General features: G+C 42.9%; 6 protein-coding genes, 1 non-coding gene and 1 pseudogene across 18 annotated transcripts; 3 read left to right on the top strand and 5 right to left on the bottom strand.

The window, feature by feature from the left end:
- Positions 1-36,514: 36,514 nt before the first annotated feature.
- Positions 36,515-48,870, bottom strand: LOC133890685 (mitotic checkpoint serine/threonine-protein kinase BUB1-like; annotated as a pseudogene).
- A 5,036-nt stretch (positions 48,871-53,906) lies between these two features.
- LOC133890684 (SH3 domain-containing protein 3-like) lies at positions 53,907-64,322 on the top strand. The gene is made up of 10 exons (XM_062331179.1): positions 53,907-54,085; positions 56,491-56,613; positions 56,919-56,988; positions 58,092-58,240; positions 62,613-62,714; positions 62,807-63,004; positions 63,104-63,166; positions 63,255-63,344; positions 63,425-63,499; positions 63,821-64,322. Exons 1-10 carry the CDS (start codon positions 54,026-54,028, stop codon positions 63,935-63,937), a joined length of 1,047 nt encoding a protein of 348 aa, XP_062187163.1. The 5' UTR covers positions 53,907-54,025; the 3' UTR covers positions 63,938-64,322.
- A 1,642-nt stretch (positions 64,323-65,964) lies between these two features.
- On the bottom strand, positions 65,965-71,051 carry LOC133891446 (protein FLX-like 1). Its single transcript, XM_062332159.1, has 5 exons — positions 70,477-71,051; positions 68,504-68,736; positions 67,974-68,137; positions 66,613-66,689; positions 65,965-66,379 (listed from the first exon to the last, which is right to left on the bottom strand). The coding sequence occupies exons 1-5, from the start codon at positions 70,948-70,950 to the stop codon at positions 66,284-66,286; spliced, it is 1,044 nt and encodes a 347-aa protein (XP_062188143.1). The 5' UTR covers positions 70,951-71,051; the 3' UTR covers positions 65,965-66,283.
- A 10,408-nt stretch (positions 71,052-81,459) lies between these two features.
- Positions 81,460-92,344, top strand: LOC133891675 (pre-mRNA-splicing factor ATP-dependent RNA helicase DEAH7). Of its 3 annotated transcripts, none has more exons than XM_062332410.1 (16): positions 81,460-81,816; positions 81,924-82,056; positions 82,278-82,493; positions 82,644-82,705; positions 82,834-83,092; positions 83,196-83,375; positions 83,508-83,638; positions 84,211-84,308; positions 84,728-84,833; positions 87,903-88,080; positions 88,708-88,937; positions 89,016-89,195; positions 89,586-89,834; positions 90,117-90,178; positions 90,301-90,453; positions 90,544-92,344. In XM_062332410.1, the coding sequence occupies exons 1-16, from the start codon at positions 81,811-81,813 to the stop codon at positions 92,138-92,140; spliced, it is 3,840 nt and encodes a 1,279-aa protein (XP_062188394.1). In that variant the 5' UTR covers positions 81,460-81,810; the 3' UTR covers positions 92,141-92,344. The 3 variants fall into 3 exon arrangements, with proteins under 3 accessions (XP_062188394.1, XP_062188392.1, XP_062188393.1); XM_062332408.1 differs by having other exon boundaries at positions 82,278-82,514; positions 82,635-82,705; XM_062332409.1 differs by having other exon boundaries at positions 81,461-81,816; positions 82,635-82,705.
- A 736-nt stretch (positions 92,345-93,080) lies between these two features.
- On the bottom strand, positions 93,081-95,919 carry LOC133890302 (uncharacterized). Its single transcript, XM_062330713.1, has 9 exons — positions 95,872-95,919; positions 95,476-95,787; positions 95,330-95,389; positions 95,148-95,240; positions 94,129-94,195; positions 93,923-93,981; positions 93,671-93,865; positions 93,382-93,558; positions 93,081-93,305 (listed from the first exon to the last, which is right to left on the bottom strand). The coding sequence occupies exons 1-9, from the start codon at positions 95,917-95,919 to the stop codon at positions 93,261-93,263; spliced, it is 1,056 nt and encodes a 351-aa protein (XP_062186697.1). The 3' UTR covers positions 93,081-93,260.
- Positions 95,806-95,877, bottom strand: TRNAH-GUG (transfer RNA histidin (anticodon GUG)). Its single transcript has one exon. It is a non-coding gene; the product is annotated as a tRNA-His (tRNA).
- A 910-nt stretch (positions 95,920-96,829) lies between the features above and the next one.
- Positions 96,830-109,146, bottom strand: LOC133891098 (transcription factor GTE9-like). 2 transcript variants are annotated; one of them, XM_062331801.1, is made up of 10 exons: positions 108,788-109,146; positions 105,996-106,747; positions 105,862-105,910; positions 105,705-105,769; positions 105,522-105,585; positions 105,391-105,438; positions 105,108-105,229; positions 104,927-104,993; positions 97,560-97,681; positions 96,830-97,479 (listed from the first exon to the last, which is right to left on the bottom strand). In XM_062331801.1, the coding sequence occupies exons 2-10, from the start codon at positions 106,641-106,643 to the stop codon at positions 97,210-97,212; spliced, it is 1,455 nt and encodes a 484-aa protein (XP_062187785.1). In that variant the 5' UTR covers positions 106,644-106,747; positions 108,788-109,146; the 3' UTR covers positions 96,830-97,209. The 2 variants fall into 2 exon arrangements, with proteins under 2 accessions (XP_062187785.1, XP_062187784.1); XM_062331800.1 differs by having other exon boundaries at positions 105,996-106,715.
- A 93-nt stretch (positions 109,147-109,239) lies between these two features.
- On the top strand, positions 109,240-114,545 carry LOC133891096 (protein MAIN-LIKE 1-like). 9 transcript variants are annotated; one of them, XM_062331792.1, is made up of 9 exons: positions 109,273-109,393; positions 110,858-111,080; positions 111,353-111,436; positions 111,510-111,597; positions 111,990-112,079; positions 112,170-112,823; positions 112,915-113,076; positions 113,158-113,541; positions 113,625-114,545. In XM_062331792.1, exons 5-9 carry the CDS (start codon positions 111,996-111,998, stop codon positions 114,204-114,206), a joined length of 1,866 nt encoding a protein of 621 aa, XP_062187776.1. In that variant the 5' UTR covers positions 109,273-109,393; positions 110,858-111,080; positions 111,353-111,436; positions 111,510-111,597; positions 111,990-111,995; the 3' UTR covers positions 114,207-114,545. The 9 variants fall into 9 exon arrangements, with proteins under 9 accessions (XP_062187782.1, XP_062187775.1, XP_062187777.1 ...); XM_062331794.1 differs by having other exon boundaries at positions 109,274-109,386; XM_062331793.1 differs by lacking the exon at positions 110,858-111,080 and having other exon boundaries at positions 109,270-109,393.
- The last annotated feature ends 29,634 nt before the right edge of the window (positions 114,546-144,179 follow it).

Below are 144,179 nucleotides of genomic sequence, written 5' to 3'. Positions count from 1 at the left end.
GCCCAGGGAGTGGTCGGTGACATGGCTCACCACCGTGTCTAGCTTGGGAAACCGCATCCCTAGGGGAGGTTAACCGTCAAAGAGAGAGAGAGAGAGAGAGAGAGAGAGAGAGAGAGAGAGAGAGAGAGAGAGATTGTGGGGGAGTGGAAACTTTGACGGCCGTCAGTATTCGAGGTGACGGGACCGAGCCAATCTTATAAATCGGAAGGCAGAAACCCCGAAAACTCCTTAGCACTCCAAGCTTCTGCGCCAAAGCTCATCGCCTCCAGCCATACCCTATCTTTCCTGCGAAAACCTTCGTTGATGTCCCATGGTGCCGCGCACCGGAAAGGAGCCTGACTTCCCCAATTCAAAGTGCACTGCCGCGAAGCTGAAGCAGATGTACGAGAATCGCCTGCCTTCGCGTCGCCTGTCTTCGGGATATCTCCCTGGGGGGGGATGTCCCTGCTCCCCGCCAGGGGGAGATCGTGATCTTCGCCTCATTCTTCCTGGTGGGTCTCATCCCCTCCTTCTCTGAGTTCTTCCTCACCGTCATCTCCTTCTACGGCATCTGCCACCTCCACCTCAACCCAAACTCCAACATCATGTTGAGTATCTTCGGTCACATGTGTGACAACTTCATAGGGATCAAGCCATGCCTTGATCTCTTTCAATTTTTCTACACGATCCGGGCGCAGCTCTGGCCGGCCATTGGGAGCTGCGGCTTTTGTCTCTGTGACGGTGTAGTTAGCTCTTACCTGGAGATGAACTTCAAATCTTCATGGTCGGGCTGGAGGGACAAATGGTTCTACCTCACGATCGATGACTCCCTGGACAACCTCCGCATGCTAGAGGCGCCAGCACACCTTTCGGAGAGTTGAAGGAGCTCTCCCAAGCCGACCGCAGAACTGCTGTTCCTTGCTGACCGGGTCAAGACGCTTGCGGAAGCCGGCCTATGGGGGTCAGACGTCATCCACGACTTCATCAAACGCCGACTGTGTTCCCAACGGCGGAGAGCCCACCCAGCATATCGGTATACCGGAACTGATGATGACACCCAGGAGAGCTCCGCAGGTAACATCACAGTCGTCATTCTGTCACTGTCTATTGGTCAAGCGGTGTCTTATTCCCTTTGATTAGATCTTCCCAATGAGTTCATCGACCTGCGGTTAGGTCACTGATGCTGGTGGCCACCAGGAAGGGTGGCCCTCCGTGTGTCCCCCTATGTGAGCTCCCCTTGCCAGAGAGGGCTCGGATGAGACTGGTATGTTTGCTATTTTTTCAAAATTTCCTGCTCGAGCCTTTTCCTAGGTCGTGGTCTCATGGCTCAAAATATTTGAAGCATCTCCCGAGGTAGATGTCCTGCGACCGATAATCGACGAGATTGAGGAGGCCTTCTGGGAGATTGAAAGTGAGGGCAGCCAGCCCTCGTTGTCACCTATCACTGCCCCGAATGCCCACCGACCAGGTCGCTACCCCAACCCGTTAGGTTGGGGAAGCGACCCGTCTACTCGAGGTCAGGCAACGATTATGGGTAGCAGTTCTGCGAGCGGTGCCGATCAGCAGGGGGCCAATCCGCAGTGCCCCGACCCGACCCGCCAAGACCCGGCACCCCATGACCAGACCCGAACAAGCTAGGCCTGCCCCGACCTAACTAGGTCCAACCAGAGACCTCACGATGTTCTGGACCAAGGGTCAACGCAGAAGAGGCCAGTGAAGGACTCGTCCACCGCGGAAGCATCCAAACGTGCTCACGGAAAACTGAGTACTGGCGAACCCCTAGCGGTTTTGTGAGGACCAGAGTTGTGCTTAGCTCCCAACTGCCACGGTAAGTTACTTTTGGGTAAGTATAGATGCTTTGGATTTATGTTCCTTCCTGATTCAGTAACTTTGTTGTTTGCCGCAGACCTACGTGGCTCCCATCACGACCCCTCCGACGGTGCTCCCGCAGGACGTCGCAGCACCTCCGCCAGCCCTAGCTTTGCCCTCTGGGGCTTCAACGGCAATTCTGGTTCCCATGGCACCGGTCGAGGAGTCTATGGCGGCCCTCGACCTATTTTCTTTGGTTAGCTGCCTCCCTGCTTCTGTTCGCATGTTGGCCTATGTTGCTTGAAGTGGTGGCCAGTAGGTGCACTGAGCTGGAAAAGCAGCTGGCCCAAGAAAGGGAGGTCGGGTGCCTACTGCAGCAAAGGTGTGGCGAGCTCCAATGGGAGAAGGTCGTGCTTTCCGCCAAACACTCCGCACTTTCTACTGAGCAGTCCTAGCTCAAGGAGGATGAACGCACCGCCCTCTGCATTCTCCAGGATGCCTTCAAGGCGCTGGTGGATCCCCTAGGGAGCCTCGAGCTGGGAGCCACCGAGCCAAAGGATAACCGCACAGCCTGGGCCTAGGCCTACGCCATCAGGGTCCTAGCGGAAAATTTTTCTGAGCTCCCAGCCACCCTAGTGATGAGGGGTGTCGTGGATGTGGCACAGGCAGTAAGATCGACTGTGGAGTACATTTTTCGGTGCAACCGCAGTCGCGACACCCATTTCAACCTAGACCTTATCCGAGAGGGAGCCGTGGTCATGGGGCCTAAAGCTGAGGAGAGGCTACAGTGGGAGTGTCAAGGAGCAGTGGACCACGTGACTTCTATCTTTCGGGTGGAGGCTACCGGGGAGTAAAAACTCGATTGTAAGTTTTGTCTTGTAATATATTCGAATGAAGCCTCCCATTTTTGTTCCCTGATGAGTTTTTGTTGTTGTGGTCGTAGAGTTCCTGGAGTGTCCGAACCATCCATCTGTACCGAGCCCCCACCTACACTGACCAGCCCCCAAGCTCTTGCCAAGCCCCCGATCCATCCACCTAACGATCCCACCAACCGGTGTATTTTGGAGGCGGTGGCCGAATGTGAGCTGGGGCTGGTGAACAAGCGAGCGAGTATGCTAAGCGGCCGTCAAGGTGTGTTATTCCGACCACTTGAACCACGTGTTTGTCCCTGGTTACCCATGTAAGGCTCAACCAGCAAACTCATGTGTGTCTTACGAACTGTTTCTTGACTAGGCTGCCAAGAGCAGCTACTCACGGTGTGGAGGGAACTAGAGTGGGTGACCCGGGAATGCATCCTGCAAGGAGAGGACTTCTGTGATGCCTTCGCCGTTGTTGGGAGGATCTATTGATGGCACAGAAAGACCTAGAGCTGCTGAGCAAGGAGAGTGACGAGCGGCCTCTGACTCCCTGCTCCAGTCCGCTGGTATTCAGGTTCGCCCAACACCTGGGAACACCGTGATCGGTCATGTTGAGTGGTTTTTGGCGACCTTCGAGGAGGCAGGAGGCCTCGAGCAAAGGATTCGCAAGGTCGTTGGTGACCACCTTTTTGAGGTTGGGGTCTCCGGTGCCTGCATTTCCCTCGCCTGCGTCTGCGCCTACTTCCCCGACCTGGACCTCTTGTCGGTAGTCAGTGCTTGTTTTGAAGGCACTCAGATGACCTTGGAGTAGCTCGACGCCTGTGCCAATTCATTTTTGTATGTTGTTCGCTCCTGCCTTTCACTGTCCGGTTCGACCCACTTAGGGGTATTTTTGGGTCCTAGGAGTATTGTCTAGAGGTCATTCGAGTAGTCACATTGTAACGAAGGATACTTGTCTTTGTGTGGATTTTTTCTGTGCTTGAGCGATGAGTACCTCGGAGTGCTCGTAATGCCCAGGGAGGATCGTTTTAACCCGCTTGCAAGCTAGGTCTCGGCACTAAGGATGACCTTTAGCCTGGCAAACCTTTCGGTGGTGACCAGCGCTCGACCCGAGTTAGGGCATGTGGCATTGTGGTCATTAATCCTTGGGCACCATCCCCCTAGTAGCGTGCGAGCAGTCAATTTTGTATCTCATCCCATCAATCATGAGCGAGTGGGCTAAACAGACCTGGCTGCAAGAAAACAAAACACATATCCTGGTAGTTCTAACCCCTGACTGTCTCATCGACAGAAGAAACTGCTGACCAGGCGGTCCAGTTCTTGAAATAGAAATGCTTAATGCCAGGGAACTGTAGGTCATTTTGGAGCACCCCTGCCTCCCCGGGGGAGCCTATTATGACCTGCCCATCCTTGGACTAAACCCAGGTCGAGGTCGCCCATGACCAGTGCTCTTCTCGCGCATAGTGGTCGTGGTGGCGCCTGAGGCCTTGTTGGGATCGGGCTGCTCGATCCTTAGAGCACATTCACGGAACTCTTCGCCCAAGTTTTTATCTTTTTCCCTACCTAGCCACTTGGTCAGGCCCACATGGCTGGCCATTCGAGGTGGCCAGCATGCGATTCCTAACTGGCGATTCGAGTTTCGTTGTTCGATTTTATGTGACTTGGACTACCAAGTCACACTACGAGCGCTCGTATGGACCTTAATCTCTGCTGTGGCGGTGATCTCTTTAACGGGCCTGGGTTTGATCAATTTCGTGGACTTGTCGACTACCACGCGTAGGAAATTAAAACCGCCTGGGCTTTAGGAAACGGTCCCATAGTGTTGAGCCCCAAGACAGTGAAAGGCCAAGAGAGTGGTATGGTTTGCAATGCCTAGGCTGGTAGGTTCATATTTCGGCCATGGTACTGGCACGGCCCGCACCATTTCACCTGCTTGCAGGCATCCTGGAGGACAGTATGAGGTTTGGCCTCCACGTATGCCTCCGAGGATGTTAGAGAACGTTGTGCTCCCCCTATCCTGAGCGATGTATTTCAGTAAAGAGTCGTTGCTCCGTTGGTGGTAGAGGCATCCCTCTACCTAGGAGGATTCTCGCGGTCTGCCCGCTTGAACCTTTCTGCTGACACATTATCATCAAGGTCTACTTTATTCTGAAGGTAGTCCAAGATCTGATCCATCCAAGTTGTACCCGAACCGAGCAAGGCGACCACATGATGGCCACCCAAGGTCGACGACACCAAGGGAAGAGTTGCCTCCCAAGGTATTACCTCCGGTGTTGTGTTTCCCAGCAAAGCATCCCTTCCACGTTGGCCCGAGACCATGGTGGGTGGTTGTGTGAATCTTTTTCCCAAAGACTCCGACCAGGGCGGGTTTGCAAGAAGAGGCTGGACGGACTAGCCCATTGGCCAAGGAAGTAGTCCTGGCGAGGTACGTGCGTGACTTCCTCGTCGATGGCGCATCACTCTAGCTTTCTTACTTCAGAATGGTATGTCGTCATCATCTGGTCCGAGCACTAGAAAACCCTTTGACGTCAGGGTCACACCCAGTAGCGAGTCCCTCATCGCTAGTAAGTGTTACACCCTCCATGCGGGTGTTGCTCGTGCTCCAAGTAAGAGGCCCTCATACTCCGCAATGTTATTATTAATTGGAACAACATAATTGAACCATGTACCTGACGACGCAGGGTCCTATGCTTGTTCGTGGTCAGTGAAAACGCGTCTTGCTTTAGGGACCAGTATTGTGCCTGTGGTGCCTTGAAATTCTGCAAGGTAGGACAAAGATTCCCCCTTCCTATCGATGGGTGGTCAGTACCGGGGGAGAAGAGGGTTACCTTTCCGAGGTCCTGGTCCCCAGCGGGGAGTGGTTGTTATCCAGATTAGAAGTGCAAAGTGTGGACCCCTCGCCTGTCCTTGGGTTGAACCTACTCGAAGAAACAGCACCCCTGATTAGTTTTTTGGTACTCTTTTACCTGATCAGATCATACGTAGCCGATGGTATCAGTTTGCGCCACAGGGCTGGGTGTTGACCGTCCCGACGCGGTGAGCGCTCCTTCGGGTGGCGCTGCTATTGATGAGGTTGGTTCCCCCAGGACTTGCGATCCGTGAACCCCCGTCGGCGCCTTATATACGAATGCCTCTGCTGTTTTTCGTTGAACCCCGAGGCCTTCGGATCCTGGTCCAATGTGCTGACTCTGGAACATATTGGGTTTGTCTGGGTCGTATCCCATAAAGAACACCTTGCAGCGACTCGAATCCTTCGAGCGGGACTTGTCGGTCGTTAGGGATTCGAGCATGGATAATGGATAGCCCATAAGAAATTAATGGCACTTACCAGAACTTGAAAGCGCACCCCCCTACCTGGCACGCCAAATATTGAGGGTAAATCTCTGATAATGATTCCGGGGTATGCTGGACAGTGGGTGCATGATCGACATTTTGGGTGTGCCTACGGAATGTGTGTGTGTTTGCTATTCAAGAACACCAGAGTTATCCGGGTCCAAGCCCCTCGTGAGGTAATAGCCATACATCTTGTGTATTCTTCCACCCTTTGTTTACAAGAGATATCCCCCTTTATATTCTAGGAGGGAGAAGTCTTACAAGTGGGCCCAACCAGGAAACCCATCCCTGTCCTAAGAAACGATATACGCAATCATTACAAGCCTACATTCGTTGTGCCTACCCTGGGTCCCTGTAGCGGCCGTCCCGTCCATTGGTCGAACCCCCGTTTGTTACGCCCGAAGCGCCCGGCTTGCCCTGCCTGTCTCACGCTTCCCACGTGCACCTGCGTGCCCGTCGCATAATAATTAATGCCTACAGGATGGGATAAGGTAACTCTCCGCTGGCCATGCCGTCTCAGCCGAAGTAGACTGCCTGGGGAAGGAAAACAGCATGAGTAGTGTCATTAAATGAGGTTTGACTAGCCTAGATGAGTACCTACCCCGCGACCAGTAAAGAGTAGTCTCGGGGAACCCTACAGAGGCCCTGGTTGTGGTCGCGCTGGCGTCGACTGGTCGCGCGGAGGTCATGGGTTAAAGAACGAAAGTGGGTACTGCCCAAAGTTGACCGTTTGCGAGCCATCCTGGCAGGGGACTCCTATATTCTTTACATCGACACCAATGTATTAGATGAGAGCTTTGTGAGAAAAAATCTTTATAATCTGTCTAAAATAGGATTAACCTCTTTTATAATGAAGTTTATTTTTCTTCATGTTATTGTGCTCACCTCCTTCTAGTTTCACCCTATCGGTTCCTTTACAAGTTTTTCGGTTTCCGGATTTAATTTTCGTTTTGATTTTTTGGCTGAAATTTTAGCACCTTATGAGATCATTCTTTTTATTGTTAGAGACAAAAAATTCGTATACACATGCTTATGTGATGGAGTCTTGAATTCTCTTGCCTCTATATAATCAACTTGGAGAGTTTCATTGCTCTGTATTCATCTTTTATTATTTATTTGTGAGTTGTGATCTTTCGAGTGTTAAGACACATGAATTGATCTTAAATAGAATATGGTTCATATATCATCCGTAGAGTCGTGTTGGCTCGATTTTCTTTTGTTAAAAATTCTCTCTATATTTTGCTTCCGCTTGAGTTTTGAGGTGTGTTGGGTGATCCAAATAGGATAATGCCATCGATTTTGTAAAAAAATTGTTGAATCATCTATTTACTCCATCTAATCGTCAATCTCGTTCCTACACATTTCAACCCTCATGGCTAAATCTGACGGCACACAAACAAAAATATAAAGAAGGATAAGTATCTGTAGTAATTAGGTGACAGTTCGATCAGATTAGGAAAGCTTGACCTTGTCTTTTTGCTGTCGTCCCCAAGTCATATATAGGCACTACTTTACTCAATATGATCACAAGTTGGTTGCGGTAGATATGACCCTTATTAATTTCACAGAATTTTTTTTTTGGACGCAAATCATACCAATTTCTTTTTGTCAGAAATACACTGGTCTCTAAGGATTGAGCTACCAAACCGTAGTGACGACCGCAGGTGCATGCTTGGATTCCGCGAGAATATAACCAGGTGAGATCTGGAAGACCTCTGTGTGTGCAAGGAGTACTTACTACACTGCTAGCACAATCAATCTCTTATACTTTGCTTCGAGATTGGAGATCAGCAGTAGTAAATTCTTATCTAACTAGCTGAGAACCCGTGCATTCGCACGGGCTAGTTTATCGAATATTATTGTATCTTGTGTTCACAACTTTTTTACAGCCTACCTATGGTAACGGAATTATAAAATATTGCCGATGGCACCTGTTAACATGTAAGAATATTTAATTCTTATATTATCATAATATCCTTTCAAAGTTTAGAATGTTCTATCAGCCAATGCGCGCGATTTAAGGAAAACCACATCTAAACAATAGACCTCTATGGATGCCCGGGCCTATACCATATTATGATTTCAAATTCTCTATTATTTTATTATATTGATGTTTTATCACATAGCCTTTTATGATGGAATTCATAGACCATATTCTTCTTCCTTCTATCCATCATCCCTCCTATTCCGCATCCATATATTTTGCTTCACGGCCTAGAATTTGGTTTCCTTTTTTTGGAGAAAAATGTAGCCATCTATCAGGTGCCTTGTAGTGGGCCTCCAGACTACGCCACAATGGCATTCAAGTCAGGTTTTGCTCTGGGCACTAAGCTATTAATACAATGCCTGGGTTGGGCATGTACTGTGCCCATGTGTTCACGAAGTATACGTCATGTCTAGTTGCCTCAAGTTCCGCTGGAATGATTGTGAGGAAATTCCAAGGGAGTACCGATAACCATTGCCCGCCATGCTAGTTGCTATTTAGCGTCGGAGGTTGCGATTCTGCGGAAGGAGTCGAGACGGCAAGAGATGCGACTCGTGAGAAGGCATAGCGGCATGACTGGTTGGGAAGGGTGGGAGGTGGCTAGGGAACAATGAAGACGTACGCCAGCACATGGGAGGCACTGGGACGTCTCGACATGACTGCAGCCCTGCCATGGCAGCATCGGCTAGTAGCATTGGGGCTTGTCTGCAGTAAGCCTTTCCACTCTGTCATCCATGGCACGGCCGTAAGCATGAGCTTCTATGCATCAACGCCATAGGCTGCACATGTTAGGTGATGGAGCCAAAGAAGCTGGCTTTTGAGCAGTATTGAATTGAGTTAATTGTGGTAGGATATATATGGTGTATGCTTAAGCATGGGAAAGGATGCTTGAGATGAGATTGACGGAAGATAGATTGAATTGAATAATAATATTAGGAAAGAAGATGTGTATGCCTATTGTACACCTCTTGAAGTCCTTTCTTCCTAATTAGTTTCGCATATTGATTTGATCGGAGGCCAAATTGAATTGGCCACGTTAACCTTTTTCCTTTCCCGTTTTATATATGTTGTGCACTTTATCTGGACGTGCAGGGTAAACATATACATGGACTCTGTTTAATTGCTTATGCCTAGATGAAATCTAAACCGTTACAGGTCCACAGTGGATAGATGGTCAGAATTTTTTTCTCTGACTACCGTGAAAAATTTCTCGAAGTCTATGATTAGCATAGATTAGGGATGTCAATTGATACAATACTCACACGTAGAAGCTATATAAACTTGTGCCCGTGAGCTAATTTTTAAACCCACGCCCGCACCTATTACCAGTCATAGGTAAAAACTTGTACTCACGCTCGCTGCATGTGGGCATCACATACCTGCGGGTAGGCCCGTGTGCGAGGTGGGGCGGCTAGCACGGTGGAGCGAACGATGGCAACGGGCACGGGTGTCAGTTTATATACCACCAAATGATTTAGATCCACATGTCACATGCTTGGAGCAAGTACACATGCGAAGCAGACATGAGTACGACTATTTTATGCATATTTGTCTCTACCCGCTAGGTTTAATATCAAACCTGTACACATACATACGGATAAAAAAAATACATCCTAAATCTGCACCTATTAGGGTTTTTTACCGGAGGGCACGTGGGGAAATTGTGCCCGTTTCCATCTCTAAGTATAGGTATTGATATATAGCTTTGAGGTCGGAGAGAGATCAATGGAATTAGGTAGTAGCAATTAGCATGGCCTTAAAAGAATAAAACAATGCTAATGACAGTACTGCAAGTGGGAACGAGTCTGAGTGCTGATAACTGATATTATTCGTGGCTTGTGGAGGTAGGAGTGGGATGATGAAAAGAAGATAAGGCATCCGATTCCGATCCGTTGGTTGGGAAGTCGAGGAAGGAATGTCGGCCGCGCGCGGTCGGCACCCACCCCTGTCACGCATCGTTCGGTGTCAGTCTCCCCCAGCAGACACTCAGACAGCCAGCGCGCGGCATCCGGGTTCCAACATGCATGCGTGCCATATTGGATATTGCCATGGCATGGCAGCCTGAGCTTGCCGGTTAGTAAGTTCATAACTTAACTCGGAACAAAGATTTCAGCTTCTTCTTTTGAAGCATGCACGGTTTTTGAGTTTTTTTTCAAAAACAGATAAAAAGAATATATAAGTGCTACTTTGCACAATAGTTTTTCCCTTATCCACCACCGAAGGGTACAGGTAGGGATTTTAATTCCATTTTATAATTTTTTTATTTACTGAAAAGATTGAAATTTCAATTATTTTTTCGTCCTCCACCACGTAGGTCTCACGTATCAGTGAAATAAAAATCCATAATTAGATATTTTATTACCCTCTAAAATTCTCAAAATTTTAGTGAAGAGTTCCTAAATCAAATCATGTTTCGAGAGTGTGAAAACTAGGGGCATTTCTTTCCCAGACAGAAAACAAAGTGCTACAGTACACATACGCAAGGAAGCACACTCTATTAATTGTATTATTGTTCGATAATGACTATATTAATTGTATACTTGCGCTATAAGCAAAGGATTATTATTCCCGGCCTGTATCGATATCGTCTTTGACGTCGATCGATAACCATATGCATGCATGTCCTCACACCAGGATGCATGCAAAGCAAGCGCGCAGGAGGGTGCATGGTAACATACGACGCGACGACGTTGATGCTTCAACGACGCTCATCACATCGATGCTGCAGCCGACACGAACACGCCCAACCTGACAGGCGACCGACCGGTTAACGGCCGCGCCGTTTCGATCGTCGACGTCGATCGAAACCACGCACCGGCCGGCCGGACCACCAGCTTGGTCGATATCGCGAGAGCCGGCCGGTAGTCGATCTGTCCGGGGTTTGCTCCGCAGGACTGACCGATGCCGCGGATAACAAGTGAAGTGCTAGCTCTAGCTCTAGGACGTACGTCAACGCCGGCCCACAGGATCGTAGACGGACCAGATCACCGCAACAAGCTAGCCGCCGGACGGCCGACCGGCCCACATGCACGGGCGGCGGAATGACGGACGGATCGATCGCCCGCAATGTCAACGACAGGTCATCGATCGATGGGGGCGCGCAGCGCGCTAGAGGCTGCAAGGTAGGTAGGCTTCCAGCGGAGCATGCAGGTAGCGTCAGGGCCAGCCATACGGGTACGGAGGTCCGTCCGTCGCGTGTCGGTCCCAGACACGTGACAGGAAGAGAACCGACCGGCCTTTCAAGCAGGCAGGGGCGTCGTCATCGGCGAGGTTTCAGAGGCTGGAACAGGGGGCAGGGCGTACGGCCGCTCGAAATGAAGAGAAGCAGACAAAGCAGCGCTGCTGCTGCAAGAAGGGGGGCTCGCTATAGCTTGACCCAGGCCCGGCTTGTCCCTTTGGCCGCTCGCGGCCTCGCGGGAGGCCGTATGACGCCGTTCTTTTTTAGCTGAAACTCATGCATTCTATTGACCAGATGCACAGTAAAAGCACCGGCAACCGTATCAGTTACAAAAGTTGGAAAACGGTAAACCGCCGGTTTTACCACTACGCCACCTATATGCTAGAATCCAAGGCCCACTTTATTTTGGCGTCGCAGCGACATAATGTGGTTCTTCTGTACGCCTATCGCTACAGGATATAGCAGGGGTGTTTGGACGGTTTCGAACACTTTACATACGACTCAACTAGATCAGGGAGGTATGTGCTTTCGATCTGTCACTCTAGCAGCGAGTTTGGACTGTTTCGAACACAAGTCAACTCGATCCGTGAGTCGGTTATTAACCTGACCAGGGATATACAGCATATGGTTCTGTACACCTGTCACTCTAACATAGCAGTAAGTTTTGGACTGTTTTGAACACAGGTCAACTCAGTGATCAGGCCACGACATGGCGATCTTTCCATTACGAGAGTTTTCACTTTTCACCGGTCAATATGCGATTCATTCTTTTGAAGCACTGGCCGATCAAGCTTTTATTTTCAGAACTCCATGTTTAAACTTGTATTTTTTTTCCCAATTCCTGACGACGTGTTCGATAGGTGGGCAGACTGTAGGATCGATTACATTCTAATAATAAGGTAATCAAAGAAGGGTGAATCATTGTGGAAATTAAATTCAAATATTAACTTATCAAAATCAAAAATCAATTTAAACTCAGTATTCTACTCAAAACAGATTGTACAAGCTCTAGTAAAAATAATATAGAGAAAGATCCACTAGTTCGATTACTCTAAAACTTAGACAGCTGAAACTAAATTCAAATACGAAACTAACTAAATAAGGATCGAGTCAATCAGATTTATGGATCAAGAATTACACCTAGTCGAAATAGACTGTGTCAACCAGAATCGAGTAGATCAAAACCTCATCGAGTTGACCAAAAAGCTACATGAGATCAAACCAAACTCACTCGAATTTTTCACAGATCAAACACTAAATATTAGAGCATGACTTTGGATGGATTAAACCAAGATAAAACTCGATAAAAACACTAAATTAATCGAAAACCAAAACCCAGTACGCAAAATATAGAACAAAAGGAAAATTTTGAATCAGCAACATATCAACATACGAAACTTGATTTTTATTGCATAGATGAGTTTACAAGATGCCTCTCCAAAGCATCTAACATGAAATTCCAAACCTTAGACAGATCTACACCTTAGATCAAAGTCTATGTTCTCTAAATATGTTCTTGTTCTTGGTACTCCTTACCTTGATCGAGACCCTCTCAATATATAGCCATCCAAACCGTTCTTAATTTGGAAACAACCTGGTCATATCCTATCTGGACACAAACCATACCAAAACACGTCCACCCATAACCGAATCCAATTCGTGCTCGAGTCCAATTTAGACTAGCACTCGATTCCTTATGGGACTGGACTTTTTGACCAATCAGACCGTAGCCTCACCTTACTATGTACTTGAACAATTCCATCATCCAAACACACAATCTGGTTACCCACGACCTCACGTATGTCTGCCCTTCTCTGCAACGCACCTAGTTGCACACATGCAACATTGTCTTCACATACACTGTTGTCTAGACCGATCCCGCATGACATCCTCAATCACTATGACCTCGTTCCTCCTGAACCTAGTCGACGAACCTTAGTTTCTTCCTGAACTTAGTTCGTCGATCTGTCATCGATCACGTTCGCCTTCGACCAACACTTGCACATGAATCAACAAATGAGTACAAGTGGAAGTCCTTCCCAACTTGACTCGAGGTCAGTTCACGTAACACCGCACAAATTCCAAACAAAACCAACATGCTAACATAAGCAAACTCAGCTACTGATAGCTCATCAACCTATCTATGCTATCAAAGCATATCTAAGCAATATCTTACCAACTCATGAACATCATCCTAATGTCATTATACTAAATCACTTTGCTCTGCCAATTTCATCATTCAAACCAATTTTTCATCATATGATCCTACAATCTTTCCCTTGATAAAAATATTGGCAACCCTCATGTGAACATTAACAACCTCTTAACAAACATGATTTGAATTTAAAATCAAATGCAAAGTGAAATCAAAAGATCAACAAAAATAAATCCTTTGAAAAAAAATCTCTTCCCCTTTTTAGAACCGAACTAAGGAGCAGCACTCTTCCCCTTTGACAATGATTTCATCAAAAATTTGAAAGAGAGAATCAAATCTTTTTGTTGTTTTTATCATAATGAGCAACATAGATCAACCACATATATAACATATACCCGACCAAGCCACACTATCAAGAATATCTGCACCAACTCGTCTATACATCTAAAAATATAGTGTAAGCATAATTTATTAAGTATAATTAATGATTTATTTAAATAGCATAGTCTCCTAATATCAACTACTTAAATCCTCAAATTATATGCTATCAAAAATATGGATACCAAAATTATGTCATTGTTTTGATTAAAATCACATGTAAAAAGATACCAATTGTGCTGCCAAGAACTTCTCATATTCTTTTGCAAGAAATTATATGCACTATTAGCTTATTCTATCCAACCATGCTAAGCCTATGTCAAAAAGACAATCAGAAGCTTAAGACAATGATTACAGTCATGCATGTCACATCCCAAAACGCTAATCACATGATTAAGCATTCATAAGCATCATGACACTATGTTTATACGTATTCATTTGATCATTTAAGTTTAAACATGTTTCAAAAGTACTTAGAGGTAGTTTAGAGCCCTTTAGGAAAACCCTAAATTCCTTGGAGATGAAGAAGGATAGAAAAGGGGAGTAGAATAAAATTTTCAATACAAGATCGCTCTCGTGGTCCCTGCAGTCTGACCGCTAGGGGGCAGCCACGTAGGCTTACCACGTGGGCTTCCCGTGGTCTGATCGACCCTTCCCGCGGTCTGACTGCCACAGCGTAGATGCTTCACTTAAGGAAATTGGTCAATTATCTCTCACTCACTCTCTCTAACACTCTCACTCTCACTCTCACTCACTCCTTCACCCACACCAAGAAAGAGGGAGAGACCACATTGACGTCCACGATGATCGAAGATCGATGGAGGGGACTTCCTCGAGCTCCCCGAAGGCTTCCTCAAGCTCATCCCCTTCACCCTTGTTGTCCGTGAAGTTTCTACGTGAGTACATCCACCTATCTCCCCAAATCACCCCGGAGCCTGATCTCCAAATCGTAACTTCCCAGGAGTCATCCGTTCTAATAGAAAGTTTCTCTACACTAAGGTGAGGCATCCCCTACCATTGTCTCATTGTTCCCGAGCTCTAATCGATCCCCATTCTATTTTGACCCAAGCTTAACCCTAGACTAGAGATTATCCATGAGGTATTTTGAGTTTAGCTTGGTGAATATTATCCAAATCACTTTAGAAGCACTCCATTAGTCCCATAGAGCATTTTGGTACCCTTCATGGTCGAAGGTTTCGCCGAAGCCTCCACCTGTGGCCTCCCAAGGTGGCGTCGGTTGGGTCTCGCGATCAGACCACCAATATGGTTGGTCTGACTGCCAGGCGCCAAAATCTTCTGCAGGCCGATGGTCAGATTGCCACCTCCACGTTGGTCTGACCGTCAGCCATGCAAGGTTGTGTGTACTTAGGTTAACTTGTCCAGGGTTTCAAACTTCAGAACTCTAATCATTTGGTGGTCTTTTGTAAATATTTTCGAAACAGAATGCTATTAATTATCAAGCATGCATCATATGCACACTTTTTTATCATTTGATTATGTTTGCAATGCATCCTTGATTCGTTTATAGAGTGTTACGCCGATGGTACAATCGAGTGAAGGCGACGCCAATCTGTCGAAGTTCTGTGAGTGTTGCGCTGAGAATATCAGGCAACTGCCAGAACAGTAAGGCAAGCATCTAAACATACTCAAACTACTACTTTTGATATTGTATTGTATAACTTGATAAATTGTGCTTTATGTATGTTTGCATGAGTAGTGGGTCCATTGTTAGAGTTTGGTGGGTAGAACCTATGTTGATAAATTGCATTACCTCTACCTTGAGTTGTTGATGATCCATGTCCTTGTAGCCTGGATAACAATGTTGATGTATAACTTAAGAGTTATTCGAAATGCTTAGCAATGAATAGGTCCTCAGAAGAAGTCAAGCAATGGTTCAACCCTTGTTCGAGAGCTTAGCACTTACTTATTGTTTACAAACACAATAACAATGATGTGGGTTGTATGAGATGTGAGGATGAGGTGAGATGTGAGCGGTACTAGGGGTAAGTCGGGAGAGGAGCCCAGATATCATAGATCGCTTGCATTGTTTAAGCACCGTTCATCCGTGCCATTGGCTTTAGCTCTTTCCGTACAACCACATATTCTGATAATGGACAAATGAGTTGAGTATCATATGACGTGCTGATGCTTGCTTTGCGGCCCTATGACGCGTAAGAAAAATAAAGGAGAAGCAAGGTGGCGGGAAGTCAGAGGTGTTCGAGACATGCACATGGGAACCCTGGTGCCATAGGGGCATATGCAAGTGGGTAGTTCCAGGTATGAGAAAGGTTGTCTCGGGGGCCAAGAGTATGGACATGAGTCGTGTGGGTAAAGTTGTACCCCCTGCAGAGTGTAAGAACAATTTGAATTGTCGTGCTCTCGGTTATGAGCATGCTTCTGTCCATCTGCATTGGTCATAGAGTCACGAATGTAGGATGGTGTGGTATGCCATATTGGGTTATGGTTGAGTTGGTTCTATTTACAAGTATACTTATTATGGTTCTAGTTACATATGTTCTTGTGGTGACTATGAGATAGAATGGTATATGTGGTTAAGTATACAAGCTCATATTTGTATGTCAAGATGCATTTCGCTTATGAAATTTACTTAACCATGTGGCATATTCCTTGCTAATATCTCAATGCATTGTCCTTGGAGTCGGGTTATTTATATATACCCATTATGGATTAAATCTTGCGAGTACCTTTGTACTCAAACTGCTCTTTCAGGTTATACCAGTGAGGAAGAGTTTGTGTTTGGCTACTTCACGCTCGCCGATGTAGGTAGCGGGAATGAGTAGTGCAAGCTACTCGTGTGGCGAGGCTTTTGGATGGAGCTTAAGGGTATATGGTTTCACCTAGCTTTTGCTGGTTCATAGATGTTAATCTTCTGCTGCGTAGTTTTTGGTTTTGGTTAGGAGGTGATCTATTTTTTATCCTCCTAGCTTCCTTTTTTTTAAATTGTGTAAATAGTTGAATGCTTAAGAACTTGTAATATAATCTAATTACTCGCTCTTTCTTAAGCTTTGTTGTGATGTTATATGTTGGAAATACGTGTGTTATGATCTTAGGCACAAAACACGTTTCGGGACTACCAGGTTGGTCTTCCGGTTAATCATCATGGTCGTGATTAAGCAAATGATCATCCTGATGATTAACTGAAATACTATTTGGATGGTTCCTCATAGCATGACAGTAGAGCTTGGTTTAATGAAGTAGCCTAAAAACACTTAAGATATGGGTCAGTAGGGTGTCAACATCACTAAGCAACCCACTAAACTTGCTATATTATGCTCCTAAGTGTATTGTATTCGGAGACGTATTGAAGTGAAGGTTGTGGTTGATGAATCGAATCGCTTTTATTATTGGAAGGGTTTGTCGTGTGTGAAAAGCGATGGTGCGGACTGCTGCTGGCGTCATTGCCTGCGGTTTGATTGCCAGGCGATGGTCTGACTGCTGACACTTACGCAGAATGCGTTGTGAGTTGTGATCTAGGCTATGATCTCACATATGTTGCACTACACCTATCGAACCAAGGCAAATGTTACACACTAGAGCATCACAATATAAGGAGAATGCATGATCACCATTTTTCATCAAGTCGGAGTTTAACCTTTCACATTTTTCTTTCTGTCATCTCTAATAGAATGAGAACCCACCAAAGTCTAGAAGATCTTCCTGAGGGTTCCAATGAGAACAATCCTATACCACCTCCACTGTTGTATGGCTGATGTCTTAATGCAAATTGAGCAAAACCGTCAAGCTCAAATGGCGCTCCTCGAAGCTATCGTGTGCAACACGACCCCTCATGGAGTAGGTGGGGCTAGACGCCATGATGACTTCGCCGACTTTCTCTGGACTCAGCCACCCACCTTCACATGAGCGAAGGATCCTCTCGATGCCGACCATTGCCTCCGAACCATCAAGCAGAAGCTTGTGCTTCTCCGGTGTGAGGACCACGAGAAGGCTCTCTTCACTGCCCATCAGCTTCAGAATGTTGCTGGCGCGTGGTGGTCCAATTTTCTGGCCATGCACATCGCCAACCACTCGGTGTCTTAGTCAGAGTCCCGCTAAGCCTTCAGTGATTATCATATTTCCAAGGGGATTATGGAGATCAAGAGGCGGGAGTTTCTGGACCTCAAGCAGGGAGGCAAGCCTATCATGGAGTATGTGTAGGTGTTCAACCACCTTACGCAATATGCGCCAGATGAGGTCAACATCAATGAGAAGAAGCAATATTGGTTTGTGAATGGCCTCTCCTCAAAGATGCAAGACCGGCTATCGGCTCATGAGTTCACTGACTTCAACAAGCTAGTGAGCACCTCCCTCATGGTTAAGTTCAAGCTGAAGAACCACCAGAGGAGAAGAAGCGCAAGAGGGTTTCATCGCCTTTCATGGGCAGGAGCTTTCAACGTACGCGGATGGAGAGTCAACCTCCTCCATCTCACATGTCAGCTTCGACTACTCTATAGCCAATGTGGATAGTGCGACGCCCATCTTTCTCTGCTCTACAAAGACAACCTCCAAGATCTACCATATCTCAAGGGAGTGTGACAGGTGGCCCCGGTGGCTCGTGTTACAATTGTGGCCATGTCGGTCACTATACGTGGGATTGCTCGTTCTCAAAGCCTGGAGCTGTGGTGACTACTCCTAGGTCATCACTGTCAGTTCAACCCCTTCCCCAAGCTTCCAAGATGATGCACGTTCCCAAGCGTGGCTGAGTGAACCACTTCACCACCGACGAAGCTTAGGAGGATGACAGCGTGCTAGTCGGTACCCTACTTGTGAATTCTCACCCCGCAGTTGTTCTTTTTGATTCGGGTGCATCTCATTCATTTATCTAGGAGGGTTATGTTTTGAGTAACAGTATAGTCACCAAGACCCTACCTACTGCTTTTTACATTGAAGTGCCTAGAGCTAAGCTACAAACTAACCAGATTGTTCCTAAGGCCAAGATACTCATTGAGGGAGTTCTATTGTTGGCAAATTTGATCCTCCTTGACACTAGAGGAGTGGATGCCATATTAGGAATGAATTGGTTAACCCAATATGATGCTCGTATTGATTGCCCCAAGAGGGTGGTTTCTCTCAAGAATACAAGTGGTGTGTGGATTTCTCTTCACCTTGGAGAGGGTGGTCTCCACTTATTTGCCCTGAAGGTTGCCACAGCTGCGGATCTCCTAAATATTCCTGTGGTCTGTGAGTTTCCTAATGTCTTTCTAGAAGAACTATCAGGAATGCCACCCGATCGACTAGTGGAATTCTCTATTGAGCTTATGCCCAATACAACCCCAATTTCAAAGAGGTCTTATAAGATGCCTCCAAATTAATTGGTAGAGTTGAAGAAGCAGCTTCAGGAGTTGCTCTCAAAGGGTTCCATGCGTCTGAGCTCCTCATCCTGGGTATGTCCAGCGCTCTTTGTATAGAAAAAGGACCAAATTCTTCAGATGTGTGTTGATTACTGTCCGTTGAATGAGGTCACCGTCAAGAAGAAGTATCTAATTGATCGGATTGATATTCTGTTTGATCAATTGACTGGTGCTCGAGTTTTCTCTATAATTGATTTGAGATTAGGCTATCACCCAATCAAAGTCCGACCGAAGGATATTCCAAAGATGGCTTTCTCTACGGGCTTTATGAGTTCACCGTCATGTCCTTCGGATTGACTAATGCACCGACGTTTTTCATGTACTTGATGAACACAAACTTTATGGAGGAACTCAATAAGTTTGTCAAGGTTATCATCGACGACATTCTTATATACTCCAAGACTGAAGCGGAACATTCTGAGCATCTTTGTGTTGTTCTTGACCGGCTTCAGAATCACTAACTCTATTCCAAGTTCAACAAGTGCGAGTTATAGCTCAAAGAAGTTGCTTTTGGGGGGCACATTCTATCTGAGAATGGCGTTGCCGTTGACCCAAGTAATATGCAAGAAGTTCTTAATTGGATTCAACCAAAGAATGTCAACAACATCCGAGTTTTCTTTGACTTGCAGGTTATTACAGCCGGTTCATCGAAAACTTCTCCAAGATTTCCAAGCCAATGACTAAGCTATTGAAGCAAGGAACTGTATTTGAGTGGTCTAGTGAATGTGAGTCAACGTCCCAAACTTCGAAGGAACTGCTCACGACCGCTCCTGTTCTTGCTCAGCTTGAAGTGAACAAGGGTTTCGACGTCTATTGCGACGCTTCCCTCATAGGCCTCGGATGTGTCCTCATGAAAGAATGACAGATTGTTGTGTATGCTTCACTCTAGTTGAAGCGCCATGAGGAGAACTACCCAATCCATGACTTAGAGCTTGCAGCAGTTGTGCATGCACTAAAGATTTGGCACCACAATCTGCTAGGAAATTTGTGCCAAATCTATACAGACCATAAAAGTCTCAAATACATCTTCACTCAAGCTGATTTGAACATGAGACGGAGAAGATGGCTCGAGTTATTCAAAGGCTATGATCTAGAAGTTCATTATCATCCCAGTAAGGCGAATGTGGTCATTGATGCACTGAATCAAAAGGCTCGGTGCAATTGTCTTTTGGTCAAGTTCGAAAATACCACAGTTATTGATGAATTCTGAATGCTTGGACTTGAAATGGTTCTAGAGGGATTTCTTGCAAATTTGAAGATCAAATCCACCTTCCTAGATGAGATCAAAGAAGCTCAAAAGGATGACAAGGGCATAGCCCGAAATGCAGGATAAAATAAAGGAGGGTAAGGCTGCTTGTTTTTCTGAGGATGATTAGAGGGTCCTATGGTTTGAGAAGAGACTAGTTGTTCCGAAGGTTGAGGCATTGAGGAAGAAGATTCTGGATGAAGCTCACGATTCTTTGATGTCTATTCATCCGAAGAGTACCAAGATGTACAAAGACCTCAGCCGAGATTCTGGTAGACTCGCATGAAGCAAGAAATCGCTCGATATGTTGCTGAGTGTGACATCTGCCAAAGAGTAAAGGCTGAGCATCATAAGTCGGCCGGTACACTCCAACCATTGCCTATGCCCTCCTGGAAGTGGGAGGAGATTGGTATGGATTTCATTACCGGGTTGCTAAAGACCTCTCAAGGTTATGACTCGATTTGGGTCATTGTGGACCGACTCACAAAGTCAGCACATTTCCTCCCGGTAAAGACGTGATACAGTGCTAAGGATTATGCCAAGTTGTATCTCACTTAGATTATTTACCTCCATGGGATTCCGAAGATTATTTCCAATCAAAGCACTCAGTTCATTTCTCATTTCTAGAAGAGCCTTCATGAAGCCATGGGAACTGATCTCTTCCATAGCACCGCCTACCACCCTCAAACCGATGGTCAAACTGAGAGGGTGAATCAGGTTTTAGAAGATATGTTATGAGCTTGTGCTCTCACATATGAGAAGAAGTGGAAAATTTACTTGCCATTTGCCGAGTTCTCCTACAACAATAGTTATCAATCAAGCATTGAAATGTCATTATTTTAAGCTCTCTATGGTCAAACATGCCGAACGTCATTGAATTGGTATGAATCCGGTGAAAGGGCTTTTCTAGGCCCGAATTTGGTCAAAGAGGCAGAATAGCATGTTCTGGCTATTCGCAAGTTTCTCCTCATGGCTCAGTCCCGACAGAAGAGCTATGCGGACCAACACCAACAAGAACTTGTGTTTAATATTAGGGACTTTGTCTATCTCAAGGTTTCTCCTCTCAAAGGTGTTCGACGCTTTCAAGTCAGAGGGAAGCTAGCACCCCTATATGTAGGGCCTTTTCAAATCATTACTTGGCGTGGAGAGGTGGCATATCAATTGGACCTACCTTTGTCCCTCTTCTCTATTTACAATGTGTTTCATGTCTCGCAAATGAAGAAATGTCTTCGAATTCCAACTGAAGTCATTCAGGTTGCAAATCAAGAATTGCAACTGGATCTCTCATATTGCGAGTTACCAATTCGAATCTTGGATGAAGCAGAACGTAAGACTAAACGACACTAAATTAAGTTCATCAAAGTCCAGAGAATCCATTTGACAACTTGTCAATGTGAAGCACGTGGGGAAGCTTGAAATCGTCAAGCATACAACAAATTGTATGTCTGGCCTTGAAGCGGTGAGATACAAAAGTAATCCAATCATACTTCTATATTTTTTTTGATCAATTGGTTCACCGTCTTCGTCGGATCAAGCATCATTGTTGCTCCAATAGGTGTCAAGATCGGCTTGCTGTTTTCCATCTCAAAATGTTGTAGCAGGTCTTGTATATAATTACTTTGATGAACAAAAGTGCCTTTTTTGGTTTGTTTGACTTGAAGACCCAAAAGTATGTTAGTTCACCCATCATACTCATCTCAAATTCCTTTCTCATCATTTCTGAAAACTGGGACACTTAAGCCTGACAAGAACAACCAAAGATGATATCATCTACATAAATCTGAACAAATAGTTAATCATTACCATGCTTGAGCACAATCAACGTCTTGTCCACTTTTCCCATTACAAAACCCTTTTTAAGCAACAAAGTTTTTAACCTATCATACCAAGCTACAGGGGCTCATTTTAAACCATACAAAGCTTTAGACAACTTGTACACATAATCTGGTGCAGCGAAAATGGCCCCACTAGGACATGATTGTCATTTTGGTGATTAATGATAACATAGTCAATGGTACTAACATATGTGTCAAGAATATATGTTAGTATGTCTCATGGATGCAATACATGATGAAGCCACCGTAGCCGCGACAAAGTTGGAATGAATTGGACAAGTCCCAGGAAGATTTGCCTCACCGGATGGTCTGATGCTCCAGGTGTTTGAACTCACCGAAGTATATTTGTCAAATGGGAGAGAGGCCTGAAGACCTCACCGGAAGGTCCGGTATTTGAGCAGAGTGTTCACTAGAGTAATTCTTCCAGAGAAGGTGTTGTGTTGAAGCATACATCTCACCGGATAGTCCGGTGATCAGTGGGAGTTGCACCGGAGCATTTCCAGAGAAAAGAAGAGAAGGCTCAACCCACCAGATGGTCTAGTGTTGAGAAGTATGAATGCACCAGAGCATTATTTCCAGAGAAGGATGCAACCGCTGAAGATCGAAGGTTCAACCCATCGGATGGTCCAGTGTAAATGGAATGAACACCGAACAATGAACAGTGCAAAGAAGCGGAACAAAGTTCAACCCAACGGATGATCCGGTGATGAAGGCTGTGTAACACTGGAGCATTATTTCCAGAGAGGGTTGCATTGGCTTAGTTGGTTGAAGGCAACTCACTGGATAGTCCGGTGATGAAGTGATGTGCACCGGATACATACACCGGAGCAATTTACACAGAGAAGAAGGGAAAGCTCAGATGGCTCAGGATAACTCACCGAATAGTCCGGTGATGGAGATGAAGTATACACCAGAGTGTCCAGTGTTCATAGAGACTTGAGTGGGGTTCCAACGGCTAGTTTGTGAGAGTCTACTCACCGGATGATCCGGTGTTAGTACTAATGTTCTCACTGGATCATCCGGTGTTAAAAGTTTTTCAAAGCCGTTGGGTTAATGGCTAGTGCGTGAGTTTGAGGCTATAAATACCCCTCCACTCGGCCATTTGAAGGTGATGGAGTCTAGAGAAGTTTATGTACACCTGAGAAGACATTCAAGCCACCAAAGTGCTCAAAGTGATCATTCAAGGCGATTAAGCACACCATTAGAGAATGATTAGTGCTTATAGGCATAGAGAGAGTGTTGCTAGGTGATTTTTACCTAGAGAGTAGATTAAGGAGTGATCCAACCTTGTACCAAGTGGTACGCTGGCACCTTGGAGTCTTGGTGACTCGCCGGCAAGCTTGTTGACCCTCTGACTTTGTGTGGAGCGGCGGCAAGGCGATTGTGTAGGGACGCGGAGACCCTTGCCTTGGTGGCTCAAACTCCAAAGTGATCACGGGGGCAAGGAACTAGAAGAGAGGCTAGTGGTGAGACCTTGCCTTGGTGGCTTGGTGGCTCATCCAGGTGGAGGCCTTGTCTTTGTGACTTGGTGGCTCAAGAGCAGTGACCGGGTGCCGATTAAGAGCATATCCTTTGTGAAGCTCCAACATAGACTACTGGTGACATTCATGCCATTGATACTATGGGAAAAAATCACTTGTGCCGAGTTTGCTCTCTCTGCCTTATATACATTTCCGCATTTACATTCTTGCAATTTACATTCTTAGATAGGTTGCAAGTGCTTTGATCGGTAGAGTAGACACGCGATAAACCTAGAGCACATTTAGATAGAAATTAATATAGGTTTATCTTGTATTGTTTTTTGAGCTAAAATAGTTCTAAGTGTCCTAATTCACCCCCTCCCTCTTAGAACGTCATCAATCCCTTCATCTAGATATATAGGATTTTCATTAGTGTAGCCATTTAAAAAAGGTGCTTTTGACATCCATTTGATATAATTTGAAGCCTTTAGATGCAGCAAACGCTAAAAGAATTCTAATAGTTTCTTGTATAGCAACCGAAGCAAAAGTTTTCTCAAAATCTAGCCCTTCTACCTATGCAAAACCCTGAGCTAAAAGTCTAGCTTTGTTTCTAATAACAACACCATCATCACTTTGTTTATTTTTAAAACCCATCTAGTACCGATAAGTGTATGACCTGGAGGAGGTGCGACAAGCTTTTAGACTTTGTTGCGTTCAAAATTTTCAAGTTCCTCATGCATAGCATTGATCCAAGATTCGTAACTTAATGCATGTAAAACATATTTGGGTTCAAAAGAAGCAACAAAAGCTGAATGAGCATGAGAATTAGAATCAATAATCCTGGACCATGTGACTCGTTCATGCAAATCTCTAATCATCTGATCAGGTGGATGACTCTGCTGAATGTGCAAAAGAGCATTGACTCTAGAAGTATTCTCTTCTTCTCCTTAAATATGCATAGATGATGTAGTAGCTTGAGGATGTCCAATTGTAGCCGAAGTAGTTGAATGTATCAAGGGATCTACACCTGATTGTGTCATTAGAATTAAAATATCATCCTTATCCACAAAAATGCTCTCAAACTTCCTCTGAACATATGTACCTATACCTGATCACTTAATCTAGTTTCAAGACTAGCCTCATCGAAAGTAACCTTACAAGTTTCAATAATTTTATTGGTCTCCAACACAAGCACACGATAGCCACTAGTATGAGTAGGATATCCCAGAAAAACTACATCGGTTGATCTGGACTCAAACTTATACAAATTTCTAGATTTCAGCATAAAGCACTTAGAAACAAAAACTCTAAAATGAGATACACTAGGCCTATGTCCAAACCACAGCTCATATGAAGTTTTACCTAATTTAGATCTCAAGAAAACACAGTTTGAACATAACAAGCAGTAGATATAGCTTTAACCCAAAATTTTCTAGGAGTAGAAAATTCATTTAACATGGTTCTAGCCATCTCAACCAGAGTTCTATTTTTCGTTTCAACTACAGCATTTTGTTGAGGTACTCTAGGTGATAAAAATTGATGTTCAATACTATTCTCAGCACAAAAGTGATTAAAAGAAGAATTTTTAATTCAGTTCCATTATCACTTCTAATAGCTCTAAGTGAACCTACACTGTCCCTTTTGCCATAACAAAAGTATAAGAAGCATCTCCAAATGAAACACTATCAACACTAGATGCACGTACAAGGGAGGAGAACCAATTCTTATCACCAGACATATGGCATGAGCATCTAGAATTGACTAACCATATATTCTCCTTCCTTGCTCGAGAAACCTACAAAGCAACAAAAGATGTCAAAGCCTCGGTTATAGAGTTAGTAATAAAGCATTTAGAAATCCAGTACTGAGTCATCCGACTAGAACAATGAGTAGGCCAAATACGTGTAACCCGATTAAACACAACTTGAGATGCTCAAGTAGGTTTAACTCGAGAAGTACTAGTAGCCCAAGTAATCTCAACTCGAGAAGCCCGAGTAGGCTCAGGCCAAGTTACATGAGTAGAAAAAGGTGATGACTGTTTCACCCGAGGCACAAAATGAGGTGCAACAACCTCACGAGGAATAACACGTGCCTTTTGGAAATTAGACAGAGCCTTAAACTTTTTTTTCCTTTGTTGTTTAACTAGTCTAAAGCAATACCCTACTAAATGTTCATCTCTACCATAATGAGTGCAAGTATATTTAACCCGATGTGTGGATTTAGAAGAAAAGAAACTACATTTGTATTCATTGTAGAAGATAGAAATCCAGTAGATTTAAAAATAACCTTTTTAGGTTTAGATTCAGCAAGTGTTTCAAATTTGTCACTACCAAGATCCCTGATCAAAACATAAACCTTGTTTACATGTTCTTGACTTAGATGAATCTAAAATCAGATTCAGATTTTTCTTTCCCTTAGAAAAACGTTCTAAAATTCCTTTCAAGTAATCAACCTGTTTAGAAAGAGTTGTGCACTTATTACAAGCAACATTCATGGGTTTATTTTGTTTACGATAATTAGAGCATGAAAGAACCTCATGGGTAATCATGTCATTAGCTATTTGAGAAACTCTAGTATTAGCATCATGCAACTTCAATTCTAGAATTGAGCAATTAGAACAGGAAGTTGAATCAAGCAAATCAGACGTTAAACAACTAGCATTTTTAACTTGTCTACAATTTAACACAACAAGTTTCTCATTCTTCTCTGAGTTTCTCAAGAGTAGAAGCATGAACATCTCTAAGAACAGTGAGATCAGTATAAATTAAGTCACATGACTTGCAAGCAACATCACTAGGAATTATAATCTTAAGTCTTGCAATTTCAGAATTCAGATATTCAATTAAAACATCATGTTTCTTAAATTTTTTATTACGTTTGTCTAAGAGTGTACCAAGACAAACAACAGCATTAGATAAATCATCATAAGTAGGTAATATCTCATTACAGTCATTGTCAAATTTATCCTTGATTGAGTTTTCTTTGTTGCTTACCATAAGACATAATCCAGTTAAATCACATAATGCCTTGCTCTTGGATGTTGTGTCATCCTCGCTGCTCTCCAAATCAACGTCACTTAAGTTGACTTGTTCGAGCACCGAAAGAACTCGATGCACAACCTTACGATTGAGAAAGTTCTTTTTCTTCTTGTCATTGAACGAGCGCTTCTTTTTCTCTTTCTCCTCTTTTAATGTCTTCTCTACAATCTTAGGACAATTGGAACGAATATGATTAAGATCACCACATTCATATCATCTTTGAGGACATCCACTTCCTCTCTTTCTCATACGCACATTCTGCAATGCTTTAGAGAAACGAGTAGAGAGTGGTGATAAATCTTTTTCAGGAATCAACTCAAGTTGATCATCGGTTAGTGAAGACATAAAAGATAATGAAAAAGTTGATAAAGAAGATTTAATAGGAGACATGCTAGGTTGAGAGACCAAAGCAATTGATTTATTAATATTCTTCCTAGCAAACACATCTAGCTCATGAGTTTTTAATTTAGAATGAATAATATCTAATGTAAATGTGCTGATGAAATAGATTCTCTAATAGATGTAACTTTCATCTCCCACACTATCATATCTAAAGCTTCTAGTAATTGATGTGTATTATCAGCATCAGTATATGTAATATTAACAGCACACAAATTACTATACTTATTAAAGTGAGCAAAGAAATCATCAAGAGACTCACCGGATTTCATCTCAAATTTGATGTATTCTTTCTTATATAAATCTTGAAATACCTCTTTAATGGTAGATAAACCTTCATGGTAATCACAAAGTGCTTTCCATACCTCATACGTCGATTTGAGATGTATCACGCGGTCGAAGTCGCTTCTTTCCAAGCCTTGGATGATCAAATTCCTTGCCTTGCTATTCGCCTCGATAGCCAGCATGTTCTGCGGCATCACCTCATTGTTCTCTGGAACAACGTATGACTTGTAGATCTTTTTACAAATTGCAAAACTCTGTGCTTGAATGTAGGCCCCATCTTCGCCTTTCAGAACTGAAAATCAACTCTGTTGAAAACACAAGGTTTTATAGAATGCCTATTTGAAGTCATGCTTCTAATTACCGATTAAGATCAATTAGAAAATGATTAAAGCTCTAGTACCATTGTAGGATCGATTACACTCTAATAAGGCAATCGGATGGGGTGAATTATTGTGTAAACCAAATTCAAAGATTAACTCACCCAAATCGAAAATCGATTTAAACTCAGTATTCAACTCGAAACAAATTGTATAAGCTCTAGTAAAAACAACGTACAGAGATATCTAATGGTTTAATTACTCTCAAATTTGAACAGTTGAAACTAGATTCAATTACGAAACTAACCAAATAAGAATCGAGTCAATCGGATTTGTGGATCAAGAATTATGCTTAGTCGAAGTAGACTGTGTCAACCAAAATTGAGTAGATCAAAACCTAGTCGAGTTGACCGAAAAGCTACTCGAGATCACACCAAATCCACTCAAAATTTTCACAGATCAAACACTAAATACTCTAGCAAGGTTTTGGATGGATTAAACCAAGATGAAACTTGATAAAAACATGAAATTAATCAAAAACCAAAACCAAGCACGCAGAATATAGAACAGAAAGAAAATTCTAAATCAACAACTCATCAACTTCTGAAACTTGATTTTTATTGCATAGATGAGATTACAAGATGTCTCTCCAAAGGATCTAACAAGGATTTTTACGAAATCTCAAACCCTAGATAGACCTACTCCCTAGATCAAAGTCTAAGTTCTCTGAGTATATTCTCGTTCTTGGTACTCTTACCCTGACTAAGACCCTCTCAATATATAGCCCTCCAAACCATCCTTGATTTGGAAACAATCTGGTCATATACTACATGGAGACAAACCATATCAAGATACATCAACCCATAACCAAATCCAATTCATGCTCGAGTCCAACTCGGACTAGAACTCGATTCCTTATGGGACTGGACTCTTTGACTAATCAGATCGCAACCTGACCTTGCCATGTACTCGGATGACTCCATCATCTGAACACACAATCTGGTTGCCCACGACCTCGCGTATGTGTGCCCTTCTCCACAGCACACCTAGTCGTACACATGAAACATTATCTTCACGTATACTGGTCTCTAGCCTAAACATCCAACACGCTAACATAAGCAAACTAAACTACTAATAGCACATCAAACTATCTATTCTATCGAAGCATATCTAGGCAATATTTTAGCAACTCATGAACATCATCCTAATGTCATTATGCTAAATCACTTTGTTCTACCAATTTCATCATTGAAACCAATTTTTCATCACATGATCTCACATAGACCCACGATATGGCTAGGGCTGGCGAAAAGTTTGAGACTCGCCAACTACCTAGATGCAACTATGAAAATCAACCACCCCATACATACTTTATTATCCGAAATGCACATTTCATATTGTGCAGTCAACTAAAAACCAAGGTGCTTACACTCAGCAACGATTTTATCAATCCGTGGAGAGGGTTTGCTGGTCGTAAACTTAGAGGGATGGCCTTGGGTGTTGACTAGACCGTCAGTGGGTGGTGGCATGGATGAGGCTGCAATGGTGCTGGCGGTGAGGAGGCAAAGGCAAAGGGACAGCTAGGCACTATTTGTTAGACGATGTTCTATCTAGTTAAGATCTTCTAATTGGTTTCCCGATTGGTTTATATTCCTCCCTTGTTTAGCGCCTGATTCTTCCCTTGTTTAGCACCTAAATGTCTGCCACGTCTCTCATGCAAATCTCGCCGGTGCTATTCCATAAACCATGTGATTGATTTGCACGAAGTCTGGCTATATCTGTACGTGCATTGCATCGTTGATGTATTGTGATTACTTTTGCTATCATGATATTAGAAGACAATTTTGCTCATGTGGTCCTTCTTCCGGCCTCCCTCCAATTCTAGTTCGCCACCACCTATTCTCACACCGTCAGTCGTCGCTGCCTGCTTCCATGGTTGGCACAATGTTCCACGCCGCCGAGACTAAGCATATGCAACAGGCTGTTGAACGTGCTCACTAAGGGGATGAGGCGTGTCGCACCTATGTCGTGGCACAGTCCCAGGCCATGACCACCGCGATCCACGCGTAGGCCGTCGGCATCTTCAACATTAAGGCGCTCATTCCCATCGTTCTCGACCTTGCGTCCCCGAAATATAGCAAGTTGCACGGCCTCTTCCTAAACACACTCGACTGGTACAATCTCTCTTATCACATCCTTGCTCATGGATAAGAGAGAAATACAAGCAACCTACCATATGAGACTTACACTATGCATTGCAATAAATTGAAATAAGCACATTCAATCTACATTACCAAACGGAAGCATGTTGACAAAAAGTCCACTCAATGGAAACCATCTATGGATTGGTATGAGTCTTTTGCTCAGCCTTCTAGTGCTTCATTGGGGAAGAATTTGTCGCACTGATGATGTCCACTGGCATCGGATGGACTGCACTGTGTGGTCATGGATCTACGGCATCATCTCCATCAAGCTGCTCGAGGCCGTTATGGCATCCGTCTCCACCGCCCACACCGTCTAGACGAGCCTTGAAGATCAATTCATTGGCAACAAGGAGATGTGTGCTCTCCACCTCGACACTTAGTTTCGTACATTCGCCCAAGGTGATCTATCGATTTCATATTATTTCCACAAGCTTAAAGGAATGGCAGACTCATTGGGTGATCTTGGCGAGCCGGTTCAAGATCGTGTGCTCGTCTTGTCCATTCTTCGCAGCCTCAACGACAAGTTTGCCTATATGGCCACCCTCCTCAAGCACCAAAAGTCGTTTCCATCCTTCATCAATGTTCGCTCTGATCTACTGCTAGAGGAACTCACCATGGCGTCCAAGCGATAGCAGTGCCTGTCAGGGCCCCGACGTCGGCACCCAGGGCCGCTCCAACACCAGCGGCGCGCCCACCGGCATGCCTACTCCATACGGAAATGGTCGCAATCGTCGTCGTGGCCACCGTAATGATGGTGCCTCGGTAAACTACAACTAGCCCTCCATGTACAAACCATGGACCGGGAAATTCCAAGTGTGGCCCGGTTCCGCGAATCCTCACCAGTGCCCAACTGGCCCTCAGTACGAACTTTAATAGTGCCCCATCACCTAGCATCATGTGTTAGTTGCAGGCAGGGCGTCGGGTGCACCTGCGCCATTTGACGCACCCCCCGAACTACAGGCCATGCCACCCACACCCTTCGGCGCACCGGCTGTCCCGAGCCTACCCCCATACCCTGGTCTGGTACCTTAGTGGCCACAGCATATGTGGACGTCCGCACCACTAGTGATGTCACAGGATCAGAACGCAATGGCGAACATGTTCAACATGATAACTCTCTAACCTCCACCGATAAAAGACTGGTATATGGATTTAGGTGACACTTCTCACATGACGTCAAACTCCGATAATCTTCATGTTTCCCATCCACTCACTTCTTCTTGTCCATCTAACATCATTGTCGGCAATGGGTCTTTGCTCCCCATCACCTCCACAGGGTCGGTGTCTTTTCTCACTGCCCATGGTCCCTTGCATCTTCATAATGTTCGTCCCCCCACCCCACATCATTAAAAATCTGATTTCTGTTAGGCGGTTTACTACTGACCCTTATGGTCCCTCTGTGAAGGATATCAACTCCAAGAACGTGACTGTCTGGTGCAATAGTTCCGAGGAGCTCTATCTTCTCTACAAGCCGGTGTCCTAGCCTCGCGCCCTCACCACCACCAACACATCCACTGCACTTTGGCATCGCCGCCTTGGTCATCTCGATCATGAGGCTCTCTCTAAGCTAGCTTCATCATTTAGTTTTTCATGTAATAAAGATGCCTCAAATAGTCTTTGTCATGCTTGCCAACTTAGCCATCATATGCGTCTTCCTTTTGTTTCCTCCACTTCTCGTGCATCTGAGAATTCGATTTGACACATTGTGATCTTTGGGCATCTCCCATTGTCAGTGTGTCAGGATACAAATATTATCTCGTTATTCTTAATGATTGCTCATATTTTTTGTGGACATTCCGTCTCCGCCTTAAATCCGACACCTTCCCCACTCTTTCAAACTTTTTCTTTTACGTAACAACTTAGTTTGGCTGCACCATTAAGAGTGTACAGTGAGATAACGAACACGAGTTTGATAACTCCACCACCCGGACTTTCTTTCTCACCCGTGGTGTCACCATTTGTTTGTGATGTCCTCACACCTCTCCACAAAATGGTCGGGCCGAGTGTGTCATTCGCACCACCAACAACAACATATATTCCCTTTTGTTTCAGGCCAGTCTTCCCACTAGCTACTGGGTTGAAGCTCTACACACCGCGACTTATCTTCTCAATCACCACCCCACAAAAACATTGTACTTCTCCACTCCATTCTTTGCCCTTTATGGTGTATACCATGACTATTCGCATCTCTGTGTTTTCGAATGCAAATGCTACCCCAACCTCTCCACGACCAGACACCACAAGCTCTCTCCACGATCTTCCCTTTGTGTGTTCCTCGGCTATCCTTCTGACCACAAGGGTTACCGTTGTTTAGACTTGTCCACTAACCGGATCATCATCTCTAGTCATGTTATCTTTAAAGAGTCATCCTTTCCTTTCACAAAGGCTGCCACTCCACCTCCTTCTTCTGAATTTGATTTTCTTTTGGAGTTTGACAATGCACCACTTCCTGTTGGCACCCGGTTTCATGCAGGTACCACTGACGCTGCTTGCCCCGCTACCCCTGTTGGCCTCTTGCCACGGGTTATTGCCAACGGAGCTAATCCGAACTCTCTCACGGGATGCGCTTCTCACCGCATCGCCCCTGTTGCCCCTGTTGGCGCCTCACCACGAGCTGTTGCCAGCGGAGTAGGTCCGGCCTCTCTTACGAGATGCTCGCCCTAGGCTATTTCTGGTAGTGCTACACCCGCTGATGTGGCCAGCTCGCCTCTGCATACTACCTAGGGGGTTTCACGATGGCTACATTGTCATCCACGCCACTGAGCAGCTAACGCTTCCAGTGCACCCAGCTATGATGTACCAACAACTGATTCCTCCAGAGGTACCAACTGCCATGACTCCGATTGATCCTGTGGCCAATGATCCCTCCATGATCACTCAAGGCAAGTCTGGATTTCGCCAGCCGCGTTAGTTCCTCAACCTTCAGGCTGCAGCTATTTCACCATTGCCCAAGACTTATCACAGCGCTCTCATCAATCCTAATTGGTGTGGTGCTATGACTAAAGAGTTATCTGCATTGCAAGCCAACAACACTTGGGACCTCATTCCATGTCCTCCTGGTGCCAATATTGTTACAAGCAAATGGGTATTCTGCTATAAGCTCCATCCAAATGATTCTCTTGCTCGGTACAAGACATGATGGGTTCTTAGGGGATTCACTCAACACCCTGGCATTGATTTTGGAGAGACGTTCAGTCTAGTTATTAAACATGTGACCATCCAGACAGTTCTCGCAGTTGCTCTCTCCAAGGATTGGCCCGTTCATCAGCTTGATGTGAACAATGCTTTCCTTCACAGCACTTTGTCTGAGACTGTGTACTGTGTTCAACCATCTGGGTTTGTTGACACAACTTGGCCTGGTCATGTCTGCCGCCTAAACAGGTATCTCTACAGTCTCAAACAAGCTCCTCGTGAGTGGTACAGCCGATTTGCCTCCCATTTATTATCTCTTGGTTTCACGGGTGCCAAGTCTGATACTTCTTTATTTATCTACCACTAGGTCAATGACATGGCTTGCTTGTTACTATATGTTGATGACGTAATTTTGATTACCTCATCGGTGCCTTTGCTTCGCCATGTCGTATCTGCCTTGCAATATGAGTTTTCTATGAAGGACCTAGGACCATTACATCACTCTGTTTTGGAGTTTTTTTTGTCTCTCCATGGTGATAGCTTGCTCTTATCGCAGCGCCAATACATCCTTGATGTCATTGAACGTGCTTGTATGTCTAATTGCAAGCCGTGCACAACACCTATTGACACCAGCTCCAAAGTATCAGCTTCTGATGGTGCACCCGTATATGATCCTACACATTACCAAGGTCTTGCCGATGCATTACAGTATCTCACTTTCACTCGATCGGATATCACTTATGTTGTATAGTAGGTTTGTTTGCATATGCATGATCCTCGGGAGCCCCATTTTGCCTTAATCAAGCACATCCTGCGCTACCTTCAAGGTACTCTGGACCATGGTTTGCAGCTTCATCGCACTGACACTACAACCCTTGTTGCTTACTTTGATGCCGACTGGACTGGCTGGCCGAATACTCATCGCTCCACTTCATGCTATGGTGTTTTTCTTGTAGATAATCTCATCTCTTGGTTGTCTAAGCGCCAGCATACTGTGTCCTGTACTAGCGTCGAAGCCAAGTATCGAGCGGTTGCCAATGCTGTTGCTAAGGTCACCTGGCTGCGACAGTTGCTTCTGGAGCTTCACTGTCCTCTTCAGCGTGCCACCATCGTCTATTGTGACAATGTTAGTGCGGTGTATCTCTTAATGAATCATGCAACATCAACACACCAAGCATGTTGAGGTTGATCTTCCCTTCATCCACGAATGAGTGGTCACTGGTGCTCCATGTGTGCTACATATGTCTACTTCCTCATAGTATGCAGACATCTTCACCAAAGGTCTTTCATCGTCTCTCTTCATCGAGTTCAGGTCCAGTCTAAACGCCCGACCTACTATCGTTTAGACTGCGAGGGAGTGTTAGATGATATTCTGTCTAGTTAAGATCTTCTTATTGGTTCCCTGATTGGTTGAGATTCCTCCCTTGTTTAGCACCTGATTTTTCCCTTGTTTAGCACCTAAATGCATGTCGTCTCTCTCATGCAAATCTCATCGGTGCTATTCCATAAACCATGTGATTGATTTGCATTCCATAAACTCTATATGTGCATTGCACCATCGATTGTAATGCGATTACTTTCGCTATCACTATTGAGTTAGCGAGAGACGTGCTGTCACTGTGGAACAAGGAGACAGAAGCAGTGGGAAGCTCAATTCCGTCGGATGTGTATCCCATGATTAACAACAATGTGTGTAATATGAGCAGTCGCCTGCATAATAACATATACCTTCTAAATGAGTTTGTTCATGACGAGTAGCATTGTCAGCCCTACTAAAAACTTGAGAATCAGTTTGTTAGATGCTCGCCTCTAGCTTAGCTCACAAAAGCTGAGCTGCATTTTCTTCACCTTGGGCGAGCCTAACTAAGGGCATGTTTGATTTTTTGGCCCAATCTTACCTTGCTATGAGTGGAGAGCCATTTTTTCTATTAAAAAAAATATGCAAGGCCTCTACTTTCACTTTAGAAGAGGGTGGTGGACCCTTGGATTTGAGCCTAATCAGGTGTGGTGCTTGACGATACCCTCTACCAACTGAGCAAGCTCTAGTCTCTTGTAGAGACAAATTGGCTTTCTCTCTCTCTCAAAAAGCAAGAAAATCTTTGCCCACTTACCGCATTAAAATCAAGCAAGAGTAGGCAAGAAAACCAAATATGCCCTAATCCGAGCATTATTGTTTTTGAATGGGGAAGGAAAAGAATCACACTAGCGAACAACCATCTAACCATTAGTCTAAATTCCCAGGATCAGTCCATCAGTCAGAAAAAGCTTCCATTTCCGTCAAAAGAGATAGTTGTATCATAACCTCTATTGCTCTCACGTAAAGACTTTTTTACGTGACAGGAAAAAGTGACTACGAATTTCCTCTTTTGTTTGCAAATCCCTGTTTGTATCTTTTGAGCGCACGTCCATAAGTAGCGATGAAGAAAATCGATCAAATGATTCCAATACCATTCGAGGGGTTTTGTAGGTTCATTAATCAAAGCTTGGCAGAAGAACTTGAGAAGTTTTCAACAATTAAAGATCTAGATCATGAAATTGCATTTCAATTATTTGCAAAAGGGTATTAATTGCTAGAACGCTCGATACGAAAGGTGTTAAACCTATTTCATATGACCGGAGTTGTCAGAGTATTAAGTGCAACTCTGCTATGCGCTATTTATAGGGCTACAATAAAAAACACTCTACTCAAAGATGGTGATGATGCAAATATCTTCTACACTTTTAACCCAACTCAAGGTGAAGAAACAACTACCTAATTTACGACTTCACTCTAGTCACAAGCCTATCCTTAGACATTCCATCCTTACGGTTAACGGTAATGGCTTTAAACTTGACGAGCGGCCGCTAGGTGTGGCATTGAGTTTTGGCTTACATGCGTATTAGGTTGGTCTATTGTAGAATTTTCAGGATTTGATCTTGTTTGTTCTCGCAGTTGCCAAGCCTCGATGATGACTACGATTACAACTACTGCACCTTCTGAATAAAGGGGAAAAAAGATCGTCAAAGTGGTAGGGGAAACCCTGCACGCAACTCAAACCCCTTCCTCCAAACTTTTGACCCGAGAATTTCGACCGCCCCGAAGCCCAGCACCGCGGCCAGGGGCCATGATGCACGGAGACCCGTGGCAACACCCCCTGGCCAAAGGCCCAAGTGCCCGACAACCAACGCGCCGCCGGCGTCAACGCAGACCTCCCAACGAGGCCACAACAATACCTCAGGTCCAACAATACCAAACGCCAAAGTCCAACGAGCTGACGATTCCACCCAAGCGCAGTACGGGCCCACAACCACAGACCAAAGGAAGCGCCAGGCGCGGACGCAAGCCAAGATCAGCCACGAAGCGCCACGGCGACCCCACACCCCCGCCCAAAGAATGGAACAGCACGACATGATCCATTCACGAGAAAAGCGACAGCACGAGCGCCACCGTTGCGGCTTGCCTCAGCTGATTTGCGAACTCATTTGACTTCGCGCGCTGTTGGCCTGTGACAGCGACTCCACATCCGTTTTCGTTTGATTCCGCGTGTCTTGTACCTGTAGGGTTCCATGTAGCGCGTACAGAGAATTGGTCGCTAGTATTGCCGGGGATAACTTAAGATGTGACTGACAGGCTCTCCGTTCATACTCGTCGGGGATACATGGGGATCGCAGGCACCAGCGGTGCACGGGAATCAGAGGCAGTTGAAGGTCTCGACTGCACAGCATGGCAAGCCATGCTGCTACGATATGTTGCGAAGAGAACCGGTCGATGCGCCTCAGGATGAGCACAGGGAGGCCTTCTGCCTCGCCAGTTGCTGGTTCAGCTTGCCGATGAGCTGCTTGCTGCCGCACATGTACTCCCGGAAGGACGCCCGCAGGCTCCGGAGCGCCGCCACGTCGCTCCCGTTGGAGGACGCGTTCCGCAGCGTGGAGAAGAGGCTCTTCCACAGCACCGCGTTCCAGTACCTGTGATCGAACGACATGGGGGGTTGGGTAATGATATGCAATGCATCTCCCTGATCTCCTACTTGCTCGGTTGCTTAACACGCACGCACGCACGAGAGACTGAAGAAGGGATTCGCAATGGAGGCACCATTTAAACGGCAGTTTCGGCAGGTATTCGTAGCCTCCACCTGCCATGGGCGCCTTCTCGATGCTCATGGGTGCTCCATGCAGCATCATGTGCGCAATGGCGCAGAGGCCGTATATGTCAACCTACAAGCAAAAGAGACCACCAATTTAGTGTGTATCAGATAGATAGTTGCATTCGGTAACCATTAATAATACTTGAGAAAGGAACAGGCTACAGACTCCATACGTCCAGTTCCTCTCTTCCTGCATCTCAACGCAGCTGAATCCTGAGGTTCCACAGTCCCCGTGAAACTCCGTGCCGATGGGGAAAAGATTTAGATCAATGCCACGGCCCCAGTCAACAAGGCAGAGCCCCTGGAATGCAGATTTCGTAAAGTTCAGAAAAGGGCTTCCAATGCCTGAATCCGGAGGTTACCCAGCATGTCAAGATGGATATGCTCACCTGATTCTGCTCGGCTCTTGTTTCACTTCTGAAGGTGTCATCTGTGATATCTCCTCTTTACGCACAAAAAAGTAGAAGAAAGATACAGATTAGTGGACACTAGTTGATATCATATTGAAACGAGTTGACACGGGCCTACGAGTTACTCATGGTGGTGAAAAGTCAAAGAATGGGCTATTGAAAGTCAGGTTTTCTTTCTTGCAAGAGCTTTGCATAAATGGATGTATCAGAAAATTTTCTTCTGAGTTAGCACTGGCTAAGATATAAAAATCCTATCTCTCAATTGAAGAACCTACTTTAACTACATACTAGTTTGCAGTTGAAAAATCCTATCTCTCAATTGTCCAAATCCTATTTCTCAAGGGAATGATGGAGATCAGAAAATCAACATCTGAGCAGAAACTAGGAGCATCAAATGTGGATTCTCTGCTCATAAGTAATGAATATACTAGTAAATGAGCAAAGATTTTTGCACCCACCAACACAACACCTAGGGGCCAACAAATAGACCACTTATCAACTTCTGCTTTTATGACCAAACATCTCAAACATTTGCACAAATAAATTATGTTTCTTTGCAAGGACTAAGTATAGCATCTGGACTACTTGTAACAATTGCAGATGTTTGTGGAACTCAGGACTAAACATTCAGAACTAACCAGGATATGTCCAATACAAGAACCTTTCAGAATTAGAATGGCGATAATGGTCCAACCTTACAGTTTTATGTTTGAGAATTTGCAATCTCAACCCTTAATACTAGAGAAAATTAATGAATTTCACATGTTTACTATCCAGTAGACATACGGACATACCACTGAAGTGGGGCCGCATAAAGCAGCAGCAACAATGGTATCATATCTGCAACCTCCCCCTTCCCCTCCTCTTTTTAAGCAAACTATACGTCACTTAAATGTAGAGTGACTGGCTTAATAATTTTGTATTATCTATTATCCAGAAAACACCTGGGAAATTGGAGGTAGAAGTACATTGATTACCTTGGGTAGCAAACAAGGATATTGTCAGGCTTGAAATTACCATGGATTATGCCAACACTGTGCAGTGTTTCTAACATATTCAGCATCTCTATGGTATAATACACGCATAGAACTTCATCCATGTTCCGACTAACTACTAAGTGGAAATTTATGACATCCTGCAAAAGGGTTGAGTTATATCTCACCACATCTTAGCAACATCCATTGGTTATAGTTACATATTGTCACTAACACAGATAAGATAATCCAGCCACACAAAGTAGTTTTGCTAGAACTGGTTTCTAAAGGATTCCATGATAAATAAGAAGTAATTACCAGAAGAGTTCCACAGGGCAGGTAATCACAGACTAACACACTGACATCAGAGAAGACGTGCATTTCATGTGCGTAGCCAAAGCTTGGTCTCTGGAAGTAAAACAATTTATTTATAGTATAAACACCATTTTGATTTCATGAAAGCATCATGGCTGTTCTTAAACAGAAATCTTGTACCTCAATATCAGATATGCGCATATCAATCTGGCGATAAATGTAAAATTCCCAAGGAAATGAGGGATTCCGAATCTGCAAGTAAGTACTAGGGTTTAACAATGGAAAGAACTACGAAAGGTAAGTTTCAGTATGACAATGGAAACATGTTTCACCTTCAAAGCAACCAGTTCTTCCGCATTACCATCAACAGTGGCTTTGTATACTTTAGCAAAAGCACCAGAACCAGGTGATCCTTTGATTTGATACTTTCTGCCACCATGACACAACAAAGGAATTGTAACTATACTTTGTAATATATATATAGGGAAAACTTTATGTACTCATTACAAATTGAGAGCACTGATCATCAAGTAGCCAAACTAGGAACATGATGCAAAATGTATGACAACTTTGTGCAAGACAGAAAAATAATAATTACAGTTATACCTAACTCAATGATCTTGTTTCTTAAAGCATTCTGTGAAGAAGTTAAGGGAACCTTTCCGGAGTAGACCTTGTTGCTCTTATGATAGCCCTGTTACGGATTTGTGCAACCCTAAGATGAGGGTCAAGCAACAGATTGAAAAACCCTACATGCTGGTAAGTAGCAACTTACAGCGAACTTCTTGAGGTCACCCTTAATTGTCTGGAGTGAAGTGTCCCTAGTAGACTCGGACCATGGATCTACTGCAATAGGTTCCTTCTTCTGTATTTTTTATGGTTTGGGCTAGAGAAAAGAACAAACAAAACCAGAGCGAAGAACAACCAGTAATCCACCAGGATGATAGGCGTTAAGCAACTGTATGCATGAAAATGATACTAGGTAAAATAATGAACAGTGATGAAACCTTCTGTTGGAGAATATGTAAGTTAAAAGAAAAGAAGGGAATAATATTTTGCATAGATTACTTCCCAAGCTTAGGGAGAAGCTATATCTATAATGCTCAGTACAAAAAAATAAAACTCCCACTTTTCTGTGTCTATGCTCCATAACAATGCTCAGTCCACTAAAGCTATGAAAATGCTCTGTCCTACCATATACCCAAAGTTTCTCCAGGATACACTAGCAACTCACAATAGATCATATGACCAGGATGAATCAAAGTTTGAAATTCATTACCAAGTATGACTAATTCAGAATTAAATATATTTCTCACTCATACCATGATAACCAGTCTAAGCAACGAGAGGCGTGTTATATTTCCTAAAATCAGGTTCTTTGTGTACCTCAGACGGATATAATCTTATTTCATTAAGTTGAAATAATAAACTTTCAACTAATTACCATGGATCTAAGTGGCAACAGATTGTATTGTTGTATAACAGTTTAAGCCAACATAGTGTAACAAATATGAGGTAGACATCAATGCACGTTAGCCTCAATCTATATTCAAATCTCAAGCCACAAGCAACATGAAAACAGATAAATTGCTGTTATAAATAGCATATGGTGAAAGGAGACTAATCACAAGCACAGGAATGTGCAGATCATATTCAATTATCCCAATGTTATTAAGTCGTCCGAACGATTAGCCGTTGATTACCCGTCCGGTCAGCAAATAAGTCAGCTAATCATCGATTCATTACAACTAGACGTCTATTCTGGGCACGGACGACTTGCCTGGAAGGAAAGAAACTTGAGTTTTTTATTTTTATCATTAATATTTAAATAAATAGACCCCTGATGATAATATTTACACAAATAGATGCCTACCGCCCTCTGAATGCAGCCCTTTCAGAGGACGGTAAAGATAGTGACGTTGCATCGGAGGCCCTTACTGCTCTCTGAGAGGCGATTAGTCCTTACCACCCTTTTAGTGGGAGGGAGGCTCCACCCTCGAGCGCCCGTCGTGCAGCACCCCTTACCGCCCTCTGAGAGGATGATTAGTCCTTGCCGCCCTCCCAGAGGATGGTTAGCCCCACCGCTTGGATTTTTTTTATTTAACTTTTGTATGCGTCAATTTGAAAAATAGTGCACATTCATTCGGTGAAAAATGTTAGTTGTGTAAAAAGTGGTCAAACAGCATCGCGGAGTAGTTCTTTTTTAGAAATTTTGGATCGATGTAAATTTGTCGATATTTGTTTATTTATTTGATATAAAACTGTATGAGTATTTTTTTTTTTTAGTGGCGTAATATTGGGAGGATACAAAATCTAATTTTTTGAATAATTGTAGTTGTGAAGCACTATTAGCATAAAACCTAGCACGAAGGTTACATAAACTGACAAATATTACATGGGACATGGAGTTTGTCGTTGTTGCGCGAATGAATCCTAACCATAAAGACATGACGACAACAAACGTTGTTATGTATGATACGTCTAAAGATTAATCTAATAGCGTGTCGCTGCTAATCCTAACATACCTTAGTATATGAAAATATGCTGGGTTATAATAGATGCTCTCTACTAAGTGCACTTAGGATATTTGCCCTTTATTAGGGTATCGAGGTCACCTGTCTTAGCGCGATGGGCCCTCTCTCACTTCCTTGTCCTCTCTGCTTTGTGTGCTTGAGCTACAGCGAGCTCCTCTGCTGCCTTCCTCATGCGCTCCTTCTCCTACCACTTCAGTCATAGTTTCTCCTGTTGTTGCTCGTACTTCCAGCATTCGTACGCTTCTCTTCTTTACCACATGCTCTTGTCAACCCACCGCTTCTGGTCTTCATTTTGCTCCATGTCAAGCTATTCCATGAAGTCACAGATAGGTGAAGGAGACTGGACAAATGAAACAAGATGTGAGATTAATAAAATAATACATGAAATCGTATGGAAAGTGCTGCATGAGTGATCTATGTCACTATACCGGTGGGTACTCATACGGTTCATGCTGAGGCTTGTCGTATTAGTAGTTGGCACACATGAAGAAGTGTAGGCCATATGTGTAAGAGATGTCCTGTGACTCGCGAAACCTACAAAGGTCGTCACATAAGCACATCGACGGTTCGACCCCCTAGGGGATAAAAATCCTCCAATGTTTCATGGGTGGGTTTGGTGAAGCTGATAAAGACATTGTAGTTGAGAGAGCTGAGGAAGGAGTGGTCTATTCATGGATGAGGGTGGGGTTATTTATGGTGGCTGGGACTGATGTATGGACTGAGGGTATGGGCTTGGCTGGGGGCTAGAGCATAGGATTCTCTATGAAAGATGGAAATATTGTGATATTGATGCTAGGCAAAGATCCATGTGTTAAGATAGAGGTGTTGCCATTTAATTTACGATTAAAACTCTACCGTGTGGTCACTTCATGTCTACAGCCTGCGTCAGGACAAATATGTTGTCATTTCATGGTTAAAGCGGTCGTGTGGTCACTTCGTTTCTAAAACCAGACTCATGATAGAGATGTTGTCATTTCGTGCTTAAAGCTCTGTTGTGTTTGGATAGTAGGTTAATATAATAAACTAATTATCACATTAATTAGACATAAAGTTCACAAATAGTTCATAACATAGTATGTTAATATATATATATCCATTAAGCTGAACTAATGAAATGGAAATGTAAACAAAACACATAGTCGTGGCTGGCATTTGCATAGTTGTTAGTGGATAGATGTTGAATACCTAAATCATCTCAAGATGGCGGAGGAAAGTGGCGACGCAAATTAATGAAAGAATTCCAGCTATGCCAGTTAATGCTATCAGGGTAAGATGGTTGTCTTCTCCGAGGTGGTGATGCGAAGTTGTAAGGATGAGTACCAAAATATCCACCATCATTTTCAGGGTCATCAATGTCCTCCAGAGATGGAGACCTTGGAGGGAGGGGTCGTTGTGGCATGAAATCGTCGCCGCCGCCGTCATCTTAAGCTATCACGATAGTAGCATGTCCTATTTTCTTGTCGGTTGTACGTTATCTCGATGTGGTGCATTAACGTCCTCTTGCAATGTCCCTTGAACCTTCTCCTGTATTGTTGCTGGAACGTCAAGGCATTGGAGGTATGAAATCATCATCCTCATCGTCCTCGTCAATTTATGGGTGAGTACTAGAGGGCACCTCTGTACCCCTTAGGTTCGCTGAACGTCGTTGTCTTCTATGCGAACCTGGCATCATACCCCCGCCGAAGAGTATATACATCATCAAGAAGTTTGTGATTTATTTGTTGATCAACTGTGCGTCTTTCAGGAACGCCTAAAGCAAGAGGAGCATTCGAATCAATGGAAAAAGATAAGTAGTATGACCAAATAGAAAATGACAAACCTAAATGTAGGATGCATACTAATCGGACAACGTCACTATTGTTTTTTTCCTCCTAGAGAAACCTAACACAGAAGGATGGTCGGCCAGTTCGCACACCTTGAGATACATTTGACGCTGCTTGTGCAAGAGGACCCTAAGGTCCTCGATAGTTAAATGTTGGAGCGGAGCGATTAACACAGAACAGAAGGATCTTACATGCAATTTGGTCACGGCTTGGATTAGGTTGTTCTCCTTGAAGGGGTCATCTTTCCTTTCACGCACAACCTGTAAAGAGATATTAATGCCATATGGATCGTTGTAAGTGTCCATGGAAAGCCTGTACCCAAAGATTCCACCATAGATTTATTGATCATTCACTGCAATGTTATGGCTTTGCACCAAAGCGCGAGTCCCCAATTATTTAAGAAATATTAAACAAGTATTAAATATCATAATTAATTTGTAATGAATCTTAATAGATAACTAACAAATAAATTAAAAATGTGAAATGTCGACCTCTGGTATGCCTACGTTTGGTATACCACTGCCGTTGTGCAAGTGCGGAATTGTATGCGAAATGAAGGTATCATATGAGCTCAAAACCTATGGGAGGAGATTCTTCGAGTGATCAAACATTGATCATTCGTCCGTGTGTCATGGGGTATTTAATTTATGTCATTTCTTAATCATCCATTAGGTTTTGTGATTTCATAATGTGGATCAACTTCGATATCAAAGCCGAGGACGAGGAATGGGTCAACCTATTGAAGAAATACAACTAGCGTGCAGTCACGTGGGATTAAGAAATTCAGTAATAACATAGTAAGTAGTACATAGAAAGTAGACACATCCGAATATGTAAGACTAGTTCACGAATCGAAGATGCATCATGAAACAAACATGTAAGTTACAAAAGTAAAGGTAAAATCCTACTGCTGTCTCCCCCGCTGTCATCAACCATTCCCATCATCATGCTCCCGTAGCTGTTGTTGCTAGTTCACCCTCACGTGGCCCCTAAAGTAGATCAGGGCGTCCGGTGGACCAACCTGCCTGGTAGGTCTCGTAGCGATCACAGGTGTCAAGGCCTCCTCCTGGCTCTGCTACGTCGGTAGTGGAGCACTGGGCAACTGGGAACACGTGACGACGTCGTAGTCCGGTGTGGCCCCGAAGAAGTCCCTCATGAGGTCGAACGGGGGTCTAGCCCAGGCTCAGCCTCCTGACTCGGGTATGACAACTGCGATGGTGTTGCCATCGTCCATGTATAATCACTCGAGGGGCCTGCGAACAGATGAATTTATTAGATACGGTAAATATGGAAATGAATGTATTAGTATAAAATACAATATTGTACATGTATGGTACGCAAGTGCAGCAGTAGACGGCCAGGCATGAGTGTCGAAGGGTGCGAACGGTGGAGGTCCAAACGGTGGACATGCGAACGGTCGAGATGCAGATGAAGACGTCCTGGCTTCATCACCGTAGTAACCTGCAGACAGATGATTATATTAGATATACTATTGAATATATTGAATATGGCAGTATATTGGCGCCCATCACCTAAGAGGCCTGCGAACGATGAAGGTGCCGGTACTGGTCATGGTCTAGGTGTCAGCGTCGATAAGTATGTAGGTGCACCTAATATATTTTTTGAAATTAATGTATCAGTAACAAAACAATATCGCTAATCATCGTGTGTATGAAAAATGTATACCTGTTGTGTCCAGCCCTGAAGGCCATGGTCGAGGTGGCGGTGTGGATGCCGGTCTCGGTGGAGGTTGTTGCACATCAGAACTCCTGGATGACTCTGCGTGGACCTCACTCGACCTGGAAGGAGCATCGGTGATGTCTGTGATGGATCGACATGAGGTAAGCTTTAGAGCACACGCGATCTTGTCGCAAACCCGCTTGACTATACTTCTGATTATCGAAACTCTAACAAAATTACCAGCACCAAGATCACCTAACAATACGTTTAGTTCACTACAATCAATATTGCTCCTAAGCAAACTATTCAATTTAAACTAATTAACTATCCATCTACTTAATAAAGTTTCTAATTATCTATAATTATTACCTACATCATTATTCTGTAAAATCTAGATAATCGAAACTACTGTACTCTAAATACTACTGTACATCTGATGAATATCCTACCATGTTGAAATTGATCTTTACAATATACTGTAAAAGATAAAAAAGCATCCTTTTATGATCACCTTTCTAAACCCTAGGTCTAATATAGTGTAACTATTGTTATGTCGCTAAACCTTAGATCTAGTGGTACTTTAATTACTAATAAAAATATAAGTCTAGAAAAATTACCAGAAACCGAGATCCAAAATTCGCAGAGAAAAAACAGTAGGACTTCGCCACGCTGCATCCCTCTCCTCTAGATTTAAATGGTTATTTTGGCTGATTTTCAGCCTTTTTATAGCGTGAGGCTGGTGGGAGATTGCGGGTGCCTGGGGCACCAACACTTAAGAGGGCGATAAGGGGGACTACCCGCCCTCTCAGTGGCGGTAAGGGGCGATACAACCGACGGGCGTGGGGGTGGGGCCTACCGGCTCTCTGAGAGGGCAGTAATAGCGCCACCATGGCATCCTTACCGCCCTTTGAAAAGGTTACAACCCTTTCAGATGGCGATAGGCATCTATTTATGCAAATATTGTCATCAGGAGTATTTATTTAAATATTAATGATAGAAGATATAAAAAAACTCAAGAAACTCGGGCAGTTGGGCTTAGGAATTTCAGCCCAGTTGTTTTTGAGGCTTCGAGCCCAGTAAGAATTAGCTATACATATTGCTCATCCCTTCCTCCCAACTCCAAGTCTCCCTCGCTCTCTCTGCAACGGTCTGAGCTCTGCCGACTACCCTCTGCAAGTCTGCAGTGCAGTGTGTACTTTACTACTGGCTGCCGTTGCCACCGGTCTGTTTTCTACCACTGCCGCCATCGGTCCAAGACTCCAAGTGGACGCCGATGAGCCAACCCTCCTCCTCCTCCAGCGGTGCTATCTGTTTAGTTGTTTCTACTTACTTTGCTTCGTAATTTCATGATAATCTCTTTGTGCACTTGTGTTTTCCTAATTAGGTAGTAGTATAGGACTAATAGAGTAATACTCTGAATCAGAAGTTCAGAACCATGTATAGTCACTTAGTAGTATATTACTAAACTACTACTTGCCTGGACAACTAGTCAGCCGGTAGTCGACTGTCTTGTCGACCTAGTCAGCTAGTCGGTGCCAAGATGACTTGACTCCATGACTTTAAAACATTATCCTGTTACTGGATAAACATTGCGCGAAAAATCAACCATTCCACCGCACAAGAAATAGGAAACATCCAAGTTGTGATATAAAGAGTTGTCAAAATACAAATAAAGCTTGGTGAATGTTACACTTATCATATAAGCTAACCCATTGGTGATTGACCTATAGTTTATTAGTTAAATAAGGTAATTATCAAATAATCCTTAATGTGGTTTGAATTAACTCAAAAAACGAGCAGCCCTGTATTTATAAAATCGACAAAATACCCCACATTTGTTTCAGCTTCCCTATAATGGTTTTTAATCTCTACTGTATAAAACACGAGTTGGTTCATACGCTACTGCTTCCTCCTACTCTCATCTCATTTAATAAAAACCACTAAAATTTGAATAATTTATCCACTTTTGCCATCTACCTTTGTCCTACAGTCTCCCTGTCTCGTTACTGGCTACGGATATAGGATCTCTTTTGCTAATTGAAATTAGGAGGAAAATTAACATCTCCTTCTTTTTTGGATCACATCTAAAATCGAATTACAGCATTGCTCCCAATATATTTGTTCGGCGGTGTTGTCATGACGCATCCACATCTTCATATCTTGAGTTTGTGTTTAGATGTTACCGCGTCAATGTTTGTGTTTTTGTTGCAATGCATGAACACTTAGCTAGTATTAGGAGTTAAGCCAAGTTCAAGCCGTTTATCACCCTGTCTTTAGTTTACATTGCTAGGAAGTATGATGCCCTAACTTAAAATGTGTTGAACAAGAGAACAAGGCTTCTACTGTTATACACATGTTAATAGACCATATTATCCATCGTCTGTAATATACGGTTCACATGAACTCTGCAGAGCAATTGATATAAGTTTTCCACAGTAGTAAGCTTGTCTATTTCCTGGTTATTAGTTTATTATAAGGACATCTAAAAATTGCACATGCATGCTTTAAACTTATGTCATGCACACCTATTTTTTATAAAAAAAAATTCTGAATATGAGCATTTTATTCTATTTTTGAAATTTTTTACATCTGAACCTACAACACTTATTTGGACCCACTTAAATGCGTGGCTAAAATAGAGAAAACAATTAATAAATAATCCATTTGTTCGTATGCCTTTTAAATGCAGTTATGTAAGCAACTTTGTAAAATAATCATAAATAAATTAGAATAGGTCCGTGATCAATTTAAGAAACAAATTAAGGCAATTCAGATCGGATGTTCAACAATTTTTTATGAACAAATTAAAATCATTCAAAGGCAATATCAGATCTAGTCGCTACATATTTTCAATAAAAATGAGAACAATTTGTGAACAATTTTGCTGCAAGCAAATTTTAGAAAAACAAATTGGTTCAAACTCACAAGTAATTTTGTATACTTTCAGAGCAAAATAGATGTGCATGCTATAAGACTAAAGTATGCATCTGCAATTTTTGAGTTTTACCTTATTATAAATGTATTGATAGACATGGGAAGTAAAAGTATGGGAATGATTTAAGTTATATGAATGTAAAATTTTCTGTTTGGACAGAAGTTCAGTATGTGTGTGTTGGTGAGAGCCGAGAACTCCAGTGACAAGACACAAATGACCACAAATCAAATGCCACAGCACAACCATGAACTCCTAATATGAAATTTGCAGTTGAATATGAAATCTAAGAGCTATTTGACAAAGACAGAAATGTGATGCTCAACATACCCATGGCTACAAACAATATGAGATCATGAGATATTTGGCAGATACAAAAGCGTCGTGCTCAACATACAGGCCAGAAACAATTTGATCGCATCATGTGGTTGCCATACCTGTGCATCCGCATCTGCTTCTTTTACAGTTTTCTCCAATCGTTTCAAAAAGGCCAAGTACGTCTTCTTCAAATGGTCGAGGGGCTCAGCTTTTCTGATGAAGCCACACACCAAAATTTACCATCACATCATCATGAGAACATGAGGTTGTATATGCTCAAAAAGAAGTAAGCATCGAGTGGAAAATATTTTCCTCTCACTAACCTGGAGACACCGATCCCATACACCTTATCAGCCTCCAGCACTTGGCCCTTAGCAAAGAGAAACAGTGCATATGATTCATAGAGCAGTGCATGCTCCAAGAACATATTCTTCTGTCCTCAAGTTGCTTTGGGGAAGTCACCAGTTGCATCCGCCTAAAACAGCAAGAATCACAGAAGATCCCCAAAAAATAATTAAAAGAACAACCAGTCAACCAGGAGGTATGAGATCAAAATTGACATTTAAAATCGATCAGTTACATAGAGGATCCAGATCTTGAGGAGGCGCGGATCAGTGGAGTACTGGTAATCATCCCTATATTTTTCAATGCATTCGGTCAGATAAAGCTTGAGCTGGTCAAGGGCTGCTGCATCATATTGTGGGCCTGTCCCGAGGTCATCCATAGCCTTGCTGATAGACCTGAATACAAACCAAGAAACCAACCTAAGCAAACAAGGCACATATATACAGGTTCACACCCAAAGGGCACGCACATCACACTGGTAAGCTTACAAATTGTGCATGTATACCCAATATGTGCATGAAAACCCAGACCTATGTACTTGCAAAATAAAACAAAGAGTGACATATAGATGAGTTTATATAACCAAGGGTTAATTAGATGCGTGTCTGTCGGTGTATCAGGAACCGGGGGTCCCCGAATAGCGAGGCCAGGCCAGCCATCCGTCACATGGCGCCATCCCGCGAGGTCTCTCTTGTGGGATGAGAAAAGGCCAATTCCCGGGAGAAGGTGCTCGGAGCCACAGTCAGTGGTCTCCGAGCATCCCAATTCCCCGATGATCCACGGAATCTAAGTACCAGGAAGAAAGTGCTCGGGGAGGTGCCCGGTCACCCCCGAGCACCCTAGTCCCCCGACGATCAGAAGAGCTAAGTTCCGGGAGAGAGTGCTCGGGGCCGCGAGCGGTGGCCCCCGAGCACTCGGTTCCCCGAAGATCCGTACAAGAGTGCTCGGGAGAGAGTGCTCAGGGCTGCACGTGGCAGCCCCCGAGCACTCGGTTCCCCGAGGGTTCATGCAAGAGTGCTCGGGAGAGAGTGCTCGGGGAGGTGAACAGTACCCCCGAGCACTCGGTACCCCGACGACTCAGAAAGGCCCCCGAGGGGCCTGCCGATGAGGTGTCAACCAGCCAGAGGTCTGAGGCCGCACTTAATGAGCGTGCGTGGCCTGACACCTCCAATTGCTCCCGCCGCGCTCAGCGTCAGTTCCTGCCGCGTTTTGGCAGAGAGGCGTGGGGTCATTAATTGCACAGGTCCCGTCCCGTGCCATCCGGCTTGTCTCGGGATAACGTCGTGAGAATCAAGGCGTTCCGTCTGCCGCACTGCTGTGGCAGGGGAACAAGACAGGGCGAGCACGCCGGGTTGCTCTGCGGCTGCCCGGTGGGCACTCTCCACAGCGCCCGTTGCCAGGGCATTTATGGTGACGGGCGACCGGGCGTGCGACGCATTTTCCACCCCCGGTCACTTCACCGAGAAGAAATGATGACGTCTTTTCCATTCATGGCGTCTCGGAACTCGAGCCCCCTCCTTTCCGTTCGGGGCATGTCGTGGCCGGCGGGTACTTAAAACAGCCGGCAGCACAGAAGCAAAGGGAGAGCCGTCCTGAAGAACAACGAGAGTTCGGGAGTAAACACGAAGAACGAAAGACCAACGACGACGAGAGACCGAGAGTAGACACTGTGAGCAAGGTTGAGCACAGTTCCAGCTGAAGAACAAGGAGCCTCAAGCTCTTAGTTAGGCCAACATCCTTGTAACCAGCAACATCCTTGAGGGACTTCCTCAGGACAGTTATAGCATCCATACAGGAGTAGGGTATTACGCCCCCGTGCGGCCTGAACCTGTCTAAATTCCGGTGCATTTACTTCTTCTTGCATTAGGTCGACTCCCCCACCACCGGCCGTTGCATTCATTCCCATTTATTCCTCCGACGAACTTATTCAGGATCATCCCCCGGCCGAATCTCTAAAAAGGGGTCTCTCAGGATCCCTGCGACAGGAGTTAATCCTCCGACAGTGCCATTACAAATTTGTTGCGTGCCATTACAAATTTGCAGGAATCGGAAAATGCCATTATAAATTGGGTATTTGTAACCATACTATTACAAACTTGCTTCTTCCACACCCATGCCATTTTGTACGCCCAGGACATAGAATCATACCTTTCACGAGCCACGTATTTTCTTATGAACCAATTTGACCATGCCCAAAGCCAAAAGAGTTCCTCTCGCTGAAGGGGTGGAAAAGAAGAGGAGCGACGCCTCCGATGAACGCCATGGTGGAGACTAAACGGAACTCTACCGCCAAGCACCCGTCCCCATCCTCCTCAGCTATTCCTCCCCCTAAAATACCCAAGGTGAGAGCCCCCCACGGATCGATCTGAACGTGGCCCTAATCAATCGGAGGCTTCGGTGTCGCCTTGTTCGGCGCCGGCACTAGCATTGGCATTGGCCTCGCGCCCCCACCACTCTCCTGCCTCCCGCCCATCCTCTCCGAGCTCGAGGACTCCCTTGCCAGCATTGTCGAGCACTCCGACGATCAAATCCCCATGGAGGACGACTCCCAACCTGATCCCAATCCCGACGCCAACATCCCCATCGGCTTGGCGCAGACGTGAGACTACTACATGGACTCATCAAATCGAAGGCACCGGAGCCTGGACCGGTCCAGCTCCGTGCGCAGGTCCTTCGAAGTCTCCGGCACAAAGCCAATGCCAGTGGCCACGTTGGCCGCCATTACAAAGCTCGGAGTTCTACCACTTCCACCACGCCAAAGACATGCTCGACCATCATCGGTTCAGCACCAACTCTCTCGTTGAAGATTTCTTCGTGAGCCCGGACACCGCCTTCCACGGCCCCGCGAAGGAGTATGACGGACAACAATTGGTCGAGTAGGACTCGGAGCTAACAAAATGGTTCGGGCCAGGGTCAGATTGGTTCATACGAAAATAGATGGCTCATGAAAGGTATGATTCTATGTCCTGGGCGTACAAAATGGCATGGGTGTGAAAGAAGCAAGTTTGTAATGGCATGGTTACAAAATACCCAATTTGTAATGGTATTTTTCGTTTTCTACAAATTTCATCTAATTAACCCTATAACCAAATCGTAGCTGAAATCACACTGCATCGCCATTACAACCTAATAGCAATTTGAAGACAGAATTGACACACTTGTGCATCCTGATTCAATCCCGCATGGTACGCATCAGAAATTATAGGCAGAGCAGCACAGATGGCGCTACATAAGCTAAATCACCACTGAGAAACCAAGTTGAATATGTCTTGGTTTTCTTGTGATGAGTGATTGATATTGTCATTTATTTGGTTTGATGATCTTCGATTTTGCATGAGTTTTGATGTGATTTGAATTGATTTGAGATTTCATTTGAGCATAATGATTATGGACTAATTGAAATTGGAGTTAGAGATATGTGTTTGCTTGTCTCATGGTGTGCAGGTGATGGATGCAACTTAGCGGTCGACAGCGGGATGATCGAGGCCAAGCGGAGTGCTTGGTGCCAGACGATCAAGGAGGCCGGGCGGAGTCAAGAGTGATCCTAGCTGAACACGTGGAGATCAAGCAAAGCATTGAAGACGGATGGAGACGGCGTGTTGACAAAGTCAAGCGAAGGGGATACCGGTGCAAGTGACAAGGCGACCCGAGGGATTAGGAGCGGGAAAGACTTGCCGATGGTCAGGATCGCATGACGGAGTACACGCATCGACATTGAAGCGCTTACTTAAGGTGTAAGCAAGGCAGTGAGTCATACTTTGAGAAGCGTGCAGACGGTTTCGCGGTTTGGCCTCAAAACCGTGGGAGGACTAGAGGAGTATGTGGCACCATAGCGAAGCTTGAGTCGAGGCGAAGCTAAGTCGTGAAGGCGCCGCGGCCATCTGATGAATGGAGAAGAAAATAGACCAAAATACCCTCAGTGGTAGGTAGGAGTGCACTACAAGAGAGGGGTATTTTGGAAAAAGCTAGGAAACTTAAGGACCAAGTTTCCTAGACCTATAAATAGAGGGATAGGGCTAGAGAGAGCTTTGAACCAGCCACTTAAGCCCCCTTGTGCCACCCATTTCAGAGTCTTAGAGCTAAAGTTTTAGAGGAGAGAAGGATGAGTACTTAGCCTATATAATATGTGAGAGTTTTGAGAGATAAATCTTTGTAATCCGTCTAAAATAGGGCTGACCTCTTTGAGTAATTTAGTTTATGTTTTTGCATATGCTTGAATTCCTTTCTTTCTAGTTTCCCTCTATTGGTTCTCTTGCAAGTTCGCAAATTTTTCGGTTTTTAATTTTGATTTTCGTTTTGGTTTTTGAGCTAAAATTTCAGCACCTTTTGAGATCATTCTTCTTGTTGTTAGAGGCATAAAAACTCACATACAAGTATATGCTCGTGGGTCTTGAGTACCCTTGCCTCTAGATCATCAACTTGGAGAGGATCCTTTTGCCAGGAGATCTTTTTCTTTAAGCTGCAGTTTTTCACCTTTGCAGGGTTGTTTTTCTTGGTACTAGTGGCTTAAACACTCATATACTCATGTATTTGAGCGGGTCTTGAGTCCCCTTGCCACTAGACTATCATCTTGGAGGATAATCTTGTCTGGTGTCCATCTTCTCTAGTTTCTTTGGAAGTTGCGAGTTTTTGTGCACAAAGACACATAGAATGATCTTGAATGAAAATTATGGTTCATATTCCATCTGTGGAGTCATGTTGTCATGGAACTAGTCTTATTGCTTTGTCTCTTTAACTCTTTTGCTTCCGCTTGAGCGTTTTGAGATACGTTGTGTAAGAAATAGGAAAAGACCATCTATTTCAAAAGAAATTTGTTGAGACGTTTATTCACCCCCCCTCTAGTCGCCGTTCTCATTCCTACAACCACACTTAATCTATCAACGGCAGAACCTCAGATAGGAGCACACGCACCTGTACATAAGGAGCAACGGAAACTCTCTCCTCGAAACACACGGACGAGGCGAAACCCACACGGGTTCGTACAGCACTAAAGCGATATCTAAGCCACGAAGGCAGTTCTTGAGAGCGAATTCGGCAGTACCTAAGGTATGGGAGGATGGCGTCGAAGGGCGGCGAGGCGGCCTCCTGCGGAACCCTAGGCGAGGACCTCCGAAGCGGGCTGGAGGAGACCCTGCCGCCGCGGCCAGCGTGCAGTCCAGGATCACCATGCCCGGCGAGGATCACCATGCCCGGCGACTGGAAGCCTCTGGATCGAACCCCACGACGACCACAGCGAGTGGGCGATGAGCAGCTCTCCACTTCGCTCTCGTGTGTGTGAAGGGGTGGGGTGGGGGTCAGGAGCGTAGAGAACTGGAGATGGTCAGATGGGGAAATTTTTTGAACCGCCCCGCCCGTTGCTCTCGTGGGTCCACTTATCAGCGGGCGGCGTAATGGAAACCGGGAGAAAAATGGAAAGAGGTTGGCTTTCCACCTGTGAAGATCAGGTTGCACTTGGGCTGGGCTTCCATGGGCCGGGCATGGAGTCCGTCGACGTCTAGAAGTGACGGACGGACGGGCGTGATTCCGCCGTCAGAGTGAAGTGGCGACGGCGGCTTGTGCGCCGTCAGAGGATTTGGATCCGAGAGCGAGAGGGGAGGGGAGCTGGAGAAGAGATGGAGGCGCTGAGGAAGCAGGCGAGCAAGTTCAAGGAGCAGGTCGCCAAGCAGCAGCAGGTCCGGATCCCACACCCGAATACCCGATTCTTCCTTCCACCTCGTGGTTCTTTATTCCTGCCGATGTGCGATAAAATGTCCGTGATTTCGCGGTGTTTTAGCTGTGCAATGTGTTGGCGAGGCCGCCGCCAGGACATGGCGAGATTGCTCTTGATTTTGGGGGTCTCGGGGTTTCGCTGCGAATTTGCGGTTCTTGGACCGCGTGGATCTGCGAGTCGTGGGGTCGAGCGTGGAGCCAAGGGCTGATTTTAGGGTGCGCACGAAATTTTTTGTATCCTGTTAAATTTTATTACGAATTTGGACAGTTAACTGTTCATTGTAGCTCTAGAATGAAGCCACGGTTGCAGTCCGTTGATTCGATGGCTGTCTCGATGGCTGTCGAAAATAATATTTCTGATAAGGTTTTGTGTTTGGAGTAGAGGCATTGAAGTGAACGCTTGCAGTTCTAGTGTCAGCTGAGGCATAGTAATAATTGTGGCACTGTGTGGATTAGAATGTTCCTTTTACTTGATGGGAGTGCGATAAGAAAAAATTGGGTGATTATATAATTATATTGGTTGAAGCGTATAACACACTTGATTTGACTCCTTTGAGTAGGTATGTGAAAATGTGTCCCTTCTGTAAGGTGAGATTCAGCATCTCATTCTGTTTGGGAGACATGTTTGTGGTACGAATGGGAAATGTGTGCGCTTTTTTTGTGAATCTGTGTGCAAAACTACTTTGGCTCCTGCCTCCGCTGCAGTCCCATCGACATCATATTCACGCAAAAATCCAGGAATGCCATACATAGTTTCAGGCGAAGATGAATAGTTTGTTCCTTCCAATCGTTTCGGTGTTATTGATTGTGTTCCTAGTTTAGTTTTTTTATATCGTAAAATGCCTACACTATGGTTTTCTCTTGTACTTGACATGGTTTTTAAGGCGCTGCCTAAGCGTTGCCTAGGCATAAAGGCGCTCTGGGACGGCAAGGTGTCACCCACACCTTACCAAAAGCAGTGAAGAATAAGGGAGGGATGAAGAATGTTATGGGAACTGGCTAGCAAGGCCAAGCAGCCGCTGCCTCCCCCACCCCACCGACTGCAGCGCACTATGCCTTACTAAAAGCAGTGAAGAATGAGGGAGAGAGGAAGAATGTGAAGGGAACTGGCCAGCAAGGCCAAGCAACCGCCGCCTCCCCCATCCCTACTGGCTCCAGCGCCGAGCGCTCCCTCCTGCTAGATGTGGCGGTCGATCTGGAAGGGGGCGGCAGCAGCAGTCGATTTGGCAGGGGACAGAGCAGTGAGAGGCATGGGAGCGCCTGGAATATGGAGTGGTTGGCTGGCGGAAAGAGACGGGCAGCAAATGGTGGTGCAGTGCTGCAAGAGAGAGACAGGGACCGAGCGGCAGCGCTGCGATGTGTGTGTGTGTGTTAGAGAGAGAGAGAGAGAGAGAGAGAGAGAGAGAGAGAGAGAGAGCTAGTAGATAAGCATAGGGCATTACTGGAGGGAAGGGGTATGGGTTGGTTGGTGAGCTGGGCCAGCCCCCTCCCTTCTCCCCCTTTTTTCCTTTTTCTTTTTTATTCCTCCTCCTGGCTGCTGTTTCTCTGTTGCTGGGTTGGGTATGGTGTCGCCTCACCTTACCTCATAATCACAAAGGTGTTGGGAAGGGGGTGGGTCGTCATGCCTCGCCTTACCGCTTTTAAAACCATGGTACTCGGACAGCTTGCTCCTGCAATCATGTGTTCTAACAGCTATATTGTTACTTCTTGGCCATCTGTACTTCCTACCATAATGATATCAATGGAAAAGTTGTCATGCCACTATATATGGAAGTGGCTACACACATAATTTTGTGCATTGTTGCAGTTTCCCTTTTCAAATTTCAACCCTAAACCTTTTTTGTTAGTTAATTACAAGAAAGTCAAGAAACATAAATGATGCACTTCTTTCAAATGTCCTCCTATACTGTTACTTGTTGCATAAAGGCATGCTTATAAAAACATAATCAGTCTAAGGAATGAGGGTATTCTATAGTATGATTATGCATTGTTTACTCTTGAGTTCTTCTGTGTGCATCATCCAATTGAGGCAACAACTGTCATAGCTCAAATATGAAAACATATAAAAAAAATCGACCACGGGGAGAAGACGTTCCCTTGTCTCTGTCTTAATAGAGGGGGGTACCAAACCCTTTAGGGAGGTACTCACACGACCTGCCAGCACCTGGGTTCAAGCATGGGTAGGCGGTCTCTCAACTGGAGGCTCTACCAACCGAGCTATCGCTCATAAAACTTAAACATGACATCACTTATAGCTTTATGGGCTCATGTTGCTGTTTTGAAATTACAAATTTTGTGGTTGTAATTTCCACTGGTGCTTTAAGGTCAATTCTTTCCTTGCTTACATGTTTGTATTTTAAATTTTCAGGCTGTTATAAAGCAGTTCAGTAGTACTGGTTATGACCACTCAGATGCCGTTGTAATTGATGAGGTTGAACTACAGAGACATCAACAGCTTGAGAAATTGTATACTTCTACTCGTTCTGGAAGGGTAAGAATGGGAGGATTATAGATAGCCATAAGACCTACTATGTGATGTGAACACCTGGCCAAAAATTTATGTTGCAATAACATTGTTCATCCTCTTCGTTATGGAATCCTTGGCTGAAGGAACTACCTTGCTAAATGTATCCTATTGAAGTATGAACTTTAACCATCTGTAGTGCATCACACATAATCTTTGTACATTCAATGCAGCATTGTATATTGAAGTGAATATTGTATGATTGCAGCATATGCTTTACTGAGTTTTATGATGGCAGTTACTAAATTCATCTAATGTATGCATGCTAACAGGATTTCCAGAAGGACATAGTTAGAGCAGCTGAAGGCTTGGTTTCTATTGGAAGCAGGCATATTGAAGTGGGTATGTAGTTCATGTCGGTTGTTCTTGGTTTATTCTGTCAGACTGAGATTCCCTCATGGAATGGGAAAATCACTATTGTGATTTTTTGTTTTCCTATTTACATTTTCTCCCCATGGTAGTGTCATTAATGAGGATTAGAAGATATAATACCTAACCTCCAGAATTTAGTGTAGTATGAGCTAGAATGATAACATCTGCCTGTACCTATCTAGGATGGTATATAGGTATCCCTTGCTAGCTTGAGAAGAATCACCCCTACTTTTCAATTGTTATCACCAGAATATTTTATGAAGTGTATTTTTAGAGTAGATTGAAAAACCATACCATACCGTACTCGCAGTTTTAATGGAGAAAACTAGAACTGGGGCCTTGTTCGGTCTGGTTTTGCTATTTGATTGGACATGTAAGTTGACTGCTTCTAAACCAGTCGAAACCCAGTCAAAGCAGTGTCTTATAGGTATAACCAGGAAAAACCTTGTGTGGTCCAACCAATGGTTGATTGCCGGCTGCCGCACGGGCAAAAGGTTCAAATACTTGGAAAAATGGGTGGGAGTGGGGCATGATCCCTGGACATGAGGATCAGGTTGCAAAAACCCAAGTTGCTTGCCGCCTCACCTCCGTTTGCTGCTGTGGCAAAGATGCATATTATGTGTTTTATGCCTTAAACAAACACCGGCCCAACAAGTAAACAGTCAACCAGCTAACTTGTCAAGGACCGGTCCTTTTAAAATTATGCATGTTAGAATGTTATAACCATTTCCAGAATAGAAAAATGAAAATATGATCATCTAGAATATCAAATAAGTTCCATGATTATTTTGTCTGCTATCTTTTGGTTTCTGACAAATAGTGGTGGAAAAATTTAAAACCCCATTTGAAACATTGGAAATTTTCCAGGTTTATGCAAGAATTGAAATGCTTCCTGTAAATTTCTGCACAATACCAGTAAATTCATTAGTTCCAAACAGGGCCTAATCAGCCCTTTGATCATTTCTTCTTTGTTTGGAAAGGCATGTTATTACGCTTGTATACAAATCCTGAAATTCAACATCTGGTGAAATGGTGAGTGAAACACCTGCATCCTTTCTTTCTTTTGATCGCAGGAACGAAATTTTCAGAGGACTGCTTTAGATATGGAGGTGAAAATAATGCAAGTGACGAAGCCCTTGCAAAAGCCACATCACTATACGGAGGTGCTTTGAGAAACGTTGAGAAAGAGTATGAAGATTTTAATAGAATTTTATCTTCGCAGGTTGCTGTTCTTTGAGTTAGTTTCCCACACAGAGCCTGTTTGGTTGGACATCATTGGTGGGAATTTAGGTGTAGGGGTTTGAAGTCTCTTGTTGGTCACCTGGTTGGTGGGCATGAGAATTTAGGTGGGATGGGGAGTGCATATTTGAGGGTTCAACTACCCCAATTTCAATGGAATGGAATATTTTTTCAATGGAAGATTAATATATCTTAGCCCTTTAATGTGACTTATTTTTAGAATTTCTACTTCACGAAATTTCTAAATGATTCCTACATTGATGTATTTGTACTGTAAGTTGTCATTGGCTACCAGAGTAATTGCATCCTAGAATATCCAAAATGTTGGAGATCTTTCATGTTTGAGTAAAATTTGTCACGTGCAGCTTCAGGACGGCAAGAGATAAATCTGTTTGGATTTGGTATAGATAAGTTTGGTAAGAAACAATTTAGCTTAGATCAATTTGGTAAGAGATAATTCGGTTTAGAGATAGAGTTGGATTCGGTCAGGGACTTTCTATTGGGAGCCCTATTTATAGAAGTCATGTAATCAGGTCAAGGAATCAAGCAAGAGAAGAATTAATCTAAGTCTCTCCCAATATTCTAAGTCACCCCAATCTATAGTCTAAATTCCCTCCCCTAGCAGCCGACGCCGTCTGGCTGTCCTCCCAGCAGATATTTATCCCCTTATTGATCCTAGGATTATAACATCAGTTTACTTCGGTCTTGGGCACCAGGATGGACGCGATGATTGCAGCTCAGCTTGCCGCCCTCAAGGAGCAACTCGCACAACTAATGGCAGTCACCTCGAACTTGGACCGCACGGTCACATCCTTCCTGGAGCCATCTTCCTTGGCTACATCGGATGTGACATCACGCACCGCCACATTCTTGACGCAGTCTGGGTTTACCACAAAGGTTGTGGCGCTGCTATTGCTTCCGATGACGACGATAACACCGGCTGCGACACTACCGTCGACGCCGTCTAGGTTCACCTGTCTCCGCCGGGCGTAACCTGTGCTGTCGGCCCGCACGCCGACGCCGCTTACCGCCAGATCGCACGCTGGCCCTTCTTCGACACCGGTGGCCGGCTCTGCCCGATCCGCGTCCGCATCGTTGATCGGATCGCACCTTGTCGTCGCCGTCGCATCACAGGATTCCTGCAGGTCCACGCCCCATCGGGATCCGGCGTTGCTCGGCCACAAGATCTGTTACAGCACATCAAGCCACAGAAAGTCTCGCGTGGCCCATGCAGGCCCAATATTGTGTTGTGTCATCGCTAACATCATCATCTAGTCAAATTTGCAAGGTGCAAACAGAAGATTTACACCGCCATGGCCTCCACCCAAGCTCAAGGACGAGTTGTGTCACAGGAGGGGTGGAGTTGTCACTTGCAGCTTCAGGACATCAAGAGATAAATCTGTTTAGATTTGGTATAGATAAGTTTGGTAAGAAATAATTTAGTTTAGATCAATTTGGTAAGAGATAATTCGGTTTAGAGATAAAGTTGGATTCGGTTAGGGACTTTCTATTGGGAGCCCTATTTATAGAAGTCATGTAATCAGGTCAAGGAATCAAGCGAGAGAAGAATTAATCTAAGTCTTCCCCAATATTCTAAGTCACCCTAGTCTATAGTCTAAAATCCCTCCCCTATCAGCCGACGCTGCCCGGCTATTCTCCCGGCGGATATCTATCCCCCTAATGATCCTAGTATCATAACAAAATTGTTGCAAGTCCATGGTGGTTCAGTTTAGCCCATAAATAGTAACTAGTAACCCTCGTCGGTAAATCTTATGTTTTGAGAGTCGTATGTTGTTTCAAAAAGATTTTCTTGCTATTAGAACAAACCTCCTTTCTAAATATGTTTAGATATGATAGTTTTTTATATTTATGTTTCGTCGTTTGTTTCGATTTTATTTAGTTAAATTGTTTACTTTAGATACATTACTAAACTCCAAAGTTGATATGCTTCTTTTAGTAATCTTCATTTTTTTTGCTAATTAATTTTAAATAGAAAGTAAGCACAATAATTCAGAAATACCAGTCAAACACTCGAACCAGAGCTGTGAGCTTTGGTTTCCAGTTGCAGTAATAAAGCTTTATTTACATGTTCCATTCCGAAGATTCCATATTGTAGTTAATTAGCATCTCAAAGAGCAAAAGACATAATGAACACTGCATTGCTGGTACAGTTCGTATAATAGCAAATAAAAAAGTAAGTAAATAACAATAAATGAAAATACCAAATTTGGATCCAGATTAATATCAAACCATGAACTCTTCAAAAGTAAGCTTTGGGATTTCATTTGGATCCTCGCCACTATCGACCCCATATGTGTTCTCAGAGAAAAGTACCTGTAAGTTCTGAAAAGTTAGTCCCTTCTACTTGAACCAACTGTGAAAATAGGATCATGAAAAGAGAAACTATGAAAAAAATGCCTCCTGGATCTGATAAGAATAGCACAAAGGAATATTCAGACCTATAAGCACAAACAAATAAATCAGGAAGAATCTACCAAAGAAGCATATACTAAAAATGAAATTACACGTTGCTACTGTACTGAAGTCTAAAACCTAATTTAAATCAGGTCCTCAACACATTTAGGGAAAAAGACGGCATCAAGGTATACATCTACCAAGTTGTAGAAATCCTACAAAGCAACCATATGCACGATGGGAATGTTGAAGAAAGAGTTACTTGAACAAATAACTGAAGCAGAGTTGTGGTCGTTAGGTATCACCTTAGTGTTTGTTGATGCAACTGGATAACACATCCGATCTGGATATGTGAATGCATTCAGGAATGTATGCAGATGCAATGATTAATTCTCTCATCATCGTTTGACACAGACATCGCTTCTGCATCTGTCTTCTTGTACTTGTAGAGAACAACAGCTGATTTGCACCCATCTATAATCTGTTTGGAGACCTTTTCAAACCCCAAGCTTTGCAGCATACTCATGGACATCATCCGAGACCTGTTTATTTGAGTAGAGGAGCTGAGGAAGAGTCGACGGCGGAGAACTTACTATGGATAAAATTCGTGTCTTACCATTGAGGCAAAAGGTCAAAAAGGGATGAACAGCAACAAAGAGAGAAAAATCACATTATATTAGTCACTGATTATCAGATCCCTCGAGAACCACTACGACGACAACGGGCCGACTCAACAGCAGCATGCACTTACAGTCGTCGGCGCCAATGGGTGCACTGTCCTTTGCGGCCATAGTCTACTACCACAGCTCGAACTTGGGACTCATACATACCTTCGAATGTAGGAGCCAAAGGAAGGCTTCGATCCGGGGCGATTGGAGTTTGATTAGTGGCTTCAGCTTCAGATCTGATGGTGCAAAAATGGTCTGTGGGAGATCCAAGTAGATGAGCACGATGGAGAGAAGCCTCACAGGGGGATTTTCAGTGCAGTGTGGAAGCTGCGGGATGGAGTGAATAGATGAGCATCGGAAGCATTGGGAGTTCACGGCGCTTGAGGATGCCGGAGTACATCAACACAGAGCGACATAAATGGTCGTCAGGCACGCATCCGGAGGCCGTAGCATTCCTGCCGACGTGGATGGAGGAGGGGCGGTTGCGACACGATTCGCCATCGCGCAAATCTGGCGACGCTGGGGCGGGACAGGAGGCCAAGGGTAGCACGCAGGAGAGGCGAAGGATAGGGGAGGGAATGAGGAGGAGGAGCGGGAGCGGAAAGAGCAGCGGGTGGCGACCTGGGGCGTCAATCTGTGAGGGCAGCGTGGTGGCGGCAAGCGCCAAGGAGGAGGAGACGATGAGGAAGTGGCTTATTTGGAAGGACGGCGGAGAAAGGGGAGAGGGGAACTTTGTTCTTGATTCCTCAGCTAGTCCCCAATACGAGACAATAAAGAAGGAAAGAGACGCACACACGGCATCGTCGGCGGCTCGGTCGAGAACATTCCGATGCCCAACCGAGAGGAGACAAGATCCACAGGATCATGATTGGACGGCGGTCGTTTCGAGGCAATGTGGATAGTCTAAACAGTTGCGGTTCTACCGTGCTCTAATAGAAATAGATGTCTACCAAAATGTTGAAATTCTCCTTAGAGGTAGTTTTCTGATACTAATAATCCGAGCATTGATGAAATGATACATATGGTTCTACCTCTGTTTTGTCCTTTACTTTCCGATGCATGTGATTTCAGTACCTTCTGTATGGAATTGATTACCATACACAATAATTTCAAAAAAATTATGGGCGTAGAACAGCCTTTTTCAATGCAAATTTGAGGTCAGCCTTCTGAAATATATGTTGTTTTGATAGAAGTATAAGAGCACTATTATGTATGACTTATGAGGTACTTCAATTTAATTTAGATACATTCTTCTATTTATTGGCATTTCAGACCATAGACCCATTGAGGGCAATGGCTATGGGTACACCCCTGGAAGATGCTCGTGGTCTTGCACAGCGTTATAGCCGGATGAGACATGAAGCTGAGATCCTCGTATGTACTAGCGGCTTGATCCTTGCTGCAAGTGAGCAATTTTCAATTATTGCTACTTCCATGTGTCTTGATCCTTCTTGTTTCTTAAACAGTCTGCTGAAATTGCTAGAAGAAAGGCACGGGTAAGAGAAGCTCCAATTGCTGAGCACACGACAAAACTTCAACAGTCTGAATCGAAAATGATAGAGCACAAAGCAAGCATGGCTGTGTTAGGAAAGGAAGCAGCTGCTGCACTTGCTGCCGTTGAATCTCAGCAGCAACGGGTAACCTTTCAGCGGCTGGTTGGAATGGTGAGATTGCCTGCCTATGATATATGATCATCTATTTGCATTGGTTTGTTGCATTCACATTCAATTATTTTTTATCCTTGGTCATTTGTCCTGTTGAAGGTAGAAGCAGAAAAGTTATTCCATTTGAGGTTAGCTGCTATACTTGATGACGTTGAAGCTGAGGTGGAGTTTAAACTTTTCACTCTGATTGTTATGATTAGTTGTCAATTTTTTCTTGCATTTCTAATTTTTTATGTATTCTTTTTTGTAGATGTCCTCCGAGAAGCAAAAGAAAGAATCTGGACCACCTATTATTCCTTCTCATAAGCGCGCTGAGAAAGCCCAGTACTTCCTTGCTGAGGTGAAAATGAGTAACTGGAAGTAAAGAGCAATTACATCATATTTCCATATTATATTTATCAATCCTTTTTGTTGCTGCAGGCAGTGCATAACTTCAATGGCACCACAGAGAAGGAACTGAGCTTAATTGTTGGTGATTATGTTGTTGTTCGTCAGGTCAGTGTTCTCATAACAGTTTCAGCTGTGAAAGTAATGTAATAACTCTGTCTTGCAGAACTGTTGTTAACGAAATCATAAGAAAATATCTGGTCAAACATAATCAATTAGTATACAGACGCTTGTCATCCTCCAGTAGTGAACAGTGACTGCCTACATGCTCGTACGGATGAATCGGTCTGTCAGTCACTGAAGAAAGGAACCATACAAAGGTGGAAGCAATATAGAGATGAATTAGCCTGTCGAACCAAAGAACATTGAAACTGTTAAGTGTCAATACTATTTTAATGTATAATTGCTTACTTTTCGTGCCTGCACCAGATTGCTCCCAACGGTTGGGCTGAAGGAGAATGCAGAGGGAAGGCAGGGTGGTTTCCAGCTTCCTATGTTGAGAGGCGTGAAAACATCCCCCCAAATAAAGTTTTCCCGCAAGCATAAGATCATAAGGTTTTCCCACAAGCATAAGATCATAAGTGGATTATCTGCCTCCACCGCGCAATGCTTGGTTGTTGCAAATATCATTCCGCACTGCAGATGTGCAGTTTGGTGCGACTGGGGAGCTGTAAGCCTGTGTAACTTATGACCGGTTTGATACTTGTTGCATCTTGTATATCTTAGATTCTTGTGGTCTGGACAAGTCTGTTTGCACCTGCCTACGCGCACATTGAACATATTGCTTTGCATTTGTATAATTATCGTCAATGTATCTACCATGTCCTCGCCGCAGCAGGACTAAGCTTACCCCATTTCTGCTAAACGCCTCTGGATTGTAAATTGACTCTTGAGCTAATTTTATTCGTTATTATGATATTTATGTCGGTAATTCGCTCTGTTCCTTGCTGTGCTTCTATACCGTTTGTGCATTAGGGCTGTGACCTGTCTACTCACACTGCAGAATTTCAGAATGCTTGTTTCTCACGTGAGTGTTGTCTTCCACGGTTCTATCTAGGGAAAAATGCACAAACCCCCTCATAAGTCACTCCATTTTTGAGATTCACCCCCATAAGCTATTTTGTTGCAAAAACTCCCCCAACAGTAATTTAGATTTGCAAACCCCCCCCCCCCCAGCAATTGTTTAATGCAGAAAATAGGTTTTCTTTAATATAAAAAATATGTAAATTCTTTAATAATTTAGATAAAGGTTTTAAAAATGATTCCTTTGGTGAAATAAATAAAATGAAATATTTTTAATTCTATTAATCTTATATATATGTTTTTCAATGATAAAATAAATGTTTTAATTATGTCCCTTAGAGGAATAAGGATATAATTTTATTTATTATTTGTGTTCACAAATAACGACAAATCAATGGAGACTGATGCTAAATCTTGCCGAACTCTTTGCATCTACGGAAGAGAGGCCGAGCGCTAGAATGCGGTCAAGTGCCATGCCAATGGGTAGGCCGGTCGGACAAATTAGAGAAGATTCCCTTTATACCATTGCAACTTATACGTTTGCCTTATGTGTTATCTAAAATTAAAAACATAGAAAACCTAGAAAAATTAAAAATTCCCTTTATTTTCTAATTATTTACCATTTTTCCATAATTAAAAATATAGAAAACCTATTAAAACATTATTCTAGATTTTCTAATTTTTTCTCATAATTAAAACATTTATTTTATCATTGAAAAACATATATATAAGATTGATAGAATTAAAAACATTTCATTTTATTTATTTCACCAAAGGAATCATTTTTCAAAACCTTTATCTAAATTATTAAAGAATTTACATATTTTTTATATTAAAGAAAACCTATTTTCTGGATTAAACAATTGCTGGGGGGGGGGGTTTGCAAATCTAAATTACTGTTGGGTGGGTTTTTGCAACAAAATGGCTTATGGGGGTGAATCTCAAAAATGGAGTGACTTATGGGGGGGTTTGTGCATTTTTCCCTTCTATCTACCTTTGGTGAGCTATTTTCTTTTATTCAACATCTGAAGACTCGTGGTACGGCTAAGAAACTATTGTTCAGTATCTGAGATCGTTGGATGGTACCTATGGGGAAATTCAATTCTAAACTTGGTTTTGTCAACAGCTAAGTGGGGTTTGCGCGCTTGTACAATTCAAGATAATCTCACGAATTTTTTTTCATGTGTATCATGTCAAAACGTGTAATCAGCACATGTACCACTTCAATGGAGATCCCCGTCATAAGAGAGTGGCAATACCAGTTTGTCATACCAGAAAACGTAGGAAGAGGTTATTGCGTGGCACACGGAGACCTCACCACGCGCGGGGGTTCCCAGCGCCGTGAGGAAGAGTGCACGAGGACGTGCGGGTGGCTCACAGCTGCGGCGCACGCGACGTGAGGGTCTCGACCGGGACACAATGCTCTTGTTGCCGTGGTTCTAAGGCCTCCCCGTGCACAATATCGACATCGCGTATCACGAACCATGACGTCGCAGCAACACAGCAGCGAGCTACGTTTAACGTTACAAGCACAATTGCACGTCACATCATTCAGACCCGATGGACAATGATTCGATATATTGACATTTGACTCAACATCATGATTTAATTTATACCCGATCGATCATCGTTCATCTTGAGCGAACGAGCCACAGAGTTGTGGCAGAAATTATGTATTCCCTTACACAGCTGAGCCTTGATCGGAAGCTAAGCTATAAGTAAATCCCTGTGCCATTCGTCGAGCTATGCCCTGTATTATTTTCAACATCATGATTCGCACCCAGTGGATCATCATTTATCTGGAGCAAGCCGCCGAGTTGCGGCCGGACCTATGTTTGCACTTCACTGGCAGGACGAGCAAATTGGTATTTATCTCCATCCGGAGGCTCTTTGCATGTCATAGGCACCCCAGGAACCCTGTGTTGTACCGGGTCCAGACTGGGGACCAGAATCAGCAGCATTTGCCTGTGATATAAGATGTGATTTGAGAAGCAGCTTCAAATGAGGATTAAGGAATGTGAGGACATAGGAACTGGTTAAGGCTCCAAGGGAGGAGCCGGCTGGCCGGGGCTCGAATCCCGGCTCCTGCAAAAGCCTCCTAAGAAGGCTGGGTCAAAAAGACCCTTTTTTTTTTAAAAAAAAAAAAAGGAATGTGAGGACAGGTTCTACAGAAGCAAGGCAGAACCCAGAAGACATACTTGATTCATGCTGTATCCAGCGTTATAAGGATTTGTGGCGTAATTGCCCTTGGGATTCCCATAGCTTCCAACATAACCTGCAAGTGGGTTGCCGCATTCAGTACACAGAGATGGAACCAGGTAATCAGCTTAACTTATTGTGTCAGATTACTGAACACGATTTTAAATTTCACAACATTAAGGCGCTCTCTGCACAGGATGGTAGTTACTCAAGAGTTTGGGCTGCAGTTAGTGGTTTCTTAGCATATGAATTTTAATAGAGAGAATTCCTTGAATGCCATCAAAAAAGTTCCAATTCCCTATATGCCACTAAAGTTTTTGAAGTTCCTTGTATGCCATCCATTTTCACTTTGTTTCCTTCCCTGCCATTCTATCCTGTCTCCCGTCGGAAAACACTGTGCGGGGGTACTGTTCACAGCCACAGCGACTCTTTGTTTCTCCTAAAATCCTAGAACTTTTTATACTTGTTATATAATCCATGTGCAACCTATTTTAATTGGATTCACTCAAAAATCTTGTGTACAATTTAAACTAAAATTCTCCAAAAAAGACTACTTTTATAACTTCTAATAATTATTAGGACCTCCAATAAAATCCTAAAAATCTAGAAAAAATCACTAATATTCTTAATATGTGATATAATAATTTCTAAAATTATTTCTAGACCTAAGTTATATGGTGAAAAAAATGAGTTCCTTTGTAATATTCCATTTATATGTATTTTTATCATTACATATAAAAATAGAGCATTACAAATGAACTCACTTTTTCATCAATATAACCTATGACTGGAAATAATTTTAGAAATTAATATATCACATAATAAGAATATTAGTGAATTTTTTCAGATTTTTAAGATTTTATTTGAGGCCCTAACAATTATTAGAAGTTAAGTAGCCTGTTTTGGAGAATTTTAGTTTAAATTAACAGAGACTTTTTGAGTGAATCCAATTAAAATGAGTTGCACATAGATTATAGAACACGTAAAAAAAATTCTAGGATTTTTAAAGAAACAGAAGACCACTGATTTTTTTTTAAGAAAAAGTGAGCCGCTGAGCATATGAAGTACCTGTGAATAGTACTCTGCGTACAGTATTTTCAGACTGGAGACAGGACGGAATGGCAGAGAAGGAAACAAAGTTAAAATGGATGGCATACAAAGAACTTCAAAAAATTTAGTGGCATATAGGGAATTAGAACTTTTTTATGGCATTCAAGGAATTTAGTATCACTCTGGTAGCATCTGTGGAACATTACTTTATCAGTTCCATTGTCAATGCCATGCCACCCAGTGGTTCATTTAAGTTGCAGAATTACTAAACGGTTTAAACCACAAAAATAAACCTCCTAGTCAGGTGTACCTTGATTGCCTGCAGATACAGCAGCTTGTGACCTCTTCTCAGCATTAGCAACCTCAGCTCGAAGTTTCTCTACTTCAGAAGCCACTGAAATCAAATTATTCTGCATCTCTTGTCCCTGTTCATAACTCTCTGCATATCCTTTCTTCTCAAGCTCAATACCAGATCTGCATGTTGTTTTATAAATAAGTTCCATATAAGGTTGAAGAAGAAAAGCAAATGCATTTGTCAAAATTCAATTAAATACCATATTGAGCATATAATTCCAGTTTGGAGTAACTATAAGGCGCGTTTTGACTAGGCATACCAATTAAGAAGGTTATAGCACAAGGGGAAAGGCAAAAGAAAAATAACCAAGACAATATTTACTCATAATGCTGACAGAAGAGGGAATATAAGTCAAGGGTAAAGCAGATCAAACATTAACAAACTTGCATGCACAAGAACAGCCATATTTGCCACAAGATTGAACAACTTTAGGACTTTTATTTTGAAAAGGAGGGAATAGATGAAAGATTTTTACAAGGATCTACCTCAAATGTTGTGTTTCACGCCTGATCTCCTGAATCTCAGCTTTTAGTGCAGACACCTGCTGCAATTCCACTGCCGAACGAGCCAAATCCTGTGTTAACCCCTGGACATGACCCATGAGTTCCTGCCTCACTGCACCCAGCTTTTGAATGTCCTGACGAACCTGCGCAAGTTCCACCCTCATTTCATCTACTGCTCGGAGCTCTCCTTCCATCTTCATTGACCTCCCATAGACCTATGAAAAATATTTTTCATATTAGAATCCGAACCACAAGTCAATTATACTTGACATGGGCAGCACTAACCTATTCAAGTAAGACAGCTTTGGTTCAAAGAGACATGAAAACAGGGTATCTTAGCTCTAGCTAAAAAATCAAAAAGCTGGTTATTAAAGTTACGCAGTTTCAAACCTATAACGGATGCAAAATTATGCAGTGTCATGCAAAGTGAACATAAGAGTGTAAATAATAAAAAGAAAGAAAAATAAATTAACTTGGGTAAGTTTTGCAAGTGAACTACATGCAATGAATTGCATGACTTTAAACCCAATAGGAGTGGACTCACATGATATTACACGGTAAGTTGGAAAAAGTCTTAGAAGGAAATAGGTATACATGGGTTGCAATTTTTGTAAAAAAAACATTCCATATGTGATTGTAAGTGGAAAAACAATATTTATAGCGTAACTAGTAGAGTTCATATTGAAGCAGCGAATATAATCATCCCAAAGCTCCTATGTACAAACAATTCATGTAGTTCAGTAGTTGAACTTTTGGCTCTCTAGGGAGGTGGAGGTCGCTCTGTGTGGCATCAAAATCTAACAGATTACCTAGGGTAAGACAAATTGGCTGTTTGACACCCAGCAAATTAGAAATTGGAACCTGTTTGGTGACAAAGTTTGTGCACAACACTCTAGCCAACAAAATTGGAGGAAAATGATCCCAAGTAAGTTAAGCATGTAATGCCATGTATTTTGCAGTATCTTGGTTGTACAAAACAACTGCATGTGAGAAATTTGTGGATAAATGTTGTGCGAATGTGGCACTCGATACAGGTGCCTGCATTCTCAACCTTGCCGTCACCTTATCCCCCTTTTCACTCTTTCTTCTCTCACCCTTGCCTGACCTCAAAGAGGAAGGAGAGGAAGATGAGTTCAAGGTCCCAATCCAATTCGATCTGACAAACTGTCCACCTCAACTGCAACATTGGTGTGGACATGCATGTGAAGATAAATACAAACCCAGGATTCTATACCTATGATATCTCACTACCACAGTTCTAAAAGGCAGCCGGCTAGCCTGCCTAGGTGGCTAGGCACCACTCTCCTGTGACAGTCTAGCACCTTTAGCCTGTGTTGGCAGCCACCTAATCCTGCTTAGGCGATCCGAACCTATTGGGGAATGACCGCATAAGGTGAACTTGCCTCCTTTTCAACTTTGTCCCCTTCTCTCTCATATTTTCCAAATACTGGTACTATGAAAGGCAAATACAACATAATATAGGCACCTATGCAAGTTTGGGTCTTTGTTGTGGAATTTTGGTGGACTAGGGTGTCAAACACAAAATTTGTCATGAAACGGTCAGTTTCCTAATTCACTGCACAAGGAGTGTCATAAACGGATAAACCGAAGTTCCTCCGGAGACTATTTTCAGAACAGCAGAAAATAGATAAATAGCATTAGTTTAGGCTAAAGTTTCCATGGTCAGTTAGTCCCAAATAAATTCACTGCAATGCAAACTATACTCTATGAACTTTGAATTCAGCCCTAAATTTGCAAAACCAGGAGAAATTTAGTGCTCTACAGACCCCAAACTAACATCGGGGTGCCTCAAGGCTCTGCAGATCTTCTTGTCCTGGGTTAAATTATGCACGCTGTTTCAAGCAGAGATAAGTATATATTTGCACCAAAATTTGCAATGCATACAGAGAAAGATAAATTTAGCACACTGAAGCTGGTGGGGAAAGCATCCAGACCTCGCGAAGACGTAGGTCGCCTTCCTCCTGTGCAGCGGCGAGGGCGCGCGCGGTGCGTCCGAGCTCGTGCCGCGCGGCGGCGACCTCCTGCATGAGTGCCACGTGCGTCGCGGACAGCCGCTGGTTCTGCCCGAGTAGCACGTGAGCCTCCTCGATCTCCGCACCAAGCCGCTCCTCCAGCGCCGCCACCGCGTGCGGCTGGGGCGGGAAGGGGGCGCCGTGGCCGTGGCCCGCAAAATGGTGGCGATGCGATGGCGGCTCGCGGAAGCTGTCCGGGTGGCCGGGCGGCAGGCGGGGCGGGTCGCGGAAGTCATCGAGGTGGTGGTGCGGGGGGAGGCGCGAAAGCTCGCGGTAGTCGTCGAGGTGGTGATGGGACGGGAGGTGGGGGTGGTGGAGCGGAGGAGGAGGCGGGTGGTTGCCGCCGCCGCCACGAGGGAAGGATGGGGGCAGCGGGTTGCGATGGCGGCCGGCCATGGGGACTCGCCGGAACCCTACCGATGACGCGGTGAGGGTAAACTGTTTTCGTCAAGAAGTGCTTGAGGGAGGAGGTTGATTTTGCAGGAGCAACCTCGGAATTTGTATAATACAGTACTGGTTTTTAAAAAGCACTTATTTCTTTTTTATTTGAATGGTACAATTAGTTAGAATCATCTTTTTAGGAGCCACGTTGTATGCAATACATAGAGTAAAAACTTATTTTTCATTATCTAATTCTAAAAAATCTTTTTAGGAGTTACAACAGAAAATTGATATTGAATTTAATAAAGGTTCTCATAAAAGACTTGATTTTACAGTGTAGCGCACCATAACAATCACAAACCAACTCTTAACCTGTTAGACGTCACCTATCACAAACTGATCTTTATCCTGGTAGAATCATCTTTTTAGGAGCCAGGTTGTATTCACTACATAGATAAGAGGCTAAAAACTTATTTTTCATTATCTAATTCTAAAAAATCTTTTTAGGAGCCATAACAAAAAATTGATATTGAATTTAGTAAAGGTTCTCATAAAAGACTTGATTTCACAGTATAGTGCAACATAACAATTACAAGCTGACCCTTAACCTATTAGACGTCACGTATACCAAACTGACCCTGATAGAATCGTCTTTTTAGGAGCCGGGTTGTATTCACTACATAGAGAAGAGGCCAAAAACTTATTTTTCATTATCTAAATCCAAAAAATCTTTTTAGGAGCCATAATAGAAAATTGATATTAAATTTAGTAAATTTCTAATAAAAGACTTGATTTCACAGTATAGCGTAGCATAACAATCACAAACTGACCCTTAACTTTTTAGACTTTACCTATCAATTGGTGGCATGCAACCACAAAAGATGGTGTTAGCGACTTATTGGAGATCCTTGGACGGGTCGCTATTTATGTAATAGAATATTTGGAATGAGGGAAATAGACCTATCTGTCCAATAGAACATCATAGTCGTGCATGAGGTCGCCACAAGAGTGAGTGTATATAGTTCTTAGAAAGAGAGTTTAATACTCAAAATCATAATATGGCATGTAATTATTTTCTCTCACGCTTAATGGATCTGGATCCCGAAGTCTGATACTGTATAGTTTGCTGCTGTCGATATTAGAATCTCTGCCTACGGTTGAGACTTGTCCCCTGGGACCTAGTGCCATGCTGCCCCTGGTCAGAGAACTTTATCTTCCTTTCTGCCTCCAAGGTCGCACGGGCCTCTTCTAGAAGGATGGTCCTGTTCATCAAAGTGTTGAAGTCGGGGTAGACGACAGGCACGAGCTAGACATACAAGCTGCGCTGCAGTCCTTTCTTGAAATGATCCTGCTTCTTCTTGTCTGTTGATACGTCTTTTGGGGCATAGCGAGAAAGACGGATGAACTTCCAGATATACTGGTTTACTATCATTGATCCTTGTTTTAGGCTACGAAATTTGTCAGCCTTCATTTCCATAGTCCCTTTCGGCATATGGTACTTCCGAAACTCTTCACAGAATTCCTTCCAAGTGATGGCATCAGTATCTATTGATGCCTCACAGTAATTCCCTCACCATTCTGCTGCTGATCCAGTAAGTTGATGGGTTACTAGATTCACCCTCTCTTGACTCTCACAATTGATGACTTTGAGTTTTCTGGTGATGGCCCTTAGACAGTCATCAGCCTCCAATGGGTCTTTGGTGCTTTTAAAAGTTGGAGGTTTGATTCTCATAAACTCTGCACTCTGGAGCCCTCTACAACTTAGATATGTATTAGCCAATCTCCTTGACTACATACAAAGGAGCCCTCCGATTAGGCTTAGATCCATCTAAGCTAGCCAAACACCCATTTGTAAACAATCATATAGATTAATACAAGACCAATATGACGTAAGGCTATTATCCTAAGGGAGATCTGAACCTGTATAAGATCGTGTGTGCAATGTTTGATTTGTCTGTTCGAAGCATCCCCTACTCTTCATACAAATTTATAAGATCGACAGTTCACCAATCGTCAACACAAACCATCTATCCATATTGATCTTAACTATCCCAAAGGTTGATAATAACTATTTCCTTTGCTCAATGCATGTGAGGAATCAATCAAAAGAGCTTGTGCAGCTATTACCCTGCTCCATCTGGTCCCAAATATGAGTCTATTAGGGCATTGATACGGTCTCTAATATGAAAATTTGACTAACAATACCTATGAAAATATGTTATTTCAAGTAGAAAGAGTTATATATTATGAAAGTAGTACTCATAATGAATCCAGTAACATCAATCTTTTGTTGTTCATCTATATGATTTGTTAGATATTGATGGAATAATCTTAAATGGACTTGTATGTGCCTAGAAGGATAAAATAAACCAACTAGAATCAGCACACAACCCTTATGTGCTTAGAAGTAATCCTAAACACAATGTAATCCTAAATGAGAGATATTACTCATGATGTGCCCAGAAGTAATCATTTAGGCAACTCACCCTTAGACATCAATGGATTACATTATGTTTTAAGGAAGACTTAGTCACATTGTACTCTTTCTCGCCTTGTTTTGCTCTGTAGGGATCCATGTTCTTTGTGGCAATTTCTGTACGGTTGTTTTAGTTTGTATCCCCTGGATGTACTGGTTGTTTAATAATATAACGTGGATCTTCAGGAACAGTCGTGTCTCCCTCCATATCGCAATGCGAGAGGACCTTTCGAATGGGTGGTCGCGCGTGTGTGCTCTCGTGCCTCCAAACCGTACTTCTTCGCCCCTTTCGAAGGCGGCGGCTAGTTTTTCTGATGACCGGTGGATACGTAAGGTAACTAAGGAGAACCGAGTGGAGTAGTGGCGACCTCGTCGTCCCCGGTTATTGCGTACTCCTCGGGCCTGGTTACTGCGTACTCCTTCCTAATTTGTTCCAGATTTCTGACTCAGCAAAGTCTCTCTAGAACCTTTGGAGATGAGCTCCGGAGGTGGTCCTTGACCCTTTGGGTTCCTTAGCAACTACCCGGGTTGAAGGCGATGATGTGTTAGAGACGTGGCCAAAGGCTAGGCAAGAGAGGCGGTCCACGACCCCCTCGGCCCTTAGCTGTTGCCTGGCTCCGGAGGTACTCCGTCCGGAGCCTGGCGATTGCACATCGGAGGCTAAGCCGAAGGCAAGGCGGGGGAGAGGGTCCGTGACCCCCTCGGCCCTTGGCCGCCGTTCGACTCCGGAGGTATTCCATCCGGAGCCTAGCGACGGCGCGTTGGAGGCAAAGCCGAAGGCTGGGCGGAAGAGAGGGTCTGTGACCCCCTCGGCCCTTAGCCGCTGCCCGGCTCCGAAGGTATTCCATGCGGAGCCTGGCGACAGTGCGTCGGAGGTGAAGCCGAAGGCCGGGCGGAAGAGAGGGCCTGTGACCCCCTCGGCCCTTAGTCGCTACCCGACTCCGGAGGTATTCCATCCAGAGCCTGGCAACGGCGCGTTGGAGGCGAAACCGAAGACCGGGCGGAAGAGAGGTTCCGTGACCCCCTCGGCCCTTAGCCGATGCCCGGCTCCGGAGGTATTCCATCCGGAGCCTGGCGACGGTGGTCGGAGGCGAAACCAAAGGCTAGGCGGGAGAGGTGGTCCGTGGCCCCCTTGGCCCTCAGCCGTTGCCCGGCTCCGGAGGTATTCCATCAGGAGCTTGGCGACGGTGCGTTAGAGGAGAAGCCGAGGGCCGGGCGGAAGAGAGGTTCTGTGACCCCTCGGCTCTTTGCCGCTACCTGGCTCCGAAGGTATTCCATTTGGAGCCTGACGACGGCGCGTCGGAGGCGAAGCCGAAGGCTAGGCGGGAGAGGTGGTCCGCGACCCCCTCAGTCCTTAGCCGTTGCCCAACTTTGGAGGTATTCCATCCGGAGCTTGGTGACGGCGCGTTGGAGGCGAAGCCGAAGGCCGAGCGAAAGAGAGGGTCTGTGACCCCCTCGGCCCTTGGCCGTTGCCTAGCTCCAGAGGTATTCCATCTGGAGCCTGGTGATGGCGCGTAGGAGGTGAAGCCGAAGGCTAGGCAGGAGAGGTGGTCCACGACCCCCTCGGCCCTTAGCGGTTGCTCGGCTCCAGAGGTATTCCATCCGGAGCCTGGCGACGACGCGTTGGAGGCAAAGCCGAAGGCCAGGCGGAAGAGAGGGTCCATGACCCCCTTGGCCGCTGCCCGGCTCCAAAGGTATTCCATCCGGAGCCTGGCGACGGCGCGTCGGAGGCGAAGCTGAAGGCTAGGTGGAAGAGGTGGTTCGCGACCCTCTCGACCCTTAGCCGTTGCCCGGCCTTGTTGTCTCAACAATGGATAATCGGGGGTTCTACTATGTTTCATGTGCCATAAGGCGTGGACTTTTATTAAATGTTAGTATAACCCTCATAAAATAAAATGTAAAAGGTGTTTTCGGAGGAGATGGTAGGGTAACGTTGTTACCTTTTACCATACGTGTTTGAGTCACGTGATCATACCTTCCCCTATAGGGAGGGAGATCTCGGTACCTTTTCGACCAGTGTGCGGTGTTTTTTGGAGACCTGCGGCTTTCGTACTCTTTTGGCACGGAGGCATTAGCCTTCAAGATGCTGGGGTACCTTTCCCGCTAGGTCTTTTCAGAATCTTTTTGCCCGACGGAGTTTTCGAAGAAACATCTCCATTGCGGGGGTTTTCAGAAGTCTCTCCATGGTGCGGAGGTTTTGTAAGGCTCCCCGTCGTGCGGAGGTTTCGAAAAGCTCTCTGTTTTTACCGGAGGATTGGTAAAGTTCTCCGTTTTTACCGGAGGGTTTTGGTAAAGCTCTCCGTTCTTACCGGAGGTTTGGTAAAGCTCTCTGTTCTTACCGGAGGTTTGGTAAAGCTCTCCATTTTTACCGGAGGTTTTGGTAATGTTGTCCGTTCTCACCGGAGGTTTTGTAAAAGCTCTCCATTTTTACCGGAGGTTTTGGTAAGGTTTCCTGTTCTCACCAGGGGTTTTGTAAAGCTCTCCATTTTTACTGAAGGTTTTTGTAAGGTTTTCCGTTTTTGCCGGAGGTTTTTTGTAAGACTCTCCGTTTTTGTCGGAGGTTTTGGTAAAATTCTCCGTTTTTGCCAGAGTTTTGATAAGACTCTCCGTTTTTGCCAGAGGTTTTGGTAAGATACTCCGTTTTTGTCGGAGTTTTGATAAGACTCTCCATTTTTACTGGAGGTTTGGTAAGACTCTTTGTTCTTGTCGGAGGTTTGGAAAGACTCTCTGTTTTTGTCAGAGGTTTGGTAAGACTCTCCGTTTTTATCGAATGTTTAGAAAGACTCTCCGTTTTTGCCGGAGGTTTTGGTAAGACTCTCCATTTTTGTCAAAGGTTTTAGTAAGACTCTCCGTTTTTGCCGAAGGTTTGGTAAGACTCCTGGCATGTATTAATGCCGAAGGTCCTACACACTATCGAAGCTACGCAGTACCTTCCAGCAAACCTAGGCGGTCTTGCCTTCCAGATGACCTAGGCATGCTACACCCGCGGTGTGTAGGCATGTCGTGCTCCTAGGGAAACGCCTGGGGTGACCGCAACACTATCCACCAAGGATGTGCCCTGGCGCGTGGCATTTATACGACCGAAGCTATGCAATGCCTTCCAGGGCACCCTGGACATAATCTGCCTTGCAGGTGACCTAGGCATAAGTGGCGTCTGCGATATATAAGCTGTCGGAGGGTGAACTCCTGTCGCAGGGATCCCGAGAGACCCCTTTTTAGAGATTCGGCCGGGGGGATGATCCTGGAAAAGCTTGTTTGGGAAATAAGCGGGAACGGAAACAAATGCGATGGCTGGCGGGAGATGATTGCCCTAATGCGAGGAAAAGATGGGTGCACCGGGGTTTAGACAGGTTCGGGCCGCACGGAGGCGTAACACCCTACTCCTGTGTGAGCGCTATATTTATCCTTGAAGGGAATTCTTCAATGATGTATCTGGTTCTAAGGAGAGAGCCGTTTACAAAGAGCTTGAGGCTCTCGTGTTCTAGCTTGACTTGAGCTGGTTCGAGTGTCTGCGTCCTCTTCTTCACACACTTTCGGTTCCTTCGGTCTTGTTCGTCGGGGGGTCCTCTCTTTTTTAGTGTTCTCCATCCTTTCCTTTTATAGATAATCACGAAGTGGTGAGAAGATTGCTAAGAGGTTTTGTGCCAAGAAATCCCACATTGGTCACTCTCATCCGAGAAATAAGAGACTATAAAAGGTTCACACCAAGTAATATACTTGGTAGAATTCTTGCTCACGAGCTCATGGAGGAGGAAGCCAATGAAGTTAAGAACCTTGTTGAGCAAAACTCAACATCCAGAACAAAGAAGTAGCATTTAAGGCAAGTAAGAGCAAGCAAGTTGAAGAATCGAGCTCAAGTGAAGATGAGAGCTCCGATGATGAAGAGATTGCTTTCTTTGTGAGAAAATTCAAGAAATTCATGAAGAAATGTGTCTATAGTAAGTACAAGAGAAATAAGCCCAAACGAAGAACAAAGAAAGTTTGCTATGAGTGTGGTGAAGTTGACCACTTCATCGTCGAGTGTCCTAACAAGAAGAGCAATGATAAGAAAGAAAATAAGAACAATCCTTTCAAGAAGGAAAAGTACAAGACACATAAGAAGAAATATTCGGGTTAAGCTCATATTGACGAGGAGTGGGATTCTGACTCCGATGATAAAGGGATCACCATTGTCGCTATCCTCTCTTCTACACTGATAAAGTCACTTTTTGGTGATATGAGCGACGACGACACTCCCAAATGCCTCATGGTAAAAGGGCGCAATGTAAAATCACTATCTAAGCTTCTAGATAGCGATAGCGTTTGCTTAAAGGTTTAAGTAAAAATGTCATGTCTAAGATAAAAGAGCTAATAGAAATAATAGAGAGTCAAAAGGAGATTTTGAGAAGAAAGAGGACTTGCTCATTCTTGAAAAGGAGAGAAACCTTAAACTCGAGGAGCTCCTTGCTAAAGAAAAGGAGAAAGTTGAGAAATTGATCAAAGATCTTAATTTGGCCAATATGTCTATCGCTAGTCTTGAGGGTAGCAACGCCACACTTCAAAGAATTACAAATGTTTGGATGAAACTCATAAAACTCTTAAAGTGCAAATTGATACCCTTAACAATAGCACTTCCACCTCTAATGATGCAACTTTACCCTCTAATACTTCCACGAGTCAAGGTTGCTCTTGTTGCTATAATGTTGATATAAATACTTGTGCTACTAATGTTTAATCCATGCAAGCATTACAAAAAGAGAACAAGAGATTAAATGTCTTAGTTAAGTATGGATGCATAAAGACATACAAATATAAGGATACACTATACAAAATTATTGATGCTAAGGATAACAAGTAAAAGAGAGGCTTTGAGTTTGATATGTATACAAACAAGCTAAATGAATGTGTGGTGATAAATGATAAGAAGTGCCTTAAGTTCATTGATGGAGGCAAGCAAGTTAATCCCACTACACAAGCCAAACAACCTAAGGCCATACACCTCAATCAACTTTTTATGCATCTTATATTTTGAAGAGGAACCACTATAGTAAAGTAGTTACTTTATATGTTGGTGCTCACACAAATGATCGAGTTGTCAAAAGTGTTTGTGACTAATATAAAAGGATATAAATAAATTTGGGTACCTAAAACAAAAACTTAACTTGTTTTGTAGTTATACTCCTCCGGTGGATCAAGTTAGGTGCTTGATAGTTGATGTGCAAATCACATGACCAGAAAGAAGAGTATGTTCGTATCATTTGAAGAAAATGGAGGATCTCATGAAAATATCGTTTTTGTTGATGATGGGAAAGGAGAGGTAATTGGTTTAGAAAAAATTGCTATCTCAAATGTGTTGTTAGTCAAATCTCTTAGCTACAATTTATTATCCGTATCATAACTTTGTGAAATGAGATACAATTCTCTTTTTACTAATGATGGTGTGACCGTCTCTAGAAGGGAAGACTCCTCAATAGCTTTCACCAGTCGTTTGAATGGCAAACTTTATCTTATTGATTTTTCAATAGATGAAATGAGGTCTAAGACTTGTTTGATTGTTAAGTCTAGTATGAGTTGACTATGACATCGTCGACTAGCCCATATTAGCATGAGGAATTTGTCTAAACTTCTAAAGGGGAACACATCTTAGAACTAATAAATGTTTCTTTTGAGAAATAAAAAATTTGTAGTGCATGTCAAGCGGGAAAATAAGTTGGAGCTCCTCACCCCACCAAGAATGTGATGACGATCACAAGGTCATTAGAACTTCTTCACATGGATTTATTTGGACCAATCACTTATGTAAGCATTGACGATAACAAGTATGACTTAGTTATTATTGATGATTTTTCTCATTTTACTTGGGTGTTCTTTTTGCATGATAAGAGTGAAACACAAACCATATTCAAGAAATTTGTAAAAAGAACCCAAAATGAATCTGATATGACGATCAAAAGAGTGAAAAGCGACAACAGAAGTGAGTTCAAGAATACACAAATTGAAGAATTTTTTGACAAATAAGAAATAAAACATTAATTCTCGGCACCCTACTTCCCTTAATAAAATGGGATTGTCAAGAGGAAGAATATGACTCTTATAGAGTCGGCAAGAACCATGCTTGATGAGTACAAGATATCGCATCAATTTTGGGCGGAGGCCATCAACATTGCATGTCATGCCATCAACCAGTTATATCTCTACAAGATCTTGAAGAAGACCGCCTACGAGCTTCTAACCAGTAACAAGTCAAATGTATATTACTTTAGAGTTTTTGATAGTAAGTGCTTTATTCTAAACAAAAAAACCTAAAAATTCTAAATTTGCACCAAAGGTTGATGAAGGATTCTTGCTTGTATATGGATCAAATGCCTATGCAGACCATGTTTCCCCCGATTAGAGCGATTTGCGATGACGGCTAGATGAGAGTTCTCGGCTTGGGTGATAGCCTCCTCAGGCATGCCTATCATTGAGTTGGCGGGGGTCATCAAATCTGCAGTAGGGGCCGCATGAGGGCCTCCTATAGAAGGAGGAGCTTCTGCGCCGCTGCGGATTTGTAGCGTTGGGCCCTTGGCTGATGATCAGAAGATGTTGGATCCCGTGCGCCGTTAGGATTTTGGATATGAGGGCTCAAGGGTGCAAAGTTTCTGTAGGCTTCAATGACGTCAATTGAGTTGTATTGATATCTAATTGCTTGTTCCTTCGTATGGTCCCCTGACTCTGTATATATAGGAGGTCATCGTACGTCTCCTGGAGTCTTTCCTTATTATTCTTGAAGTTAAACTTCCTTGTTTACAATATATCCCGGGTATCTGCATACAGTTTACATATGTCCAAGGATTTCTTTCCCGGTGATAGAGATATACCCCGAGAATATAGAAAAATCCTAAGATGTCCGAATATGATAGTTTTATACTACTCATTATCAGTTTGATATGTCCATGATTCAACAGGAATAGGTGTGGTGGCTCAAGAGGAGCGAGTACCAATTTTGCTTGCATCTGTTGAAGTTAAATTTGATAGTCTAATACTGAAGATGTCGAATTGTTGGGTGCAAAGAAGTGCACCTATTGCTACCCTAGTGGAACAACAAGCCGCCGACCTTTGTGGAGTACTGGAGTTTGGTAGCCCTTTGGAGTATGGCATGCTTTCCTGGTGCATGTGAAAATGAGTTAAAAGTTGGAAATTTGCAATTTGTTAGATACTCTGCTTAAAATTTAAATTATTGTAGGTAGGTTAGGTTATGTTGTACAATCACACAAAATTTTAAGTTTAAATTCAAACAGTTGAACTTTGTCTTCTCACAAACGTGATTGTTTTTTTTTACTTCAATTTTTTCATGATGTACAACATAACTTCACCTACAACTCTTGAAGTCTTGAGAATTTTTGTCAACATCTAAGAAGAGTCTCTAACGAATTTACAAATTTCTAACTTTTAACTTGTTTTCATATGATATGTGTCCCACCTTTCTCTTATAGCTTGCGCTATCCTCCTTAATATGTTACACGTGGATGTATTCAACTATCTGTCCGGACATCTCTTGGATTTTGTACAACAACATTCTATCAACCATTCTTATAACTTTATTTAAGCAATAAAAATTGCTTTCCCCGTAAAAAGCTACGACCATGTCTGAAACGCGAGATTTTTCCTGATTCATACCAATATTAAATTATATCCCGCGAAATTCTTTAAAATTTTTGCATTCCAAACACCGACATAAACTTACAAACGTTTCTATAGAGAATTCAAACCCGTCCCTTCCTATCGACATACTCTCTCCGGTCATAAATACATGTAATTTTAGAAAAATATAGTCAAACTTGAAAAACTCTTACTAAAAATAGCTTTCGAAATATTTAGTTTAGAAACCTTAAAATCATGTGTAGATTTATCTATTTTTTTCTTCATAATATCACAAACGATTTTATAAATACATTTTTAATAAAAACAATAATCAAAATTATACATTAAAAAGTAGGCAGAGACCACCAAACCGACGTTATCTCTCTTGTCGAAGTCGAACTAAAGATACCACCAAACCAACGTTACCTCTCTTATCGAAGTCGAACAGGAGATACCACCAAACCGACGTTACTTCTCTGCTGGGTTGACAAATTGCACCCTGACTCCGCCTCCCACGGAAAATTACCAATCCCCACCCCGTTCCAGGTTCGGGAGCCCAAAATCCACTGACCTCGCGGCCGCCTCCTCCCCGCCGCCGCCCACCGTCTCCCTTTCTCCCGCGTGCTCCCACCCTTCTCTCCTCCGCACGACGCTCGCCCGCTACCGCCTCATCTTTATCAAACCCTAGGCCGCGCCATCGTCGCCGCCTCTTACCCCCCCCCCCCCCCCGAGCCGCCGATCCGAGTGGGCTCAGTGCCGGTTCCCCGAACTCCGTGGGTTTCCCGGCGACCACCACAATGGAGGTAACTGCTGGGATGCTAACCTGATCTGATTCTTGTGCGTTTTGAGTCCGTGTGTGCTTGCGCTTACGCCGAGACGGCTCGGTTTTTGCTTCGATTCCGTCTTACAGGGGAACGGGAAGGTCGACTTGAATGCGACGATGACCACCCTGGGTCCGGAGGAGGACGACACGGCGCAGGGGCTGATTCTGCCGAACAAGGAGCGGGTCACGTACCGGCCGCCGCAGAGGAAGTCCGCACTAGGTATGGATTTGGTTGCTTGTGCAGTATGCAGTGTGCGTTTACTGATTGAACGCTTAGGTGCATGATTGTCCCGAGTAGTATGGTGGTTTTCTCCTGGGTGAGCCGTGATTACTAACGTGCAGGGTTGTGAGCTGATTCTAGTTGGTTTATTTTATCCTCTGCATTGCTGTCTTAAGAATTTACAGCTTTGACGAGCTAATTTGGGTTATGTGCTTTGGCAGGTCTTGACATCCTTGCTCACAGGAAACGAGAGTCAGAAGGCAGCAATGGGTTTAAGCCGCCTCCTCAGAAGGTAGTTGTTGCTGCTGGTTCAATTGATGAAGAGGAGAAACCAGGACCTGCCGAGAATGATGAAAGGAGCCTCTCCACCATGGGTCGTGGTAATTCATTGCGCCGCTACAGAGGAAGCGGTTCCGATGACAAAACATCTTTGAACGGTGCGTCCTTTTCTGTGAACAGTAAGTACATGAGTTGTATAAAATAGCTAATATACAGACTCTTCTGGTGTTATGGTTTTATGCTAATTCATTTGCACTTTTATGTGTATGTTGTCACTGAATCTCTCTCTTCATTTTTAGAATCTACAGTTGCTGATGAGGATGAAAGAGCACCAGCACCCAGCCATCGGGATGAGCCCCACCGGCAAGAGGTCAGTAATTACATGGAAACTGTCAATCTGCAGTCCCACCAGCTTGTTTGGAAATTACATTAGTAATGACATTAATTTTATCCTCACCTTACTAACAAGTCAACATTCCTATGCCTGTTGCTTTACAGACCTACATCTCTAGAAGCTCCCAAGGCTCCCATTCTCGTGGCACTCCTCGTAGGTATGATAACTATGCTGATAGAGGATCCCGCGATAATTATGGTGACCGTGAGAGATCTGCATCGATTGGCTATAGTATCAGTAGAAGGCGAGGATACGATGATGATAGAGAATCTCATACTAGACGTGATGAACGTGAGAGGTCTACATCCATTGAATATACTAATAAGAGAAGTCGATATGAGCCGAGAAGCTCAAGAACACCTGGTATTTTTCTTTTTACTTTTTGGCTTGGCATTCTTTTTCACTCTTTGCCTCACTGTCTTGACACTTTAGCTGATATGAGTATTGTTTCCATTGCAAATATTAGCAAGATCTGATTGGGATGATGGACGCTGGGAGTGGGAAGATACACCTCGTCAAGATTACCGTGATGATCGACTTGGTTCCCGAAGGCAAAATTCAATACGATCTCCTATGCTTGCTGCTGCATCCCCAGATGCACGCTTGGTGTCTCCTTGGCTAGGTGGGAATACACCGCGTTCGGCAGGTAAAGAAAGTTCAGCCAGATTTTCTGTGAGATTGCTTTGTTTCTGTGAAGTAAATATATTCTCTTTACATCTCAGTGACCTTACTAAATCACTAAATTAATTGTGTTCTCAATGTTGTTCTGATTGTCCAGCATCCCCGTGGGATAATGTATCCCCTTCACCTGCCCCCATACGTGCTTCTGGTTCCTCAAAAGGGTATTCTTATTCATGTTCCAGTGGAAGGTCACACCATCTTACCTTCTTGTCGACATCTGGTTCCAATGTAAGTTAGGATTCAATTTTCTACAGCATACTTCTTTTCTATGCTATGAAATGTTAGTTATAATTCTATTTTCTACAGCAAAAAATAATCAATCATATGCTTTTGTTCTGATCTAATTCTTTCATCCTTTTTTTGTGTTTTGATATATCTCTTTGGCTGAACACGTGCACATATTGACTGCTTTATGCTGGTCCTCTTTCTGTAGGTTGATTTATACTTAAATGTAACTGTGCAGTCATGAGTTAGAATTGCCATTCAATAGTTGTGTTAATTACTATGTAAATAGTTATTTTTAATTATATAGCTTTTAGAATTACTTGTTCACGTTCCATCACCTCTAGTCTACCCCAACTTGCTTGGGACAAAGGCTTTGTTGTTGTTGTAGTAGTCAATCGACACCATGGATTTTTATAATGGCCGAGTCTGAGTTAATTTACTGACACAAACCTGGTGAGGTGATGATCTTTGAATGTCATGTTGTTTTGGATTACTATTTAGGTTCTCAAAAGTTCTCCTTTTATTTCTTTAATATGTGGTCATGATGAGCTATAACTGCTACCTTGTTATCCCAGGTCATTGACGCTGATAGAAGCCCCTCAAATCCTGACAGGAACTCTGAGATAACCGAGGAAATGATGCAAGAGATGGATTATAATGCTGACCGTGCATGGTACTTTTCCTTATAAACCTTGCTTGGTCTTTATTTTTTACAGAAGGACAACAGTATAGGTGTGTGTGATATCTTTATTTGTATTTGCAAAGATATAAGCATAAGTTTTCCGTTTGTGCATATTGTAATTTTTGCTTCCTTTATTTTGTATGAACTACTGAGCTAAAAAATGGTATTGGCATCTGATAAATTGGCAAAGTGAACTTTTTTATATATTTATTATTATTATTTTATACTGAAATCCTGAGTGTGAACATCTTCTACCTGTATTTAGCACACAATTACTTCAATTTCTCAGACCTTAGCATGTTCTCTTCAGTGTTCTAGTGCAGGAAAATGAATATGATGACTCAACATTTTCTTTGTCATAGAACACCAAATATAATTAGCAATTTTTCTAACCTTTACAAATTCTTCAGGTATGACTGTGAAGAACACAGCACCATGCTCGACGGTGATAATTCTATGTATCTTGGAGATGACAGTTCCTACAAAAAGAAGGAAGCAGAGATGCCAAAGAAGCTGGTAAGTTCCTTGTTTGTTTACATATACCATACTCCCAAGTACTTCATGAATTTTTGGCTTCCTATTTCGTGTAACCACCTGATAGTCTACTAGTCAGTTGTGTTAAGTTGCCCGCAAGAAGTCAAAGTAGGGCATAATTATATATATACGGTTAGATCCAAGCAACGAGAGAACCACCAAAAAAAAACATAGTAGGCAAAAAAAGACCGGCGATTAGAGGGATCACTAGTCCAAGTAGCATCAAAATATGCACAAAGCTATAGAAAGTTGGAACATGGAAAGAAAAGACGGTGAGAGTCACACAAAGGTAGCGCAAAATACAAAGAAGATGACTAGTGGAGTTGAATGGTAGCAGAAATGAACTGACTGAGAATGTGCACTACACGAGAAATGTCAGGACAAGTGAGCAAGGTAAACTGGACTCCTAACAAGATGACGGTAGCATGTGGGATCCGAAAGAGGCTCACCATAAGTGGATCAAAGATAAAGATTAAACTCCATAGGAGTCTCAATAGTGCGCTCATCAGTAAGAGAAGCACGATCAAGAAGATCCTGAATAAGAAATCTCAATCCTAGGAGTCATAAGATGAAATCTCAATCCTAAGAAAGTAACGAAGAGGATCCAAATTAGTCATAAGAAATTGCTCTTTGAGATGAGCCTTCACAAAGACAATATACTTAGAATTATCCCATGTAATGATCATATTGTCAACATACAAGTGAAGAAGAGCTCGACCGCGAAACAAAGTGTGGACAAAAAGCGCAGGATCATGATCACTAGCAGAAAAACTAGCAGCAATGATCATAGAAGAAAAATGCTCAAACCAAGCACGAGGGGCTTCCTTAAGGCTATAAAGAGAGCGATGAAGATGACAAACCATGCCCTCAGGAACAGAATACTCTGGCGGTGGGTGCGTGTATACCTCCTCATGCAGCTCACCATTAAAAAGGCACTCTTGACATCAAGCTGAGAGGGAGATCATTGACGCACAGAGGCCACAACAAGAGTGCGAATTGTGGCATGTGTGCCACAAGTGCAAGCGTTTCATCATAGTCATGACCATGCTCACGCCTAAAACCACGGACAACAAGACGAGCCTTGTAGCGCTCAAGAGAAACTTAGTGTGGGTCTTAACCTTATAGACCCACTTGCATGTGATTGGACGAACACGTGGGGGAAGAGAAATAAGATCCCACGTGCTAGTGCGCTCAAGAGAGATTCGACAACTTCAACTCTAGATTAGTTTAAATCCAATATGTTCCATTGCTTGTACTTAAGACACATTGCTTGTACTTAAGACAGTCGTATATACAACATCATCCACATAGGACGTATGGTATTACTTCAATCGGGAGCCCGAACCTGTATATATCGTGTGTCTTGTTTTCTGATCGATCCCTGATCTCGAAGGTACCTCAGTTCAATTACGGATATATAGTCGGGAACTAATCTTTGACAGGACGCAGGCCCAAAACAACATTACATGAGCGGTAGCTAGCAACACAGAGAGTCCAGTTGACGCCAAACTGCTGACTTTTGAGCGTAGAACACATCAATAGTGTCATCACCCTGCTGAAGAGACTGCTCCTAGCAAACAAGACATGTAAAGAGCATCACCAGACGGCTCATAGTTCTAACGAAGATGAGTCCATATTTGAAAGGTTGTAGAAAACTCAACAATCTCAAAGGAGACCCATGGCTCGACATTAGCAATCAGAATGGACGCTGTACGAGTATCATCATCCACTGATCATAATCAGACAACTGATATTGATACAGGTCCAAGGCATCCTGGTATGCGGAGACAACCTTATCATAGGCAATGGTGACGACGTTGGTAGCTACTTTGTTAGTAGAAGGCTTCACATGCTCCGTTAGAAGAATATGAGAAGGCGGACAAGGAATGTCGCTAGAGAGAACACCCCAAAGACAAAGTCCACGCTTGTGAATGCGCATATGCTGCGCAAAATTACAGTAGTTGACACCATAAAAAATCATCAAACAACAAGGAATTGAAATGGTGCCTGATGAAGAAGACATGGTACCTGTTTTTTTAGAGCTGGCGGTTGCAGCTCGAGAAGAACGGCACGCAACTCGGGGAGAGCAACGATGCATGGTGGTAGAGCGGCTCAGGGAGGCAGGAGGCAAGCCGCGACGCGACTCACTGGAGGGTGGAATGGGTTGGGGCTGTGTTGGATCGGGTTGGCGCTGGTGCAGCAACGGCGAATCGGGATGGATGAGAACAAATTGGGTCAAGGAGGCGACAATCCAAGTCTGTAGCAAGCGGGGGCGACAGCAGATCAAGAAGCAATCAGAGAGGAACTGGCGGGGAGAGAAGCCAACGATGGAAAAAACTCTAGGGCTTAGGACGAGTTGTTGTGCTCTGGAGAGGAAAACCTAGCTCTAATACCATGTTAGGAATAACTTGTATTCTGTCGATGCCATATGCCAATATATATACATATACATGTGAGCAATATGTAGGGAACCCCTTATAACATGTGGATATTACACTGACTCAATACACACACACACACGCGCGCGCGCGCCCACCCACGCACGCACGCACGCACGCACGCACGCACCCACACCCACCCACCCACACACACACACACACACACACACACATATATATATATATATATATATATATATATATATATATATATATATAAATACATATACAGCATATGGGCCTAGAATAGATGGGCCTGATGTATACTTAACAAATAATACAACCACAATTAGACACATGCTTTGTTTGCCTTGCTCCTCTTTGATTGTGTATCTGCTAGCAACTTTTGAATTTTTCCCGTTAAATTCATAATCCTCTTCTGATATGTAGCATGAAAATGCACCATCACAAGAAAATTATATTCATCATATTGTATGATTCATAGTTTCATATAACATCTTTCCAATATGGTGTGCAGAAATTAGGATGCGCCAATATTTCATTTATTTTCCAGTAAAGATAGTAGTTTGTAATAGTTTTTGTAGCCTCAACTTTTGCAGTATATGTTATGCACTTATACTCAGGTTTTGACAACTATTTCTCTTGGTTGCAGGCTCGTAGAGATGGTAGTCTGATGACCCTTGCTCAGAGCAAAAAGATGTCACAGATGACTGCTGATAATGCTCAGTGGGAGGATAGACAATTGTTGAGATCTGGAGCTGTTAGAGGAACAGAAGTGCAGACAGAATTTGATGATGAGGATGAACGGAAAGTGATACTTCTTGTTCATGGTATGTCCGTTGCCTATCACGGCTTCCTTCTATCTATGTTGTGCTTGCAGTTTTAAATTTATGATTGAACAACCTTCGCAATCACGCCAAACCTGTTAGAAATCATCCCTCTGTTTCTCATGTAAGGTTTTAAGGAAAATCGACGTTTCTTGTGAAAAATGATTAAGTATGTTGGTGATGGAATCTCACCAGCACAATGGTATTTAACTGAGCTGGTCCTTGGAGCTGTTTGTCTTACTCTGTGTTAGTTGGTATATGTGCCAGCTAGTATATAATAGCTGCTCTTTGTGACCCTTCATATCACTCAGTATACCACACCAAATGTTGAACAGCTTGAGAGCAATTTGATGTGGCTTGTTAACATATATGGGATGGATTGGCCATGCAATTTTCAGTACACATGTTTCAATTGTTCCTATGTCAGCCTGAAACTTATGCTCTATGTTTGCATCTGGGGCCCTTCTATGTTTCCTTTATTTCATTGTTTGTACACATAACGTTAAGTTTTGAAGATAAAAAGAACATGTGTCTGGCCATATTGTTCTTTTACTTGTTGAAAAGTTTTCTGCATATGTACAGTAATTCGATGCAGTTGAAAATATGTTGATGTGTTAATTTTTTTGGCAGACACGAAACCTCCATTCCTTGATGGACGAGTTGTATACACAAAACAAGCAGAACCTGTACTACCATTGAAGGATCCGACATCCGATATGGCTATTATTGCACGCAAAGGTTCTGTTCTGGTTAGGGAAATCCGTGAAAAACAGAGCATGAATAAGTCCCGGCAACGATTTTGGGAGCTTGCCGGATCTAAGCTTGGTAATATTTTGGGTGTTGAGAAAACAGCTGAACAGGTGCTTTGCCACATTACTTATACATTCTGAAAAATATAGTTCCTTGTCCACATTTCTTACACACTTTTGAAAAATCAGGTTGATGCAGATACTGCAGTTGTTGGTGACCAAGGTGAGATAAATTTCAAAGAAGATGCGAAATTTTCACAACATTTGAAGGAAAAAGCAGAAGCTGTCAGTGATTTTGCAAAATCAAAATCTCTTGCTCAACAAAGGCAGTATCTTCCCATATATACTGTCCGGGATGATCTGTTACAGGTTTGTACTTGAGTTTATAAAATTTTTATGATCCTTTCAGTTGTCTATGATTTTCAGCTTACTTTCCTCTACTTCACGGCATTTAGTATATCTGAAAGCTGTATGATTACTTCTCTATACTGTAAATTGTTCAACATCCAAAACAATTGGAACTTTGGACTATGTGTTCGATGAATGAAGAAACACCTATTTATAAGGACAAGATACAAATTCTTGCCCTTTCATTTAGACAACTGTGGTAGTTTTAAATTGAACTTCCTTTTCAATTCCTTGTGTATTTAGGCATCATACTTCACTCGGACATTTTAATTTTTGTATTTAGTTTCTTTCAAATGATTGTAGTGGCACAGTTTCATAATAACCTAGTGTTACGTTGATGTCATCGGGCAGGTTGTGCGTGAAAATCAAGTAGTTGTGGTCGTTGGTGAAACTGGTTCTGGGAAGACTACTCAACTCACTCAGTACCTGCATGAGGATGGATATACTACCACAGGAGTTGTTGGTTGTACTCAACCAAGGCGTGTTGCTGCCATGAGTGTTGCCAAGCGGGTCAGCGAGGAAATGGAGACTGAGCTGGGAGATAAAGTTGGGTATGCCATACGATTTGAGGATGTCACTTGTCCAAACACTATAATAAAGGTAACTGCTGGTGTTTTAATGTTATTTATTTTATGTCATTATGTGTTTTAGGTATGCACTGCTTGTGTTTTTTTCTAAATATAACCTTATAGGAAGGTTTATATACATATGTCAGCTAACTTAGTTCTTGTAGTGTAAGCACTATTATTTATGGTGGCATCTGACTAGTTGGCCAATACTGAGGCCAGGTTTACAGTATGAAATAAATTAGTTTGACTTTGATCAAGCTTCAGTTGCTTAGCATGGGATTCGTGACAAAGAATGAAATTGTCTCTTTTGCAGTATATGACAGATGGAGTGCTGCTCCGCGAAACCTTGAAAGATGCTGACCTTGACAAATATCGGTATGCTGCTAGCTTGCTCCTTTCCTTTGTCAGTATTGATAGAGCTTGGGATGTTATAATACGTTAGATGGTCTACACAGCTTGCCATGCTTAAGGCCCCCCCCCCCCCTCTTTTTTTGCAGCGTTATCGTCATGGATGAAGCACATGAGAGATCGCTCAACACTGATGTTTTGTTTGGTATATTGAAGAAGGTTGTTGCACGTAGACGGGATTTTAAACTAATCGTCACATCTGCAACCCTAAATGCGGACAAGTTCTCCAAGTTCTTTGGAGGGTAAGATAACCTGATAGATATCTTTGTTCCTAGTAAAATCTGAGCCATGCTTATCTCTACAGGCCTGTTAACTCTTTTCTTTGTTTGCAGTGTGCCTGTATTCCATATTCCAGGCCGGACATTCCCAGTTAACATTATGTTCAGCAAAACACCATGTGAGGACTATGTGGAAGCGGCAGTGAAGCAGGCCATGACTATCCACATCACCAGTGGCCCTGGTGATATCCTCATTTTCATGACTGGGCAGGAAGAAATCGAAGCTACCTGCTATGCCCTTTCTGAACGCATGGAACAATTAATATCATCGTCCACCAAGACTGTGCCCAAGCTGGTGATTCTGCCCATCTATTCGCAGTTGCCTGCTGACTTGCAAGCCAAGATCTTTCAGAAGGCTGAAGAGGGTGCTCGCAAATGTATTGTTGCTACCAATATTGCTGAGACGTCATTGACAGTTGATGGTATCTTCTACGTCATAGATACTGGGTATGGGAAGATGAAGGTATACAACCCACGGATGGGCATGGATGCTCTTCAGGTTTTCCCAGTCAGTCGGGCAGCTGCAGATCAGCGTGCAGGCCGAGCAGGAAGAACTGGCCCTGGCACATGCTACAGGCTCTTCACAGAATCAGCTTACCAGAACGAGATGCTCCCTAACCCTGTGCCAGAGATCCAAAGGACGAACCTGGGGAATGTGGTGCTTTTACTGAAATCCCTCAGAGTTGAAAACTTGCTTGACTTTGACTTTATGGACCCTCCTCCCCAGGAGAATATCCTCAACTCCATGTATCAACTCTGGGTGTTAGGTGCATTGAACAACGTTGGTGGCCTTACAGAAATTGGCTGGAAGATGGTGGAGTTCCCGTTGGACCCAACTCTAGCAAAGATGCTTCTCATGGGGGAGCAGCTGGAGTGCCTTGATGAGGTGCTGACCATTGTGTCCATGCTATCAGTGCCCTCAGTCTTTTTCCGGCCAAAAGACAGAGTAGAGGAGAGTGACGCGGCAAGGGAGAAGTTCTTTGTCCCAGAGTCTGACCACCTAACACTCCTGAACGTATATATTCAGTGGAAGTCTAATCAGTATCGAGGAGACTGGTGCAATGACCACTTCCTCCATGTCAAGGGTCTCCGTAAAGCTCGAGAAGTGAGATCTCAGTTGCTGGACATACTGAAAACCCTGAAGATCCCTCTGACATCATGCCATATGGAATGGGACGTGGTGAGGAAAGCTATCTGCTCTGCTTACTTCCACAACTCTGCCCGATTGAAGGGTGTCGGGGAGTACGTCAACAGCCGGAATGGGATGCCTTGCCACCTGCACCCCAGCAGTGCCCTCTACGGTCTTGGCTACACTCCTGACTATGTCGTCTACCACGAACTTGTCCTGACAACCAAGGAGTACATGCAGTGCGTCACCGCAGTAGATCCACAATGGCTAGCAGAGATGGGCCCCATGTTCTTCTCAGTGAAGGAGACTGACACCTCCCTTCTCGACCACAAGAAACGGCAGAAGGAAGAGAAGACGGCGATGGAGGAGGAGATGGAGAAGCTGAGGCAGGAGCAAGCCGTTGCGGCGCGGATTGAGAAGGAGAGGGAGCTAGAAAAGAGAGCTAAGCAGCAGCAGCAGGTTGCTATGCCGGGCCTGAAGAAGGGCTCCACGTATCTGAGGCCCAAAAAGATGGGTTTGTAAATAAGAAACACGAGGAAACTCAACAGTGTCTTGTGATTTTGTTGCTAGGTTGAGAGCCCCTGTACAATTTATATGACCTTGCTGAATTCATGAGCTAATGTAGTCTGCACTCTGCAGCGTGTACAACACAAAACATGAATGTGAATGTAACAGCAACAGCAACGGAGACTAACTGAAAGAGTATGCGACCTAGTTTCGTATCAACTGATTTTGTCAGTGACAGTTCGCACTGCATGTTGGAGTGATCCTTGTTTTTGGCCGTCTTCCGTGTTGAGGTCTTTGAACTTTTTTTTAATACACTAGTTAAGTGCCTGTAGGTTGCAATGAAAAATTCATCCTCTACACAAAATAGTTGGGTTTTGCACACTAACCGTGTGTCAAAACATTTGAATTTACAAAAAGGGAACATGTGAAACATTCCGGCATTTTGTTAAACTCAAACATGAGATCAATGTGTGTTCTATACGGAGGAGTTTAAGGTAGAAGAGCATCAGCAGCAGCTATGGTAGACATAGCACATCTGAAACTATCGAGCTTTGTGCCCCTTCTGTTAGCACTATAACCATCAGCTGAGGCCCCAAAATAAACACTAAAACCATTAGTTCCAGCGCTTCTTTCAATATGTGATTCCGAACTCGTATACCCTGAAAGCAAGAGCATGGCTGAAATGGCCCTTTTCTCCTAGACTATATACCCTGACGCTTTTTTCCATAATATTACACATATACCACATAGGTTCTGGAAATTACTCCTAGATTCCACAAGAAATGTCCCTTTTCTCTCACTTGCTCAAACAATTTTGCCTCCAGATTCTAAAGAGTGTGATTAACATTTCCCGCTGAGGCTGCACAATCCATGCAATTGCTATTCACAAATCAGCAATGTTATCCTGCAGTTGGCCATCACAGTTGGCACAAAGACATCCATGCAGAGCTTATGATAAAACAGATCAAGCAGTGCGAACATTAAATTAGCAGCTCATATGAGTGATTACATATTTAAAATACATTGCAATTGATCCACCAGCACACTAATTACTGACCACCAGGTTAGCTAATATTTTTCAGCACAAACAACTATATAGTCCTAGAGGTTTTTAGCAGGGTATGGTTATGAACAACTAAAACCAGCCCTTGCAAGCCTCTTTTGCCTTTTCTTTTGCAGCCTGGATAGCAACAGAGAACCATAAGTACTTAATAGATTAAAACAATACTAATACTTCTAATGCGATGATACTTCACCTTATATTCCGTCAGGAAATCTCTAACCATACCATAACCAATGTGATGTTTCCTAGTCACGTGGGATTGTGTTCTCTCAAGAGCATCATCGGCAACTAAGAATGATCCACATGTTCCACAAAATTGCATCTTCTCAAGCATGGCCGCTTTGTTGTCTGCTTGGTTAGCTAAAGCTGTCTTCTCAGCATTTAGAAGGTCAACGTGCAAACCAGAAATGAAGTGTCACCAATTGATGAAGCAGTGTTCAAACATAGTAAAAAGAAACAAGATGGATCTTGCACGTCACTACCTTCCGCATAAGTGCCTGTGCTTCATCCACTTTACCAGCCTCACCAAGCTCCTCGATTTGCTCCAATAGCTTTTTGATCTGTTCTTCTCGCGCTGAGAGCTGCTCAATTATTTTGCCAGGGATTGGTAGTGGCACAGCAGTATCATGAGTCAACCTTTCTCGACCACGCCTTATTTCTCTATCCAAATCCATTACCTGAAATATAATAAACAAATGTAAATATACTAGCCAAAAGAGCAAAGGATAACTCACCAATTTGACACATTGTTGTGCAAGCTCTGCCTCAAACCTTCGCATCACCAAATTTATTACTATAAAAGCAAAACAAAAAAAATTGGGAATTTGTAAATAAGCATAGGTGCAGAATATAAGGTGGAAAGTAAACCTAAAATTAGCTTTACAAAGAAAATAACGCCACACTCACACTTGGACAGCTCGGTGTAGGAATGCTGGATTACCAGGATCAAGTGGAAGCCTTCTCAGTGCACTTAGAGAAGCATATTGCAAATTACCACGTATGATAGACTGCGAAAGTAATAGAAATTTGAAAAGTGTCACAAAGTTGAGTTCAGAACATAATGAATAATTACGATTTTCAGCTCAAAACAAACTGTTAAGTTGGGCCATCATCTTTGCCATATAATGTAGAAAAGCTGCTAGGTTAAGTATACTGTAGCATCAAGTGTGTTTTCAATGCTTATAATTAGCAAGGTCAAGGCCAAGATCCATAATTAGAATGGGTGAAGAACCAAGCAACATAAATTAACAAGGAATTAGAAGGAAAAGGAGAAGACATTAATTGACATAGGATTTTTTTTTTTTTTTTTTTTTGTTCTTGTTGAGCCTTACATGATGATACTGTGAGATGCTTATTTGCTCATAAAGAAGATGGACAGATGCAGCATGATGCCTAGTTTCAACTAAGGTATTTCAACTTGATCATATGGGGTCTTTTTTATGCAGGGCAAGATGTTTGCCAGGAATATAAATCCTCATTATACAGCTTTAAAAAATATGTCTAGGAGGAGACCAATTCTGAAATAGAAAAAAAGGAGGTCATGTGTTTAGGGTTTGATAAAACTAAGCACGAAACATGGGCAACTGACTTCGGTGCAAACAGGGAGCAGTCCCAATGAAATATTTAGGTGTTCCGCTGAAAGTTGATCAGCTATTCTGGGTACAACATCTGCTCGAGTCACTCCGTCGACAACATCAATGTCCGCAGGAGCATCCCAATTTGGTGTGATTATGCCACCAGCAGCACTTAAACCCTTGGAACCATTATCTGACAATATACGGGCTAGATAATAGTATACATAGCGCAGAACATTTCAGTCCTTGCATTGCTGATGGAGCTGTTATCATAGTTGGATTTGCTGTTAGAAGTCTCAGTTTCATCTCCACAGATTAAGTGTGCTGACTATATTGAACGCCAAGCCATAGGAGAGCAAAAGCAACAAAGGAATGGCACACTTACCATTAGAAGAGACGGAGCCACCGAAGGATCCACGGAATTGTACACAACGAGTTTGGGGAACACGCTGTTGACAAGCTGCCTCTGGGAACTTTTCTGCAAACGAGAGGGCACAAGAGCAGCTAAAGGCAACAGATCCAAGCTCGCATCAAGCAATTCGATCCAACCGAAGCAACAGCACGAACCTGACCGCACGTCGCGGCAAGCTCGCGGATGCTCCGCGCCAGCTGCGCGTATGAGACGGGCTGCACGAGAAGCAGATACCACAACGTGAGACTTCAGAGAGAGCAGAAAAGGGGCGTGACGGTGGGGTGAAGGGAAGGGCGGAGACGAGCTTCTTCTTTCTATTGCGCTGGGGCAGGGCCTTGACGAGGTTGGGCGCCTTGGCGGCGGAGATGGTATCATTCTGTGTCTGCATCAGCGTCCCCTTCTTCGACTTGCGGAACCACTTGAAGAGCGGTAGGAAGAGTGCGGCGCCGAGGAGGTCGTGCACGTCGTCAAGCTTGGCGGACGCAATGGGGATCCCCGAATCTTCGCCGCCCGGCCGAGGCGCGCAGCCGCCGCGCGGGATTGTGACGTGAGGAAGGGAGAGTCCACGTCGTTGCGATTGTAACAAAGCAGTACCAATGTTGCGAATAAGTTGCTAGAAAAAAAGGATAAATGTGGCTGCTGGGATTCGAGCCCAGGTCTCCACGGCCACAACGTGGAATTCTCACCACTAAACTACAGCCACTTCGGTGAGGCGGATGTGCTCAAATTTGAACAATATTGGCATGGGATACCTTATAGTATGCCGTTCATTTTGTAATGATCTTGGCTTGTTCAGCCCTCAATATTAATTTGATCACTACTTTGGTACATTAATATATGTTAATCAAACTACTTTTTTATGAAAGTATTTTAAGAATAATTATAATAATATAATTATGAGTCCGGAAGCTTCCTCTCTCGATTGTTTTAAGAGGAAAATGTAATACCCCTAGTGTTACAAATACATCCCTACAGATAATATAGTGGTATTTACCACTCTACAAGTATAAGCTTGTTGTATAATCCCTCCTCAAGGTTCTCACTTGAGGCCATATTTATATATTTTGCCCCACCTAGACTGCCAACGTGGAATGAATTAAATGAATTGGAACAGGGTGGATGGAGAAGGGTCTATTAGTGCACTAAAGTCTAATGAGTTAAATGTGACATCCACAAATCAGACCAAAAGGGGAAGTTTAGTGAACCGCAACACATAGATAGACCCTCCCAACCAATTACTGAGGTCACATCAAAGTAAATATGTTAACATGACATCAAAGTTAGATCCCTAAGAAGGATTTTAATATAAGATTAGACTTGTAGAGTGGTAAATATAATTATTTTATTTATAGAAGGGCTTTTGCAACTTCAAATGACTTGTTGCAACTTCAAATGACTTGTAGGAGGGTATTTTAATTTTCTCTTGTTTAAAATATATTTGTGGCCAAACTTGGATAAGTATGATCTTAAGGATAGGGCGAAAAAAAAGAACGGACGAAACCATTGAAGGGCTGCCTCGAGCAAAAGGGCTCTTAAACACCTGACACCATCCATAGGTATCAGCAAGGGCATAATGCAACATACAAACTTATTGCCTTCTTAAAATTTCATTGGGACTACCTCAGATTCATGATGGGGGCATAGGAGCACGGAGCTGAGAACAAGGTACACTGTGAATAGCAAACTTCCTTCTTTGGCACTAATAACTACAACATACACATCTCAGTACTCTTTTTTTCTTCTCTCGTTAGTCAAGAGCTCACTCTAAATAGACTTGCACACCTCGAACATACATTGGCACGTGACGGCAATAAATCTGGCAGCAGAGCCCAAATTAATCGATCTACTCCAGAATTCGGCAAGAATCATTCTGGTAATAGGTTAGAAGACACAGACCACATGAACTAATACTTTACCCCGCTCATGAGGTTGTAAGGTTGTGGAATAGATTACATAGCGCGCACACATAATCTTATAATTCCAGCAAGCATGTTCAAGGTCTGGAGCAAAGAAAAATGGATATTTTAGAGGCACGCTATTGACAGTAGTTGATCTCTCCTTCCTCGACATTGGTATTGGGGAAGGGTGATATGCTGTTCTCCATTTCATGTTCGACCTCTTCCTCAAGATCATTCTTCATGAATAGGCCAAGTGCCTCCAGCGGGCTCCTGAGGCCAGCTGGTAACTCAATCCCATTGACAAAATCTACAATTAATTTGCTTGGGGGATTCAATTGCCACTTTTGGCACAAGTTCTCCAGGTCCTTTAGAAAGTCACTGTTGTCAATATCAACGGTCTTCTTCATCTGCACAAGAGATCTTAAATAACCATAGCGAATAACAATCATAGAAACTTGCTGGTAAGAAAATGGTAATCAGGAAATACCATGTGTAGTGCCAGCCGTGCAGCTTTTCTTTCCTGCTCACGCTTCATCCTCATTTCTTCCTTTAGCTTCAATTGTGCAGCAGCTTCAGCAGCCTTTACCTGGGCCTCAATCCTTGCTTTCTCTGTAACATGGAAGAAATTTGAAAACGAAGCCATTTAAGGTCAGAATTCACAGAAAGGGTCAGCATTCACAGGGCAGGGCTGTGACATAACCCTTGCCAATACTATTAGAAATGCAGCAAGTATTGCATAGGCCCAATAGGCAAACACATAAACATGCGCGAGAGTGAAAAAAGACAAGCATGGCTCAAATTCAGGGACGGAGCTCCCACTAGGGCAACTGGGGCCATGGTCCTTGTTCTACCCTTAATTCTCCTGTAGCACCAATGGGCCACCAGACTTTGATGGGCCTATGCCTGGATGTGACCCGGGTCTTGGGCTAGGCCTAGCTCCACCCTTGGCCTCAATACAATATGCATGTATCTAACATATTCTAATACATCTCTCAAACTCACGGTAGATCTGCAACACTATGTTTGGAGAGATAGAAGCTATGTTTGGCTCTAATCTGGCACTTCATGAAAAAATTAACTATCTCGAGCTCTGAAGGCATACAGAAGGGTAACATGTGCACATGCGAACTCATACAAGAAGCATCCACACCAATATGTAATGTATGCTCATACTTCATGGGGTCACGAGCAATGTTGATTGCACTGGTGATAATGGACAAAAGCTAAGTTAGTGCAGTGATGCAAACACCAAAACCTCTAAGAGCCACATACTCAGCTGTCATAGATGCCATATCCCCGAACTCAGCCTCAGTACTCGAACCGGCAAAATGCACCCTGCCTCTTAGTCTTCCAGTTAATCAGAAGGAGGAAAGGAAAACAAAATAAGTAGGAGACTGACGATCAATATAATCATTGGCGGCTCGGCACAGATCACATTAGGGTACATTTAATGCTGTAGATAGCTCGAATGAGGGAAGAAAAGAGGATGAGTGACTGTCCCGCAAAGGTATTGCAGAACTCGAATGACTGTAGAGTTGAGTGGGAGCATGAACCAACTGACTTGACTCGAAATGTCAACATTGTGAAAGATGTCAGGACAGGTGATGCCAAGCTATATCAAGCTGCCCACAAGATGGCGATAATGAGTTGAATATTAAAAAAGAACATCATCTATAGGCAAAGACTCAAGTGAAGCTCCATAAGAGTGTCCAACAGTACTCTGATCAGGGAGATCAGAGCAGTCAAGGATGTCCCGAATGTACTTATGCTGGGAGAGGTAATAGTCATTAACTACCAGGCATAGAGGTGACCTCAATTCCAAGTAACAAAGAGCCAAAATCAAACATAAAAAATTGCTCACTAAGAAGCTTCTTCACAAATTATTATGCAAAGGATCATCCCCAGCAATGACCATGTCATTGACAAAGAGAAGAAATGTGATGCCACAAGAAGTGTGAAAAAGTGAAGTAGGGTACTGATCGTTAGCAAAGAAACCAACAAAAATGATAACAAGTGAGGCACTCAAACCAAACACGAGGAGCTTGTTTGAGCCCATAGTGTAACATAGACGACAAACAAAACCAGGGACAAAATATCCATGCGGCAGCTACATGTAGACATCTGTTGCTTGCCATTTCAAAAGGAATTCTTCATGTCCAGCATGGAATGAGACCACTGCTGAATAGAGGCAACAAAAGAGAGGGGGGGGGGGGGTTGAACAATGGCCATACGAGCAACAAGAGCACAAATCTCATCATAGTCACGATCCTTCTCTTGCTAAAAACCACGTGCAACAATACAAGCCTTGTAGCGACCAATTGTGCCAAAAGAACATGTACACCTACTTGCATGTGGTGGGAGAAACATGTGCTAGGAGGGGAACAAGGTCCCCTGTGCCACTCTCCTCTAGAACACCAATTGCCTCAAACATAGGAAGCTTCCATTCATGATGCTATATAGCAGCGCAATAAGATGTAGGCTCAGGAATAGAAGCAACATAGACTACACGAACATAGAGACTAGGATATTAAATCATGTTCCGATCATGACGATCATATCATCATAGTGAGGCACAAACGTCATATGGGATCCCACAAGGACGAAGTGGGCACATAAGAGGTGGAGGTGGAAGGTAACTCATCAATAGTAAAGGATCATCACGAGGACGATGAGTAGGAAAAGAGGGCATTTATGCAAGCTATTGATTTTCTAAGAATTAGCAAGACTCATCAGGAGTAGAACTAGGAGCCGGTAACACCCCACATTCAAAATATGCTTCTAGTCCAACCCAGTTGTGGGGCAGACCATGTACGTATAGCATCTCTCTTACACTTTCATCATCGTTTCGTGTAAAAAGGTTAACCCGAAGGTGTTATATTTAGACTGCTTAGACTTATAAGCTGAACACAACATATCTAGACTACCAAGGTGGTACTAATCCCATCACACTAGATCACTTGGACCACACGGGCCGAAACCATGACACAATAATGGACCGGAGTATTACACTCCCCCCTTGCTAACACCCTCGACAACTTACCATATTCACGGGAGGCAAATAATACCTAGAATCTCTCCTCAGTGCCACAGTCGTGCCATGTCCCCTCCACGGGCCGACACGCACACACTCGTGCAGTGAGGGTTGAAGCTCTGATACCACATGTAACACCCCACGTCCAAAATTCGCTTCTAGTCCAACTCACTTATGAGACTGGCCCACGTACGTATAGCACATCTTTTATACTTTTATTCTCATTTTGTGTAAAAGGGTTAACCCAGAGATGTCACGTTTGGACTGCTTAGGCTTATAAGCTAGACACAACATATCTAGACTACTAAGATGGTACTAATCCCACCAAACCAGAACACTTGGGCCACACGGATTGAAACCAGAACACACTAGTGGACCGAGAATGAGATCAACTCGGAGATAGAGGATCCATTAGAATGACAAGAAATATAGGAAAATTGAAGACCAGGAATGAGATTGACTCAGTGAGAGAGGGTCGACAAGTAGTCAAGAATGGCACAACAATCAAAATCAATGATATCACAAGCATAGATGAGCAAAATAGCAAGTCTAGGAACCTGATGACGAGACATAGAGAATGCCATAGTCAGTAGCTGAGATAGAAGTACCATTTGCAAAATGAACAAAAATAGGAAGGGCCCGTGGGCTCACAATGTCGAGATGAGTTGAGTAAGTGTCATGTGGAAGAGGCACCATAAGGGATTCAAGGGGATGATGTACCCATAGTTGTTATGGCGGCGTGGCAAGGCGTGGCGACCTACTACCTTCACAACTTTACAGCTCCTATGGCGCGCAGTGTGGCGACACCATACGCGTCGTAGTATATGATAGTACGAAATTATATTAGCAAATGACAATATAAATATAGCTCAAAAGTGAGTCTAGGATTTTAGTAAATCGAAATAGTAATGTAATAGTTGCTTTGCTTTTTTTTTTTAGTGAGTTTTCAGTGAGCAATTGACCATCTTACGTGTGGGACCCATAGTCCATGCACTCAAAAGGTCAGCACAGAACGCACGTCTAGCACCACAACTTCATTCTTATCATCTCTGTCTCTGTCTCCTTCGATGTGCCTCCTAGATTTGCAGTTGCAGAGCACCCCTCTCTCTCTTCCAAGCTCGACGTGGGCAGCAATAGGCGGGCGCGCGGAGCTCGGGCGAGGGGATCTGAGCACAGGCTGCACCACGAAGGGCGGATCTGAGCACGGGCGGCGGACGCCATACACGTTGGCGTCGTGGCGAGGTCCAATTCACCATCACAATGTTATATCGTCGATATGGCGATGATATAGCGACACCTTGATAACTATGGATGTACCTATGGGAGAAGGCCAAGGGTAAGAAGCTAGATTGGCATAACCTGAAGGAGACCAAGGATGGGCTAACAAGATGAGTTGAAGCAGAGAGAAAACATGTGTCGCCTAAGGAGCCCTAACGAGAGGCACCAACATCTCCCTCTCCAGAACATAGTCACCGGAAATTCGGGTCGAGGTACAGGGTCACGGGACGCAGGTCGACATCTAACAAAAATGTGGTACGAAAGGGGTATACCTCCTCGGGACGACAAACTAACAATGCAAAACGCAACCCTAATTCATCCTGGTCGATGACCCAGGCAATGCCTTATTTGGTGATACAATAATTTCAGATGGAAGAGACTAACGAGGGAGAGATTAATTGCTTTTGTGCACTATTCACCGAGGGACCCACCCATCAGTGGCTCATCTCTCCTTCCCGTTATGTGCCACACGGCTGGTCACGTTTGGGAACGCGACCGTATCTCCTCCCCGGTCTCCTCTCACCCTCATTTCCCCCTCTCGCTCAGCGCCGCACTCCTCACACTATGTCAAAAAACTCCACACGCCACCGGCCAAATCTGACGCGATGTTGTCGTTTCTGTCGAGCCAAAGCCGCGAGGACCCCAAAGAAAGGTTGTGTGAGGCATTGTCGAGCAAATCTCGTTAGATCCCCACCGAACCCCGACCAGATCCGGTGCGCTGTTGATGAAGATTTGCATTTGGGTGGTTGTGGGGGGGGGGGGTGGGTTAGGGATTGTTGACGAGGTCCCTCATCCACGCTTTACGGCGATGAGGTACCGAGTAAACGCCCAGGCACTGGTGCGGAAGTTGTCAACGTCGTGGAGGGCCTTCACTCCTCTGCCACCCCTGTCTCCACCGTATTCATGGCTTCTCGTCTGTGTCAGGTAAGTCGTAATCTTCGCCTACATATCGGCCCGTAGCAAAACCATGTGGCAACGGTTGACCCATCTAGAATCGGGACGTCGACCCTACTCACCCCTGACCCTCGAATTGGGTCGATGTCCCAGGGTCATGGAACACACCTTCGACCCCGATCCCTGTGACTATGGTCCAGAAGTGCCATGGGGTGGATGACCTTTACGGTCATGGAGCTTCTTCTTGCCGAAGCACTATTGGTACATGTGGCTGTCACAGTGGCACCAAGTGCACAGAAGTCTAGCTATAGAGCCAACAACCAACAACTGGCGCCATTGCAGGTGCAACCGTAGACGTACACGGAGTAGGCACAAGAGTACCGGAGTAGCCAAGACAACTACCAACGAATATTGAGTATTGCCACAAAGATGAGTCTCATCAGCTTGAACTGCAGTGAGAGCCCCTACCAAGGATGGGTGTTGAGCGAGCTAGAAGCATGGTACAAACTGGCTCAAACTAGAGGAGTCAAGTGAGGAAGTAATAGAGACAATGAGTCCCATGATGAGCACAACTTTGAAGGCAACAGGGACATGTGTGGGAGACATTACAAGCTAGGCCACAAGACAATGTGTTGCTAATAGAACTCATCAATATAGGCATCGTGTTGTTGGAGAGGGTGTGCCTGATGCATCATAGAATGATAAAGGGCAACACTTCGCAGCACGTAGTTCTTGTGGAGGTATTCCTAAATCTGCTAAGAAATCAAGAGCTCCATGATGTCCATGAGGATGGCGAGGGTCATGCTATTCATTAAAGTGGCAACAACACATGCTTCATGAGTCTACCATCTCTCGTATCGTGAAGCTCATATTGATATAGCTCAAAATCATCCTTAACGACAACTCAAAAGCATCCTTAAACTAAGTATGGGCGGTGGCAGCATTAGCAGCCTGATCAACATCAACATCATCCACTAGCCAAGCAGAACAAGGCAGACAAGGTTGTTTGCCTGTGAGGAGCCCCTAAAGATAATTGCTACTGATGAGAATGTTCAAGTGAATGGCACACTCCTCTTAGCTCGTCCCATCGAACTTGACTAAAGATGCAAAACAACAAAGACACCGGAGACAAAATATTGTCTCGTCAAAATCAGCATCCACAGGGGGCGGGAAAGAGCCGATGGTGACTAACAATGTACAACTAAAACATACATTGAAGCGAGCCATTGACCATCTCTGAGGTGTAGCAGCAGCACAGGTCAAGAAACATGCCGCTACTCAACGTAGTGAGACTAGGAGAGTGCAGAAACCCCCTATCCTGAGTAGGCAACAATGGCCACAAGATAGTTGGTAGTTAACTAGATCTAGGCGGTGTCATTAATGAGGGGTGAGGGGAAAAGGTAGGTCAGCAATCGTAGAGCGACGACAGCGTAAGGGGAGAGAGAAAATTTGGGTTAGGGTTTTCGACCAACTGACCAATATATAAACATGTATCAGGGCGAGAAAAGATAGAAATGCCCCAATGCAATATACATATACAATCTTAACAAATACATGTATCTAATCAAGCATATCAAAGACTTTTGAATAAAGCCAAAGAAAAGCATTCTTAACCAATTATCTGTTAAGTTCCAAGAATTATTGTAGAAAGTCAAAGAGTAACTTCCCAAACCAACTCACCTCCTCAAACAAACTTTCACTAACAAACCACACCTCCTTGAGCATAAAACTTGTTTCCCCTACAATTTCTAGCATGCCATAAGTAATTAGTACCTAGCCGGATCCCAATGATAGCTAGCTATTGCCAAAAACTTGCTAGAGATTAAGCCGTCTACGGTTAGTAGCTAGAGAAAGCTGAGTCAAACTGAAATCATTTTCTATCCGATTTTATTGTTCTTCGAGAATGCCACCACTCGGACTTGAACCGAGACGCATAAGCACTGCTTTTTAAGAGCAGCGTGTCTACCAATTTCACCATGGCAGCTAACTCGACATAATGGTAACTTAAAGAAAAAAGCTATTTCCTCGCTAATCGTCAAGGTTGGGAGGTTCCATAGAATTTGGGAACATCATCTCTTAACCTAGCTATGCTCTGCTCTATAGCTATTGTTACAACTCAGCATATGTAGTCTATGACCCACTATCCATACCTAGCTCCAAACTATTCCAGAAATTATTCTAAAATCGGAAATCCTATAAAAATCATTTTTACTAGCTTCTTTTAATTACTCTGCATAATATTACTATGTACCATGTCTGTTCTTGACACTATATTAAACACTGTGCACACCTGGCACTCTAGGGCCCTGTTTGGATAGGCTATTTGAACCAGTCCCCTAAGATTAGCAAAACAAATTAGTTCATTTCCCCTCCCAATCCAAGGGCAGTTGGTCCTAATCCCCCTCTATCCAAACAAAAGCTACTGTGGGGATCATTTTTTACACCCAAGTTTCTCAAAGTGCAAAATGTCAAGCAGATTTTGGATATATTGAGTTCAAAAACATTTTCACTAACTATCCCATTTGAGAAAGGGACCAGTCCAAGTGAGCTTTACACAAATACTAAGATACAGTTGAACTGGCCAAACTTGGCAGAGGCAATCAAACAGATCCAGCACATACAGCTATCAGAAGCTCAGAGCAAGTTCTTACCTTCTTGCTGCCTTTTTTCAAGCCTCTCTTTTTCCAACTTCAATTTTGCAGGATCTATTTCCTTTCCCTGGAAAATCAAGGCAGCATTCAGTAAGACCCACATGGCCATGGAGAAATGTCTTCTGCAAAAGAATAGCTTAATCGTAGTGTAAAATATTTAGCATGTATTCAGAAATATTACATGATCCAGAAGTGCATTCTGCTGCGCCTTCACGATTGTTCCAGCAAAACGACTCTTGAGCATTGCTATACGAAGGGCTTTACTTGGTGACAAAGGTTCAAGGTGTAAATAACTCTCCTCTCCTAGAATTTACATCGCAAGATGCAGTACATCAGCAATCAGTTATGTGGAGAAATAATGCCCCAAGTTCCTAACCGTTATCACTAAACAAAATAAGGATTCAAAAGATAAGCAGGCACATAATAGACACACATATGATAAAGATAGAATATGCCAAAAGAACCTTGCCCGGAGGAAGCTAGAGGTGATGTGCAAGACAGTGATTCATTTCCTAAGAATGCAAGAAAGTGTGTTATATAACAGATAGTTTGTACTGGTATAACATCATAAAATTAGGTAGAATCATCAACATACCACTTGAAATACTTGATTCAAAGCTGTTCACATTTGATGGTACCCTTGATATTTCAGCATTCTCCTGAAGATAGAAGATATGGCTTAAGAGGGAGAATTGGACATTCATTCAGCTACTAAAGACGCTATCAGACCGAGATCACTATAAGTCAAAATAGAAATAAGGGAACTGATGCCCAAAACCTTGGTGGAAAGGATGGAATTATCTAAATAGCACTCTCGGCTACTAGCTGCATGAAAATGCATATCTGCATTGAATGGAAAAGAAGCAAAGTATTAAAAATCATCAATTGGATAGGCTATATGGTGAAAATCAACAATTGAGATTTATCATTCACACCTTTGGAAGAGGTCTTCTCAGAGCCTCGCACAGAAAATTTAATTTTGACCTGTGCGGACAACAGATAGCAGTACTTTAAAATGATATTGCCATTACAAAGAACAATCATTAAATGAATAGGGTATTGATCCTACTTTGGAGGATATTGCATTTATCAATGGCTCCTTTACAATTGAATTTGAGTGTGCAACCAATCCTCTAGGAATCAGAGACTCTGAATTCATGGCTGCTTGAGCCTTTGTCGCTTTCATTGGTTGCTGCTCTTGTGCTGGGTTCCCGTAGCTCCATTTTCTTTCCACTGATTTCCATTCTGATTCAAATATTCTATTTAACTGTTCAGCAATTTTGTGGACATCATTTCCTGGAGGATTATACTTCGTTGCATTTGAGAATGTTAGCCTCACATCTGCTGCAAATTCACTGGTGCTAACATATTGCTTGTTTCTGAGTTTCTTCTTAACCGTACCCAAGTCCATTGGATTGCGGATAACATCAAAATAATCAGGAATCCCATAAAGAACAGGATCGACTGGTTTATCAAAAAGCCAACAACCTTTGTGATCCATAAGCTTCCTCAGAATTTTCCCACACAGCCTTGTCTTGCTAACATTCATGCTTTCAGCCATGTTATTAGAGAGTGGTTGGTGCTCTGATGTAGAAATTGATGTCATCTCAGATTTTTTAGCGAGTTTACTTCCCTCAACCTCGGAATCTGTACCAGAACCTTCTGACCCACTGCTTATATAAGCAGCCCTCCTCTTCTTATAGGCTTGCGTGATCATAGTGCTCAATAAGAATACTTCCTTTCTGGTTTTGACAGAGCACCAATAACTTCAGACTTGTTGATACCCTCCCTGATAGCCACACAACACATCTTCTGTCAGGGCTGAAAATAGAAGATTCAGATAAAAGCAAGTTGTCTAACATGCCAAAATAAAATGGTTGGGCCACAAAGGAAACAACAGCTCAACAGTGAAAGGAATTGCTCGTACACTCCATTTTAAACAGGAGTTGTTTTACAAAATCATTGGCAGTGTGAGTCAACAAAAAGTTGCATGGCAACAACACTAAACTGCTGATACAGTGACTGGTCACATGATACACATTAGGATACAACTCAAGCTTTTTTTACTAGCACACTTCATTCAACGGCTTGTCAATACTTTTGATAGAATCATAGAATATCCAATACTTCTAAGCAATGATCATACTTCAAAAGTTCAAATACAGTTTCCAAAGATAGCAACTGCACATTCCACCCTATTTCATATTAAACCCTTTTGTTGCTATGTATAGCCACAGAGTCATCTAAAAGTAGCCCAAGCATAATGTTAAAAGTTAAAGAATTTAAAAAAGAAGAATGCCCCTTCCCCCACAAGATCTGCTTATCCCCAAAAGAGGAAGTGACTTCAGCATCTTTTTTTTTCAAAACATAAAAAAATATATGCAGATTTTCTGTTTCAAATTTAGCAGCATATAGGTCACTTTAGTGTCACCTAACAACCAACACAATAGTTGTGTACTTTTCCTAATAACAAATTATGAAATTAGAAATTTGTCCAAAATTGTCATTGCATCAATAGTTAATTTATTTTCTCAAAGAAAACCTTACCAAATCTACCATCGAACTTTACATTTATAAACCTATTTAACGCAGCAACGGAAATAATAAAGGGGGAAAACAGTAGAAAATATATCTCACAATAAACGAGCACCAGTAAATACCCGTAACCTTCAATTGAGTGAAAGATGCCTGATCGAAATAAGTTCTAAAACAAAGAACATGAGAATCAAGGACCAAGATAGACAGCACAGTTGTCATGTTCCATGTGCTCATGGCAGAAATTCAACCACAGATTGTTTTTCTTCAAGCACTGAAAATGTCATATGCTATGCACCCTTTTCATAAACAGTAGCCTTACACTATTGATCAAGTAGCTTTCTGAAATGAAGCAATCTCTTTCCTTGATCTGGCATCTTCTTTCAGTGCCTTTTGCTTGCAGCGTAAATCTAAGTATCATATAGTAACTTTCGAGTTAATAATGCATGTCGATATTAACAATTATTTTGTTCAATATTTCATCACACAGTAGCAATTTTTTTATACTACCATGGTCCAACATTTCATTTGAACTACCTCACGGAGTTAACATACAGGAAGGCCATGCAAAACAAAAGCATATATAAACGCTGCTCGCAGGCGAGGTGTAACTAAAGGCTACAACACCAGAAGCTGTTTTTCATTTTATGCACACCAATTTCTGTGATCTATGCCAGGTAATACCCATATATCAATCATCTCAAAGAACTTACTACCAAAGCAGCACGGTGGTATACATGGACACAACTCCAAAATCTAAATCATAATGCAAGAAACCATGGGTACGGACATGCACTTCCTTAACCTAGCCCTAGAAGCCCAATTTTCGCCTTTGGCAGAAACTCCCTCCGTTCTCAAATAGATGTCATTTAGGGACACATGTCAAACTTTATAAACTTTGGCTGCTAATGTAGACAATAATATTGAGATTTGTCACACGAAAATGATACTAGTAGATTTTTCATGAAAAATACTTTCAAATGATTATATTTTTCTAGAACTTTTGATAACAAACACTTAGAAAAAGCAAGGGTCAAAGACATGCGTTGAAGACCTGTCCTAAATGACAAGTAAAAAAAAAAGAACGGAGGTAGTACCAACCTTACACAACACCAATTCCTTAACCTGACCCTATAAGCCCCAATTATGCCACACCAATCGCCCAATTCATGGTCCAATTATGAATCCAACCCCAATCGATGAAACCATAGCAACATCCCAATGAAAGCTCGACGAAAAGCACCCAGGACGCTTTGAAACCCTAAGGCCAGAGTCAACGACAACGCCTTATCCCTACCGGAGAACGACAAGGAGAGAAGAAGCAACCTGAGGTTAGCTCCGCCGCAGCAGAGAGTGGGGCCACCGGGACGAGTCCCGCGACGCCACGCAAAATCGTTCGCCCCCGGGGATGGAGGGATCGGGAGGAAGGCTCCCGCTTCGCGTTCCCTCAACCCTCTCAGATCCTACGACGGAGCGTGGAGAGTCGGAGCTGCGCGTGCGCGCCCGCACGCCGCAAAGCAGCAGCAGCAGCAGCAGCCGCCGCCTCTTCACCGGCCGGAGGCGGTGTGTAGAGAGGGGAAGAAGGGAAAGGTAGCCGCGGGATCGCGGAGGCTAGGGTTTTAACCGAACTCGCTCGGAGGAGAAGGCGAGCGCGACGAACCCACCCGAACCGAGACCCAACCGACTAGGCGAGCGAGACCACTCGGTCGTACTCGAATGGCCTTGCTCCACTGAAAGGTGGGTCCCACGTCCCAACCTGGGACAGTGGGCCCCGCGTGACAGCGGAAGAGTGCCCTCTGGGCTCTGGCTCGATAACCTCTCTCCCACGATTACTTCCCCACCTCCATTGGAAGGGAATGGGGAAGGCTCCCTAACCACCGGAGCCGAAGGCGGAGGCGACCGGCGCGTCCTCGGACTCCTCGCCGGTGAGTGGTTAGTCTCCGCCTCCTCCTCGTCCTTACCCCGTTCCTATTGGTGTGTAGGGAGACCTCGTTCTCAGATCCAGCCGACATTTTGCTTCTTGGTTTGTGACTTTGGTTGGTCCATTGATGCACCGATGTCTCTAGTTTTTCGTGTGAGGACGAACCACACGTGCAGGTTTCCCTGCATGTGGATCGTCCATGCTTTTTATCCGAGGCGCTGCCTGTAACTGCATTATGTGAAAGATTGCCCTTTGATTTACCAGTAGGGCCGCCCTAGGAGGCTTTCGTGAGTGGAAACCTGCGAAATGTTGTGCAGAATCAGGGTGCGCTTAGTAGATTAAGTGCTGGTGGTACTTAACAGGGTGCTAGAATCGTGATACCTGCTGGATTTGCTGTAGTTCGGTTGGTTTGTGGTTAATTTTGGAGAGACGTGAGGTGGAGTAGATGCTTAAGCAGACATACAGTCTCAGTCTATGTATAGTCCAACCCCATAGTGTCAGATTGCTGGATATGCCATTAGAACATTATGAAAGCTGCATTTGTAGAGCGAAGTTTAAAACCATGACTATGTGCAAACTGACCAAAGGACTAGTTCAATGGTCATTGATTCGATTGAAAGTCTGCATGTTTGCCCGTGGTTCTATAGAACTAATCAACTAATATCTAATATTTTGGTAATAAATTATTAGTCAGTTACATAGATTTGCCTATTTAGTGGTACTGGCCAGCAGTCATTTGAAATGTGTTATTGCTGAAAAGAAGAAAATATGTACAGTATGCAGTACATGTTTAGAACACTACAAATGGCATGTATTAAAATCAAAGTAATACAATAGACAATAGAGAATCCCATGTAATATATTTGTAATCAAAATATACAGTTTCCCTCATTATATGATTGTTTGCTTGCATTTGCAGCTAGTTGTGTTTGTTTCCTTATAGTAAAATGAGATTCTATAATATTTCTTTCTGGGAAATGAATATTTACTGCTTACTACCAGAAAAAAGATGTATTTCAGGAGGGCTCTAGGGGCTCTTAATGAGAAGGATGATGTTGGTCATTCGATGCCAGATGCCCCCATATTGCAGAATTATGAATAAAAATATCGTTTTTGCTGTTCTCCCAAAGTTATCAAATTTGTTGAACTGGACCACGCTCCATTTTTGGTCTTCCTTGTTTTACATTTTGACCTGCAATCTGGTTTTAATGATGAGGGTTTAGTTTTGGGTTTTATGCTGTTTTTTTTTTAAATATTAATGAATAAAATAGGTGTACTCAATAATACGAGGATCTATCATGAGATTATAGAACCATACTGCTTGGAGAAATGAAATCAAAGTTAATGCATGTCTAATCATGGAAAGGTGTGGTATTTAAAACTTAAAGGGTACCTGGAATATGTATTATAAAAGAGGGTAAAAACGCGGCCTGAATATACCAAATAACGGTTCTCTCATTTTTGTTTTTCTACAGACAGAGCAATATTAGTTCTGGCAAGAGTAATTACAGTTGAACTTTTTTCTGGGTGGGGGTTGGGGTTCCTTCAAGCATTGGTGCCTTTTAGCATCCTAAGAGGTGCCATGTACAACGAGAACTCAATCGTTGATTACTTGAGGGCAAAAGTATCTGGTATAACATGAGAAAGTGGCCGTGTGGTTCTATGTAGTCGAACACTGGAGATAATCAAGCAACCTTGGTGAGCATTTTTTTGCGTCTGCAATTGTTAAATTTTAGAATAGCACATTAAAAAAAAATGGAGAACGGAAAATGAAAAACTATGAACGTATAGCATTTATCTTTTTCTCCTGTATTCCATTTTATTTTTCTTGTATTAACTGTTGCTACTGCCATCTTACTGCTAAAGCAATCATTAGCCTATTGCACTTATGCTGTGTCACAATTCCATCAAACTATCTCTGGTGCATTCACAATATTATTGACTACTGTGTGACCTTCCTTTTAAACTAGATGGTCCCCTCCTTCTAACATCTGGTTCGTATCTACTAACTGGTGACTGCATGCTGTACTGTTCTCCATACATATATATAAATGGTACTAGCTTGCAACAACGCCATAACTAATGCTTCTATTCTTCATATTGTTGACCTGTACTTATTTGTTTCAGATATGTACACCCTCAACTTGCTGAACACTACCACATCCTTAGTCAACACTGGGATTCTGCATTAGTTCTGTTTTTTCTTTCTTAATTGGTATGTTTTTATATCGAAGTCTTGAACTGTCGAAAAGCAAAATTTACTCAGCACACCTTACCTGAATTATTGTGATTGTCCTTTTTACTGTCCGTGAATATTTCTTCCCTAGCAAACTCTGAATGATTTGAATGGTCAAAACATTTTACTGTATATGGTGTTTGTGAATATAATGGTCATCAGTCATCACTTTGAGATGCATTATAAATGTTAAAGATGTGAGAAAAAAAACTGTTGCCCTCTTCATTATTGTTGGACATTCATCATACTGGTTCCAAACTTCAATAGTGGTTCCCCTTTTATTCACTGGATTTTTATTCAAATTCCTTGTCCTGTTGATATTTTTTCAGTGTATTAGACCTAAAACAATTTTCTTCAATTATGTTTTCCAGGACAAAATGGACCTTGCATCTCAGGGTTTGATAACACAACAACAAAAGGAAAATGGCCGAAGACCAGTTGGTAGCTCGCAAATTTGGACAGTATGTAGCTTTCTCATTCCCTATTCCTTTTCACTTGGGTGTCTTAAAGAGATTACATACTGAGAAATTCAATTTTTTTTTTCTTTGTAGCGCTATGGTGTTCTGCTTCCAAGCCAGCAGACTCGGAAGCTAAAAGAATGGGTTCTGACTGATGAACAACAACAACTGGTTAATGCTAGTGGTCTTGGACATCTTGCACTCACCACTGGATTTACCATTGATCGTTCTTTGCTTACAGCCTTTTGTGAGAGATGGAACAATGAAACAAATACTGCACATTTCATGGGATTTGAAATGGCACCATCACTTCGTGATGTTTCATACATTCTTGGCATTCCAGTTACTGGTCATGTGGTGACCGCAGAGCCAATTGGTGATGAAGCTGTGAAGCGGATGTGCTTGCATTATTTAGGAGAGTGCCCTGGAAATGGGGAGCAATTGTGTGGCTTAATCAGGTTGACTTGGTTGTATAGGAAATTCCATCAACTGCCAGATAATCCAACCGTCAATGAGATTGGATATAGCACCCGAGCATACCTTCTATACCTGGTTGGTTCCACCTTGTTTCCTGACACTATGAGGGGATTTGTATCCCCAAGATATCTACCACTGTTGGCGGATTTTAGGAAGATCCATGAGTATGCTTGGGGGGCTGCAGCACTTGCTCATTTGTACAGGGGATTGTCTGTTGCTGTAACACCAAATGCCACAACACAGTTTCTCGGCAGTGCAACTTTGCTCATGGTACTGCTTTTTATCTGAATAGGTTCCTATTGTTATCAGTGGTGTTTTATTATCTGCTTCACTAATTATGGCTTTCCATTGTTCCCTCAAGGCCTGGATTTATGAGTATCTTCCTATAACTCAACCGCAACAAAAGAACCAGAGCACTTTGCTGCCCCGGGCTTGCCGGTGGAACTTTGGTGGAGCAACACGTGGACAGAGAAAGAAAGTTATGGAGTGGAGAAAAGTTTTCGAACAGCTTCAGTTTTCTGAGGCAAGTCCAAATATCTATTTTACAAGTTTGTACCACTGTTTGAACTGCTGCTATGGTATTTTATCCCAACTATGTTTTCAGGTTAATTGGAACCCATACAAGGACATGAATCCAGCAATTGTTCCAGAATATTGCATTGCAGCAGATAACATCTGCTACTCTCGGACTTGGCTAATCAGCTTTAACATAAAGGAGGTGTATGTGCCTGACAGGTTTGCTAAGCAGTTTGGAAGGGAACAAGGTCGCCTCCATGGGGTGCCAATGTGGGCAAGAAGAACTTGGAGTAAGTGGAAGGACTGGAGGGTTGAGTATGCTCGTGAGATTGAGGAGTTCCATCAGTTGGTTGGCTGCTGTTTCACCCCTTCTGCAGAAACCAATATCAACTCCCTCCCACCAGATGAGTCTGTAGCCGGACAGAATGCTTCAGGATATAGTCGGAATACCTCTCATAACTTTTCTACGATGGTATGCTCTTAACAGAAAGCTATTTCCTCATACAGTTTGCTTACAGATTGGCCCTTGCTGTGCTTATTGCTGGTGACTTGTAGGTTGAAGATTTGAAGAATGATCTCCCAGTAATTGATGGTTATCTGGAGGGACAGTTACTTCCTGCAGAGGTTGCAAGCTTCCTTGAGAGGGTGGGTATGATGCTCAAGAGCTACTCTCCGCCACAGGGCCATCGAAGGAGAGATCAAGCAGCTCAGGGCCAGACCGGGACTCCCAGGTCAAAGAACCCAAGAAAAAGGGGGAGACCTTCACTCTTTCAAGATCCTTCAAGCCCTCAAAATCCGAGTGTAAATCGGTACACAGGTGTGCTAGTACCTTATCAGTCTAGCAAGAGTGACATCGTGTTTGATGGTACCGTTCCTCTACTAAATGGAAGTGAAGCATTCAAGGAACAAGAGGCCATGGAGCCCTGGCAAATCTCCCATCCGACGACACAGTCTGCGTCATCGCCAGACTCTATCTCACCAGAATCAAGGAGGAGGTTGCCTCAAGACAGGGACGAAACTCAAATTCCAAGGGACACTGATGGCCTCCGAAGGAGCGGAAGACTCTGTGTGCAGCAGAAAATGTTCAAGCACAGGGATGGAGTGGGAGCTGAGGAAGCTAATCCGATCTTCCTCTGATGGAGACCGCTGTCTCTCGGTCTTCCCATTGCACAAAGTTGCTGAAAGAAAACTTGGATCGGTTGCTGTGCCGCTGACAGTTAGCTGGTTGTGTAGGGTTCTAGCGTAGGTGTTGCTGCTAGTGGTAGCTGCGCATACCACAGCGCTGAGCTTTTGCAAGCATCTCTCCATGTTTATATTTCAGCATGTAGCGCGAAAGATAGATGCCGCAAACTGTGGTTTGTCTGCTGGATGATGGCCTCCCTAGTTAATCTGCAGCTCTACAAAATCAGATGTCTAGTGATGATGACATGTAATCTTTAGTGACCCTGTTTGCTGCATGGATGCATGCTCGTGCTTGATCGCTGAACCTGTGTGCTCGCAGTGGAACGACATGTCTGGTGCGGAAGCCCGGTCTCGAGCTGGTTCGGTGTTGTGTGCTGGAGTGATTTTGATCTACTCCTGTTGGTAAACATGTGAAGAAAAGCGAATCGAGCACAGCTCGGTTGGTAAGTCCTTTCGATGTGGAGGCGACCTGCCCGAGTTTAATCTTGTGGCGCGTATCAAGGCTAGCCTTTAAAATGTTTTTTGGGACAGCTTTGAGCGTATGTGGATTATAATGAAAGCACGATGCATCCGTCGCTAGTGAAGTCTAAGGTTTTTATGAATCTTTTTAGTAGGCTATAGGTTTACCGTGCATTTAGAGTGTATGTTTGGATGTGTGTTCAGCCTATACAGCTTGTACCCGAGGCTTAAAAAACATATGAAGAAAAAAGGGTAGCGTTTCGCTTTCCTCCAGCTGATTCAGTTTCTGTTTCCCGTTCATTTACTCTTCTGAGATCATCTCCAACAGCTACCTTAAATTTTCATCCTTAAAAATACTATTACAGCATCCTCTATCACTATTACAGCATCCCTTATTTTTTCATCTCCAGCAGCTACCCCATTTTCTACCTTCTACTCCTCTTTTTCTCTCTCCGGACCCGCTGTCAGCCTCTGTAAACAGTACTGCTACAGTACTGCTACAGTGATGTGTGCTGCTATAGTAGTCCGCAAAAATACAGACCCCCTCTCTCTCAGCAACACTGTAGCGTCACTGTTGCTGCTGGAGTGCAATTTTCCAGTGCTACAGTATTTTGCGGAGTACTGTAGCACTGGATACGGCACCCGCTGGAGTTGGCCTGACCGTAATCTCGTGTGACAGTGGTGATCCGAGGATTCCGCAGTGGAGGGGAGGTGACGACACGTATGTATCGCACGCAGGGGCGACCTTTGGCCCCAAACGTCAGTAGGTGCAGCCAGGTTGTGCGGCGTCACGGTGGCCTGTGACAGGAACGAAAGTGCGAGACTGCAACAGACCGTTCGTTGCCCACTGCTCTTCGGTCGCTGCACCCGACTCTGTCCTCCGGCTCTCCTGTCTAGGAACAATATCCTTTCTTCTAAGCTTGATCTCCCTTGTAATTTTCTTTCTTAACTTGTCTCCTCCATAAACCTTCTTCAAGCTCCGCTACTATTTATGTTTAAACTAAATTGAATGTAGATAGAGATATACCAAAAATGGATTTAATTGTTTATTTTCTCATCATCAGATGTAACTATTTATACATGGTGAACGGTTGTATTTGTATTCATTTAGGAGACATCCTTCCCGAACGGATGTCTATTGTCTAATGGGTATAAGCAACTATAAGGAAGTTGTCTGACAATCGGTGACATTGGTCACTTGGTTAGTAGCACTCCTTATTGATTAATATCGTTCCATGTATATATATTATCTTAATAACTTCTTCAAAAATCTTGTGAAAAAAATATGAGAAAAGTGATAGTAATAATATGATGATATGCGGTTAAAACTTCTTTTTAAATCTAGTGAAAATAAAGAGAAAATGATACGGTATATATTGATTATTGTCTTATTGTAAACTCATTTGAGAAAACCTTGAAAAGAGAAACACATAAGTGAGTTTAGAGAACAATATGTATGTCTTTAATATCTCCTTAAAAACCCGATAGGAAAAAATGAGAAATATAACATATATTATTGTGTAGATATTGCTTCATTAAAATATTTTATCAGAAACCTTGTTTGAGTAAAACTTATATAGGAAAAAGAATACGATATGATGTATGAACAGATTAAAATTCAAGGGAAGACTCTCCCTGAACCATGCAAATATCAAAGTTGTTGCATACCAATTTTCTGAACATATTTTTGGAATGTAAAAGTTGGTAAGAACTTTGTGAATAAATCTGTGAGGTTATCATAAGATTTAGTTTGCAAAATATTTATCTCCCCACTTTGTTGTAATTCATGAGAATAATATAATTTAAAGGCAATATGTTTAGTGATATTGCTCTTTATATAACTTGTTTGTATCTAAGCAACACAAGCAGTATTATCTTTGTAGATAATAGTGGGCGATTCAATAGAACCAAGACCACATGGATGTTGTATGTGATTGATTATTATGTGAAGTTGCACGCATTCATGTGATGCTTTATATAATACAATTATTTCAGAATGATTGATAGAGATAGCCACTAAAGTCTATTTTGAAGACTTTCATGATATGGATGTTCCACCATATAGGAACATGAAGCATGTTTATGATATGATATTGTGGGGATCTGATAAGTAGCCAGTGTCAGTGTATCTAATCATATTTGGATCATATTTTCTTAAAAATTGAAAGAATAAGTTAAAATCATTGGTGCCTTGATATATCTGAGGATATTCTTAACTTCCGCCCAATGACATTTAGTTGGAGCAGCATTGTCTAGCTAGTAAGTTCACTTCAAATGTGATATCAGGCATAGTATAGTTTTCAAGATATATGAACGTTCCAATGGTATTGAGATATGAAACCTCAGGTCCCAGTATTTCTTCTCCATCATCCCATGATCTAAATGGATCTTTCTCCATATCTAAACACCGAACAACAATATTTATTTTAGATGGATATGGTGTGTCCATATTGAATTTCTCCAATATTTTTTGGATATAAGTAACTTGGTGTACTAGAATTCCTGAGGGAATATGCTCCAGTTGTAAACCCAAACAAAATTTGGTTTTACCCAAATCTTTCATCTCAAACTCCGTCTTTAGATGATCACGTGCTTTATTTATATCTTGTGCGTTGCTAATGATATTTATGTCATCAGCATACACTGAGATGATACAAAATCATGTTGATGATTTCTTGATAAACACAAATGGGCAATCATTGTTGTTAAAGTAACCCTTCTACAGAAGAAACTCACTGAGTCTATTGCACCGTATTATTTCCGACTGCTTTAAGCCATATAGTGACTTTTTTAGCTTTACATAATATATGTTGCAGTTTGCATTTGGTTTCGGAATTTGGATTCCGTCAGGAATCTTCATGTATATGTCTGAATCAAGTGACCCATATAAATATGCGGCTACTACATCTATCAATTGCATAGATAGATGATTTTGAACTGCCAATGAGATAAGATATCATAATGTGATTCCACTTATGACTGAAGGATATGCTTCATTGAAATCAATATCGGGTCTCTGCGTGAACCCTTGTGCTACTAGTCTTGCTTTGTATCTCACCATCTCGTTGTTCTCATTCTGTTTCCGGATGAAAACCCATTTGTATCCTAAAGGGAAGACATTTGTAGGTGTTGGTATTACTGATGTGAATATCTCTCTTTTGATGAGCGAGGTTATGTCTGCATGGATTACATCCTTCCATTGAGCCTAATCCGAGCGTTTTCGACACTCTACCATGGTCTTGGGATCTGGATCATTTTGAAGGTTGTTTGCAATCATTGAAAAAAGTATATGTCGATAATTGTAGTCTTTCAATCATATGATTCTCTAGAATCTAAATAGTTGGTGGAAATCTCATGTACCATTGGTGACTTTTCGTGGTTTCCCAATAAGATGGAGTCAGGGTATTCCAATGTCCCAGCATCAAACATTGAGTGCACTATTGAGCTGTGTTGTGGATGTTGCCCATCCACTTGGTATACATTACCCACGGGGTGTTTATCAACTTGACATTGGCTTGCATTTACTCTTTCAGAGGGTTTCTTCCTTTGTTTCTGCTAACGATTGCAAGAAGTTGTATCCTCCTTTGTGGTCGTACTTCTCCCTCTTCTTATTTTGAATAGGAAGTTAAATTGTTTTGTTTGGTATCTTCACTCTTTTGGGCATATTTTTAGCAGTATTGTGAGATTTGACCTTTATAGTCAGTAAATGCATATGGCATGTTATTTGCGATATGTTATAAATTGATGATTTTTTGAAATTGAAGTTTAGATTCTTGAGTACGTGGATCGAAGGCGAAAATGACTTGAATATTCCAATTGATTTCCTAGCATTCTATCTTGGTACTTGAAAATCCCCCTTCTAATGCTGGGAAATGGTCCTCATTAAATATGCAATTAGCATACCAAGCTGAAAAGATCCACTATGAGGGGCTCGAGGTATTTAATGATCAATGAAGATTGATACCCTACGTAGATCCTTAATTTTCTGTGTGGGCACATGGACAAACATTGTGGTGGTGAGATCGGTACGAATATAGCGCAACCAAATTTACGCAGATGATAAATACATGGTGGATTTTCACGTACTAATTGTAGAAGGGAAGTACTATTATATGAAGTAGGTCGTAATTGAATTAAGTCAGCCGCATGTATGCATGACCCAATAAGAAGTTGGCAAGTTGCAATTATATAATAAGGGTTGTACAATGAGCTTGATTACCTTGATAAGATATTCCACTAAACCATTTTAAGTATGGACATATGGGACCGAGTGATGAACCTGAATTCCTAGGACCATACAATGGTCATTGAAGGCACGTGAGGATAATTCAGCAGCATTGTCCATTTGAATGAATTATTTTCGATGTTTAGAATAATGCACTTATAATTTAATAATTTGAGTAATTATTTTGGCAAATACATGGTTTTGTTTGGATACCAGACGCACGTGAGACTATCGTGTGTGCACATATAAGAACTATGAAATATCTAAACGGTGCAGACTATGGTTGAATGGGACCACATATATCACCTTGAATGCATTTAAGAAAATTTGAGTAGTTCAGGTCAAATTTTAAGGTAATAGAACCTTAAAATTAATTTCCATATGGTACATAAAGTTCACACAAAATCCAAAGATTGTGGGAATTTTACAACATTTAAATCATGACCAAAGGAATTGCAGATATTTTTTCATATCATTCCTGTACCAGGTTGACCAAGACAATCATGCCAAATTTGAAATGTGTTAACATTATGAAAAAATACCTTGTATTTAACATTTTGTACGTGTTTGATATACTTATAGTACAATCTAGATGTTAAAGAGGGAATTCTTTCAAGTACTCGCTTGCCATATCCGTTATTTTTTTTTGAGATATTTCTCTTTGTTGTCATTATGGGTTTCAACATAGAAACTATTCTGACAAATATCTCTATAACTGAGTAAGGTACGAGTAGAATTGAAATACAATAATACATTCTCGGTTGTAATTTGAGTACCCATACAGAATATGATAATGGCACCAACAGAGCCACCTATCATTGCATCGCATCTAGCGATTGTCAAAACATTTCATTGTCTCTTTGTAAGAGTTTAGAAATATTTTGTATCTCTAAGTATAGATTTTGTGGTACAGCTGTCCACTAGGCACATTTTCTCCTCCATCAGATTGACTCATGTAAAAATCTATATATAGAAATGAATAATTTAATATGAAATTCTTATCAGATATATAGAATTCGAGTCAACATCAATAGGGACATCCACCTGTGGCGACGACAGGTCGGAGGTGCTCACGGTCTGGCTAAAGGTGAGCGACGAGCAGCCGTGGGTGGGGCAGTAGCCGAAGGCACGCAGAGGTGACCACATGTTGATGATGTTGCGTGAGGTGACCGTGGCCGGAGTGGTGCTAGTGCTGGCGCCATGCACATCGACCCAAGGATGACGAAGCTAGCGAGGACCATGACGATGACTATGACCACAACCTTAGGGAGCGTGGTGGCGATGATGACCGTGACCCTTGGCAAAGTGAAGACCATGGCAACAATAGTCTTGGCACAGAACACGAAGGAGGGCAGTCGCTAGAGCCATGTGAGGTACGTGCAAATTCGCCATGGCGCTCACATGTGATTGATGGAGGCCTTTGTGCCTCATATTCTTCTTTTTGATCACTCAGTGCAAAGCGTGCTTGATAACATGTTTAAAATAAACTGAATGTAAATGGAGAGATACAAGAAATGGATTCAATTGTTCATTTTCTCATTTATAGATGTAACTATTTATACATGGTGAACAGTTGTGTGGGACTAATTACATTTTTAGCCTTAACACCGATCCAATTAGTGACAACTTTAATGAAGATTTTGAAGTTGACATTAAGAAGACATATATGACGATATTCTTGAATCTTTAGCGCATTACAATTTTTAAATCAAGGTAATGACACCAAAGTTCAGACTGAAAATGGATAATTGTCCTTGGTGAAAGTCTTTGAATAAAGCCATGAGATCGCCTTTGATGATTTCCTAGAACACTTGGTAAAGTTCAGACGAAAAGCCATCAAAAACTGGAGTTTTATTATGCTCCATTTGAAAAATTGCCCTTTTAACCTTATCCTTTCAAACTAAACCCTAAACTAGCATGTTCAAAGGTTCTCATTGATGTGCTTTCAGAGCTCTGGATTGGTACGAGACTCCTAAATCCTGTTCTCCAGAGGCTAAAAAATTTATAAAATTTGAATGAATCAGTAGCGTCCTTGAACCACTAAACCCTAAACTAGAATACATGCATTGCTTCTCTTATGAATATGGACCACTAAATAGCAAGTTTGGAACTCCTACAGATTATGACATTATCATCAAGGGTACGAACAAGTATGATGAGCTCGAGCAAGGAGGTCTTCTGGTTTGAATGCTTGATTTGGGGGAAGAAGCAAGTAAGATGAGCCCGGGCAATGTCTTGAATGTCTGTGTTGGCCTTTGGATCACCGTCGAGCTCACACATGTAGAGCTCGCTGGACTCTCCGATCACTCCTACGACCACTCACAACCACTCACACGGCTATTTGACTAGTGCTAGCGACCACACCCGGACATGCTAGGGCTGCGCTAGTAGGAACATAGAAACACTTGGATGCGAGAGATAGATTTTTGTGCCACTCAACCACCGCTCCTTTTTGGGTTTTCTTCATCTCTTATTTATAGACTCGACCTACTACATACAAACTCTCACGTGCGATCCATACTCTGCAACTTACGCTGCATCGCATATCACAACTAACGTGAGACAAAAAAAATCACACTGACACACGTCATATCCTACCTTTATCCTATACCTAACCCGCACGCCCCCATACAACCATTGGGAACATGGGTTTGACTCAGACATAATCAGGAAAGTAAGGAAAAAAAATACTAGCAGCAAAAAGTTACGAGGGAATGGTAACTGTGGTTGCGGTTATACTGAGGCAGCATCTTCGGACATGTCCATTCAGTGGCAGATTGGAACGGTCTGATCCGTTCTTTTAACCCAGTTACCACCAGGTACAAAACCGTCGACACTGGGAATCCAGTCCCCAAACCCGTCTCGGCAATCCCACTGCGCCGCCCCACACCCCCAGGCCGCTGGAGCCTACCCCTCCTCCACGAAAGCATTTCCTGACGCATGTGGGTCCAGACGTGTGGGACTCACGCGTCAGAGGATCCCATCGCCTCCTCGACGCCGCCCCCAGGCCACCTCCTCCACGTCCTCCAAGCTCCATCACGCAGCCCACCTCCTCCACGCCGTCCTCCTCGAGCTCCACCACGCAGCCCACCTCCACCGCGCCGGCCTCCCTGAACCCCACTACGCAGGCCACCTCTACGGCGCCAGTCACCTCCTCCGCGCCGTGCTCCCCAAGCTCCACCACGCTAGCCACCTCCCCCGTGCGGTCCACCCCGAGCTCCACCGCGCCGCTCCCCACCTCTGTGTTCTCCCCGAGCTCACCGCGCCGGCCATCCAGGTCGGGCGTCCAAGTTTTGACGACTAGCAATATATGAGTTGTTTATCTCTTGTTTACAGCAACGGAAAGTTCCGTACTGCACTGATCTCATTCCGTTGTTTATATTGCGTTTCCTTAGAAAATGGCACTACAAAAAGCGATTCGCCTGGTAGCCTACTTTTACTCTTTATTCTCTAGATTATTCTCTGTTGGACGATCGAATAGCACTACTTACAAGTTTACTCTCTAGATTATTCTCTGTTGGGGAACCAGTATCGAATATCACTACAAGGTAGCGTTCTGAATATACCCCTATCTAGTTACTGAGCAAATAGGCATTATGATTCTCCTGATATGTTTATTTGTGTATACCAGACTGTTACAAACTATGGAGTCAGTGGGGGACACACTGAAGCAAACAATGACTGATGTAGGGAGGCTGTTGTACTTTTGTTATCGCACATGACAATGTATTATAGAGAAAAGACTGAATATATGCATTTCTTTCTGACAGGATAAGCACAGATCTATGTTGCAAGGCTCGTAGATGAATGCTCCGACAATAACGGTTTATCAAATAGGTGGATGAATAATCTATGTCAGCAGGACACAAAAATCAAAATGCTTGAGAGGGAGATTGCAATATTGAATCAGGAAATAATGTCGATGAAGTGTATAATTGAAGAAATGCTTGGTGCACATCAAGAGGTTAAAGATGTGTTGAGATTTGTGCGGGTATGTAAATGTTTTTATTTCACATTTTTCTTACATATGTGGTACCTAACAGAGTGTGTTGTTTTGTAGAAATTCTTGAACCATTTCAGACCTCCTCAAAAAGCTTCAGGTTCTGTCATTTCATTTTTCATTTTTCTTATACAGAAAAGGAGATAGCTTTATTTCGGGTATGTGAAATGAACATATCTGTTCTTGCTTCATTACATCAATCAGTTATTTTTTTTTTACAGTAAAAATCAGTTCTAATACTTTTCGTTGTTCCAGGAATTTTTTTAGCTATTTCATTCCTCGTGAGTGTATGAAGTGAATTCATCTTGTCCCTAGATGGTCCAGGATCTCTTCAGCTCTCATCTTCGACTTTGTAGTTGTCTGTGGTAAAGAAATACAAACCAGTTCATCTATGGTTGTAATCGTTCTGTAGAGACAAGCTCTCATCTTTGACTTTGTAGTTGTCTGTGGTAAAGAAATACAAACCAGTTTCATCGTTGTCTGTTGCAGGGAGTTCCAGGATTTCATCTATGGTTGTAATCGTTGTACACTCTTATGGCCACAATTTTGCCATGTGCCCGTCTATGAACTTGAACTACAAAAAGTTCTCTCTGTTGCTAACCAGTGGTCTTCTTGCGTGGCAAAACCAAAGTAATGATGGATCTCACGTTCAAAAACCCACAACTGGCAGCTCCTCTCATATTCAAGGTTCTCACAGACATACCAATAATCACCAACCAACTTGCTGCTGCCATGTTGCAAAGTTGTAAACCCTTCAACCCGCAGTAACCTTGCTGTCCCAACACAAAGTAGGCTGACCATTCCGCCTATGCAAGTATGCAATAGGCAATGTCTGGTGCATTTCAAAGCGCAAATAATTCCAATATCACACCACCACCAATACTAGTTGCACTTGTAATTAGTGTTCAGACGCACATAATACAGGAATTACTACAAATACCAATACAGTAATCAATATTACTACCAAATCACATTACATGAGAGCATGTAACATCAACCTCAGAGTATCATACATCAGAGCATGTAACATCAGACTCAGGATAACCGTTGCATTCCAGATGAAATGGCTTCAACCGAAGAAGAATTTCTACAATAAGAGAGTCAAGTTAGGGATCACAAACGTGAAGCTATCTATGAGAAAGGATATTTGCATACCTGCAAATCACTGATGATTTCTGTTTTTTCCTGCTGGCATGCATAAACGCTGCTGATTTCCTGCTTCATTAGCATCACGTCCAAATGTAGTAATTCAATCTTCCTCTTAGGGTTCCGGACCTTTTGGGCGTGCCAATATTGTCTCATCTGGTTATCTGATGGCTCCCTATTGTCAGGGCATTCATCCGGGGACCTTGCATCAGTGACTAACGCAGCCCTCTGCCGGTACAAGTAATGGAGATATTCAGTCATTTGCTCAAATTCCTGAACTAACAAAGAGTACATTGGCCTCCCTACATGAGGCAATGGTTCCTCATTTGTGCCCCAAGTCCTGCCTATGCTTGTTGAGTCTTTATCCGTTATCCAGTATCCACTATCTGTGTCTAGGCTTGTAAAGTATGTGTTGCTACATCTGAAATGACTGATATAAACAATTAAAAAGATCAAGAAAAACCACAAAACTTGGCCTATATAGCTTAATAACTAGATAAGAATACTTACTACTTTACCCTAGTACTGTTCTAATTGAAGCAAAGAATGAAAGGAGAGCACTCACATTGCACCGTTCCAAGCGAAGGCGGAGGCGCTTGGACCCAAGCGGAGGAGGCAGCGGGAGAAAGGAATATGAGAAAAGCTGGCAGGTAGCGGTGCGGTGGACATGAAGTGGCAGAAATGCCCTTGAACTGGTTGGGTCTGTAAGCCTTCTCTTCAATGCTGGTTGGGTCTGTAAGCCTTCTCTTCAAGCCTTCACTCTTTCTTGCTCTTCTGCATCTCTTTCTTTCTTCACTCGACCTCGAAGCCCGGCTCTCACAAAAATTCCGGGTTTGATAGTTGTCTCCATTGATGCCTAATGTTGTGAACAAAACACTTCCGGAGTTAGATCAGCACACACTTCCGACAATGTGTCAAATCAAGCATACCACATTAAGGTCCGGCCACCACGGTCTTCCTCCTTTGCTTATTTATAGCTTTAGCTTCCTGAACTAACTTCGCCATAGTTGCACTGTAGTTCTTGATCTCTTTTTTAGTAGTGGTCTCCTTGTTCATTCCACACTCCTCTGCATCCTCCGGCTTCTTCTTTGTTGTTATATGTTTCTTTACGGGCTTCTTTGGTGTTGTACGTTTCCTTACAGGCTTCTTTGCATCCTCCGACTTCTTATCCTCCTCACTCTTCCTGGAAGCCTCCTCCTTTTCAGCAGCATCTTTCTTCTTCTTATCATCCACTTTCTTATTTGGTGTTGTACATTTTCATTTTGCTTCACCTTGGATGAAGACTCATCATTTGGTCCCGCGTCTTTGAAGGACCTACACCTAGAGAGCTGCTATGAATTTCTTCTTCAATGGGCTTCTTGTCTTCCTCCTCCTCAGCCTCCTCCTCCTTGGTTGCTGTGCTCAGCGTAGGTGGCACCTGCGATGAGGAACCTAAAGCGATGCGGTTGCAGACTCCTGTTAACAAACATTATGAGCACATGGAATGTGATTTGGGTAAAGTAAAGTACCTTCAACAGGGGCACGCTTGTTTTCTGGGTGAAAGAGGAGCTCCCTCATAAGTTTTTTCCGGTATTGCAATACTTGTTTCTGCATTTTTAAGACACAAGTACTTCAATACTTATTTCAATACTATTACTTAAAAGGCATAGCACTAACCTCATCAATGTCATATATTTTGTTTGTCTCAAATCCTTCTATGTACTATAGTACATGGAAGCCACAATCATATCTGCAACGATCATTCAACAAAGTAAGCACAAATATTTAGTTCTAAAAGCAGCAAAGAACTTGATAAGATTAAGTAAAGCTGACGAACTACTTGTTTCTTTGCTCCTTGACCTCCAAGATCTTACTAGTGAATTGAGATAATTCAATTGTTGGCATAATGGATTGAAAGTATGCTTCCAGTCTTCCAATCTACAATTCTGCAAAAAAAAAAAAAAAAAAAGTCTTCCAATCTACAAGAATGCATTAAGATAGTGAAAAAAAACTTGCATATGTTTTTTAAGGAACTTTTCAAGTTCAAAGTTAATATTACCACAACTTCCGTCACCCTTGATACACCTGGCAGGGAGTCAAGTATATAACTTACATTATTCTTAATGTCTACCACAATCAAGTACCAATGTTTAGAATGGCAGACGGGGACAAATATCTGGAAAAGAAAAAAAAGACATGTGCTATGATTAAGATAAAAAAACATAGTAAATGGAATTACTACAATATAAACACGGTACATGGAATTACTACCAATGTAAACACGTTAACTGGAATTACAACCAAAGTAAACACAGAACTGATTAATTACAACCAAACCAAAAGTTGAAAGTCTTGTTTATTTAATAGAAAATATTTCTGGAATAAAAAAGAAATACAAACCAATTTTTTTTGCTTCAGCTTATGCTCTGGAAGATCTCAATCCAAATATCCAGTTCTGTAACCATCCACCAATTGCTCCTAAAATAAAATAGAAGAGGACAGTGAAAATGACAAAAATAATCATGTGCGATGTGCTCTAATTGATGCTTACCACAGCGCCTTGAGAAAGGATGACTTTATCATCCCAATTTTTGCCCAACAAAGAGCATTTCAAATATAATACAGCGGAGTTCATCCATCTAGATGGTTCTAAGCTATGTATGAAAGTTTCTTCATATACAGTTTGATTATCAATGTCCACTATGATAGCTTCTCCAAATTCTTCATGGGACAATTTAGACTTATGTATAACATGGACATCATAGATACGCTCCAATCTATCCTTTGTCCTCTGAATTTCTTCTTCAATGGCCATCAGATTCTTGTCTTCCTCCTCCTTGGTAGCTGCATCCAAAATTCTGTGCATGCTCTGCAAGGCCACATTCCACGCATTTTTCATAATTTCATTGCCCTTGCTTGTGTAACTCTGGGCTTCCAACTTATCCTCACCAAGCTTCTTCATCACATCATCAACCTAGTTGCACTTCCCACTTCTCAATGCCTCTGCTTCCAATTGCATAAAAGTACGCTCCATGTTCTGGCAAGGTAACATAGATTGTTGTTGGATCAATTGAGCTGGAACCTCTGGAGCATGTGGAAGAGGCTGTTTTGAAGAGGACTGTTGAATCAGTTGGGCTGGAACCTTCATAAACGTTGAAGCATGTGGAAGAGGCTGGTAGCAAGTTTCTGAGGCACTCTTCCAGATGAAAACACACACATAGTTACAATCATTTAACTAAACCTGTTACTACTACTTATGGCACAGAATGCAAACCTTCAGTTTACCAAAACGGATAGCACCGTCATCATCCACTCTAGTATCAACTTGCACAAGCTTATCAATCATGCCATCATAAAAAATCGCGCACCGAGGAGTCACATGCAGCTCAACAATAACATCAGACTTCAGATTGTCCACGTAGAGTATCTGAAATGGTTTATAGAACCATCAAACAAACCAAGAATTGAGAAACCAAGTTGAAATATGTCTTGGTTTTCTTGTTACGAGTGATTGACATTGTTATTTATTTGGTTTGATGATCTTCGGTTTTGCATGAGCTTTGATGTGATTTGAATTGATTTAAGATTTCATTTGAGCATATTGATTATGGACTAATTAGAATTAGAGTTGTAGATATATGTTTGCTTGTCTCATGGTGTGCAAGTGATGGATGCAACTTGGCGGTCGACGGCGGGACGATCGAGGCTAAGCAGAGTGCTTCGTGCCAGACGATCAAGGAGGCTGGGTGGAGTCAAGGATGATCCTAGCTGAACACGTGGAGGTCAAGCAAAGCATTGAAGACGGATGTAGACGGCGTGTTGACAAAGTCAAGCGAAGGGGATGCCGGTGCAAGTGACAAGGCGGTCCGAGGGATCGAGAGCGGGAGAGACTTTCCAGTGGTCAGGATCGCATGACGGAGTACATGCGTCGACATCAAAGCACTTGCTTAAGGTGTAAGCAAAGTGATGAGTCACGCTTTGAGAAGCGTGCATGCGATTTCACAGTTTGGCGTCAAAACCGTGGGAGGACTGGAGGAGTATGTGGCACCATCGTGAAGCTTGCGTTGAGGCGAAGCTAAGTCGTGAAGGCACCGCGATCGTCTGATGAATGGAGAAGAAAATGAACCAAAATGACCTCGGTGGTAGGTTGGAGTGCAATACAAGATAGAGGTATTTTGGGAAAAAGTTAAAGAACTTAAGGGCAATAATTTTCCTAGGCCTATAAATAGAGGGATAGGGCTAGAGAGAGCTTTGAACCAGCCACTTGAGCCCCCTTGTGTCACCCATTTGAGAGCCTTAGAGCCAGAGTTTTAGAAGAGAGAAGGATGAGTGCTTAGCCTATGTAATAGGTGAGAGTTTTGAGAGATAAATCTTTGTAATCCGTCTAAAATAGGGCTGATCTCTTTGAGTAATGAAGTTTATGGTTTTTGCATATGCTTGAATTCTCCTCCTAGTTTTCCTCTATTGGTTCTCTTGCAAGTTTGTAAGTTTTTCGGTGTTCGGTTTTGATTTTTGTTTTGGTTTTTGGGCTGAAATTTTAGCACTTTGTGAGGTCATTCTTCTTGTTGCTAGAAGCATAAAAACTCACATACGAGTGTATGCTCATGAGTCTTGAGTACCCTTGCCTCTAGATCATCAACTTGGAGAGATTCTTTGCTCGGTGATATTTTCTTTGAGCTGCAATTTTTCATCTTTGCGGAGTTTCTTTTCTTGATGCTAGTGCCTTAAACACTCACATACTTATGTATTTGAGCGAGTCTTGAGTCTTCTTGCCACTAGACTATCATCTTAGAGGATAACCTTATCCGGTGTCCATCTTCTCTAGTTTCTTTGAAAGTTACGAATTTTTGTGCACAAAGACACATGGAATGGTCTTGAATGGAACCTATGGTTCATATTTTATCCATAGAGTCATGTTGCCATGGAAATAGTCTTCTTGCTTTGTCTCTCTAATTCTTTTGCTTCCGCTTGAGCATTTTGAGGTGCATTGGGTGAGAAATAGGAAAAGATCATCTATTTCGAAAGAAATTTATTGAGGCGCCTATTCACCCCCCCTCTAGTCGCCATTCTTGTTCTTACAATTGGTATCAGAGCCAGTTTGATCACTTATTGACCTTAACCGGCTTTGTGATCCGTAGGCGATATAGAGAGAAGTGGGAAAATTCCCCTGTTTGATGGCCGTGATTTTTTGTACTGGAAACTGCACATGGAGGTTTATCTTCTAAGCTAACGAAGTGCAATATGAGAAATAGTTGATTCCAACTATGAGATCCCTGTTGCTCGCACGACTCAGGTTTAAATCAAACAGTATGAGGCCAACAATAAGGCTAGAAATATTTTGTTCACAAACCTGAGTCGGAATGAGTTTGACAGGGTTCAGCACCTTCGTACAGCCCGGGAGATTTGGTCTACTCTGAGTGTCTTTCATGAAGGCACTAATCAGATTAAGGCTAGACGCCAAAGCACATACAACCAAGAATACCAAATGTTTGTGCAAGGCCCCGGAGAGTCTTTGGATGCGATGTTTGTTCGCTTTGATGGGATTGTCAGCAATCTTCAATCAACTGGTGTTTTGCCCTATTCTAACCACGAGAGAGCGATCAAGGTTCTATATACTCTTGACCGTAGCATATGGGAAGTGAAGATCTCGAGCATTGGAGAGTCTTCAAGTTACGACATGTTGACTTGTGATGAGCTCTTCAGCAAGCTCAAGGCCACCGAGATAGCCAAGGTGACTCGAATCGGTCTCGAAAACCCCTTGTCTCAGAACATGGCGTTGGTTTCCGGATCTAGTGGTGGCAATCAGTCTGCAGCTGGCTTTTCTTGTGCTAACACTTCATCGAGTGGATTTGCTTTATCTTCCTTGGTTTCTGTTACAGAGGAGCAGGTGGACGCGTTGGATGATGAGGACCTTGCGCTAATTGTGAAGAAGTTCACCCGCTTCTACAACAACCACCGAGACTGAACGAGGGGTGGTTCTCATGCCTGCTTTGAATGTGGTGACACTACCCACTTCAAGGCGGATTGTCCCAAGCTCAAGAAGAGGTAGGACGGTGACCACGACTACAACAAGCACAAGAAGAAAAAAAAAGAGACCCTTCTTCAAGAAGAACCACGACAAGATGGCCAAGAAGGTGATCAAGGAGGCTTCTAGGGCATTCGTGGCGGCTCTCAGCGACATCGACATTTCTTCTAGTGAGGAGGATAGTTCGGAGGAGAATGAACCGCAAGCAAAGAACAAGAAGAAGACCAAGGACTTCACCGGCCTCTGCTTCATGGCGGACAACCACAATGACGACAGCGACCCCGAGCTGTATCCCTATGAGGTGGCAAGCGGAGGCCTGGAGAATAAGTGTCTCATCGATTCCGGTTGTTCGCGCCACATGACCGGAGATTCATCATGGTTCTTCAGCCTTACCCCCGTGAAGCGACATGAGTACATCACATTTAGGGATGATCGGAAAGGAAGGGTGAAAGCCAAAGGTATGATAAGGGTGAATGAGAGTTTCACTCTCAAAGATGTAGCTTTGGTGGAGCATCTAGGATATAATCTTCTCTCTGTATCTCAGTTGCTAGATGATGACTTGGAAGTGCATTTCAAATGCAATACTTCTTGAGTTCTTGATTCTTCTGGCACTTTAATTTGCAAGATTTCTCGAGTTGGGAGAGTTTTTGGAGTTGATTTTTCCGAGTCTTCTAGTTCTTCTCAGTGTTTACTTGCTCAACCTTTTTCTGAGCTTTGGATGTGGCTTAGGAGACTAGGGCATACGAGCTTTGATTTGCTTACTCGTTTGAGTGCCCTAGGCTTGATCCGAGGATTATCTAAGCTCAAGTTTGAGAAGAACCTTGTGTGTGCTCCTTATCGGCATGGCAAGATGGTTGTCACTCCTCACCCACCAGTCAATCTGGTGATGACTGAACGACCGGGAGAACTTCTCCATATGGACACTGCTTCTCGGGTTCGTTCGGCAGGTGGGAAGTGGTATGTTCTTGTCATTGTTGATGATTTCTTTCACTACTCTTGGGTCTTCTTTCTTGCGAACAAGGATAAAGTGTTTTCACACTTTCGGAGCTTAGCTTTGAGATTGTTCACAGAACTCCCTGGTGCATTGAAAGCAATTCGTAGTGATAATGGCACTGAGTTCAAGAACTATCTCTTTGATGCTTTCTGGCTTGAACATGGCATTGAACATCAATTTTCTGCCCCACGTGTTCCTCAGCAGAATAACGTGGTTGAGAAAAAGAATAGGACTTTGGTGGAGATGGCTAGGACGATGCTCGATGAGCATAGAACTCCTAGGAAGTTTTGGGCTGATGCCATTAGCATAGCGTGCTACATCTCTAATCGGATTTTCTTACGCTCGATCTTAAATTTGACTTCTTATGAGTTGCGCTTTGGGAGAAAGCTGAAGGTTTCACATTTGAGAGTTTTCGGTTGTCGTTGCTTCATCCTAAAGCATGGCAATCTTGACAAGTTCGAGTCTCGTTCTTCCAATGGTATTTTCTTGGGGTATTCTCTTCATGGTCATTTTTACAAGGTTTATATTCTTAACACTAACACCATCATTGAATCCTGTGATGTGACTTTTGATTAATCAGCCCCCTGTGCTAGTTCTGCCTTTGAGTATGTAGGTGATCAAGAGATGAGCGAGAGCATCTTTGTAGATGGCGATCTTCCAGCTTTCGGTGATGACGAGGATGATCCACTACTTCCCTCGACCACACCTGCTCTAGGGCTGGCTCCTGCTTCTTCTACTCTAGCAGAGGGTCTTACAGCCTCTACTTCCACTTCAGCTGCTCTCGAGCCTGCACCCGCATAGGTTGAGGGGGAGTTCACCTCTAGGCGTGAGGCCCCTCAACACATTCAGCGGCGACACCCTTCACACATGATGATCGGAGATCTTGAGAAGAGGGTAACGAGGTCTAAGTCTGCTTCTCATGCTCATTTTACTGATTCTGCATTCGTTGCTTCTTTTGAGCCACATGATGTTGGACATGCTTTATCTGATTCGAGTTGGGTCAATGCCATGCATGAAAAGCTTAAAAACTTTGAGAGAAACCAAGTCTGGGTCCTTGTAGAGCCACCCCCTAATGTTCACACCATAGGCACCAGATGGGTTTTCAAAAATAAACAGAGGGAGGATGGATCTGTAGTGAGAAACAAGGCTAGACTAGTGGCTCAGGATTTCACTCAGGTAGAGGGGATATACTTTGGAGAAACCTTTGCACCAGTAGCTAGACTAGAAGCCATTAGAATCCTTCTTGCATTTGCGGCATCCCGAGGTTTTAAGTTGTATCAAATGGATGTTAAGAGTGTTTTCCTAAATGACTTCATAGAGGAAGAGGTCTATGTCAAGAAACCCCCAGGCTTTGAGCACCCCAAATACCGACATAGAGTATACAAGTTTCAGAAAGCTTTGTATGGGCTTAAGCAGGCACCTAGGGCTTGGTATGATAGGCTTAGGTCTTTCTTGCTAGGACATGAGTATGTGATAGGGTCCACTAATAAAACTTTATTTCACTCTTAGGCATGGCATTGATTTCTTACTTGTTTAGATTTACGTGGATGATATCATTTTTGGTGGCTCTTCTTATGCACTTGTGGCCAAGTTTGCAGAAACTATGAGCAGAAAATTCGAGATGTCAATGATGGGCGAGCTCAACTTCTTCCTTGGCCTACAAATCAAGCAATGCAAGCAAGGTACATTCGTCCATCAGACGAAGTACACCAAGGATTTGCTGAAGAAGTTCGACATGAGCGATGCAAAAGCCATTAGCGTCACCGATGGCTACCTCGATCGTGCTTGATACAGATGAAGATAGCGAGGAGGTGGACCAGCGAGAGTACAGGAGCATGATCGGCTCCCTTCTGACCTGACGGCGACAAGACCCGACATCCACTTCGCCATCTGTTTTTGTGCTCGCTTCCAGGCTTCACCGATGACGTCTCATCGCCAAGCGGTGAAGCGCATTCTGAGGTATCTCAAGCACACTCTCGAGTTTGGGCTTTGGTTTTCTGCTTCCTCTTCGCTTTCTCTTCGAGGTTTTTTGGATGCAGATTTTGCTGGCTGTAGAATCGACAGGAAGAGTACCTCTGGTACTTGTCATTCTTGGGTACTTCTCTTGTATGTTGGTCTTCTCGCAAGCAGTCTAGCATTGCGCAGTCTACTGCTGAAGCTGAATATGTAGCTACTACTAGCTGTTGCTCACAGATTTTGTGGATGGTTGCTACCTTGAGGGATTTTGGGTTAGATTTGAAGAGTGTGCCACTTTTGTGTGACAACACTAGTGCTATAAGCTTAGCCAATAACCTAGTTTAACACTCCAGAACTAAACACATAGATGTGAGATTACACTTCATGAGAGACCATAATGAGAAGGGAGACATTGAGTTGAGCTACATAAATACCCAACACCAGCTAGCCGATATCTTTACCAAGTCTCTAGATGCAACAAGGTTTGTCTTTCTGAGGGGAGAGCTTGGTGTGTGTCATCCCTATGGTATTGTGTGAGGGGGAGTTTCCTTTGTACATACTCTATCTTACTTTTATTGCATTTGCATTACATAGCATTTTGTAATATAATCATGTTAGAAAGCTTCACTTATATGTTCTTTGCACTTTCTTGTACCTGTTGGGAATTTGTGCTAAGTGTAGTGGATGTATAACAATTTGTGCAAGCTTAGCCTCTTATTGAAACATGGCATAAAATCTATGAGCAAGATTGTCTTTTCTAAAGAATAAACTTGAAATATGAACATAATCTCTTGTCACCCTTGAGTATTTGCTATAGCTTAATCAGTGCTTAAATTAGGGCTAATTCTGTGAAAAGCTTGTGCTAGGCCGCTTTATTCAGTTCAGCAGATTAGGGGTCTTTGACCTTTGTCTATGTAAATGTTTAGCCCATGATTGACCCTTGGGAGAGCATGTGCTCTTTTGTGTCGTAAATGCACAACTTATTTTGGCTTTGTGAAAATTGTATATCTTGAATTCTATGTTGAGTTAATAAAATGAATGATCAAGTTTTAAGTTAAAATTGAATCCAATACAGTGGCTTAAGGCTTCATGTGGTTTGCCAAAGAAGTGAACCTATGGTTGCTTAAAACTCACTAGAGGATAGTTAAATGATCAAATGAGGAAGTTAATTTGTGCTTTTTAATGTGCTAAGAATGTTCTTTTTTATGTTGTCAAACTAAGGCTTGGATTGATATGTGAGTGTTTGTATAGCCCGTCGAGTTGAATTTGGTTACCTAGTTTGAACTTGACATAACACTAGTTTCTCTAATCTTTGTGCTGATCATGAAACTGCGAATACTTTTGTGATGATATCTTTTGGATAATTGAACAACATGATCAAAACTTGCTTCACTCTCGGTGCTTGTGACATGAACTCACTTCGAGACTTTGTGCGCCTTTGAGTTATATTGTTTACTTCTCATAGTGCTTTGACATATCTAGTTCTTGCAAGTGCTTTGTGATCTATATGTGAAGCTTTGTAGGCTTGCATTTTATTTGTACATCTTTTGCATAGTCTGTTATCCTTCATGTTTGTATTGCCAAAGGGGGAGAAAATATGCCCAAAAATATTATGCTCAAATATTCATCAAAGGGATATGTTTTGGGTTTTTGAGTTTTTCTTGCTTTTTTGAGGTTTTTTGGCTCGTCTTTACCTCTCTTAGGGCTTTTGCAATATTTCTTATACCAAGTGACATATTTTGCTCTTTCTCAAGTTGTTGGTCACTTAGATGAGCTTATCTTGCTTTAATTTCTTCAAACCAAAATCTTTGTGCTTTGCGGTTTGTCAATGCACTCATCAAGGGGGAGATTGAGAAACCAAGTTGAAATGTGTCTTGGTTTTCTTGTGATGAGTGATTTACATTGTCATTTATTTAGTTTGATGATCTTCAGTTTTGCATGAGCTTTGATATGATTTGAATTGATTTAAGATTTCATTTGAGCATATTGATTATGGACTAATTGGAATTAGAGTTGGAGATATGTGTTTGCTTGTCTCATGGTGTGCAGGTGATGGATGAAACTTGGCAGTCGACGGCGGGATGATCGGGGTCAAGCAGAGTGCTTGGTGCCAGATGATCAAGGAGGTCGGGTGGAGTCAAGGGTGATCCTAGCTGAACACGTGGAGGTCAAGCAAAGCATTAAAGACGTGGAGACGGCGTGTTGACAAAGTCAAGCGAAGGGGATGCCGGTGCAAGTGACAAGGCGACCTGAGGGATCGAGAGCGGGAGAGACTTTCTAGTGGTCAGGATCGTATGACGGAGTACACGTGTCGACATCGAAGCACTTGCTTAAGATGTAAGCAAGGCGATGAGTCACGCTTTGAGAAGCGTGCAGGTGGTTTTGCGGTTTGGCCTCAAAACTGTGGGAGGACTGGAGGAGTATGTGGCATCATTGCGAAGCTTACATCGAGGCAAAGCTAAGTCGTGAAGGCGCTGCAGCCGTCCGATAAATGGAGAAAAAAATGAACCAAAATGACATCGGTGGTAGGTATGAGTGCACTACAAGAGAGAGGTATTTTGGAAAAAGCTAGGAAACTTAAGGGTCAAGTTTCCTAAGACTATAAATAGAGGGGTAGGGCTAGAGAGATCTTTGAACCAGCCACTTGAGCCCTCTTGTGCCGCCCATTTGAGAGCCTTAGAGCTAAGGTTTTAGAGGAGAGAAAGATGAGTGCTTAGCCTATGTAATAGGTGAGAGTTTTGAGAGATAAATCTTTGTAATCCGCCTAAAATAGGGCTGACCTCTTTGAATAATGAAGTTTATGTTTTTTGCATATGCTTAAATTCCCCTCCTTCTAGTTTCCCTCTATTGGTTCCCTTGCAAGTTTGCAAGTTTTTTGGTGTTCGGTTTTGATTTTCGTTTTGTTTTTTGGGCTGAAATTTTAGCACTTTGTGAGATCATTCTTCTTATTTTTAGAAGTATAAAAACTCACATACAAGTGTATGCTCATGGGTCTTGAGTACCCTTGCCTCTTGATCATCAACTTGGAGATATTCTTTACTCGGCGATCTTTTCTTTGAGCTGCAGTTTTTCATCTTTGCAGGGTTGTTTTTCTTTATGCTAGTGGCTTAAACACTCACATACTCATGTATTTGAGCGGGTCTTGAGTCCCCTTGCCACTAGATTATCATCTTGGAGGATAACCTTGTCCGGTTTTCATCTTCTCTAGTTTCTTTGAAAGTTACGAGTTTTTGTGCATAAAGACACATGGAATGGTCTTGAATGGAACATATGGTTCATATTTCATCCATAAAGTCATATTGCCATGGAACTAGTTTTCTTGCTTTGTATCTCTAATTCTTTTGCTTTCGCTTGAGCGTTTTGAGGTGCATTGGGTGAGAAATAGGAAAATGCCATCTATTTCGAAAGAAATTTGTTGAGGTACCTATTCACCCCCTCTAGTCGACATTCTCATTCCTACAAGAATACAATCAATAAACCTGAACACATAAAATGATATCCAACTACTAACAATATCACTACCAAATTACTACTAAAAATCCACACCAACTGAAAGAAACAAGGGACAAACTATGTAAAAGAATGAAGAATGGCTCACGATTAGAAATATTCCACAACCAAGGATGGGGGGATTCTCCATGTTTGTCCTAACCTTCCATTCCCATGTGTGATCCCTCAAATCATTGACCACAAGTTTGCACCAATTGATTGCACTGACAGTTTGCAAATTCTTTGTCCACATGACCTCCTTATTTCGGAGATAAGCACATATATTGGGGCATAGTAAAGTGTTGATCGCCACCATGAAGAACAGCCTCACGGCAAGATCATCTTCAATAATAAGAGCATCTCTTTCATCTTGGATTTAATCATGAGCTTTGTTAAATTCGAAGGAAGGAGCACTTTATATGTATCCTCTTTCGGGAATAACTGTTGCCTTAATTTATGACAGGCACAACTGCATTCTTTGTTTACTGTATTCAGGAAACCAAAAGAGAAAGTTTTGATCATTCCTTCATTAGGAAGCTGGCCCCTAAAAAATTCGACAAATTTGCCTTTTCTTTCTAGGAGGGTTCCTCAGGTGGTATTCTCATGGGATGGAATAGTTCCATTTTCACTGGTGTTGTCATTAAAGTCTTAAAATTTGCTATCACCGTTAATTTCACCTCGAAGCAAAATGGTTCAAATTGGACTCTCACTACTATCAATGGTCCTTGTCAAGGTCCAAAAAGGGATGACGTTGTTCACTGGATTACTAACCTTAGTATTGATGATTCTCACAATTGGATGTTTATTGGGGATTTCAACTTCTATAGAGCCTTGTCTTATAGAAATAAAGAGGGAGGCAATCTGAGTGATATTTCTACTTTCAATGAGATAATCAGTAACTTGAGGCTGTTAGAAATCCCTCTCAAAGGAAGAAAGTATACCTGGAGTAATATGCAAGAGAATCCTTTATTGGAACAACTAGATTGGTGCTTTACCTCGATCAATTGGTCTTCTCTCTATCCAAACATCCTCTTGCTTCCTTAGCAAAACCTGTTTTTGACCATATACCTTGTGTGGCTTAGATAGGTACTTCTAGTCCAAAGGCAAAGACTTTTAGATTTGAAACTTTTTGGATTGATCATCTGGGGTTTTTTGAAATGGTGGAAAGTATTTGGTCTTTTGAGATCAAGGCCAATAACAATGCTTCCAAAATCTCAGCTAAATTCAAAATCCTGAGAAGAGCTTTGAAAAAGTGGAGTAGGGGCATCTCTAAACTGAACAAACTAATTAAAGAATGCAATATTGTCTTGGAAATTTTGGATAAACTTGAAGAATAGAGACATCTCTACATTCAAGAAAGAAATTTCAGAACAATTCTTAAGAGTCACATCATCAGATTATTACAATACAAAAAAGAATATTGGAAGAAGAGATACACTATCAGATGGACAAAATTTGGAGATGAAAGTACCAAATTCTTCCATGCTGCAGCTGCAGAAAAATTTAGACATAATACTATCACTTGCTTGGAAACTCAAGATGGAAGGATGGTCTCTGAACACATGGAAAAAGCAGCCATCCTATTTGAAGCCTACAAAACTAAAATGGGGATGTCTTCTAATCCAGTAATGCATTTTAATCTGGATGATCTTGTAAAAAAGCATGAAAATTTAGAGAGTCTTTCTGCTCCATTCAGTATGGAAGAAATTGACAAAATGGTTCTTCATATGCCTAGTGACAAATCTCCAAGGCCAGATGGTTTTAATGGCCTCTTCTTTAAAAGATGTTGGCATATCATCAAGGATGACTTCTATGTTTACTATAATGACTTCTTCAATCGCAATCTCAGCCTTCAAGCCATCAATAACTCTTTCATCACCCTCATCCCAAAAAATAACAATCCAGTTGGGATTAATGATTTCAGACCTATCTCTCTAATGAATTGTACCCTCAACTTACTCACTAAGCTACTGGCAAAAAGATTACAAGCTAGTATCATTCCTATCATTCATCAAAACCAATATGGTTTCATAAAAAACAGAACTATTCAAGACTGCTTGGCCTGGGCTTTCGAATATTTACACCAATGTCAACACTCCAAAAGGGAGATTGTAAGTTTTGAAGTTGGATTTTGAAAAGGCTTTTGGTACTATTGAACATGACACTATCTTGTGCATCGTGGCTTGTACTATGAAACAGTCCACGTCGTTCTTGTACTATGTGCTCACATGGCTCGCACCGTACATCCATCTTCTGTCCATCTACAATTATATCATTATTGTAAATCTAAGTTCATAACATTTAGAAGATTTTGCGATCACCAACAAATAAAGTACATCGTCATCTCCTACCGGCAATTGGCCCGGGTTAGAGGAGCCACCTTTTACATGCTTTCGCGTCCGCTTCCGATGAGGATTTGTTGGTGCCATCCTTAGAAATTTTCTTTATTATCAAACCCCTTATCTATGACTCATTAAGTAAACATGAAAAATAAATATGCTCACATATAAAGTTTCTATATTGGAGCTTGTAATTAAATAAAATATCAAAAATACAATTGGATCTTTCTAAATACCTAAATATCATAGCGAAATTTTCTAATTCATTAAAAATCAAAATAAGGGATAAGATCTAGTTTGGTTTTTAAGATAACATTTTGAGTTAAAATGATAAATATAGGATTTAACTTTGGGATTTCAACTTATTTGAGCTCAAGAGGCTCCTAGAAGCTTGCTTCCTGTTTGAGAAAAATCCAGGGTTCACTTGCCCAAAAAATGAAGAAAAGACAGATGAGCAAACGGAGAGGAAAGAAGGGATTTTGTTTGGATAGCTAGAGAGAGCTCATCTAGACCTTCTTCTTGACCAAAAATGAGCTTCAGTGGTGGGGGAATCAAATTGGGAGAAGGAATGAAGTGGTTGCTGCCTTGTGAGAGTTTGTGAGGGGAAGAGAAAGTTCTGATCGAGCTATCTATTAGCTCGAGCTTGGAGAAGGTGGGGAAGGAGGGCATCATTGTCAGCTCATTTAACCAGTTGACGGTGATGTTATGCTATCACTACTAGTTGGTGGATTAAATCGGTAGTGATAAGGGAACAAGGTATCACTGTCGGCTTAATCCATCAACCGACAGTGATGACACTTATCATTGCCGGTTCATAAGCCATGATGACTGACTCATTCTGTGTGGCTTACGAACCAGCAGTGATGTCAGATCACTGCCAGCACGACAGTGATGGGCCAATATATAAGCCTGGTTTTATAGTAGTGAGTCGAGGCCCTGTGTAACAATAACAATATTTTTATTGCAATTATAAAGATAATCTTTAGCTAGTCACAAGAACACAAACTACTAATCAATGACAATCTGGTTACTCAAAATAATATTAGGACGTACGAGGAAACTGCAAAATACTACTAGGATAAAAACCTTTAAGAGAAGTATAGCAGAATTCCCACCAAGATGTTTCTATTCTCTCCATCCATAATTGCCAAAAAGAACTATTATCGTCACTAGATCCAAAAAGTTTACAAAAAAAGAAAATCACTTTGTCAATACTTCATGTTTTTTAGATCCTACCATCTATCTATCCGGTTCATTTTTTCCTTTTCTCCTCTTTCGGATAAATGTTTTCTTGATCACATGTTACCACACTATAGTAAAAGAATTGGTACCACTGAGAAACAAAATCATCTGTGTTAGTAGATATCAAAATTGCAACCCCTACTTTTGAACCTCTCTCATACAATTAGTTCTAATTGAAATCTTTAAATATTAGAAAAAAAAGAAATCAAAGTTACAAGAAGATTTGGATCTAACTAAACTCACCTACTCCATTAATAATGCAAGGGGTGATCACCAGCAGGTGGCGGCCGATGGTATTCTTTTATGGAAAGAGAGCAGTGCTCGAGGGGTACGAGATGGAGGAATGGACGAATGTGTGATTGGCATGACTCGACTTGCAGTCTTGGGCAAATTACCATGATAACGGACTAATGCTTTGATGGAAGAAATAGACAAATGCTAAGGAAGAACGGATAGATGGAGGAGCTGCTTTGGGCATTCCCTTATTTTCCTAGTTGTGTGGCTAGTTACAGTTCTGGGCGTGTTTTTAGGCTTCAGGTGATCTACAGTTGAGTTAATAGGTGGGCTACTGCCCTGTAAACATCCATACAAGTGTTTACATTAGATGACCCCTTGACCTTTGGGGGGCCAAGGCAGTCACCCCGGCTGCCTTGCCCCAGGGCTGGCTCTAGAGTCAGTGTGTACATGTATATATAACCTGCATAGAAGAATAGATTTTCCTCTATCAAAGCCAATATTGTTTCTGCATATCCATAATGACCAGCAAAAAGGCGTCCCCCACCAGTATTTTGGCTTTCATTTATTTACTAAGACTAGGAAGCCAATTTCCTAACATATGTTGTACGCTACAAGGTGGGTAAAGATTCGAAGCCACCTAGATGATGAATCATGCACATCAGGCAAGATGATAGTAAAAAAGATGTGCTTAATCGTTTCATTCTTATAACAAAAGCAACACTTCTAACCACCTTTCCACGTTCTTCTGAAAAGATTATCTTTGATTAGGAGTACTAAGCACGAAGGTACCATTAAAATATTCTAATTTTTAAAGAAACTTTTAATTTACAAATTATTTATTCGTACTTGGCATATTACTAGAGGACTTTTACAGTACACCTAAACGAGTGCATGCCGTCCATTTTCTTCATCCGGTGGTTTAGATTAGCTCAATGATACTCTATCGCCATCAGTATTATGGGTATCATTAAAGAGTATCATAGGTATCATACGGGTAGGATTGGAAAAAAAACCATGATAAACTTGTAAATTATATGTTTAATTAGGGAAGATCAAAATGTTAGTTTATTCTTCGGATAAGCTTTCACTTATTCTGTTCATTTCATTTATTAGGGTTTCCACCCTCCGTCGGTCGGTCGATGATGGATGGCGAAGGTCCGAAGTCCGGTCAGTCAATGACGTAATTACCCCTAAGGGTATCAAGATAATTACAATAATACCTACTAAAATGGACGGTTGAATCACAATAATGATACTCTCCATCATCTAGTATCATGGTGTATTGTAAAGGTTCTCTATTACTATGCATAAGAGTCCGATATAATGAGTTGCCATGACTTCTACTACTATTCAAGAGTGCAGATGTTCTAATGTAGTTTGAGTCTGTGAGAAGGGGTGCTCTGATGCGCCCTGGCATGGAGGATGCTCCAGCACTCATCTTCCCGCAGGTGGACAGGGAAGACAATATCCGAACCGACAAAGGATGTTTCGGATATATAAAATGCTTTTAGCCTGCTTCGAGTTTAGGATGTAAGTCTACCTTCAGGTTAGTCGTAGTTATCCTTTCTGTTGCCATTTGATCATATGAGGCACGATATAAATCCTTACAAGGACTGTAAACTGGGAACCTTACAAAGATATGGATCCTGCATCCATTCCCAAGAACTGCATTGCACCAAATAATGCTTGCTTCTCTAGAACATGGCTATGTCCCACAGCGGTATGCTCACTGTCGAAGATTAGTTCCTGATAATATATCCATAAATTGACTGAGTACCTTCGAGTGCAGGGATTAATCATGAGACGAGACAATCGATGTATACAGGTTCGGACCTCCGATTGGAGTAATACCCTACGTCCTGTGGGGGTGTTGCTGCCATATATTGATGATCTCGAGTACAAGCAATGAGGCTAGATCTATTACAAAGAGTATATCAGATCTGATCTAACCTAAAGCTAAAGTCGCCGAATATCTTCTCTGCTAGGATCTTGATGCTTGCCTCGAGTTCCCTCTCCCTCCCCTCCCCCAGCCTTTTTACCTTATATAGGGGTGAGGTACCAACTCTTATCCAGCGTGGTCAATAGGGAGTTATCTTCCTTGATGTCCAAGTAGATAAATCAGTTTTGAGTACTAATCGTATCGAGTTAGGTAACCAATTGAAACCTTCCTGATATATACTTCCTTGATTCCGGGTGTATCAGGTACCGCTGATTCGGTTCTGTGATATCTAAAGCCTCCTAATATGTGTTGTACATACCTTGTCCGTATATGATATATTCCTTATATGTATATACCCCGTAGTTAAATATTCAACAGTAGCCCCCAATTCTACTCATGAGGGAAGGTTTCCATAAGCGCCCACTCGAGTACCGCCAAGTTTAAACTTGGTCGAGTAAAGTGGATCAGTCTCATAGTCAAAAGAATTGAGCATAGGTGGGTCCTTCCTCGAGTATCGAGTGGAAGCTCAGTCGGGTCGAGCACTCTGCGACTAACCGCACTCGAGACTTGAAGGAAAAGACTAAAGAACTCAACTGATCGACACCCGACTCCAAGTAGAGTTAAAAAACATTTTAAAATTTGAAACAACGGATGTATGCGCATTTAATGCGGGCAGAAGGGTGTGCAAAGATTCGCACGTCTTCGTCATACCGCTTTTCACGCTAGTTGAAGCATGGTAAAAACAGGCGTGGTTGTCGAAAAGATAGTAATTTTTCCCTTTTCGAAGCGGAAACGACTTATGTGTCATAGGCAGGGCCTATTTATCTGAGTAGAAAAATCTATCGTCCTACCCTCATGACCTCCATTGCAACCCTGCCCTTCGATCTCGTCCACCATTGTTCGTGTCTACTCGGAGAACTTCATCTTTTCCCTTTAATTCTCATGGTGGATACTTTTGATTGGGCAGTTCTTCCCTTGGGAATGCTCGACATCATCTCCAACAAGCTGGTTCATCCGGAGGATTTCACCTTCTTTCGATGTGTCTGCACCACGTGGCGAGAAGCGCATAGAACAGCGGAATTTTCACCATGGATTTTGAAAGGGCCGTTCATACATGAGGACTGCTTGGTGAAGGTGCATCGTCTGGGGAGTGAAGCAGTTATCGACCTTCGTTTCTAAGGCCTGGTCAGTGACAACTGGGAGATAATTGGGGCTTCAAACGGGCTCTTAATCGTCATCGAATGAGGGTGTCAAGTCAAAGGTAGGGTGATCAACCCGGTAACAGAATGGTTTTCTAACCTTCCTCCGCTTTCGTACGACGCATTCTGGGTCAGTCTAGAAGGATGCGCAGTGCGAAGGAACGGGAAATTGTTCATCATCGTTGTCTCGAGGATGCCTTGCTTTCACCTTCAGATGACAGAGGGTGTGCACGTATATCTTGTTCATGGGCCACTGGAATGGTTCCAAGTTTCCAGTAGCAAGTTTTGGTGGCGTATTGCGGATTTCTTGGATAGAGTGGCTTTAGGAGATCCATCAGGCGCGGTGGCATCATTAGAACAATTGACCCCTGAGTTCGAGATGTGGCAACCTGGTCTGAGAGTTTCTCGACTGCTTCCTGTCGACACTTATGCATTTTTCTTGAAAGTTGGAGAGCAGATTGATGATCCAGCCGAGCACAGCGCACTAACGCTGATTTCCCTTCACACATTTCGTGATAACATATGGGAGCCACTAGAATGGGAAGCTGTCCTCTGGGCGAAGGAAAGAACAATCCTGCTGGGCCTGACGTCTGAAGCCATCTCTCCAGTACCCAGGATTACCAATCCTAACTGAATTCTGAGCTTCCGCCAGACAAACTCAGCTTATGACCGAGATGATTATAACGCACTTGAAGTTTC

The sequence above is a fragment of the Phragmites australis genome, chromosome 14, assembly GCF_958298935.1.
Source record: "Phragmites australis chromosome 14, lpPhrAust1.1, whole genome shotgun sequence".
Lineage (NCBI taxonomy): Eukaryota > Viridiplantae > Streptophyta > Magnoliopsida > Poales > Poaceae > Phragmites > Phragmites australis.
Note: the sequence above shows the minus strand (reverse complement) of the source record. Positions and strands in the feature narration are given on the sequence as shown.

Bases quoted from the DNA above. Each gene is read 5' to 3' on its own strand.
- LOC133890684 (XM_062331179.1), top strand. From the start codon at position 54,026: ATGGAGGCGCTGAGGAAGCAGGCGAGCAAGTTCAAGGAGCAGGTCGCC. The intron at 56,989-58,091 runs GTATGTAGTTCA...TTTTGATCGCAG, and splicing joins AAGCAGGCATATTGAAGTGG to GAACGAAATTTTCAGAGGAC. The intron at 63,500-63,820 runs GTCAGTGTTCTC...TGCCTGCACCAG, and splicing joins ATTATGTTGTTGTTCGTCAG to ATTGCTCCCAACGGTTGGGC.
- LOC133891446 (XM_062332159.1), bottom strand. From the start codon at position 70,950: ATGGCCGGCCGCCATCGCAACCCGCTGCCCCCATCCTTCCCTCGTGGC. The intron at 68,737-70,476 runs GTCTGGATGCTT...TATTTTTCATAG, and splicing joins GCGACCTACGTCTTCGCGAG to GTCTATGGGAGGTCAATGAA. The intron at 66,690-67,973 runs GTACACCTGACT...ACCCACTTGCAG, and splicing joins TGTATCTGCAGGCAATCAAG to GTTATGTTGGAAGCTATGGG.
- LOC133891675 (XM_062332408.1), top strand. The intron at 88,938-89,015 runs GTGCTTTGCCAC...TTGAAAAATCAG, and splicing joins TTGAGAAAACAGCTGAACAG to GTTGATGCAGATACTGCAGT. The intron at 90,454-90,543 runs GTAAGATAACCT...CTTTGTTTGCAG, and splicing joins TTCTCCAAGTTCTTTGGAGG to TGTGCCTGTATTCCATATTC.
- LOC133890302 (XM_062330713.1), bottom strand. From the start codon at position 95,919: ATGCCAATATTGTTCAAATTTGAGCACATCCGCCTCACCGAAGTGGCT. The intron at 93,866-93,922 runs GTGAGTTATCCT...ATTATATTTCAG, and splicing joins CACAACAATGTGTCAAATTG to GTAATGGATTTGGATAGAGA. The intron at 93,306-93,381 runs GTGAAGTATCAT...GTTGCTATCCAG, and splicing joins ATTTCCTGACGGAATATAAG to GCTGCAAAAGAAAAGGCAAA.
- LOC133891098 (XM_062331801.1), bottom strand. From the start codon at position 106,643: ATGATCACGCAAGCCTATAAGAAGAGGAGGGCTGCTTATATAAGCAGT. The intron at 105,770-105,861 runs GTGTGAATGATA...CATTCAATGCAG, and splicing joins TGAGAAGACCTCTTCCAAAG to ATATGCATTTTCATGCAGCT. The intron at 97,480-97,559 runs GTATTTCCTGAT...TCTCTTGTGCAG, and splicing joins CACGGCTGGCACTACACATG to ATGAAGAAGACCGTTGATAT.
- LOC133891096 (XM_062331798.1), top strand. From the start codon at position 111,996: ATGGACCTTGCATCTCAGGGTTTGATAACACAACAACAAAAGGAAAAT. The intron at 112,080-112,169 runs GTATGTAGCTTT...TTTTCTTTGTAG, and splicing joins GTAGCTCGCAAATTTGGACA to CGCTATGGTGTTCTGCTTCC. The intron at 112,824-112,914 runs GTACTGCTTTTT...TGTTCCCTCAAG, and splicing joins GCAGTGCAACTTTGCTCATG to GCCTGGATTTATGAGTATCT.